This window comes from Manduca sexta, chromosome 23 (genome assembly GCF_014839805.1).
Source record: "Manduca sexta isolate Smith_Timp_Sample1 chromosome 23, JHU_Msex_v1.0, whole genome shotgun sequence".
Classification (NCBI taxonomy): Eukaryota; Metazoa; Arthropoda; class Insecta; order Lepidoptera; family Sphingidae; genus Manduca; species Manduca sexta.
In genome coordinates this window covers 8,020,513-8,123,243 of record NC_051137.1, presented here as the reverse complement: position 1 = coordinate 8,123,243, position 102,731 = coordinate 8,020,513, and the positions used below count along the sequence as shown (strand labels likewise).

At 35.0% G+C, this 102,731-nt stretch overlaps 9 protein-coding genes and 1 non-coding gene across 13 annotated transcripts; 5 read left to right on the top strand and 5 right to left on the bottom strand.

Annotated features, from left to right (window-relative positions):
• Window positions 1-40,449: 40,449 nt before the first annotated feature.
• On the bottom strand, window positions 40,450-41,854 carry LOC115447125 (neural retina-specific leucine zipper protein). Its single transcript, XM_030174060.2, has one exon. The coding sequence runs from the start codon at window positions 41,781-41,783 to the stop codon at window positions 40,881-40,883; it is 903 nt and encodes a 300-aa protein (XP_030029920.2). The 5' UTR covers window positions 41,784-41,854; the 3' UTR covers window positions 40,450-40,880.
• Window positions 41,855-50,033: 8,179 nt separating this feature from the next.
• On the bottom strand, window positions 50,034-58,269 carry LOC115447123 (diacylglycerol O-acyltransferase 1). 2 transcript variants are annotated; one of them, XM_030174056.2, is made up of 12 exons: window positions 58,048-58,269; window positions 57,652-57,839; window positions 56,382-56,510; window positions 55,442-55,539; window positions 55,171-55,223; window positions 54,522-54,630; window positions 54,288-54,437; window positions 53,561-53,587; window positions 51,827-51,968; window positions 51,560-51,725; window positions 50,643-50,915; window positions 50,034-50,322 (listed from the first exon to the last, which is right to left on the bottom strand). In XM_030174056.2, exons 2-12 carry the CDS (start codon window positions 57,765-57,767, stop codon window positions 50,107-50,109), a joined length of 1,479 nt encoding a protein of 492 aa, XP_030029916.1. In that variant the 5' UTR covers window positions 57,768-57,839; window positions 58,048-58,269; the 3' UTR covers window positions 50,034-50,106. The 2 variants fall into 2 exon arrangements, with proteins under 2 accessions (XP_030029916.1, XP_030029918.1); XM_030174058.2 differs by lacking the exon at window positions 53,561-53,587 and having other exon boundaries at window positions 57,652-58,266.
• A 1,193-nt stretch (window positions 58,270-59,462) lies between these two features.
• Window positions 59,463-62,879, top strand: LOC115447116 (protein slowmo). The gene is made up of 4 exons (XM_030174050.2): window positions 59,463-59,698; window positions 59,786-59,951; window positions 60,156-60,350; window positions 61,604-62,879. The coding sequence occupies exons 1-4, from the start codon at window positions 59,667-59,669 to the stop codon at window positions 61,895-61,897; spliced, it is 687 nt and encodes a 228-aa protein (XP_030029910.1). The 5' UTR covers window positions 59,463-59,666; the 3' UTR covers window positions 61,898-62,879.
• LOC115447117 (mediator of RNA polymerase II transcription subunit 11) lies at window positions 62,750-64,377 on the bottom strand. The gene is made up of 2 exons (XM_030174051.2): window positions 64,063-64,377; window positions 62,750-63,270 (listed from the first exon to the last, which is right to left on the bottom strand). The coding sequence occupies exons 1-2, from the start codon at window positions 64,136-64,138 to the stop codon at window positions 62,939-62,941; spliced, it is 408 nt and encodes a 135-aa protein (XP_030029911.1). The 5' UTR covers window positions 64,139-64,377; the 3' UTR covers window positions 62,750-62,938.
• Window positions 64,378-67,361: 2,984 nt separating this feature from the next.
• Window positions 67,362-70,631, top strand: LOC115447124 (60S ribosomal protein L3). Of its 2 annotated transcripts, none has more exons than XM_030174059.2 (7): window positions 67,362-67,491; window positions 67,811-68,003; window positions 68,131-68,299; window positions 68,625-68,947; window positions 69,354-69,533; window positions 69,905-70,083; window positions 70,396-70,631. In XM_030174059.2, exons 1-7 carry the CDS (start codon window positions 67,489-67,491, stop codon window positions 70,591-70,593), a joined length of 1,245 nt encoding a protein of 414 aa, XP_030029919.1. In that variant the 5' UTR covers window positions 67,362-67,488; the 3' UTR covers window positions 70,594-70,631. The 2 variants fall into 2 exon arrangements, with proteins under 2 accessions (XP_030029919.1, XP_037297832.1); XM_037441935.1 differs by lacking the exon at window positions 67,362-67,491 and adding an exon at window positions 67,566-67,584.
• On the top strand, window positions 67,671-67,747 carry LOC115447140. Its single transcript, XR_003938983.1, has one exon. It is a non-coding gene; the product is annotated as a small nucleolar RNA U43 (small nucleolar RNA).
• A 1,887-nt stretch (window positions 70,632-72,518) lies between the features above and the next one.
• Window positions 72,519-75,550, bottom strand: LOC115447128 (nuclear fragile X mental retardation-interacting protein 1). The gene is made up of 3 exons (XM_030174065.2): window positions 75,133-75,550; window positions 73,929-74,193; window positions 72,519-73,346 (listed from the first exon to the last, which is right to left on the bottom strand). The coding sequence occupies exons 1-3, from the start codon at window positions 75,364-75,366 to the stop codon at window positions 72,556-72,558; spliced, it is 1,290 nt and encodes a 429-aa protein (XP_030029925.1). The 5' UTR covers window positions 75,367-75,550; the 3' UTR covers window positions 72,519-72,555.
• Window positions 75,551-75,878: 328 nt separating this feature from the next.
• On the top strand, window positions 75,879-78,504 carry LOC115447127. 2 transcript variants are annotated; one of them, XM_030174064.1, is made up of 4 exons: window positions 75,879-76,091; window positions 76,235-76,326; window positions 77,321-77,390; window positions 78,282-78,504. In XM_030174064.1, exons 1-4 carry the CDS (start codon window positions 76,071-76,073, stop codon window positions 78,387-78,389), a joined length of 291 nt encoding a protein of 96 aa, XP_030029924.1. In that variant the 5' UTR covers window positions 75,879-76,070; the 3' UTR covers window positions 78,390-78,504. The 2 variants fall into 2 exon arrangements, with proteins under 2 accessions (XP_030029924.1, XP_030029922.1); XM_030174062.1 differs by having other exon boundaries at window positions 77,321-77,432.
• On the bottom strand, window positions 78,150-79,466 carry LOC115447126 (probable RNA methyltransferase CG11342). The gene has a single exon (XM_030174061.2). The coding sequence runs from the start codon at window positions 79,262-79,264 to the stop codon at window positions 78,533-78,535; it is 732 nt and encodes a 243-aa protein (XP_030029921.1). The 5' UTR covers window positions 79,265-79,466; the 3' UTR covers window positions 78,150-78,532.
• A 7,333-nt stretch (window positions 79,467-86,799) lies between these two features.
• Window positions 86,800-87,969, top strand: LOC115447133. The gene is made up of 4 exons (XM_037441894.1): window positions 86,800-87,072; window positions 87,160-87,352; window positions 87,430-87,646; window positions 87,738-87,969. Exons 1-4 carry the CDS (start codon window positions 86,800-86,802, stop codon window positions 87,772-87,774), a joined length of 720 nt encoding a protein of 239 aa, XP_037297791.1. The 3' UTR covers window positions 87,775-87,969.
• The last annotated feature ends 14,762 nt before the right edge of the window (window positions 87,970-102,731 follow it).

Below are 102,731 nucleotides of genomic sequence, written 5' to 3'. Positions count from 1 at the left end.
TATTTCATGGACATTAGCGACGGTGGTTGTGGTGCATGTTACTTTCATGTGAGGACATTTAGAGAGCTGCCCCAGGGGACGTGGACACTTGCCGCGAGCCGACATCATCATACAAATAGCACATTAGCGCCCCGCGTCCCAACTGCCGTTCGCCGGACGCACCTTATCTGCCTCTCAACTATATTTGTTCTGCTCCGGATTACCAGAGATTTACCACGGTCACCGGCCGTTAACCGCCGATTATACGTCCTCTGTAAAGAGAAGTTAAAATTAATGCCGCTGTGTAACCCGCAACAATTTTAAAATTTGAATTTGTAAAGGGTTTGTTCAAAATGTATGCTATTTATTAGCTATTATTCCCAGGGGACTGAATTGGAATTAAAATAAACAATTTTTATTGGTATGACCCCTGACCCTATAGCATTTAAAATGAAAATATTTAAACAAGGGCCACAATTGCGAAATATATTGGCGATGGTCTCAGAGTGGGGCACGATAACGGTGCTAGTCTATAAATCAGCGCTGTCGATACGGGGCCGCCCCATTGCAGCTCGCGACTTGATTTGTCGCGTCCATCGTGTATTGAAAGTTTGTCCATCTAGAGCAGTGACACCAATATCGATAAAATACAATAAAATTAAACAAGAAAACAAAAGCCTCGTGTTACACTTGTGTGCATTACATTAACGAGGTACTCTTAAATATGCGAATAGTAAAAGTGAACATTTTCAAAAAGGGAACTACTTTTGTTGGTAAACGTAAGACATTAATCAAACTTTACAATAAAACTTTTGCCACTGCCAAAACATGACTTAGAAATTTAATATAGGCATAGGTGCCGTAAAAAGTAATTTATTATTTTCATGTTTAACTTACTTTTCTTTTCTTACTATGAACTTTAAATGTGGCAATTTTTTATAAAACTTTAAATATTTTATAAATCTAGTTTCGTGTAATAACATCAACATCCTTGGTAATTAAAAAAATCTGTCGCAAAGTTGATACTATTAATGTTATTTATATACCTATCACATAATTTCTTGGTGAATTTGGTAATGTAGAAACTAGAAACTGCTTGTTGCGATATTCAATATTATCCTTTAAAATATGCAGAATATGTGTAGGTGCTTTCTAACTTAAAATGAATTTATCAATTCAACTAAGTATCCCAAAGGAAAATACTACCAAAATTATGCCAATAAAACTTATATACAGACACTAGTTGCGCTTCTCATACGCCTAAGGGATACTCGCGCCATATGCGATTAAGTTGTTTTATGCATGTTAAAATTAAAATGACTTCGATGTCAGTAGTTTGGACCAGTGACCCTTAACGTTACGGTGTTAACTGCGACCTAATTTCAGATTAATACGCTTAGTCGGAAACCTCACTAAGCAGGTTTAAATGGCATGCGGAAGTCCTCCCCTACCGCGGTGTACGTGTGAGTGGCGCCGCCGGCGACAGCTAATAAAATACATCACAATGTTTATTTTAGTTTCTTAATTCTTCTATTACGCAAGTTCCGCGACTAAGTAGATTTATAACTTCCGCCCCGTTCATTACCCGTATTGAACTAGAAGCGCGATGCTGGGAGCGTATTTATATATCAACACACAACTCACCAAATCTCCCGCCCCGAAAACTTTTCTTTACTTTGACATAAGTTGCACAAGTTACAAAGTGAGTTTTCTTATCGGCATTTGATACACAAATCGGTAGTTAACGTTTGGCACTTAAGTGAATTGATTGGTGTCATTGTGATAAGTGGAATGTAGGAACGCAATAAGTAGGAATAAGTAATTGCGAATTCTTTGTGTTATCATTTATCATGTTTAATGCTTACCCAGGAACCCTTATTTTATTTACCCCAAGAATTCAGTTATTTGACCATGCGTTGGACTCACCCCTGGCAAAAAGAAATATAGCGGAAGCCATAACCCGTCCACCGTCCAATTCTTTCGGTACAGCTTCCTAAATATTCAGATTTCTCTTTATTTTTTATGGAGTTAAGAAAAACAAGAGCGCCATAACTCTCGTGCCGGTTGATCAGATAACACCGTAATGGCAGTAATGGATCCTGGTCAGCGGCCCGCATGCAAATAAATCTGCGGCCCAATGCAATGATGTGTGGAAAATGGGTCTCACCCCTTGCGCGGCCGGTGCTCACTGTCGTGCCATGCCCGCTCATACTTTCACCCTAAACCATAAATGCTACAAGACAAAAAATAAAATAAACTACTCCGTTTATTACCAATGTTTTTTGTAATCGTTATTAATATCGATTGTACATGTGGCTCTATAAATAATTAAACAATAAAGGCATTTTACAGCTGGGTTGTTTGTATGAGGTTTGTGTTTTTATTTAGAGGACTTTTAATATTTTCTGTAGTTCTAATATTATTACTATGACGTGACATTATATAAAGAAGTTTTCACATATTTTTTTTTCATTTGAAGTTTCTGAGTCCAGAAACAAGCCTTTGTGCCTAAAATAAAATAGTACAATAGATAGTTGAATTTGATGAAAATACTACGAAGGCTGAAAAATACATTCGTGATATTTGTGTTTGTATTGGTGAGTGATAAGCAGATACTGCACGAGCCTCGCGGAACTGACACAATCTTTACCTGCCGCTGTTTTATCCAGAAAGTGGATAGCGATAAAAGTCAGAGCAAATGGCAGTCAATAAAATAAATAGCGATGGCAGGGTGTTCTGTAAATAAGTCGTTGGCCGGGCTCGGGGCGACGATCGCCTTTTTTATTGGCGCCTCGATTGCTCTCGAAACTAGGAGAGCGAAGCGCGCGCGACGGTGGCGGCGTCGAAGGCTCGGCACATATTGTTGCTGCATGACGCCGACTCGGCAGATTGAACGCGAAGATTACAAATGCTACTTCCCTTCTTGTCGCGGCTTGTTTTATAAAACTAATGTCGAAAAATATACCATTGAGTATCGTAATATTACTTTGGAAAAATGTCTATTTTGATAGTATGATTTCAAAAAATATCTTTGGAATGAACTTTAACAACGAATAAACTACATACATCTTGCGAGAAACGTGAAATATTTTTTGATTGATCAAATTACAACCCTCTCGAAAGCACTCAATATCAATAGGACGTCGCGGAGGAATTGCGTTAAGACAGAATAATAAAGTATTCCACACGTATCGCATTCTGGTCGCGAGTCGGCTTCCAGATAGATGTATTAATTTGTAAGAATTTGTCGTCGGACCCTCGTCGCGTCTCCCCACACCAGGCGCATTCCAATCACGCACAACAAGCTCAGTAATTGCACCTAATAATTCCTTTAAATAGCTCCGCGTGTACTTAGATTACACCGAGGATGATAATTAAATGGAGTAAAAATATTTTACTCAACGATTTCCAAAGCAATAAAAAATAGATAGCAAAGTTTTACGACCGTAGCGCCAATGATAATTCTTTTGTGTTTTATATGTATCGAGCAAGGCCGAGCACGGGGCACCGATGTTATTAGCGCGGTGCTCGTGTCAATGCATGGCCGTGGGCTGAACGAGGATCCCGAGGGACTCGTCAGCACAGGACAAACCTAATCCAATCACAGCCAATCGAGACTGCACACGCCTACGTTGCTCTACGTGTATGCTACGACGTAGACGCGACTTTTTAAGTAAAATGTGATATTTGTTTCTTCTTTAGAAAACTACTTCCAAATGTTAACAATCATATTATTATTGTTAACTTTTCTATTAAGAATATAAATAAGACAATTATGAATTTACAGAGCTTAATACGTATATGAAGTTATTAGTAAGAAATATTTTATTAATTGATTCGTCATTTCTATTGCTGGCTCTTCTTTTTCTTATAATGTATTTAAATTAAAACTTGATTGTTAAAATTCTTTCTAAATATGTATGTTATATAAATCTAAAGAATGTATATATTGTTTGAAGGCCAAAATCTTTGAAACTTTTGTTCCGATTCCGATAATTCACTATAAGTATACTATATGATCTCTGAGTGACTAGCGGGGTCATGGATAAACCGAGTGTTATTTAACTGTACATTTAAATATTAAATGATAATTATAATTGAAGCAAATTGTCAAACATCTATAAAAAATATTATATTTTAAATTATCTATGACAAAAATGGTATTAAAGCAATGATAATATTCATAAATATATCCTTATAAAACAAATGAAATTAATATCGTGAAATAAGGTTTTATGTGTGACAATAAAGCTGATAACGTAGCGACAGCGACGCGGTGCTACGAGCGACCGTAGCGCCGTAGCAGGAGCGCTGGTTAATTTGCTTAAGCATCTTACCGCTATCAGTTTTGCGCCCGCGCTCTGTATTATGCTAATGATGACTTGTAATTCTCTTATCACGTTTTGTCTAGCTGTACACTAGTAACAAAAATAATTTTTGCTCGTCAAAAAACTACAATAATCTATTCTATAATTAGTATCATCAAAATATTGTCTGTTAATTAGCAATGTATGACAGCCTTGATTAAAAAAGATATAATTTTTTTTTATTCTCACGAATAATGCTTTGCGTGAATTTTTAGGTTTGAGAAACTTGCTGAACTATATAATACTTAATTATTGATTAACAGTGGCGACGGGTGAAATTTTTTAAAAGGTAAACCGAGAAAAAAATTGCTTACATATCGCGGCCAAATTAACAGAAAACAAAAACTAAGACAAACTTAAATAAACCTAGAAAGGAAGGAAGTAGGAAACGGGTTGTATGGACGCTTCGCCACTATTGTTTAATGAGTACTCGTGTTCTGTCACATACTCTACATAGCAAAAATATTATGAATAAACAACAATACATTTTACAATGACATACCAAACACCGCTATAACAAACATAGGAACTGGTAAGACAGACTAACAACTTTAAAAATAAAATCAACGCCTACGCCCAATTAGTCACGAGACGGATAGCGGATAGTAGGGAATGATGAGGTGTATTAGTGGTCCAGTTATTAGAGTCCCGCAGGTCGGCGGTAATGGCCGCGTGAGGGGACCGCCAATAAGTCACCCAGACCATTCGATATCAGTAATCAATGACCGTCCCGCCATGATACATGGCCCTGACCGCCGTTTATAGTTTTAGCTGCAGCGTACGAATTAATGTAATCTTAGTCATAAATTTTTATGAGCCGAATATGCGTATATAGTCAAATAGATATGATGGCGCGGTGCGGTATGTAATTGTATTACTTTTTGTTACATACGTTATTATGTCTAAAGAAAAATAATATAAAACCTAATACCTATTAGCGTTTATATGTCATATATTTTTCTATATCAATGTTTCTGATAGTAGGTTACCGATTCCTTCACAATAAAATTTTAGAAACTACGCATAGGCAAGAACTTCTCATATTTTAAGAATATTATCTCGAAAAGGTCCTAACTAAATCACTCACACAATTAACGTTATGATAAAAATACAATAAAACTTAAATGGACATGTGTCAGGAGCATTGTCGTCAAATTGTGGCACGGTTTAGGGGTCTATGCTAAGGGCGCCGGCGGGCGGCGGGCGGCGAGTCGCTGTCACCGAGGCTCCGAGGGTCGCTTGTTAGCGCGAACGTGATGCGGCAACGCCGGTAAACACGTGGGTAGATAACAATCTATTTGGATTGCCTCTATATTTCATTTTTCCTCGTGTGCCCGCGCTAACTAGATACAGGCGCTGCGGAACGTTAAACGTATAAGGAAATACGGGCTTTCTTTTGAACAGTTGCTATCGTACTTTGTTGTCAAAAAAGTGTGTTCTAATAAAACGGATTTTTACAAGACAATTGATAAGGTGTTTTTAAGAATTGGACAGCAATGCTGTTTAGTCTTGTATACTGTATACTATAATTGTCTTTACACTTACACTCTACAATTCTATTTTTTTAATAAATTTTGTTATAATGTACTACCAATATGTAAGAGTTTTTATTTTATACTATAATTTTGATCATTAAATTATTCCCATCATGCTTTTGATATTGAGCCTCTTAGTCTGATTAGTTGTTAAGTTGAAAGGAATAAAATAATAATAACATTTAATCATCCACTCCTAGCTTTCCACTACATAGCAAGAATCTCTTTATTTAACATTGGTTCCAAAAATATACTGGTCTTTTTCCAAATTTTATTGAGGGTGGGAGTTAGTGCATTCCACACAATAAGATTACGGGGTGTGGATACGCGAGTGACGGTTAGTTAACCAAAGTTTACACTGCGGACACCGCACTGGCCACTCGATAACATTTGTAAACAAGTTGAAATTTTGTTAGACGTGATGTGATTTGTTCGGGAATGAACGTGATTTACACATAATATATAAGATATTTTATTTATCAAGTCGGAGTTAAATTTTCATTCTATATACATGCATAAACACTTATCTGCAAATTGCAAAAAGCTTTATACCAGACTAGATTGTTTGTACATACCAGAGTAGAGGCTGAGGTGCAATTAGTAGGAAAATATCTTCACGATACGCTTGATCCTCAACATAATAGTATGATATTAGAATAATAAGGTCTTGCAGCTTACTATAGCGGTTCAAAGTGACGTAACGGGCCAAAGGACGATATAGGTAGTAGGTACGTACTTCATCTCAATTCTCATCTCTACAACACCCCAAGGTTAACTAGAAGATATCGCCTAAGACAGTAAATCCGCCTATATACGAGTACATATTTGTAATAATAAAGATAAATAAATAAAGCCATACAGGTTATCGAACCACAACTCAGGAAAATGCTTTGAATTAAAAAAAAACACACTGTTATGTTTACCGTTACTAAAATCAAACCCAGTATTTTACAAATCACGCCGTCTAAATCAAGAATACAGTTACCGGATACGAAGGTCATTCAAACTAAAGTACTGTTTTTAAACCTCTTTGGATCGTTTTGAATGCACTCTCACCACCGATACTTGCTGAAGGGGTTTTTATTATTTTTAGAGTGCGCGCTCGTTTGCACGCGAATGTGCCACTTAACCACGGAGACAGTTCACTCTGTTCCGGGAAGATTTCCTCCACTAACGTTAACCATGTTTATGTGACGGGTAATAGTTCAGCCACGCTTTTTACATGTATCGTAAGCCTGCATCAAAACACTAAAACTATAATCGTTTTCGTCACCAAAACTGTATTGTGAAGTTAACGATTTAATAAAATCGACACAGTGGTTTTACGAGTGCGAATTATTGGCGGATGGGCAATCAGCTCGTTATCGATGCTCCCCGGGTATGGTGTAGTAAATGTTGGACAGAGGATCGGACGTAATGTGGATCGAGAACGTGACCGGGTGACGAGATGGACTCGCGAGATCTGTGCGCGGGTTCATTGTACTTCTAAACAGCGATGCATATAAAAAATAACAGTTTTTTGTTTCATTGGAATGGAATAAAAATATAAATATTAAACCATTTAATGTAAGGCAAGATGAAATTAAAGCGTTTTAGGTTAGGTAAGACGGTAATGTTAAAAGAGAGGTTTTTACTTTTATGTCTTCTAAAAGATCTGAATCACAATTAATAAGCTTTACAAACGTGTATTCAAATTTAAATTTTCTTGACCATTACCACAATATTTATTCCTTCTATGATTTATTTTGTCGTATATGACTTAAAACAAATTCAGTTTTTCACTTGATTTTTGTTTCATTGCTACTAAGAAATAGAACTAATACGTGAAGCTTTATAAAATATAAGAGTAATTGACTTGTATCCCACGGAAGACAACGTGAATGCGCGCTTACGACACAAGAGAGTAATACTCTTCTTTTTGAATATTTGCGCCCTTGTCAAATTTAATACGCGTACACTCCGTATTATACCCATAGTATCAGTGCCAAGACCCTTGTCTTATGCCATTCTCTATTTTTATCGTTCAATACATTCCAATTTGTTTTTACACATAAGAACTATCCAACTATCAACTCTAATAATACCAGTTATAAAAGCATAAACCATAACAGTGATTATAAATTGCTATTGTTGTTTAATTTGTATTTATTAATCCCTAAAATGCGTATCAGTAGAGAGGAATTACTAATTTTCTACCCCACGCTCTGGTATGTCCGCGGCGTGCAAGGGACGTGCGCATATTTTGATTTTTATTCATGGTGCGGGGTCGACTCGGTCTAACGATTTGATAATGTATTCACTTGATAAAGCGGAAGGTGATACTTCGCGAGTACCGCATTAAAAAACCAATTACAGCGTGGCTAAATGGCGCCGTCGAGCGGCTCCCGCCTATTTGTCAGACTCCGGGGGGATAAAGAGTATATTCTAAATTTAATTTCACGCAATTTAAAAAAATGGGGGACAGTTTGAATTATTTTTATTGAGAGCCAGTTATGAAATTGTGTGACAGTATTTTAAGGTTTTGATTTTGTTGAATTAAAAGAAAGATTAAATCAAAAAGTTATTTTTATAGTTATTTTGTGTATTATAAAATAAACTGATTCATTTATGTAGCGCAAATTACTGTAAGTTAATGTTTGAGTTTTCAAACAGTGATTTGCAGCCCCTAAGCAGCATCACCCCTCCTCTGTCACTCTCGTCATTATTGTTAATCGTGTCCCATGATTTCCTCACTAACCTTAATGATGGTTAGCAGTGAATGGTGTAACTTTTAAATATAATGCTATTTATAAATTCCTTTTTCACTTTGAGGATTACGGGAATGTTTTATTGTAAAATTTATGTCGTCTTCGAGACCTCATAGCCTGAGCGAGATATGGATAAGATGTTAATCAAGTATAAAAGTTAAATTGCAATAGTAAAATCAATTAAATATGAACATATTTCTGTATAAATATTAACATTAAAGGAATTATTGAAATAAAAGTATATTCCAGATTTTATCATGGTTATTTATATTATTTTTTTCCGATGTTACGAAGACTTTGCAGCCTACATGGTCGCGGGGAAAGGGGGGCTATATTTCAATTTCTAACTAAATTCGCGTAAACGTAAGAAATAATTTTTAAATGAATTAGCTCATAATCCCCTGGATGCATTATTTCTGTGCTACAATAACTATTAATAGCATTTGTTCGTCAAATGCACCTTATAACTTTGGGCCTGTAGGTAACTTTAACAACTCGGCAAAATATTTAGAGGTAAGCAAACTCAAGTTTACGCGGCAATACAATTTCAATATTTAGTATCAAAATATGTTAGTAACCATTAATAAAAGATTTTAGTGTTTTGTTCTCAATTATTGTTGTTTATGTATCCATTTTTCCTATGTCTCATCTTTACCTATAAGATATTGCTTTTAGCAGGCAGGCAGCGGTAATAATACTTTATTTTATGTTTTAGTTTTATTTTTGCATAATGATTTCTTATAATATAAAAAACCATTCAACACCTTGAATTATAAAGTATTGTTTGGTATTCCACTGCGCTTGCCATCCTGAGGCATGAGATGTTAAGTCTTATTACGTCCATTAGTTACACTGGCTACAGTGCCCTTCAAACCGGAACACTACAATAACTAGACACTGCTGCTTGGCGGCAGAAATAGACATTGCGGTTGTACCTACCCAGGCGCACTCGCATATATGAGAGACCTACCAGTATACAATACGGTTCTATAGATAAAGTTAAGTAAACTTTGTAAAGTCTGCAAAGCTAAGCGCGTTGTAACAAACAGTCTCCCTAATACAATAACGGCCGGAACAAACTGCGCTATAAAATATCACCAGTGAATATATCAGTTTTCCTGTGATGCGCCTGGGGACCCTCCACGTACTGACTATCAAAGATTTATGTTGATATGATACTACATCATAGATGGAATGATCTTAAAAATATACAGTCATTGCTATAAAATTGTATTTATATGATACATTTTATTTCTATAATTTTCATGTTTAATAAAAATATTACAATGTGATAATTTTTATTTATGTTGTTAGCATTTAATTGAACTAGAGAGTTGGGTAAATATAAAACTTATTCTAAAAACATAGAGTCAAAAGAGTAGATGTTTTCTTAAAAAATCTTTGCTTAATATCTCCCAAGTTTTTACGGCCAAACAAGCCTGTTTAAGTAAATGTTACCAAACGCTAACAAACTTTTATTCCACAATAGAACAAAGGAAAACCACTAAAAATATAACAAAACTCCTTCGATGAAATATTAGTAAATTGCAATGTAAGGCACTGATATTCGGGGCAGAGAGCGTGAAAAACGTAGAAGGGCGCGTGGCGGGAACGCGCCACGAACGCGCTACGGCTCACGCCCCAGCACTGATTGAGCCGCGACAAGTTAAACGATTTGAAACAATTTAATAGAGATCAAAAATTCCAGACCCCGCAACGCCCGCACTAACTTTTGAAGTTTTTCCCTCGCTAAAGGAATTATCGGTGAGCGGAAGCTTAGGGGATATTTTATAGGTTTCGCGGATTTTTGTTCATTTTTCCACCGTTAAAGTTTAATTGTTACACATAGAAGGGAGCCCGATTTGTAATTGATATTTTAAAGACCTGACAAAGTAATTTAAATGCATGCATTGAAATTATAATAACTTATAATATGAATAAGTATCACAGTAGAGATACCTAACAATTAGATTAAATAAAACAAAATATCCACAGTTATAAAATTATAATAAGTTATAATATGAATAAGTATCACAGTAGAGATACCTAACAATTAGATTAAATAAAACAAAATATCCACAGTTATAAAATTATAATAAGTTATAATATGAATAAGTATCACAGTAGAGATACCTAACAATTAGATTAAATAAAACAAAATATCCACAGTTATAAAATTATAATAAGTTATAATATGAATAAGTATCACAGTAGAGATACCTAACAATTAGGTTAAATAAAACAAAATATCCACAGTTAGAAAATTATAATAAGTTATAATATGAATAAGTATCACAGTAGAGATACCTAACAATTAGATTAAATAAAACAAAATATCCACAGTTATAAAATTCAGTGAATATCAAAGGTAGTTAACAAAGCAAAAAAAGTATATAAATAATATCCTTATATAATCAAACGGAATATTATATTTATTTATATTTACTTATTTGCATCTAAATATTATTAGAATTATAGGGTACTATTATTACTATTATAGTCAAGTAGGTAATATTTGATTTAGCACTTTTAGGGCTTTCAGAATCTATTGTTACACAGCGCCATTTTGACATGTTACAAATTCTCTTAAAAATAACTTTTTACCAAAGTTACTCGAAACCAATCGAACCGTAAATGTTAAATAAAAAAGTATAAATTTGGAACAAAATAAATATTAATAAAGTTATTTTAATTTTATACACCCTAATACCACTACAACTTCTTAGCGAATTCGTCGCAGCGGCAACATTGCACTTTCAGTCAGAAATAGATTAACACACATTATATTCACATTAAACTACATAATTTAAAAAAAATCCGGTAAGTAAAACTGAGGATTTTGGTAAAATTTAAAAAATTTCATGAATATTTTTTATTACAATGTTAGCACAGGTAAATGCCAATACGTGATTTAATTTATAAATGTAATGTTAAAATTACCCTGTACCCTATATTTTAATACAATAATTTAGCTACATTAATATCCTTACCCATAAAAAATATTAATTAGTGTTTTATATAAAGCTGAAGGGTTTGTTTATTTGAACACGCTAATCTAAGGAACTACTGGTTTGTATTGGATTTTTTAAACTGTTAGATAGTCTACTTAGGCTATATAAAATCACGCTATGACCAATAGGAGTGGAGCATTGATGAAAAATGTGCAAAAAAGGGGAAAATTGATTCCTTTTGATACCTTCCGTTGTGTACGCTGCGTAAACCGTTGAAATTACCCAACAAACAGGTATAACGATATTGTTCCTGTTAAAAGTTCAACAAAATTATATGATAAGACAATTCCCCGTCGCATTTATCTGCCTGTCTGAACGTTTAACTCAAAAACTACCCAACAGATTTCGATGAAATTTGGTATTAAATAGTTTGAGGCCCTAGAAAGGACATAGGGAACTTTCTATCCTGGGTAAACATTTAGCGGGGCTTTATCGCGGAAAACTCTTTCATACGGATGAAGGTGCGAGCAAAAGCTAGTTCTTAATACATATATTTATTGTAAAAAACCCTTCATACACAACGGAATAAAATATCATATCAATCTGCTTATAATAACACGACTTATCCGTCTCTATAATTCAATTTTATAACTTGGAAAGAATGTTTTCAATCTGTGGGTACGTACATTACATTTATCGCAGAAATAACGTGAGCTTTAGGTTATTATAGTCCCTGATCGAGTTCACGTATCTACTCGACTTCTTTGCTGGAACGCTATCAACGTAAATATCTACAGATTTCTTCTACATCAATGCGATAAGGTTCCATTCCGCTTTGGCATTGGATTTTTGCACTTATCCACAATGCGTAAGGTTGGGAATAAGTCTTTTGGATGAGGAAGGACTTTGTCAGAGTGCAGGGAGAGGCGATATGCGATTGCGTTATGATAGGATCAGGGTTCAGTGGAGCGTGGCCCGTAAGAGCAGGCACCGCTTCAAGGAATTGCTCCAAGAGCACATCTTACTATGATGGTAATGTCATTTTAAAAGCGGCGAACTCTTTGTACTCAAAAAAATTATTATAGTAATTGACAATATTGAGAAACAAAATGCTATTTCCGATTTCTTTAGATAAAAATATAATAAGTAAGAAATTGTAAACTGTGGTAATTTAACTGCGTAGATTATATTTACCAGTCACGCGAAGGTAGCCTGTTTGGATGACCACTAGCCTTTCCTTGTATTTTATTAATACAAGGCGATGAACTAGCAAGCTATTCGTCTAACGGTTAGTCCCACTTCCCACAACCACTAGCAAAAACACCATGATTTTCATTCGTAAAGTTCTACATAGCATTGTACTACGCTTGGCATTTTAAATCGTAAGCTATCTCAATATCCCTATCAATGACATTGGGTATAAAGTCTTTTAAATAAAAAAATATAGGAGTTTTGCTAATGCTTAACGACAGATGAGAATTGGTGCTACTCTCATTTATAAGCGACGTACCAACTAAATAGTAACTTTAAAAGGCGTCTTTCTGCAATTTACAATAAGGAAAACTACAATGCTTGTATTTATAAACTTTTTTGAAATATATTGAAAGTACGTATTGTTGGGTAAATGAGTTAGGCCGTATCGAGTAGTGTTCTGCTTTGTAGTTGGAACCGATCGACGTCGTACGGAGGATTATTGTGGAGTATAATGGAGCAGAACGGCATCTTCCCCAATCGGTTCATCCGATAAACACAACCGACCGGAACGTGGTCCCCCATCCGCATCAATCGCACTATTGATTGCAACTGAAAAGTTCGAACTTGTATTTCAATTAGCGTTTTTATTGGCATTAGTAATTTTAAAATATTATCTTTCAGTGACCGTTTACAGTATATAAGTTGATATAAATTTTAGAACATAATTCAACCTAATTCTCAGATTTATGTAAATCAGCTTACCTATATAAAAGTGATGTTTTGAAAATAAGTATTAATAATAGTTCATTGGAACATTTTTGTAAAGTGTAAAATATTTTACTATAAAGCATACGTATAATCCAAAATAAAGTAAAAGTATTCCTATTATTGCACCTTATGGATGCAACCATTTATATAAATAAATATACTTAACCGAGTACTTATCATGAGGTACAACAATGTTGCATACAAAACAATACTGTGAATCGTATTGTTTGTTAATCGTCAAAGGCAAGACTATGGTATAGTATTACGCAAGGTAGAGATCCGCTTAAGTTTCCTGTTGCACACATCTTTGTAACTATACCCGTCACATTATCGGCCACTGTGCCGCAAAATATTTTTAATTAATTCAACCTCTATAACGCTATTGAAGAAGCTAGTGGGAAAACGAAAAAAAAAACAACTTCTGCAACAATTATGGCCACAGTAAAACAATTTCTTTGCTGAGTCATATTAATTAAAACAAACTAAATAGAAATTCAGCAAGTAATTAAGGTTTTTATGTGTCGCGTATTAGATGAACATTTGCAATGATCAGTACTTCGTATTAAGCGACTATTAATAAATTTAATTTAGTCAAGTATAATAATCCGCATTCTGAGAACCTCGTCTGATTGAAACGTAGAAAATCCCTCAAAGTACATGGACATTCGTATCCTTTGACAGATTGCAATCCTTTACAATTTGACCGTCTTGTAAGATACTGTACCAATTTCCGCTTATTAAACCAGGAAGGGGATTATATTTTTGTGGTAGAACACAAACACAATCTTGACTAATCGGATCTCGGTAAACGGCCGGTCATTTGGGCGAACGATCGAAGACCGTAGATGTCCCGGTGACTATCTAAAGTATTGAGATAATAGGCGCGGGGCCAGTGCAGCCACCCCTGGCCGGGGGCAGCGGCGAATAATGTTAGTGTCCGAAGCGACATTTGCACTGAACTGTCGGCGACCTCCGCCTCTTACTTATGCGGTTTTTAATATTTTTATTGTAATGGCTGCACTGTATACCAGGGGTGCAGCTGTTTCGCATCTACACAGTTTAAGATCATTGCAAAAGATTACATATTGAATGTATAGACATAATTTTATAGACTTTAAAATAAAAACCTTAATATGGTTTATTGATTTGGGAAACATTTGCTGTCTTGTAAAATGGCAGAGCACATGTGTGGTGCGTGTGTTGACGAAAGATAATTGGGAAGCAAGTGTTTGCAAGTTTAATTCCTGGAAAAAAATATTATCCCTGTGTGACTTGAGATTAGGTTAGTTAAGTATTGCTGGATCAAATTTCCTCCTTTGATAACATGCTTAGGTAAGTGCTATATACGTGTATTTCATTTATATAGTACCATTTGACCATTTGATATAACATCTGTAAACTTAAATAAATTCTGGAATATTTCCATAATTTCCATCATTCATGGCGGACGTTAGAAAAACGTGTAAAAAACAGCTGCGACGTGTTCCCCATGACACCCTCGTGGTCACCGTTATTGTTCGCGCGACCGCCGTAAAACTGCCCATAAACCACCCGCCATGCCACTAGCGCCGATACATACCCACACATTTATTGAAACTTTTCATTTCTGTCTCCATAGTTTATAAATACTTTCTAGACTTATTATTCATTAGGTACCTTATAGGTAAAGTTGCTGTCTATACAGAATGTCAGAGTTAAAAGATCTACTTACGTGCTTTTATTAAAAGCAATACACAAATTATAACATTCTGTATAATCTTCAATTTGTTCCATCTGAAAGAATGAAGTTATTTTCTTGTCGAGTTCATTTAAAAAAAGTAGTGCCGACTCCACAAATAAAGCCCAAACGCGGGTTCAATTAATGTAATTTAAACAAACCCTAAAAATCTTACCTAAACCAATATTAATAAAAAGTCCACGTGCACGACTGGACATAATATATGGGCTGAAATAAAATCTGTCAGTGGCCATTTATGGCCGAGAGGAGTTCTGTTATTAAAATGTAGCGAAGCGGGCGCAGGGCGGGCGGCGCGGCCCGGCGAGGCGTCTTCGCGCCGGCTGCCACCGCGACACCATCTGATTTATGTCCGGGCCAGCAGTATTTTATTCGGCGGGCGCCTCAACAAAACTATAAGTTTCCGTTCGGCAGGACCAGGGGAGTAGCCCAGTAAATATTGTCTCCTCTTGCTACATCAATACGACCAGATATCTGTATTTATTACGCCTCTTTGGAAGATAATTTAGTAATGGATCCGAATTTCTTTTTGTGGACAATTTGTCCAAACTTATAAAACCAATGGTACATGTATGGTAAGTGTTAAAGCTCACGTTGCATTCAAAGGCAGGTGGCGTCGAAAGGGGAAAACGAAGCCAATTTGTCCCGTAGCGTATTGTGCTGGAGGCATTGTTTAAAAGACTATAATATATCGGGATACGTGTCTTGAGTGAATTTAAAGATATGTTTGGAAATTGTATCATTTATTTTCAGCTGGTTTTTAAACATCGCGTCAAATATATGATGTTAAAAAGATGTTAAGAAATTTTACGAACACAAGGAAGCCACAAAGAAAATAAAGGTATACAATTGTTTTTTAAGTTCTAAAATATGTATTTTTCTTATCGCTTTATTTTTACTCAAAGGTTATTAACCTTAAAGTATAATTTTGTTAAATATTAAATGCCATTTGCTTAAAATAACAACTGAATTAATTAATTGTTTTTCAATGCTTTTATGTGTCCCATATACTTATGTACTAAGAATATCCCTGCTCTATTTATCTCTATTTAGAAGTTAGTTAATAACGCACCCGACATAGTACCGACATGACTGAAAATGAACTACCTATACATTGTAATTTCTAAAACAATAAATCAGAATACCCATAAAATAACATACATTATCTCAAAGTTACTAAATACTTAAGTAGAAAACTACTTAGATGCGTTAGTGTTTTGGGAATGTTATCGAGACGATCTCCGACCTGCACCCCGGGCTGCTGTATCACTCACTAATGAGTTGTCAACGTCATCGGAACTGGTTCCGCCCAGATCCCGGAACAACGACCCCTAACACCATCTCACACAAAAACTCTTGATTGACAGAATCATCTGCGTTCTCTTAATTTATCTAATTTAATGACTATATTTTTAATCAAATATACTCCGTTTGTAATTCGAGTTGCAATATGATTAAGTAATTTTTAGGCAGTTTGAAAGATAGATTGTCATACCGCCATTTTCAATAAACTACCCCAATCACTTTTTTCGATCTATCTTAAAAATGGATCAAGCAAAACAATGTTTTTTATAAGCTTACAAATGACTTATTTACTTATTTCAAATGAGTTATTCTCGGAATGTGATTGAAGATTAATATTGAGATCGTTTATTGAAAACGGCTGTAAATTATCCCTTAATTAGATTAATTTTCTTAAAGGCTACAAATAAATTAAAAAAATTGTAATATACAAAACACGAAATAGCACAAATAATAATCAACAGACACCTAATCAATTCATATTTATTCAGTTTATATTGCAGCCCCTTAGTAAATAGATTGTTTCCTCTACATCGATCTACGGTCGTTACCCTGTCAATGAATAAAGGTAAGTCCAATTACGTGATTGGATTAGATACAACGGTCGCGCCGGCTCAACGCCTGCTTGTAACTGCTGCTTTATACTATGCGGGTATTAGGTAACGATCAATTACCTATCTAACTGCTTAATGTTTATGTCACTTTAATTGCATTTTACAGTTCCATAGACATTAGACCTGTACGTTTTCTTTTTTAATTTTTTCGTGTAAGTCCTTAGTTTGTGGAGACTCGTGTTATCGTTAAAATTAAGTTAGCAGATTAGTTATCAGGTGTTTGAGTTATAGTCTTATTCAATGTCTACGCATGTATCGAGATGAAACTCTTACAACACATTTTTACAACAACTATAATATACTTACTACGGCAAAGTTGTGAATTAAGTTTGGATACGTGATTTACATACACTGTCCTGTCAATATCTATAATGTAAGATTTATGAAATAAAAATATTTACAATTTCCAAAGTTTTCTTCGAACTGGCGTACTCCTTGGTAACTACGGTCAACGCCCGCTGAGGCATAGTTACCTACAAAACACTAACATTTTGCAATTCCGAATAAAAATTGCAGCAATACTTTAATGCTTACGTTAGCACATGCCGTATTTTATGTTGTTAGGTAGATGATCCACTTACAGTAAATCAAAATATTAAACTCAATTTCAATTATTACTTAAAATATCAGCCCTGTATTATATACTGTCCCACTGTTGGGCACAGGCTTCCCCTACTACTGAGAGGGATTAGGCCTTAATCCACCACGCTGGCTATAGTGCGGATTGGTAGAATTCACACACCGTCGAACTTCCTAGAGAAATTCTCAGGTAGGCAGGTTTTATGACGATGTTATCCTTCACCGTTAAAGCAAGCGATATTTCACAAAGAGTACACTTATAATTTTTTTGAAAAGTCAGATATGTGTGCCTTTGGGGTTTGAACCTGCGGACATTCCTCTTGGCAGTCCGTTCCACAACCAACTAGGCTATCGCCGCCTTAATGCTTATTTTAAGAAAAACAAACAAAACTTTATACTGGTTTAAAAGGAATTTCAATGTAATTGTGTATCTGTAGAATAGAACTTAAGGGATTCCGATGACACATAATTACTGCCACCCCTATTTATGATAGAAAAAATTATAAAAACATACACAAACTTTAAGAATCTAAGGAAAGAAATGATGGTGGAATTGAGAGTTACAGATCATTTTATCTAGTCAGTAGTTTATTGTCAAAAAAAATCTAATTTATAGGCAATTATTGTAATCTCGTACACAAAGTTACAACTTAAGATTCTAATATAGAAAGTACACCGTAATAATTCTTCGTACAAAAGTTGGGCGTCATCATTTACATAGGCCAAGGTCGCACGCAATCCTTTCAAAGTTTCTTTTGTTCCGTATCTTTGCAAAATATCCGCCAACATATCTTATGAGGGTATGTAATTCAATTGGACAACCTTTTCCCTTACATGTCTGATCCCGAATGAAATAGTAACAGGCATATGCTGTCCGTCCATCCGTTTTGACCTGAGTGTTTCATTATATTGGTATTCTTATTTCTGTACAATAAGTATATTATATTTTTTTACGATTTTTTACTTGGATTTTGATGTTATTAATGTTATAAAAAATATTTTCGTTATAAAATTGCTTAGTATGAGAATGCTTTTTTTTGTAAAAAAAATCTTTATCTACTTATTTTCTCGAGAGAGTTTTCTTCTTTCTTAAATATTAATTAGTCCTCAATTTAAGAACTCTAGTCAAGAAAAAGTTGTCTGCGAACCAAATAATATCCAATCTCACTATAAAAATAATTACATAACTAATAATGTGATCTAGTATCTACGTACTAAAATGTTGTCTTTGTTTTATAACGATTTATGAAAAGAATTACTAGATCTGGCATGCTATTATATTTTCATTACAATAGCAACATTGTAATTAAAATTTAAAGGTTTCTTGTTCATTTTTTACCTAAAGTTAAACAAAGTATATACAATGTCGAAGGGTTAGATAGGGTAAGGGTAAGAAAACATAAATAATTATTTAATAGTAATAATAAGTGACAATCTACCTATCCACACGCTTATGAATACCACAAATAAGAACAATAAATCTTCTTTAAAAAACAATTGACTACTAAATGATCTCTACCATCTCTACATATCTCCACTATAGTCACACATACATTCTCGTTAACATTGTACAATTAACCAATTTCCATTGACGGTGATTCCCTCATATTCACAGTAGAACATTGGGTGGCGGGGTCATTAGAAGGTGATTGTGATGGGTATTGTGCAGCGGTATTTAACCAATGAACAGTACCCGTCGTGGTGGTTGTGTACCTCCCTCGCACTCCGCCCGGCTGACCGCAGTCTGATTGAACACTTGTTCCCTTGTTTCGAACTCATTTATTACTCTGCCACCTTGATTTGCTTTATCGGTGTTTTTACTGGCATTTTTTAAAAGTATTATAGTGCTCTCTTAGAAGAAAACACGGTTTTTGGTTACTGTATTTTCTTCTATTACTTTGTTTAGTTCCTGAGACTGACTAAATAGAAAATCGAATTTATTCTTGTCGTTATAATTTTCAAAAAACGGTGGTTATTAAAGGCTCTATAAACTATTGTGTAGGTAAAGGCCGAGATAAAGTGGTGGTCTTAACAAATCAAAAGTAATTTAAACGAAATATAATTCGTAACATTTGAAAAAAAAGTTGTTGTAATCTATGCTATTGTTAAGGTTTGATGGTGTTACTTAGTTGATGCAACTTTAATAATAAATAAATAAAAATTACTATGGTAATATCATTAATTTCAAATTTGTAATTTTGGTTAGAGCATAATATAGTTTTTTTACAGTACGTCTGTCGCTGCTCTTATTTTCCAATATAAACACAGTAAATTATAAAATGCTCTAGTTTCTCTGTATACTTGCGTGTGCAATTTCCCAGATAAATGTAACCTAGATATAATATTATGTTCATTTTATTCAAATCCATGAAAAAAAAAACACATTTTCTTTCGTTCATTAATCTGATCAAATTATTTATCTTATTATATTCTTTGTATTCTTCCATATTAGTTCTTATAAATTGGACAGTCTAAACATTTAAACGTTGTGATTCTTTTACGAATCATAACAAACATTTCTCCATAATATAATTTAACTCTCGTATGTCAAACATTCTTATCGGAATCGTTGGATCGGTTTGTTATTATAAACCATTATGTGTATAATACTTGAAGGATTCCATTGGCGTCAATGTTGTGAAATGTTCACCTTGAGTTTGTGCAATGCGATCCACCGACATTGTTTTTGCGAACACGACACTAACGAAGCTTGTGCGCCGCTGGTTGCGTACCAAACTCTATATGATACCTCGTAATAAATATTTAGTCATAAATATATATTCATCATTTCAGCCCTTGAGTCGTCCACTGCTGGACATAGGCCTCCCCCATTGAGCGCCACAGGGACCGGTTCTGGGCCGCCCTCATCCATCGGACTCCGGCGACCCTGACCAGATCGTCGGTCCATCTCGTGGGGGGCCTGCCTACGCTGCGTCTCCCGGTTCGTGGTCGCCACTCCAGAACTTTTCTGCCCCAACGGCCATCAGTTCTACGAGCTATGTGCCCTGCCCACTGCCACTTGAGTTTCGCAACTCTAAGGGCTATTTCGGTTACTTTGGTTTTCCTGCGGATCACCTCGTTTGTGATTCGATCCCGCAAGGAAACTCCGAGCATAGCCCTCTCCATTGCCCTCTGAGTGACTTTCAACCTTCTGACAAGGCCCATAGTGAGCGACCACGTCTCACTTCCATATGTCATCACTGGCAACACACACTGGTCAAAGACTTTCGTCTTGAGACACTGCGGTATTCGGGACGAGAAGATGTGTCGGAGCCTCCCGAACGCTGCCCAGCCGAGTTGGATTCGACGAGTGACCTCTTTCTCGAAGTTGGACCTACCTAATTGGACTGTTTGTCCCAGGTAGACGTACTCGTCGACAACTTCAAGTGTAGCGTCTCCTATCTTGACAGGGGTGGGTCTGACATGGTGGATAGACATGACTTTTGTCTTATCCATGTTCATTCTGAGACCCACTTGTTGGGAAACGCTATTGAGGTCATCGAGCATTGCGCTAAGGTCTTCTAGGGTCTCAGCCATGACTACGATATCGTCGGCAAATCGAAGGTGAGTCAAATACTCGCCGTTGATGTTGATGCCGAGTCCTCTCCAGTCCAGAAGCTTGAAGACGTCTTCCAGTGCAGCGGTGAACAGTTTCGGAGATATTATATCTCCCTGTCTCACGCCACGCTGTAGCTGGATAGGTTTCGAGTACTGATCCTGGAGGCGGACTGACATGGTGGCGTTTTCGTATAGGCACTTCAACACTTCAATATACCGATAGTCAATTTGGCACCTCTGGAGAGACTGAAGCACTGCCCAGGTCTCGATCGAATCGAAGGCTTTCTCATAGTCCACAAACGCTAGACAGAGGGGCCGGTTATACTCCTCGGACTTCTGTATAACCTGCCGCAGCGTGTGTATATGGTCTATGGTACTATAGCCTTTTCGGAATCCGGCTTGTTCGTGAGGCTGGAAGTCATCGAGACTGTTAGCAAGACGATTCGTGATGACTCTCGAGAACAGCTTGTAGACGTGACTCAGGAGCGAGATGGGTCTGTAATTCTTTAAAAGGGTTTTATCGCCCTTTTAAAGAAGAGCACCACCACGCTCCTGTGCCATGCCTGGGGCGTGGTACCCTCGTGAATGACGGAATTGAATAGTTTTTGGAGAGCCTCTAATATTGGCTGTCCGCCCGCTTTTAGAAGCTCTGCTGTTATTCCGTCATCACCCGGAGCCTTGTTGTTTTTCAGCTGCCCGAGAGCCATACTAATCTCGCACAGGTCGATGTCCGGGATGTCTTCGGTATAGTGTCGGATTAGTGGGGCTCTTGGATCTGTGGCCGCACTGCAAACAGGTCGTCGTGTTGACGTGTATAACTGTCCGTAGAACTTCTCTACCTCACCCATGAGCTCCGGTCGGGAAGATATAATCCTGCCGTCCTCGGTCTTCAGTTTGGTCAGCAGGCTTTGCCCAATGGACAGATCCCTGGCGAACACCTTAGAGCCCCTGTTCCGCTCAATAGCCTCTTCAACACATTTAGTGTTGAATTGGCGTATATCACGTTTCAGGGACTTACAGATCTGTCGATTGAGCCTCCGGCAGACTGTCACGTCACCAGAAGACTGCAGGACCATCTTGCGTCTTTCTACCATGAGCTGTAGGGTGGGATCTGAGATCTTTTGAGTTCTTTTTGGACGCTGGGTCTTAAAGAACTTAGACCCAGTCGTCTGGACAGTTTTCACGAGCCTGTTGCTATACTCATCCACATCTACGCACTCACCTAAGCACTCGAAGCGGTTCCGGAGTTCGAGCTGAAAGCTCTCGGGGTTTTTGATATGGGCAGATGCTGGTCGGAGCATGGACTTCATCAGTCGAGACCTCTCAAGCGATACGTTAAGATTCAATGTGCCTCTTACCATTCGGTGATCACTCCCGGTTTTCACCGCATTGATCACAGAGACATCATTGAATATACGCCGTTTGGTCGACATGATGAAGTCAATCTCATTTCTGGTAGCACCCTTGGGACTCAGCCAGGTCCACTTGCGCTGACTACGCTTTTTGAAGAAGGAGTTCATCATAAAGAGTCCCTCCCTCTCCATGTAGTCGGCCAGCAGCTGACCCCGCGCGTTCCGTTGCCCATACCCAAATTTCCCCATTTTCAGCTCGTTGCCGCTACGTGTGCCCAGTTTCGCGTTGAAGTCCCCCATAACAACGGTGAAGTAGGTCTGGGAGCTATGTATAGCCCGAGATATATCCTCGTACATAGCCTCCACCTCATCATCGGAGTGTGCCGAGGTCGGGGCGTAGACCTGAATAACCTTCAGCGAATACCGTTTGGTGATTCTGAGTATCAGGTACGCCACCCTTGCCGACACACTCTCGATCTTCACGACGTTGTTTACGAGGGACTTGTGGATGATAAACCCGACACCACCTTGGGACTGCTGGTCGCCCTCCCGGAAATAGAACAGGTTACCTGACTTGAGGATTATCGAGTCCTCCCCCTGCCTTCGGACTTCAGATAATCCTATAACGTCCCACCGTAACCTGCTCACTTCTTCCTCCAGTTCGACTAACTTCTCGTCGGTCCGCAGTGTGCGCGTGTTATATGTTGCCAGGGCCAGTTTTCGTCGGTTGTGGTAGCCTGGTCTCTGCCGGGGATTCTTAGCACCCCTTGCCCCGCCGTTACCATGACCGCTACCGTAGCCAGGAATAGCGGGGCCGCCGGGGACTAGGGGCCGGTTTTTATGTGGCCTTACCATAGGGGGGTTTTGCCGTAATCGCCACGCTTGGCAGGCGGGTTGGCGATCGCAGTGGCGGAAGTCTCATCACAAGACGCTGCTGCCCGTCTTGTGTCTTGTCACTTCCTTCCGCCGTGTTGGAATGGTTTTACCGCCATTAGTCGGTGGACTACTTGCACTAGTGGTAGTGAGCACCACTAGTGGGCGGTGGGGGTCGTCACGCCCCTACGCCAAAATATAAATATAAATATATATTTATATTTATATATTTACATGTGTGCCTTCTCATTAATATTTTTAAACAATCAGAATTTGTTTTTCTGAATGTTAAGAGGAGAGTAGCTAAAACAATTAGTGGAAAGGTTATAAACTGATTAAAATTGTATATTGATAAGGAGATATAGATTTAGAAATTATTGTCTTCTATATTACAGAGTTATTTCACTATCACTGTCATTCAAGTAATGATTAATGATTTATAACTTGTGTAATGACCTGATAATAATACTTACTAGTAGTTTGGATATGACCTACAATAAATTGTGATGGATTTATAAAAACAAACTGATATATTAAAAATTTAACTAATTTAAAACAATAGGATAGAATTAAGCATTCATCAATCTGGACACACGAATAATTTTCCAGTTAAAAGCGATAAACATTAGATTGCAGTCTTAAATATTATTATTCTCAATTATTTATTCTACGAATTTAATTAATGCGCTCTATGTTTTCTGTCATCTTTAAATGAACATTACAAACTTATTTGATAATTTTATAATATTTACAGTCTGATATTTGTTGACCAGGTATTGTAGGACCTAAGTATTAACGGCACCCTTGGCGCAGTGGATGTCGAGCTTACTTTGGAATGAGTGACTACGGGTCCGACCTTATAACGAGTCAAGTAGTGCTAATTATTAATAATTTAGAAAGTATTAGCTAACGCCTTTAAGTCTGAGTTCTTCAGGCCTTAAATCTTCTTTTATTATTATTTTACCACGGTAGGGTGTCTTCATGCCCTTGATGTTATGCAAAGGACTTTGTCGACAAGCAAAAGACTATGTATCTCTTGACGATCAGCACTTATAGTTCTACGCCTCGGCTTGAAAATGTTACCCCAATCAGTACTAGACATGTAGGTAAGTCATATGTACATCGTACGATATATCACATCGTTTTACCCACAATAAACAGCAAATAAAATTTCGTAATTTATAAAAGTAGTGCAGGTGATGTCGCATAAACGAGTGTATTGAAAACAGTATATGTATCAAGAGAACTTCAGTCACATTCGACATCATTTCGGATATGTAAACAAATGAAACAAAGCTATTGTTGTTATTTACGCAATCGGCTCGGCAGAGGCCACGCACAGGCGGAAGACGTGATACACAAACAGTCACGTTAATTTGACTCATATTACACTAGCTTTGATTGTCGGCTTTCTACATATATTTTGAAAATAATTTACTTAGGACAAAATAAATACTTCACCCATTTATCTAGATATTCTCCTTTCCATAAAAATATTTTGTTATATATTTGTATTCTATAGAAAATAGGTAAGTAGAGCTGTGTGTCGTCCTAAATAATTGATCGAATTTTCAAATCTAATCTATTTCTTTTTCTATAAATATATTAGATTCTTTCGCATGAGTCTTACGCATATTATCATAGTTATTACTTATACTGAAATTACATGTAGGACTAATTCTGCATATTAAACTTATTAGTGTGTAAAATAAATATAAATAAATTTCTTATAACTGTGTATAACGCCATGTCAGTGATGCTTAAGAAAAAAAATCCTGTGTTTATAAATAAGATTGCTTTTATTATAATAATTGTTTTTAGATGTGTTTATTTATTAAATCACTAATCACGAGAATTGTCCGTGCATTTTAGGCCTTGGCATAAAATATATGAGAAAAACAATGAAAGATGTAATAGAATTCTAGTACACTTAAATCACGTTTTCATCGCATGGTTTTAAAATTATTAATTTGTTATCCGTAGTATTAATATCAAGGGCATGTAGATAAATTGCAATAAGCTTGATGTTGTCATTATAGCAGTCTCTTATATTTTTGTTATTTTGTTGACGGCAGAATGAAGGTTCTGTGCATTTAAGTTTTATAATATCGTGATATAAAGAATAAGATATATGAAAAATGGTAGCTTGACCTTTTAATTTTGTTTTGATTTTATTTTTATAGTTTAAACAAGCTCTAATCCTAAGATCCGTATGAGGGACCGTATTCATGATATGGTGGATTCGAAAACATGTCTTAGAACAACATTAATCAGTTTGACTTCAAGAGACTCATTCTGCGTAGATCGTACCAACAGTTAGAAAATAAGTTGTATAATTGTGACATATAGATAGATATTGTAACTTTAACTTTGCGGATGACCAACACCTCAGCCCCCCTTCGTGACCACAAAGGTTGCCAGGTCTGCGAAACGTCGGGAGAAACATGAAATATAAAAAATCACGATAAAATCCTATAAATTATTAGTATAGTAGTTAATAAGTTAAATAATTTAATTTTGATACATTAATAAACTGTGATTAAAGCGATAATTGGTGAAAACTAAATTCCAATGCCCCAATTCAACAGATAGATTATTATTTAATATTCAAATTAAAGAAAGCTATCTGTGAACTAACTTAAATTGTCATAAATAGGTACGTGATCAGTTATTATACATAAATATAACTCCTATATATCAATAAAATATAATCATTACAATGCTGTAAAGTCGTAGCACAAAATACAATAGTACAAGAAGTTTATCGTGGCGATGCCAGAGTTCCAGGTAGCGCCAAACATCAACAGGATGTCGCCAGTAATTCAATATCTTCGTAATATGAATGCCATGCAACAATGTATCATGCAGGGTACTAACTATACAGGTATTAATTTATATTAGTTTAATATATTCTAAATAGCATGAATGTCTCATGACATGCAAGGGTAAGCTCTACAGGCACCTACAGGTATGTTTGGCTCTTAGTTAGAAAAAAGCAAAGCTTATACTTTTCAGGTCATAATAAAAACTATACGTATTTCATTATCAAGTAATATAAGATAAAAAGTAGTTTCTAGTATCAGTATTTACACATATATGTTTCTTACTTGTTACAGGAAAAATGGGCCAAGGCCAAGCACATTATTCTTGTTGTAGATCCTATGCATCTTCCTAGATTAAAAAAAAAATATGTGTTAAGCGACAACAACTAAATATAAACGTTTTTGTAATAGCAAATATGTTGACGAACTGATGTGCAGATTATTAAGACTAGTAAAATGACTTCAGGATAACACCTGTTCTATTAAAATGGTTTGTCTAAATATTAGTGTTTTGGTCCACTTTATTTGCTTATAATTTGAATGTAGTATAATGCGTGTGATTTCAATAAGGGTGTTCTTGATTTTCCGAATACATTTTAAATAATTCTTGGACTACAAGCAAATATCTATAGAATGTAGTAGGTAAGTATTTGCTCTGTATGAAATAGAATAGGCATGTATTGAAGGCAGGTGCGTGATAACAGCATGACTGTGATGGTTCGTTTGTCGACAATTGCGTTTGTGGCGGTCCCTGCGGCGCGCCAGACCGCGCGTTCATACACGCTCTATTTCTATGGAGTTGGAATCATCCACAGAGAACAAGAATATAGTTCATAATATTATGATTTCTTATGTTAAAGCGGATTTTAGTGAAATATATAAAATTATATGTCCCAATTATTTTAAAACAAAAATATTATAAAACATCAATATCCTATGTTGAATCATTTTATATACAAGCTAAGACGTTGTTTAAAGTGATATCTAACACTCGATTCAGTGCTTTAAACTAATCATTATTGAATGAAATCCATTGAGTTCAATATCTATGGTTGCAATTTAAAATATACTAAAGAATTTAAACAGCTCTACGGGTGACCCAACACCAGAATTAAATAATTGGCTTACTAGAACCATTATTTTATATTTATCGCTACTATAATTAATTATCCCAAACATCTACTTTTTAAACTTTCTAATATCGATTTGATATACTTAAATAAAAAAAAATATTCAGCTAAAAAGGGCTTCCACATTATTTAGCATGACAAAAAAGTAGTGTCTTTGATGCGGCTCCCGCGACGCGTTAAACAAGAGTCGAAGAGCGCAGGGTGCCGCCGCCGCCGCCTCCGCGCCCCGAGGGCTGCATAATTCACTTAAATCACGCTTAAATCACGCGTGTATTCAAAAGAGCTTCGACTTTACCATAGCACCTCGCATACCTAATACCTTCTTAAGCCGACACTTAACAACGCTTATAAAAATTTAAGCTCGGCCGAGCACCTTTTGAAACACTACTGGTAATAACAGGCATGGAAAATATAAAAAACGATAGCTTCTAAACAAAATATATCAATCTATAATCAAAATCATATATCACGAACGCCACAAATCTTATAAGAACATAGGGACCGAGCATGATCCAAAAATCCGGCAAATAAAATTTCAATTACTCGGGAAAGAAATGACATATACGGTTTGCACAAATCCTTAAAACGTCATCCAGATATCCATTACATGTCTATTAAATCTTACGACATATATTTGTGGGGCACAGTCAGCAGTGTTCCCCTCGCAAACACGGCGCCGATTACGAGCCCGGCCGACCGGAGTAAACGAATATAAAACACATGCGGGAAGGAATTCAAAATGTACTCGTCAAGATTTTGCATAGGTAAACAGTACAATCACCCCAGCCGCAAAATTGACGAACGCAACCCGTTTGCTCCTCTTGACAGTCGATCTTTTGCGCGCTTTGTTATATCGATTATGGAACCGAATCATATATTTAATAATCCGCTACATTAAAACAAATAGCATATTAATTATTTTCTATCGTAATTTGTTTTTATATCTAACAATTATAATTTGTTTAATAAGTTCGTGCAGGTAAATCACGTAGTAATGGAGTTATTTGGCTATAGACTTATAAACCGTACTCACAGGCATTACAATTGATCATTTTTAATTTGATATCAACTATGCGACAAAAGTATTGTTGTGTTGCACAAGCCCGAGATCCAGTTCTACATTTAATTACATCGGAACCCAAACAGTCCGGCTGCCAGACTTCAAGATACTATGAGCTCATTCTGCATAAATCTGACCGTCAAAAGCAAAAAATGTAATTGTATATTTATAAAATGTAGATAGATATGGTAACTTTGACTTTTCGGATAACCAACACTTTAGTCCGCCCCGTGCCCATGAAGTCTACAAAGTCTTACAAAACGACGAAATAATATAAAAACCGCGATAAAATTCACAAAATAGTTTTATCTAACATTCACCTAAACATAACACATCAAAAGTATTATTGCCTAAGAACTAAAATTCATCAAAACCTTTATTTAAAGTTATTTCATGAATCCCTCTACAAAATGTAACACTATGCTTAGTTAAATCAAAATGACATAACAGTATCTACATCGAGTTATAGGATTAACAAACCCGACCTTGACTACAGAGCTTAAGGGACGATTAACCTATTTACACCCACGAATTACGTTCACCTACTAATACAAAACTAACATGGTGCCCTAGTCCCGTCAGTATTGCAGATTTAAGATTAGTTATATTTAGGGGTATTTAAAAATGGTACATTAGAAAAAGTTATTAAAACCTTACGACTAATGAACCTATGACTGGTATGATTCCCCAAGAATTTTGAAGAAACAATGAAGCATCTTGATATTAACAATTGCCCTTGATAGGCATGAATCCTTTTTCTTTATACGGGTAGCCAATGTGACTTCATTACACCTAAGGGTAAGCGACAGGGGTCCAAAATATAGGTTATAGATTGACGTGAGATGGTTACCTCTCAGCCTGTGTGAATTAATATACACAGGCTGATCCCGGAACGCGACATGCCTACTTCCGCGGACCACTATGACGGGTTTTAATACCTTATGTACGATATCCTGGCAAAAAATATCCTCCCACCAGCAAAATCTAAAATGAAAAATAATCTATAATCGTGGATAACAACAAAATTTCCACATTATCCACGTGGAAAGAGATACTTTATCAGGCAGAGGTACATAAACTCTTATCTGTTATGCAGTTGTTATGGCCTTCACTGACTGACATGAACTTAGATATACACAATCGATCAGTCGAGTCCCAAGTGAAAGTTTGCAGTTGGCACCATATTTACATCTAACGGGTCAATTCCATGAACTTAATGATAAGGATAAAGTGCACGAGCAGTGGTTTATGATGTACATGTACATAGTATGCTAAATATAAAGACACATAATACGTATATACATAGTGAATAATGTACCTAGTTGTAATAGACATATTTAAAAACAGTAATGAATGTTACCAGTTTCACGCTGTTGCTTTTTCCAGGCAGATACTAATGAAAATTTGAATCTTTGCCGTTGCATTACCTTGGGAATTAATTAAGTAACGCATTTTATTCCTTCAAACGACCATTATATTCTCTAGAATGTTGGCAACACCTTCAACTAAAATTGTAAAAAATACAATGTTTTTACCTAACCTCTAAGTCAAGCTACTTCCATGATATTCTGGAGGAGTTACGGCAGGATATGACGGATTTTCATAATATTTTTTGTCTTTTGAATAAACAATAAGATTTTATCTTGCCTTTTCCTGCTATTTCTAACTAAAATATCAGATCCTACAACTAGTAAGTAGTCCTAAGAAAATATTGAGACTCTAAATACCAATTAGACACCTATCGTAATATAGTATCACTCTATAGAATTCATATTAATTATGCCAATAACATATGTATCTTTGCATACATATGTATGTAAGCCATAGGCTTTTCATATCAGACGATTGATAATGATATTTAAATAGTTTCATTCTCGGTATTAGAAAAGACAAACATCCAACTACAATAACAGCAATAAAACGGTGACAACTGCATTGTCCACGTAAGGCATAATAATGATGAACGTATAAAAGCGTACATCCATAAATGTCCTGCAAGCTGTATATTTGAAAACGTAAGCGTGATAATGTCAACAATACCACGTGGAATCGAACCGACGAAAACCTGACCTACAAAGCTAATTTGAAGGACATCGAGAAAAGGAGAGTGACCTGACGTAGCAGCATCTAAAGTGATGAGTCGCGCGTGTCCGGCGCGGTCGGTGCCGGCGGCTGCTGGCACCCGCCAGCCAGCTCAAGTAACGACCTATCGATTGGCAATAGTGCCTAGTTAGCGATCCGTGCGCGCCGCCCGCACCTCTCGCCGCGCACCGCCGCGCCCCACGGCGCCCCTTCACATCTCCGCGCCAACCTAAAACAATGACATCCTTTCAGATTTTTCTTTTCTAAAAGGGTAAATTTTAATTAAGCTTTAATTTTATTAATTTACTGTCCTGAGCTCTATGTACTATGTTGTTATAATATTATCTTGATTCACTACGATTTTCTGAGCTGTGATTTTCCAAGATCATCAAATAAATTTATAAATAAATTTTAACATACCAATCTATTGAAATAAATAGTTTCAACTGTTTGCAATTTATACATATACTTAAATGATTTGTGACTCTTACGCATGTTATCGTACCTTCCTTTTTGATGATAATGATGTAAATCAACAAGCATTACTGATTTGTATCACAATACTTAGATATTCATGAAAATGATACAATTTTCAACTTTAGGTACTTAATGGATAGGTTTCCCACAGGTAAAGTACCTTATTATATCTGAGTAAATAGGTTAAGTATGAAATTGATCGTCCTGAGAATTTTACTATAATTTTCGTAGTATGAAGTTTGGCTACGAGCACTTTGACCCTGCATCGTCGGCGTGGCTGTATGCGTCGTCAGCCCTCGTCAGCCCTCGTCAGCGCCGCGTCTACCCGCTCAGCTGTTATTTACTACAACCGTCACTCGTGTGCCGCTGTTTTTCCAACTAAACATTACAGACCATATGATTAGTATCTAATAGATTTTCTTCAATTTTTACAATTAATTACAAAATAATACAGAATTATGGTACCTATTGAAAATTTTCACAAGCAATTTTCCATTTATTGATTTAAGTATTACATCAAAATTTTATAAATAATATCTAAACAACAACATACATTATGAAAAGGAAAACAGAATTAAAGTGGAAGTTTAATAAGCCGGCGAATATGACTGAATATGTACTCAGATTTATGTGAGGTAGAGACAGTGCGTGGTGCAAATATCTCCATACATAAATTAGCAAATATTATTATTTTTCTACCTACCAATCGAGAAAACCTCTTCTGCCAAATATAACAAGTTCATATAACGAAATTTATTAATTCAATTAATTATCGAGTCTTAACTATTTTTACAAATAATAATAAAGGTAAAAACTAAAATTTTCATGGTATGTATTTGTAATAACAAAGCAACCGTTGATATTTAAATTTAAAAAGTACAATACACCTAACATCCTTTGCATTAATATATTTCTAATAATATCAAAGTGATTAATTAAGATTTACAGTTGAGTGATAATATTTAGCCGACCCAGTGTGCGGGAGTATCGACCGCGGCGCGACGCAAACCCAGCGACCCTGCCGAGGCACGCTGCTGCCTCAGCGTCGATTCAGCACTCCGGACCGGTTCTACATCATCAGCCTTTCTGACTACGTTTCCCTACAAACACGATGCACGATAGTGTAACATACATTCATTTCACTGTATATCAATGTGGAAAAGCTACTATAAAGTGACTGTTTAAGATACATTTTTTGCTGTTAATATGGATTAATTTTCTTTTATAATGTTTCGTTCAAATAGACCGATACGAAATCAATTAATATTTTTGACCTTTAGGTACAAATATCTATAATCTGCAAAGTAATCAAAGCGAGAAGATAAAATTGCAATAATCAGATGACCAGAAAATTTGTGATTGTTATGTGTTGCGTAGATTCCATATTGAAATGGGGTAAGGGAAGATGTATCAGATAATCTGGTAATCAACACATTTAAAAAAATACTCCTAACTCTTCAATTTCCTGTAATTAGTAGTCATTACCAGCAAGTGGTATTATCATGAAGTTAGGAGTTTCATCACTGTCATGTCTAAACAAACTAAAATGAAATATTTGCTAAAGTAGATGTAATAGTTTGTGGAATATGGTCAAACCAGTGTCAGATACTAAACAGTCTGTGGCTTTTGCGACAGAATTTGTAGCCGATTAATGATATCTTAGCTGTTAAAATGGAAAGTACAGAATGGATGACGTCACTGCAAGCAGCCCGACCTTGCTACTAGAAAAATGTGCCGCGTCGTCCAGAGAGGCGCCTGCTGGCTCATCACAACGGTGCGCCGTCGCCGCCTCCCGCCCGGCCATCGCACCCCACGGCCCACGTCCCATCAATACGATGCTCAATGTTCCCATCACCATTTCCACTCAGAAACTTCATGTGCATTGTTTACAAATACTCTACTAGGCGGATCGCAGCACTTTAGTTCATACTTAACCGATTACAAATCAAGTACGGTTATTAATCAAGTCGACTCTAAACATTTTGCTGTGTAGTATTTTAATATGTTGAATCCATCGATATATATGAGAATATACGTCAATGGTTGAATCATCATTCCAGGAACCTTGATTTCAAAAATATCCCGTTACAATTCCGTAATTATATTTTTAGTATAATTGACAAGAAACTTGTTATCAAATCAGGTTTTTATTTATTTTTGTAATTAGTTCTGCACTGACATCTAAAAGACAAGGTTTTATTTCTTGTAGTATCAGAATTGAAAAAATACGGCGAAATACATTGTTACACAATCAGTGGAGGCTCGAGGTGATAAATATATAGAGATTGTCACAGTCTACTCTAGTATGTATGGACACAAGTTTATTGGTGTCAACATTCAAATATCTTGGCTCTTATTCTCCAATATGTAACTACATATCGCGAAATATATTCCGTGATTAAAAAAAAACTTCTTTGTTGAGGGAAAATCCGTATTTTTGGGTTATAGGCAAAAAATCTCCACTCCGTGTAATTTATGTTACAGATATATTTCTCAGTATATGCTTGGAATAAAGAAAATGTGAATACAATAATCGAAGAAAAGCTTTATTGACAATGGACATGATATTTGCATGTCTGGACGTAAACGCCCGGTCAGAAATGCAGTCCAATAGCGTTCTAGAAATAATTGTCCCATATATTATTATGATGTACGCTTACAAAATGGGCCATTATGCTGCCGGGGCCGCAGTAACAATGGCCATAATTCTCCTCGACTTCATTAACAGGCCTCCATTTGCATGACAACCTCGATCTATGTACATCTATACAATAATAAGCGTCCGAGGGTATGGAGGTGGTTGTACTCGGATTGTACCACTACAAACGCATAGGCAATGTACAATGCAGTTCCCAAAATAATTTTCGTGAAAATCTAGTCCTTATTCATGGGAAATTAGAAGCTTGTGAGAGTTTGCGGACAGCAAGTAGTTTGATGCAGGCTGTGGTAGGCGGTGCGCCGTGCCGCCGGGCCGGGGCGTGGCGGCGGAGGGCACGCCTCTCGCGTCCCTCCGGTTTTCCAGTCTCTGCTCTGTAACAGTCTACGGCTAATATCTACGGTATACGTAGACGTAGTTCTATGTTTAAAATAATATCAAGTTGATTAGTTCAGTTCTTTTTTAAGTTAAACGGAATATGTGTGGAGATCACAATATATCTTCATTATGTAGGTACTAGTCGACAGTTTTGTTACTAGTACATTATTGTGGTACCTAATTATAATACATAGTTTTATACGGTATTCAGAAGGCATCTAAGGAGCTTAACCCAAAATATTTTTACTATGTATAAATTCATGCGTATATGTAGATATACGACTCTATTGTTGTATTTTACTGTATTGTCAGCCGACGGGTGTTGCACTAATATTTAATAAAATTTTAATATTTATCTTTAAATTATGTTTTTTAGTTATCTATAGTCTGGTATCTTCTCTTTGGTCATAAGAGCGTAGCGTAGAGGCAGCGTGGCACGTGTACCAGGAGGCCCTAGATTCGATTCATAGGTAGTTCAATCCGTAAAACTTTATGTAGTTTTGTTTACCCCATTTTCTTGAGATTATATCATCCAAAACATCACCTCCTTCATAGTAAGTAAGAGAGAAATAGATCAAGTTAAGTTTATATGACCAATTGCTTGTCTCAAATAAATATTTCTACAATAGGAAAAAGTATGTAGCGCCAACCCCACATCAATGCGATATAAGAGCTGGTTACAGAAGATTGTCTATAAATATGTATTTAAACGAGTATGTGTAATATTTTCCCTAGTTTTATATTAATAAAATAATTCGTTATAAAAATATACTTACTTTTCCCAAAATACTACGGTAATAATAATAACTATTATTGTGGAAGTAAAAGTTATGTTTAATGTTGTTAAGTATGCAATACGGGACACGAGTGAAACAAACGCTGGCTCGTAACGCACTAATTTATTAGCCCATCGCCAAGGGCGTGTACGCAGCACGCTATACTTATAACTACATATATAACACCTTCTCCCCTTCAAAAAGACACAATACAAAGAAATACTAATACTATACTTTTAAAAATAACAATTTTACACCTTATAATTAACTCTAGGAATCGGTCGCAATAGTCTAACAGTACTCCTTGAGGGAGGCACCTCTGTTAAAGGTGACGACAACAATGACCGCGTGTCCACGTCCTCCGGCCTCGGTTCCTCTTCCCTCACAGTCGAGGGCGAGTTAGGCGCGACGGTGGCGCACTGCTCACTTTCATCGTAGTTATCGCCATCCATATAGTCATAACTTTCGGCAACCTGATCGCCTCGGATTCACTCGTGTCCCGTATTGCATACTTAACAAATGTATCGAGAACAAACATCCAGTTGCGAAGGGTCCATATAACCCTATTCCTACCGGCTTTCCCTTTCGTAATTTATGTAAAATCTAATTATCAGTAGGACAATTTGCAGACTCCATTTATGCATATTAGTTAGTACCTATAAGTTGTGTCGGGCTACCTTTTAGAAAATTTCGCCACTACAAACATCATTACTGTGGTAGCACTCGTCACACATAAGGCCATTTTGACATTGCGTTCCTAAATGAACCTAAATACTGTCTTCCCCTTTGTTGACATTCTGCCAAAAATTATAAATTAATAACAAATATTTTCACCAAAAATTCTGGTTTTAATTTTCTGATTTAATACGAATACGGCGTGTGCGTGAGTGTATTTCTGACTAAAAGTGTGATGTTGCCGCTGCGACAAATTTTCTTAGAGTAGTAGTAGTGGCATTAGGGCACGTAGAGTTAAAATTATGTTTATTAATATTTATTTTGTTCGAAACTTACACTTTTTTATTGTATATATATATCTACAGCTCAAGTAACTTATTGTAAAGTGTTATTCCAAGTAGATAAGTAAATTGTTTAATTTAGTAATGTAATGTCATAATAATGAGCTTATATTATATCGGATCATGTAGCATCGAACACAATCTAAACATAGTTGACGCTTATCTCTATTGTCTTTAGCCGAACTCTAGTTTGACACGCGCGTAAACCTTTTTCGAGACTAAAGGGTACTAGGATCAGTTGTGCCAAGAAAGATATACTTGAGTATAAAAGTAACGCTACCGTGGGAACACTTACTCGTTACTTTCATCGAGCGTTGTTCGACGTATAAACTGTCATTTTAACTCTAGTTTTCGATAAGAGGAGAGGTGCATGAAACCTTATAAAAGTGTTCGTTTTTACAAGTTTTTATCTTGCAATAACGAGAGTTACGAGAGATGGTTGATTACGGGTGTGTTCTTAAGGTTTATTATAACAATAAAGTAATATCTAATTAGTTAATTAAATTTTGAGACTCTTCGGCACTGGATACTTCATAAACAGGCACCCCTTTTAGACCTAATATCAGTTAAGAAAAATCTTCCTTCGCGCACTTACAAAATACCTCTAGAGATGTGCAGTATATTGTAGTCATACTATTGTAACATAAGTGGCCTCACTTGACATATTCTTCTCTTAATTTTTTATTCTGGTACGGCAAAGTAATTTTTTTTTTTTTTAAGGAAAACACGATAAGGTAACATCACTGCATCTGGAGTAAAGTGAAGACAAAGCAAATTAGCCAGAGATGAAAGCTTCCCTTGACGGCTGCCACAATTATACCGGCCTGCTCAATTGCTTCTTCACGCATGATAACGCTCGACCTAATAATACACACACACTGAGGCTAAACGTGTAGGCAGAGACGCAAATAGTGCACATACATTTCGCCATGTCTATTCTATCCCACGATCTGATAGCAGGCAAGCTTATCGCCATATCGGCCACAAATTTACGGATTCGGTTTGATACTAAGCAGAATAAACTGCCCGATTTGCGATTCGAATCCGAGACCTCAGTCAGGTAGATGCACCCGACACGAATACAACTACGCAACAAAGGCAGTTAAGTACAATGGATTCTAAATATTATGTCTATTAACCAACTAACGTTATGGCTTTTGATAGTCTGGGAAGTACATGGACAGGGTTACCACTGTATCACAAAGAACCGACGTAAAGTTATATCTTATTGTATTTGTATAGTTCAGACTATACAAATATAATACAGACTTTCACTGTAAAATCTACCGCTGGAAAGAAAGAGTTTCCTTCTTTAATGCCTACATCCCTACCCTTGCCTTACAAGGCCGTCAGTGCATGTATAATGTTTCTGTTATCGGGAGTATTTGTGGACGGTAGAGATTCTTTAATACGAGGTGAGGTAAGAAATACAAAATTGTACTCTACTTAAATGACTCTCCGTCCATTTGCCTTTATTGATTTGGGATCGGTCATCGGAACACGGTTTTTCAATTACATTGCAGAAACTTGCATAACCACTTAACATAACCCAACCTGAGACTTGAACCCAAAATATCCAGTCCACTGCCATAACATACGCTACCACTCGTAAAGAAAAATACGCTTTACCTATCCTATCCTATTGATTTTGCCACTAATATGAAATACCTCCACAACATCTGGGTGTTTGTGTTCTCTGAAATGGTATTTTTATGGCAGTCATTGGTTTAATACATATATTAAATTGGCCTATTAAAAATAAATCTACCAATGCTGTAAAAGTCGGTCGAAACACGATATGAAAAATTTGGAGTTTTTAAATTCGATTCAATCATTTTTTGTTTCAATTTAGCAGATAGTGATTTTTTTATATAAAAAAACGTGTGTGTATGTGTGTACTTATGTACACATAAAAAATATCACTCATAAAAATATGTTTTTTATCACTGTTGCACAACTCTTGGCTTTTTACTTGATTGATACGCTAACTTTTATTATTTTTACGTAAGTTAATTTCAACTTATTTTATAAGTTCTTCTGATGCCGTGGGAACTTATTTTTATAAAAAAGACTGTGACATTCAAACTATTAACACGATCTAACATAATTAGTTTATTAATTTAATTTCGTATAATACTACGTTGTCATACACGTCAGTGTTAATAAAATGCCAACTTTCTTTTAATTAATCGTATCACAAATAGTTATAAATGATAATATCAACAACATATTCAATATTCTAACGGAATGCTGTCAGGTTATATTCTTTTTGGATTCCAATTACATTGATACCTAAACCTGCCTAAAACATTATGTAAACTTAAACTTGAGTTCCTATATTAATAACAATACCACTACCGAACCTGCATTCGGTAGCTACAATAACAATAAAAAACCCGTGAAAACTGTACTTTTATTTGTATAGAGACCTTCTCTACAATTAAGACGCGTAGGCTGTTTAGTCAGGCAATGGCCTAATAAAGATTGTAAAAGCTCAAACATAGCTCAAGCATATAATTGTGTACATATTCTAAACAATTTTCAGAGAGTTCATTTCCTCGCGATGTTTTCTGTTAAAAATAGCAATAATAATTTTTATTGTTTTAGGCCATTGGTTTTTAAAAATATATCATATTATGTTTATAAGATAGTTTTAAAGTAAGGTATGATTGCCAAATGCTTGAATTTTGCGAGATGGAAACATAAACTTAAAACAGGCTAAAATAAAAAGTTATGCGATAAATAAAATATAATTATATTAAAACGTAAGTATAGTTTATATTTGCTCAAAAAAACTATTTTCTACGGATAGCTGGGAATAATAGGTGCCTAGTATTCATGCCCAAACTGTAAATTTCTGTCTATATTGTGAAATGAAACCGATCTTTCGACAAATTCCAGTCCTAGCTGAAGAGTGTGTTTTCTTTTAATCCAATTATGTTGAAACTCTCAGTCATTTACCTGAATTGGGATTAAATCTTAATATATAGATTCTATTTCCAAATGTTAATGTTCTTTTTTCTTCGCAAGTTAGCGAATAGGTCAATGAAAGGCGACTAATATAATAATTACACGTGTAATACCAACATTAAAATAATGGCAATAAACTACAACATTGTTTGCTTCCTGTTTATGTCAATCGCTCGTATCAAATGAACGGATTATAATAAATAAAGTCTACGTTTATAATATTATGTATGTAACTCCGAGTTCACATCACTTCAGAGTCAGATTCTAGACGATATCCTACTTTGTATTTAAAGGAAAGAAATATTTTTTTTAAACTCGTAACAGATTTTCTCCACGATTGGTAAAATGTTGTAATTGTTCGATGTCTATTTTTTTTTATATACGCCAAATTTAAATTAAAAAAAACAATAGCTCTATTTAATATAAAATCTAATATGGGCTTCACTTCAATGGACAAAAAACAAAGGTTAATGTAAATCGCCATAGCGCTTGATAATATTGAACTCATTTATCCGAATTAAATTTAATCAAAATGCTTTACATTCTACCAAGCCATAAGAATTGTCAAATTTATAATAAACACATATTTTATTTTACATATTGGTGTGAATAAAAGAAAAAATAAATATCTGGCGAAAATTGGACCTATGCAAGATCGTCCTTGGATAATTTACATTGAAATATAAAAAGATAAAAATTCAAAAAAAAATCCCAGATAAATATTGACCTGTCCACCAAGCAGTCAATTAATTACTTTTAAGGGCTGCCAATAAATCTTTGTAACCGAAAAAAATACCCATAGTTAACCGATAGTTTAAATAAAATTTATGGTTATTGCATACAATCTCTTAAATACTAATATAGAGTAAAAAATATTTATATTAGATAATTTAGCAAAGCACGCAGTAAGTTGGTATCTTTTTTATAATTTTACCTACTTAAGAAGTGCTTTGCAGCCGACCTCAATAATTGCAACTATTGAGCAATCATCGATGCATTTTGTTGTTCAATAATGTATGTTTATATTATTGCAAAATCATCATAAGTCATTGGACTCCTTTAATTCGTGTTAAATACGTAGATTGTTTTTCAAACCTCAGAGTTCGGAACATTTAAAACAATGTTGGTGTTATGAATATAATAAGCAATCCCTAAATCACAAACAATGTTCTTATTTGCGCGCAGGTCGATGGATAGGAAATTATGAATAATTAGTTACTATTGGACCACTTACTATGAAGCAATTTGTGGTAAATATGAAATTGTATGATTACCTAGTGTATTTAACATGTTAATCATTTTAAAGTATAGTGTTACCTACTTGTTATATTATATGCCTAGTAATTAGATATACTTTTGGGTGCAATAAAATATGTCAACAGATTCTCATGAAACAAAACATTATTTTGACGGTGACTATTATTATTGTTTGAATTCGAAGAACAGAAAATCCCACTACGGTCATAACCGTCTATAGGTGCTTACGTATATCCACAAATTGAGGAATAATAAAAAATTAAGACAAAAGTATTTTCTCAAATGTTTTATTAGGAAAACACCAATCCTCCTATGAATAATATTCGTAGTTTATGGTTCTATTTACAATTTTAGGTTAATTAATGTTGTTCATTTTAACTTATTCATAAATTTTACTTTAATAATACATATTATATGTAATTTAACGAAGCTATGCATATCTTACGACACAACCATACATTTAACACGGTGTTCGAGCCGTTCCTGTCGGAAACCATGGCTATATTGTTCCACCATAATATAAAACTATAAAACTGGAACTGATGATAATTAAATTTCAAACTTAACAAAAGCACGAAGGTAACGGCGTTGCAGGACGCGCCGCGCACGACGTGCTGGCGCACCTGATGCTCAGTAGCGCTGCCAGGCGCAAGCGGAGGCGGCGGCGGCGGAGGCGGCGGCTCGCGGCGCCGCGGCCTGCCGTCACAGCTCCGAGAAAAACTCCGGCGAGGAGTGCGGCGTGGGCGGCGCGTGCTGGGGCACCGCATGCTCGCGACCCACCAGCGCCAGCCGCTGCTTGAGCACGTCGCGCTCGTGCGTCACGCGTGCTACCTGCAGCTGCAGTACGTGCAACTCATCCTGCAGTGACCGGTTAGTCATCTCCAACTCCTGCCGCTGCTGTAGCCTTTTACTGCGACAGTTTTGAGCATATCCTCGGTTCTTCAACGTTCGTCTTTTCTGTTTCAATCGGGTCACATCTTCGCGAGGAAACCCATGTAGACGCTTATTCAGTTCACGTACGCTCAATGTCATGAGTAAATCATCGCTTATTAAATCGTCTCCGCACGAAGATGGTTGATAAGACTGATGCTGCGCTGTACGTGGGGACATTGCTGAACACGAGCTTGCTGGGCGCAAAGCAATCTGCTGCACATGATGATCTTGCTCTCTCCAGTCACGACGGTCCCATTCCTCGAAACTACCGCACGGAACCGTACGCATATCTAATGGTTCTCTCATATGAGGCAGCCACAAAACATCATCCACTAAAGCTGCGCGACACGGACTACGTCCAACTGGAGCTGGTGGAGTCTCAGGGGGCGTACTGGGATCAACGGCGGTGGCGACGTGAGGTTGAGGGTAAGGGCCCGCATCAGGCCACGGGCGGCAGGCACGAGCGCACGCTGGTGGAGTCTCCACAAGCTCGTGCCACCCTGGACGCAGCGGTTCACGTTTAACGACATTGTGGTCTTCAAGATGGTCGAGTTCAAAGTTCTGGACATATTCATCGGCGAGCTGATCCTCATCAGCTTCGCGGTGCGGTTGGGGTGGTAAGGTTTGCATGGCGCTCGCCTGGGAGCAGTCCACGAGCGCGTGCTCCACCATCGGGCCGTGCGGGGCGCACGCAGGCCAAACTCGGACTGCCGCCGCGACGCAGGGCGGCGCGAAACTCCGCCCTCTAACCCAATGACGTCGCATGTTGCGCGCATGCACTCGCAGCCTTTAATATTCGCGAACATAAGTTCACTAACGCCTAGATTATATAAACGGGTAACATAATCATAACGCAATATAATAAAATACATGATATTATAGAGTTCTTACATATTACCTAAGTATCTGTACCTATATAATATATATTATAGATAGTATTAGTTTAATGTGATCCCTATTGATACGTATTTTTATTTATATTTGACATAATACATCTTCCTAAATAAGTCGTGTAATAAATATGAACTACTAAAGTGTCTACACTGGGAGGTGTGTCAAGGAACTTAAAGATAAGTCAGTCTCGTTGAATTTAAACTTTTATAAAAGGACATAAAAGCTTTATTAGCAAATATTACAATTTTAAATTGAATAGTCTAGCACAGTTAATATTTACAAATGCAATTTTTTATATTTCGCCTCTGTGAACATTTTGAGAATAAAGACGTAATTATTTTCATATTGAATTTTAAAGCAAAGTTTACCTTTAGGTAGAGACGCTTTACGCTACACTCATACTTTATCAACTTATATCCTCCACATATTTCCAATTCCAATCTCAAGCAACGCAGTTGACTTTTCGAATAGAAAAACTTGCATAAATTTCTCTTGCCCTACTTAGGAATCGAACCTAGAACTCCAACTCACAGCCCAAATACCTGCCATTGAAGCATTATAACCAAAACAAATAACAGCTATTATTGGATATAAGAACTTATAAGTTATCAATGATCATTTATTAAAAACTGAAATTCGGCACTAAAAGCATGTACTTAGTAAATACATGATTTAATATATTAAATTAAGATTTAAATGCGTATAATAAAGTTACATATATCTTATTATAATTTAACAGTAAATCATGGCAGCAAAGAGGCTAACTGTAGAACAAAGTGATTTCACGCGTCGCCAACCACAAGGGGTTGAACGATTCAGCATAATCCCGATCACATTTAATCACCGAGTTGCGCGCGATCTCACCAAACATCTAACCCTTATTATAATTAGATTGTCTAAACAATACTCCCACGAACATGTGTAAAATAATTTTATGACTCGTCTACCTACTTTCGGACCTTGTGAATTGTATTTAGCAATATTTGGTACTTAAGATATATAATTTGTTTCAGTGCCAATTCCGATATTTATTCCCGTTTATTATATTTGTATTATATTTTAAGAAAAATGAAACTATCCATTTTAGGCAGAAAAAAATTTACACCTATTAAAAATAGTCGTAAACCGCAAACTGAATGATATTGGAAAAATAATTTAAATTTTTTATAGAGCATGTACCCTCCTTATCTTTCAAAGATTTAAAATTTTTTACTGCATTTTTTAATGTATTTAGACTACAAGGTAAGTAGGTACCAAATTATTTTCGACAATGTTTATGCCGAATAATAACTCACCTCACCATGAGGAGTGTAGGAATTATATTAATGTAATACAAATATTTTATGACTACTTGTGTATGGGCACCATTTCTATCATTTATATAAACCGTATTAAGGCCCTCATTCCAGCAAAACGGTGCGCTAACGTATTTTTAAAAGCTATATATTCCAAATTTATAATACTTGTAGAAATAGCCAAACATCCTATTTCTGCATTATGTCTTCATGCTTAATTTTTTTAATACTTAATGTAGATATTCTTATGAAAATTTCATAATAAAATAAAATTGTTGATTTCGTGTATCTCCTCCTGAAGTACATATAATTTTGATTTGCAGCAAACACTATTAAACTACCTAATAAAGCACATTTTAATTGTTTTAAATTCTCAAAAAGACCAAAAGTAGTTTTTTAAAGAAATTAATAGTAAGTCTTTGCATATATCTGTACCTCGATACGTATAGAAAGAATCACTCAAGGCCGTTTGCTCAGGGAGACGCCTTAAAAAAAACGACAAATTCCGTAATAAACCTACATTTGCAAAATGCTACGCTCGCTCTTTTTTTGAGCCAATCACAGTATTATTTTTTGTTGAATATGTATCGTATTAGATATATAAGTATAAATAAGTTTATCGTAATGCTCGAATACAAATATAATTTGAAGTTACTAGATGTACCATTTACAATAAGAATAATTAAGTGTTGAAAAATCTACTCCTTTACATTGACAATTCCGAGACTCGGGGATCGAACCCGCAGTCTTGACTTAGCACGCAGCCAGCTTATTACCCGCTGCGCTACGGGAACTCTCGGTGCCTTGTCTCTACAATACTCAAAATAACTAACGGTAAATGGTATTTGTTTTTAATTCCATGACACACATTAAAATTTATATTTTTATAATAAAAATTCTATTAAATGCACCATACCCTCATTGACAGTAGAAGCATCTATAAATTAGTGGAATAACAGTCTAAAATAAAAATAAAATATTCCTTTGCCTTCCATAGCTATAATAAAGTTAATTTAAAAAATAAGTTATGAGTTTTGAATGTGTGCGTGTTGAGAAAGGGTTGTGGCGAGACTGCGGGAGTACGGAGCGGGTGCGGTGGCCCGTGGGCTGACGCAGCCACTGCTGTTTGTTCACTACGGTCAACATTGTTAGCGCCGGAGTCGGCGCCGGGTACCAACTAGCGGCTGAACCTCTCCCATCTCACCGCAAATGTTATTACATGATTAACCCGCTGCTAACACGTATCTCACTTTTGTTTACATAAGCCTCGTTAATTGCCCACTTTGTTACTCTATAGATTTTAATTCATCAAATCAGTTCATGCGTTAAGCGATAATTGTTTTGTTTCTCGGTGTTGGTTTAACTTTATACCTTATTTACTATTGTAATACCGAGTAAGTATAAAGCCTATTTAATTTATGTTACGTAGGTGTAGATAAAATTTATATTTCATTTTGCGAAACCTGTCAGTTAAAAAAAGTGAAAATAATACAATTAATAGTTACAAGTGATAGGCTGATAGCTAAATGATTGGTTCGATGGGCAACGTGCCATATTATAATGTAGATATCCGGGTTCGATGCCGCCAATGAAATATATAAATATTTCTAGATGACTTAATGTGTATTCTTCAATGTCCCAGTTATGAGTATACGCGCAAGATTATAACTTCATATATTATGCGTGCTTACCGAGACCTGCACATTTGTTAACAATTGTGAGGTTTAAAGGGAACATTTTTATGCATTAAGTCGGGTGTAAACTTATGCATACATCTATTAATCATATTGGCTTGTAAATAAAAGTAAGTGTTTACACTACATTAGCCATTTCAAAGTTGATGTATTGTTAAAACTTTACAAATAAAATATAACATTAAACTTACTTAACCAGCTTATGAAAATTGACTAAAATATGAAACGATTTCTCCTAGCCTCATATAAGGAGTTTATAAAACCGTACAGATACTGGCACGATTTGAAACGAAATAGATACGTGGTGAGCATGCGATAAATAACTTGCATAAAACAAATGAGTAGCAATTTTACCCAATTGATTAAACCCCAAAGCGCATATTTGAACTTCTAGGTATTCCTACTTATAACAGAAACTAAGGGTCGTATTAATAAATAAATTTCAACTTTGAGTAGGATCTCAAGCTATTTAATAAACAAAACTCAAGTTGTTAAGAGCTTGTTTTCAGCTAAGAACTGAAAATAACTCAGCTGTCAAAATCCGTTTAATGGCATGACTTTGTAATGTTTTTAATAACTGTTTATTAAAAAAAGCGACGGCCTTAAGATGCTGACTTTAATTTGACAAAGTCTCAGCTAATATTGCCCTTCAGAACAAAATTGAGTTAACCCCTAAATTCTGAACTAACATTTAGGCTAGGTACTTTTTATCCCAGAAAAAGACTTTTACTACGAAGTGTGACTACCTGCATTTTTGTATTCTTTTTAAACTACCAAAACTGACTTGCACCCTGTTCTTATTGTTCAGTAAACAATAAAAGGGGACACGATATCATTTAGTGATGTGAACGGGTGAGAGGCTGTCGCCCAGAGGCAGGGCACGTAGACGACCAGTATCGCGGCTTGTTCATCAATTGATTCCGCGCCCTTGCCACTTACCCACCGCGACACTTGCGGGGGCGCCGAACCGACATTTAGGAAATTGTAGTTTAAAATTTGAATATAAAAATCGTAGACGTAAAAATTACCGAGTTATTACTTACTGCGTAAAACGTTATGCACCTACGCAGTATACCTATTACTATTTTATTAATCATTTTTTACGCTTTTGACCGTTATAACACGATTGCAGTTGCCTTACATTGTTGATAATAGAGATATGTTTGAAATATTTTAAAGTTGAATATTGTTGTGAAAATCATTCGTTATTAGGTAAGTGTATTAAGGCGATACCTCAAGGTCCATTTTCATACATTTTGTTTCGGCTTAAAATTTCGTCATATTAAATTTTAAAGGCCGAAATATCCATGATTATTAATTATTTTTACGTTTTTCTTTCAACTGCGAGAACTAATCACTAACTAGACGTGAATTTAAATTCTTTACTTGCCAATACTTGTTTAGTTACCCAGATTAAAGCCGAAACAAAATGTATGAAAATGGACCTTGAGGTATCGCCTTAAGTATGTACACAAAAACCAATTCGAACTAAGTTAAGTTTAATTCAACAATGAGTTAGTTCAATTATAAAATGTGGATAGCAAAAGTTTAAGGCGATACCTCAAGGTCCATTTTCATACATTTTGTTTCACCTTTAATTTCGTCATATTAAATTTTAAAGGCCGAAATATCCATGATTATTAATTATTTTTACGTTTTTCTTTCAACTGCGAGAACTAATCACTAACTAGACGTGAATTTAAATTCTTTACTTGCCAATACTTGTTTAGTTACCCAGATTAAAGTTGAAACAAAATGTATGAAAATGGACCTTGAGGTATCGCCTTAACACGATATCAAAAGTGGTTTATGAACTGAAGTAAAACATAATGCCTATGTTGGTACTGAATTCATGCCCTGGCATGTGAATACTGGTGAATATCAATGGCTCCCCGGGACCCCGTCATGGTTGGTTTGCATGTAGAGAATATAAACCAATATAATGTCTTGCTGCATTGGAAGTTGGGCTTAAAGACACCAATCAATTTTCCGTAAAATGAAGCATACAATATACAATGACTAGGGCTCGTAGTACATAGATTGGATTGCTTACCTGCACTCGAGTTGACCTTCACTCCAATCGGATAATCGTTCAATTGCCACTGTCCGCACATGTCAAAGGTGACTACTAACACGCTTTTAATGTTTTATTTACCTATCTTTTGTTGCTACATGATCTTGGTAACTCCATCATTAGTTCTAATTATTATTATTCTACTAATGTCATAATATATTCTTATTTTATTTTTTTGTAGAATAGGCGATTGTTGTGGACCTATTTTACTATTCTGCTTTTTTTTCTACTTAAAAGCCATCTTTTTCGTTTTTAGCCTATAGAAGCCTATTGCTAAACATAGGACTCCAATAAAGAGTTCCAGACCAATTTTAAGAAGTTATCCCTAAATGTAAAAGGTAGCTAAGGTACTTTTTATTCCAGCAATGGAACAAACTACGGGTGGTGCCAGGCAGTCCCGGATCTTGAATTTTTTCGACGCGGGGCAAAATTTTGAAAATGCCGCCCCCACCCACCTATATTTTTACCTTTGTCATCATCATCATTATTTTGTGCCCACCGAGAAATAATTTTAGTATTGAATGTACTGGATGTCTCAGTAGTCAAAGTTAATAATGAGATGTATTCGTCTGCCAAGTTTGAATTTGCCGCCTTCTGAAATCGCCGCCCGGGGCATGGCCCCCCCCTTAGATCCGGGGCTTGTGCCAGGAGTCAGGCAAGCTCCTAGCAAAAATAATCGTTTAGTGTAAACTACGGTGTAAGTCAGAACCGACCAACATGCTAAATATTACTGTCCCTTTTTCGACCTGCCCTTAAGAGTTAGATGGTATTTCCACTTCTGTGAGGTCGACAAAATATTTTTTCAAGCATGTTACAAAAATTATTGGACTTAGCTTTTAAGACGATCCTCCTCGTAAAGCGATTGATTTTCAAACAAATAGTATGAGACAATCCTAACGCCTCACATGGAAATCGAATCGAGGACCTTCCAGTGCATGGCCAACCAAATAAAAAGGAGCATAAACAGGGGGACAAAATTTAACTCTATTAAGGACTAGTTGTTAGTCGCTATACCGCATTGTAGACGTGTTTCCAATATGAACGGTGATTTAACCAAGATGACATCACTATCGCAGCAAAGCATATTATGGAAAAAATACCAAGGATCGAATTATAATAAACAAGTATTCAAATCCAAAGTAAATTGTTTGCGCGGTTAGTACCTACATTACCATACTTTTATAAACGAAAATGGACCATTTAGAATAAAGTTCGTCGGATATGTTTACAAATGCAATATTTATAGTTCATTCTTACAATTACCATGTACTTATAGGTGTCACCCACGAAGATGCACCCCACTTCTTTTTTTTAGCGGGGGTATTGCGAGGTGTATCCCTCTCAGTAATGAAGCAGGCCCGTGCCCAGCAGTTCAGTGCCGGATTTATATTTTTAAGAGTATATGGCACTTTATTTCCGCTGCCCCGTGTATGTAAGTTTATGTATGTAGGTTTCTAAAATCTTAATAATTTTTCATTTGTTTGTGATATGGAAGGCAGTAAAGTTAAATAAAAGAATGATTAATTGAATCGAGTGAGCGTCCTCTGAAATCTGCCGCCCATAGGCCGCGGCCTTTACGCCCTTTTTACAAATCCAGGACTGCAGCAGTGGGACAGTATATAATACAGGGCTGATATTATTATTATTGTGAGGTGTTGCGGGGTAAAGGGAATGATTCAAGCCTCAGCCTCGACGCTATCCATCATAGTGTGCGTGTGCTCTCATGCAATTTACGCAAACTGAAAGCGATTAGGGAAAGTAGTACGGCGCGTCTTCGTGGATGAAATTATATATAGGAGTTAGGTTAGTTAACTGGAATCGGCCGATAAATATGTTGCAGGATTAATTTGACTGAATTTTTTTAACGTTCAGCTTAGCATTGAACTCAATCGCTTTAAAAAAAGTTCATACATAGATAGCACGAAATTCTCCTCGACGTCCTGAACTTTAAAATAAAACAACGAATGTAACACAAATCTGTATTAAAATATTCACATTAAAAAATCTCATACAAATTCGCAATATATAACAACTACTAACGATTACCATGAAATATAAATATATAAAAATATTGCAAATATTATTTTGTTAATTCTTTAATTCTAAACTACTCTTATGACAATAACAATATAGAATGTAATAGCCTTAGATTGTTGCGTTTGTACAAAAATGTAAACATCAAAATAATTGCGTTTTGTGTGACAATATTATTTTATCACACGTTTTTTTGTGTCGACGTTTTTTTGGGTCTTCAGTCTTATTTAATTCATCACTATGACGTATTCCAAAATCGATAAAAAATATATAAAATTTATAAATTCTAACAGTCTTACTTATAAACTTGTTTTGGCGTTAAAAGGTGATTAAAATTTGTTAAAAAGCTGTCAAAAATATCATCTGTTTCTTAGTTTAAACCTTATTAAGAGAAAAGATGGCGGTTTAACTTACAGCTGATCGAGTAAATTTGTATTTTAACTAAGCATGATGCGATTTTTTTATAAGTAAGACTGTATATGCCACCATGATACTTATAATAAACCGCAAAACGCATTGAAATATTCAACACATTGCATCATTGTATAAAAATATTTGTACTATATTAATTTTTTTTTTTTGTATATTATTGTTCAAATATACTTTCCTGCATTTAATGTTAACAATTATACTTTATAGACAAATAATAATTAAATTACACTTATGATAGTAGCATTAATTAGATAAAAAAAAAATCATATCTTGAAAATTTTTCACCAGCCCTAATTACTACCAATACCATTTTATCGAACCCACATAAATTGTTAAAATTATTTACGATTAATGAGTACTTAGTAGTTAATAGTTAATTATTACGAGACAAGACTGCACCATTAGATATACATTAGTATATAAGAAGAGCAAAATTATAAAATTCATAGTACATAAATTATTACAAATAAAACTATAAAAAAATAGCCTGCGTTTCTGGAATCGTTGAATAATGAGAGGAAAGAAAAACACCATTATTGAATATAAAAATATCAACAGTTAATATATAAATATTATAACTTTGCAGGAGTGAAGTGCAAGAGAGCGTAGTCGTGATAGTACATCATGATAGCGAGAGGCTGGCCCAAGATCAGTGAACTCCACACTATCAGGTTGCCCCAACGTGGGCCCAGCTTTATCTCGGCCATGCGAGAAATAACCGATAGGGGAGGCTGGGCCATCATGCCCAAGAATGCCCAGATCCTAAACATCTGCAATGGTACGCTCACCTGGAAATTAAAAATATATAATAAATATTATGTACCTACTCTACATTTCTCCTTTATGGACACATGTACGGATATTCTTTGATTCAAGAAATACTGTACGAACGTATGCCGCAATTTAACTTAATAAATGATACATTAATTCAACAGGTAGTCAGAAAATATCAATGTTTTATAGAACTGAATGTTGAACTTAACAAATTTAATGAATAAATTATAAAGAAAACTACATACATCATAATTTCGGAACAAAAGTAACTTATACCTCGTGACCACCTATTACAATACATCGAATAGAAAATATAAAAAAAAATAACACTCACCAAATACTCGTGGAAGAACGCCGATATGAAGAAAACGACAATACTAGCAACCACTTTGCTGTGACCTCGCTTAGTGATCGGTATGTAGACGTGTCTCACCGCCCACATGTGCACGGGCATGTTCCAAGTACTCCAAAACACTGATATATTGTTCGCGTTCCACCAATCGTTATAGAAATTACGATCGGCAAATTGGAGCAACTCACCCATGAGGTTTAAAAACGAGTGGAAGCTTAGGTAGAAGAAGCATAGCCATATAAGATGGTTCGGTACCTGGAATTAATTGATCTTTATTATTTTGTGAACAATATTAAGTTGTAGTTTCGTAATGAGTTGTACAGCGTGTTTTAAAATATTGTATTGGTGGGTTTTATTGTGGTTCAATGTTAGTATGGAGACTTACTTATAGAGAATCCAAAGCATGTAGTGTTGATGGAGTAAAATATTGAAAAAATATAAACCTAGTGTGTAGGTAGGTAGGTGTGTCATTACAAATTAAGCTAAGGAAAATTCATCGTAGTCTGTATAATAACATGTCATTGGGATACCTACAGTGACACCTAACTTCTACCTACGAATACGAAATTCAGAGACCAAAAGGATACGTAAAACAATATTTAATTTTCAATTACCTTTATTTAATTCTGTATAACTAATTGGCAAGTCCCCTAAACGGTGGATTTTTTCTTTTCCTTCTCTGATAAGGCAACATGTGCAAGGCGAGACCATGAAGTAATTTATATTATAATTAAAATTGTTTTTACTGGAGTGACGCTTACCAACAAGCAAGCGACTTACGCTCCCAACATTCTGCTACCTCCCAAAGCCTTATACATACCTATTGGTATACTATTACCACACACTTTACCATTAAAATCTTATGAAAGTGCTTAATCAAGTAACAACCAGTCACTTACGGCCAATTTCAAAAGTCGCTCCGTTATTCTGATAGGATCCATTGTAGAGAACGTGTCGATCGAATTGGTCACTGAGGGTATCATCCATTGCTGGAACAATGCTAAGACCAGGTTTAATCCAAACACCACTTCAAGTAATCTTTTGACGAGGAACCTCTTCCTAATACTGAAATTAAAAAAAAAACATTTATGTGTATTTTTATCACAATACAAGGAGTTCCGTTATTAAGGTATGTAACAGATTAAAAAAAACATGAACAAACTAACCGTGCCGTGCGTGGGAAGTTCAATTCGTAACATAGAGTAGGGGCCAACAAGAAATAGAACAGATCCTTCAAATTCAAGTTATCTGGATATTTGACAAGTCCAACCGCGACAGCTGCTTCATTCTTCTCGTCTTCAAAACTTTCTGAAGATTGCATATCATGTCATTAATTATATTTATTAAATCCATATTTAATATCCGAAGATAAAGCAAGTAACATTATATAGGTGCATAATAAGAAAAGGTGCATTCAGCGAAGAATAAGATAAGGAAGAAATGAAACTAAAATATAACATTTTTATTTAAGACGGTGCCTCCAATAATTCTGCTAGCTAACCGATGGATCTTTAAAATTATACATATGAAATAAGTATAATTAAATATCATATTTCTACAATATACTATCTTTACTTTGGTTGTTTAAATTCTATTATAAAGTGGATATTGTTTTGTCCAAAAAATTGATTCCGTACATCTCCTCCTAAAGTAAAGATCAGTTTAAGTTGCAACCAACACTATTAGATAGACTATTTTATAAGATACATATTGGTAGTTTATAATTTTAAAAGAGACCTAAACTTTATTTTTTAAAGATATTATTAATCTTAAGATATTCCCGTTTAACTCGCGCGCCGGAAATGTATGCAACGAATGCTCAGGAGAGTGATTGTGTAAGGGAGGGAATGAGGCTTAAATATTATCCAACTTCAAAATTTGTGCGCTATTATCTACAATACCAAGGTGGATACATTTTCCACCCCCGACGAGGGAAGGTTGTGTAGGAACAACCGGCCTCCCGATCTGCCTATCACGTGCCAACCCTTAATATTTTCACACATTGTCTCCGACATATCGGTCGTATTAATAATTTAACCAACCAAAGCACAAATAATATGATTTCTTCAATTAAATCATTAATATCGTCAGACCAGCACACGCTAGATACGACTTTAATTTTTTTGTCCTTGTCAAAGCGTATGAAGTATACTATATTATAGTGTTTTTAAACAGCGAAGATTTTCATCTCGTTTTTAGAATAGGTCGGACAACGAAAATTACCGTCACCTGATGTTAAATGACCTTCAACGAACACCTTATTCCCGGCCTTATAGAAAGAGATTGGGAGTAGTGGACACTAAATTGTGAGAAAAGTGAGGTGTTTAGACCCCGGCAACCTCACTTGACATACGAAGCGCAACACTAGGCAACAGGGATAGGACCACCGTCTCATTGAAAACAGTAATCTAGGAGCCAGTGGTCTCTATCCCTCTGAAATTAACCTATTCGCGCTACAGATAGATATGCAAATATATATGTGTATTTCTTTAAATCTCAAATACAATCCATGCTGTGTGTCGCTTATTAAACTTAGCAGTTTAAAAAAATATACGTTCTTGTTGAGGATTTTTAATGTAGATACAACAATTTACATAGTTAGGTAGTTACGCACCGGAACTGTATCTACTACAAACCGCTATTATCAATGTTTACAAAGGTGCAAAAGCATTTTATTATAAAGAAAATAAATCAGACCAAGTGTTAGGTGTAGATAAAGCGAAGAACAGTGCATCTATCTACCACAAAAAGAACAAATATTGCATGAAGTATCCATCACACATAAATCAAACACCAGAAAAATGCCTCATAGATTCAAAGCGAAAGCCGAAAGAGAGAAACAGTCAATATTAGATACAATATTAAAACTATGAAGTGGTCACAGTTAACATTACACTTACGATCTTGTTCCGCATTCACAAGTTGACCTGTAAACATCACATTCATAAAATTTGAACTTACTTCGGGCTGTTATATTCCTATCACGTGTCGCATCCGCGTAGCCAGTCCACTATCATTCATAAACTATAACGCTTCGGTTGCATTATCGGACAAATTTTCGGTGTAATAACTGATAAGATATAAACTTTCGACTTGGATATTAGGCAATGCACTTGTTTACTTATAATTTCTTATGACTTATAATTATTAGGTATCTGATTTATCATAACACCGCCGTAGATACTTTAGTAGATTAAGCCGGAGCCGATTAAGATTTAGTAAACCACCTTTTGCCATAACATAATTATTATATTTAGTCCTATATCTAGTTTAGTTTTATTCAGTATGTTAAATAATATAAATCGCACGCTTAGAACTAAGTAACCTAACAGAAAATTTATATATTTTCTGATTTTATTAATAAACGATCTTTCAAAGTATGCCTATTTTATAATAGGCGTTATCCTTATGACGAGAAAAAGACAAAATTATAGACTAGAAACAAAGAGTCTCACTTCCGACGATCACCTGATAACATAACTTTCTATATTGCTTTGAAATATTTTTTATTCATTATCCACAAATCGTCTTCTTTGAATAATCTTAGTTCTAAGGGTGCGAAATATTCTTAGCTTAAAAGTGTTTTATAAAACCGATATATAACATAAATCATATTCAAGTACTTACTCCATGTAGGTGCTGACAGGCTTTGTCTCCTCAATGTGTTCTTAGACAACTTGCGCTTCGTACCACATCTGCACCAATAGTTGGTTTGCGTGTAACTCCATAATTTGAGGAAAATTACTAAATATAACATACATACTGTAGTTATACCGACTGAAAAAATCAATCTGACATTAGTGTCTTAATAATTATACATATATAAATATAAACAAATAAAACAAACGAAAAAAAAAATACCAAAACTAAAATCGTCTCCTTTAAAATGAAGCACAATAGCAGGCAGGGAAACAACAAACAATATGTTCGCGATTTGTATGGACATGCCAATCTTCTGTGGAATCAAATCCTGAAAATGTTACATACTTCAGGGAACTGAATGACACAGCACAAAATAAAATTTAAGTAATACATCAATATTGTTTGCATAACGGGACTTCACGTGAAATTAAACATGCATAATTTTTCCATTTAAACAAAATGATTCATGCGGGTACAAAAGGCAAAATAATAAATATGTTGATGAAAAATAAAAATTTCATTGGAATATAAATTTTATATTTCCCCAAGGGATATATAATGAAAATAGGTTATAGAGGATATAGTACAAGATGATATAAAATCAGGCGGCTTTATTCCGTCTATAGGGGCGAATCCGTCTTTGCAATTACGTGCGTCTTATTCGAAGTACAGCTTCGATAGCCATATAGATGAGAGTCAAAAATCTCCTATACCTGGCCATCGAAGCTATTCTTCGATTGGAACGCCCGTGATTGCAAAAACACGGATATACCCCGTTGATAGAATAGGAGCCTTGACCTCACTAAAATTCAGTTTAACAATAAAATTGTAAAACATAAAAGTATGTAAAAAAAAGCTCAAAAATTACCACTGCAATTGCTTTTTCTATAAGTAGTGCTATAACTGGCGGTACAACAGCAACTGGAAAAAAATCATACATAAAAAAACAATTTATAGCTAAGTCCTATAACACTTGTTTTCTCGAACACACGGGCTAATAAAAAACAGTATTGTAAAAGCAATCCCATAAATACGGATGCGTAAAGCAGATTAACACAACTATAAAAAAAAAACTACGAAATATGAAATTAAAGGATTGTGAATTAACAATTCATCATTTAAATTACGTAAAAACTTACACATTATCAGCGCAAGCGACGGATACTGATATTTATCTCCTTCATGGTATCCAGTTAAAACTATGATCCACTCGATGGGATTCACACGAAAACCGTATCTGAAGCAAATGATAATTAATAATTTCACGTGTCCAAAGTCCCTTTTTCTTTCTGTCTGTATGTTATCGATTTTCTCAGAATCTACTAAACGGATTTTTATGAAATTTGGTATGAAGATTGTTTAGGACCCTGGGAAGGTTATAGGCTTTCTATCTTTCTACTTTCTATCTAGGGAAAACATATAGCGGGACTTTTATTTAGGAAAACTCCTCCACGCAGGCGAAGCCGCGAGCAAAAGCTAGTCAAAATATAAAATCTATTGATGCACCCGTAACTTTTTGTGTAATATTAAGAATAACTTGTTAGTCTATTCGTCATATTTTGTACTGAAGCATTGTAAAGGAATGAGTAATAACTATGGCCTTAGACATTAAAAATCTGTGCCTACAATGATTTATGAACTTCACAAGTTTTGGTAAGAATACTGAGAACAATCATCATTATTAAGATATGGACAAGTCATACAAGGGAATAACCATTACACATAATAATATTGACCTGTAATGTTCTAAGTTCAAGGTTCAACGCCCACTAGACACAAAAAAAATATATTGTGAAATAAATTAAATATTAGATTAATTACTAAGTTAGGGTAGAAATTATGGAGAGGTATTTGTGCATACTGTTCATATTAAACAATTTAAACATGACACAGTATTATATTATTTTAAATAACTAATAAATTATTCGATTTTTAATATAGAGCTACCTACACCGAAAAATGTATTGTTTTTATTATGTTTTATTCATTAAATTGCATATTATGTTGTTGATATATTGTGTTAAATAAAAAAAATGTTTTATAATAATTAAAACAATAGTCTAAAAATTTTATGCTTACTTTAAAAAGTTTTCAAGTCCTAGCCTCACACCGCCAATAGTAAGCATCAAGAAACCCCAATTAACCAAACCAGTAAAGTTTGTAAACTCTGAACTCCATGAGAAAAGTGAATCCCGTGGTTTGTGAATTCTGAAAGAAGAAATAAACATTTTGTTACATTTTCATACATTTTTTTAATAAAATATATTTTTACAAAACAAACTGTTATTAACTAACTTCAAAAAATGTTATCAATTCGACGTCATTTTTTTTTTTACTTAGTACATTTATGGATAACTTAATAACTGTAGAAAAAAAAAGACTATCTGTTATTGAAAATGAAACAATAAAAAACCATTCTTAAACTACTCAAATCTATAAGATTATTTTTTTTATTATTATATATTTTATGTTAATCAAATTAAATTAAAACAAAATTATTAACAAAACCATCAGTATAAAAAAATATATTGGAATCCACTTTAGTTATATACATTTTGTATGTTAAGTGGTTTTACATACCCCACTGAAAAGCTATACATGTATGTAAAATTAACGAAGTATAAAATTATACCCCTTAGATATCACTAAACAATTTTACTGTTGATAAACATTTCACACATAATAATCACCATAGTCCTAATAAAAAAAAATATTTTTAAATATTGCATTTTCAAGATATTGAAAATGATTACCCTCAATTCTTACATATGGCTCTTGTTATATTAAAATATCAAATACAAATAACACATACTTGTAAAAAATATAAATAAGAACACCAGTATAGTATCAAGTCAAGCATAATACAGCTTGTTACATTACTGTATGAACTGGATAACGTAGATGAACACAAAAACTTCATCTATTTTGGGCTACATCTTTTGGTTAATAAGTTGTTATTTTGTTTTGATATGGATATTAAAAAAAAATTAAATATCAGCTCGAATTGGTTGTCTTATGGTCAGATAATATGCAGGGTGATGGTGCCGTATCCACAAACACAGAGATGCAAGTGAATCAACTAAGATGAGATTCTTAAACTCATTTTTGGATAGGAAATAATTCATTTAGATTTAGGAGAGACCTTTAAGGCTATACCTTGCTAGTAAAAATACTTACAGTTATGGCTACCAGTTAAAATTGTACTATCTTGATATTTTAAAAGTATTTTTTTTAATAAAGTTGAATAATTATAAAATACAAGCAGTTTAGAATTTTTATTGGTAAGACGACTGATGAAAAAAATAAAAAAAATGTGCGGTTTATGATAATTTAAAATATAAGCACTTACGGTTTATCAAGCTGTGACCTTCGTACTTTTTTTTCTTGTTCAGATATTTCTTCAGCCCGAGTAACACTTTGGGCTCTTCTGTATCGTAGCGCTTTGTCTTCATCTTCCGTAGTCATTTTCTTGAAATAATACTTTCCGCTTACTTCATAAAATTTTGCGGCCAGCCGGTGTTAAGTTTATTATTTTATCTATCAAATATTATACTTTTAAAATCGCATGTATTATTTTCCAATAGGTACCGATATTATTTATTTCTTTCTATAACAAAACTCATGCCATACGGCATACCTGTCCTGTGTTAGCCACAAGGTTAAAAGAGATACGAGAAGGTATAGCAGTCCGGAGTGTCTGTTTGTACTGTACCTCACTGATTAAATTATTACGATTACAACATACCCACTTATGTCGTTGAAAACATGAACGAAGCACAGAAAAAATATTTTCAATGTATTTTTTTATTTATAACTATAGTATTATAAATTTGTTAATTTTAGACTAATTCCTGATTTTTCAGACTAATGACAAATCCGCTCTACCATGGCAGGTAGCCGTAGTCAGAGCCGTAGTACATAAAATTAAAGCTAATTGGCTAACATCCTTATGATACAGTGACCTAACTAAAAATATATTATTTCGGTAAATTATTATATATTATATATTAAAGAAAATTCTTTTAAGGTCGGTTTTAATAACAAAATCAAAGGCATGTATATTTTAAGATAGGTTATTTAAAATAATTTTTGGTAAATAAACAACAAAAAATCTGAAAATGCTTTTGACACTCTGTTGATATCCAACCAAAAGTACAGAAAATTTGAGATACGTTGCTTTTTTTAGGTCCTTTGTTTGCTTGTCAAACTCATATGTCAATTGTCAATGCCAAATTCATTTCATTCAATAACTCTCATTCAAAGCGATTGAACTATGGTATAGAACTAAAGAATTATTCAGTACCAATACATTTAGAACGTCAACAGATGCCTAAAAATCGGTTTCGAAAACAAATTACGGTAGCGTTGTCATGACCTAATAGGTGACATTAGTCCTGTTTGCAAGAGAAATAAAATCACCTTAGTTTCAATTTATTTGTGCCCGTTAATTGCTTATCTACCGGTAATAATGACCTTTATTACTGAAGGATAAGGTTTACACGTAAGATTCATGTTAACATCAGTAGTTCACTCTCCGTATACTTTCCATTTCCCTGGATTGAACACAGTAGTAGAACGAGTTCCTTCGTTTATTGTTTTTCTACAGCAATGGGTAAAATAAATAATTTATTATGAAGCATTGGATAAAATATTTGAAAGTTCATTTTGGAACTAGATGCAACATTGCGATATTAAAAATCACGTTTACGTTAATTTCTCTCTAACAATTATATCCAATAAAATACTGGGTCGTTTTATCATGAATTTAAAAAGTCTGTTTTACATTTACTATTTTACAGTTACATCTCCCAATTACTGTGCCATTTGTGTTCGCTATGCTATTTGGTCTAAGGAGGTATTTATATTTTCATATGAGTCATAAGAAATGCTACCAATATATTATCTATACCTACCTTATGGTAGCTATATAATAAACATTTTTTCGGATAACACAACCACACAAACTTTTACGTCACTAAACACTTTGTCTTATTACAAATGTAGAATTCGTATTTTTTTAGTGACTAATACTTGGTAATTCTTTTTCTCAATGATAATCGAAAACTATGTGTGTACATAGAGAGTAAAAAAATCATGTTCCAATCATTTAACTGAGTTGAATGCGTCTCGGGTTGGTTCTCGCTTCGATGATCCATTACATCAAATCTGTCGTGAGTCGTGTCATATGTGCAACTCTTTACTCGAGCACTTCACTATTCTCGCTCATTCAAGTCGAGGAAAGAGGAGAGGGCGAACGTGTGTAAATGTGACGTAATGTGACTGAAGATAAGGAAATAACCAGAAATCGAATGAGATAAGAATTTATCTCAGAATTCTTATAAGGATATAAATTTAAGCAACATCATGAAGATTTGGACGTCCGAACACACTTTTAAGTAAGTGAATTTAACGAAACTTTGTGACGCAATCCGTTTCACTGTTGTATAGTTAGAATACTTTGTATTTTGTAATTTTTGTTTTAGTCATCCTTGGGAGACGGTCGCTCAGGCTGCATGGCGAAAATATCCAAATCCTATGAATCCAGCTGTCATAGGTACGGATGTCGTCGAAAGGAAAGTCGTTGATGGAGTATTACACACACATAGACTTGTCAGTTCTAAGTGGTTTTTTCCACGATGGGCACAAGCGGTATGTAGCTAATTATCTAATAATGCATTCCTAACGACCTTCGGACTTTAAAACACACTAAACTATTGTTTATATAAAGATCATTATAATTCGTTTCTGTTAATTTAATATCACTTATAACGTTTTTCTATATTCATTTCAACTTCAGTTGTATCCGTTACTATAATATCAATTGTCTAAAAATATTTTTTTTTTATATTTCAGCTTATTGGAACAGCAAAAATATGTTATGCTAGTGAAAAGTCTGAAGTGAACCCCACGGATCGACAGATGACACTAAAGACGACAAACTTAACGTTTTGTCGTTACATAGCTGTTGATGAAACCGTGAAATACACTCCCCATCCCTCTGACTCCTCAAAAACTCTTCTAAAACAGGAGGCTGTAGTAACAGTACAAGTGAGTACTTTATTATTATGTCCTCATTTGTAATATCCATTAAAGATATAAAACACTTCATATTAATTAATCCTTCCTATCTATATTGATATATAAAGCTAAAAAGTTTGTTTATTTGAAAGCACAAATCTCAGAAAGTACTAAACTGATTTTGTTTTTTTTTTATTAATACGATGCTACATTACTCTTGAGTGCTATGAATTACTTTCATCCTGGGAAAATATATCCTGAAACAGTTTTTCTTGTGGTACTGCAGGCAAAAGCATATATATCTTGGCTAACAAATGATAAATCCTTAATGTAACAAGGCAAAATGTTGGAATGCAATGCCAAAAGGTTTGCTGCTTCCTATGTCCTTTCATATTACAATTGTAAAAGAAACATGTAGGTATAAATTATTCAGTAGACAACAGGAAAACATGCTACCTTGGCTTTTCAAATAATAATTTTGTTTGTAGACTATTATGTCTGGCCATGTATCTACATGTAGTACTAGTCAATGGCAGAATCTATTTATAGTCAGTTTTAACTAAAAATGGGTTAATTCTGCAAAAATAGATTTGTTGACTGAGAAAACATCTGCCAAAAACAGGTTTGATATTATATTGTATGATGAAATTGTTAGAGACCTAAGAAATCTCTCATCAATTCTATTAAATTTTCTTAAAGGTCATTGCATCAAAACCAATGCAGATGTATGCAAGCAGTAGTAATCACTTACTATTTTTGACCAAACATGATGTATATCATTTAGAAACTTTTTAATATGCATGACCTTGAACATGCCCATGAACTTTATACAATTTTGTTTTATCACTTGATAGTCAAGATAACTTTCAGGATATGATTCATCACCAGATAATGGAAGATTATATTGAATATTGTAGTACTTTAATATGTCTAATTTAATTTACCTAAAAGTTTCAAAACATGATTCATAAGGCTTAAGGATAAATTTCAAGTTATTTATTAGGAATAAGTATATTCTAAAATAAAAAAGATAAGCATTGTTATTAGCTTGTTTGTTCATTTCTTTAAATTTATTTTTATATTATTTAATAAAATTTATGATACTATTACAGAAAAGCAGAAAATAATATCAAAAATAATATTAAAAACTATAATGATATACACCTCATTTATTTACATAGGTGTAAAAATAATCCGTAGTTTGTAAACGTGATGTAGTCACATGCGTCAATTATAATCTGCTTCACATGTTTCTTATCACAAACATGTGTTATTGATTACAGGGTGTGCCTCTTAGCAACTATATGGAAGACTTATTAACAAACAAAATATCTCTGAATGCTGGCAAAGGTAGACAAGCTATAGAATGGGTTATAGGCAAATTGGACTCTGAAATCAAGGAGTTAGCAAGTTCTGCATGTAAAAGCACGGATGAATTATTAACACAAACAAAGAAGTCATTAGATGATATAACAATAACAGCAAGAAGGTCAATGGACGATATATCATCTAAGGCCAAGAGTACTCTTGATGATATAGAAAAATTCACCAAAGCTAATGCTAATCAAAGAAGCTGAAAAGAAGAATGATGCAGCTATGTCACACAATGCAACCTGAACCTAAGGACAAATGTATGATTATGGTATCAATAGTTAATGATAATTTAATATATTTATGTATTAGAACTAATTTATGAATTTTTCTAGCCCAATCTGCATATTCTGTATGGTTTATGGGTCGATTATGTTTCTAAGTGTGAATTTGTTAAGGCATGGCTCTCTCCAGCATTAGTTTCTGCACACCAACCTGAAATATAAACCTACACATGACAATGGATGCATTATATGTGGGTTTTACTGATGGCATGAAATAAAAGGATATAACTATTTTATATAATTTTATTTTTCGTAAAACACATTATGTACACAAACTAACTTTTGAATATTATTGTCTAAGTCTATGCTACATTTTCTTCAAAATTAATGTAATATATATTTTGAAATTTTCTGTAAATTACCTTATATAGCATTTAAGTATTAAATTGTATGTATTCACTATTCATATTGTGTACTGATTTGAAATTGTGAGCACTTAGTATAAATTGTTTCAATAATTATTGGCAAAAGTAGATTCTAATGGTTATCCCTTATCACAAGTAAAATGAGCTGTTTGCAGATACCATATCTTCAATCAAATTTATTTTTGGAATTATATACCAGAGAAGTTGGCACTTGGTTTGAGTTATGTGAATGTAAATGGCGAAAAATAATTGTCCCAATATTTTGAATATTGTACCTATTTTTTTGTTAATATTTCTGTAATACTTCAGCATTTAAGTGGTAAGGGCTATAGGTATTTTATGAACCTTATTTGATGTTATAGTGTGAATAGAAAATGAATGTGATAAAGGGTAATTTATAAAAAATATATTGGATTGTATTTTAATTTTAATCAAAGCAGACTTGTTAACTTATTGATAACAACTGGGCAGAAGTTTTAGTTTCTCATTCCACAAATTACATTTCATACAGTTTACAATAAATTTTTGTTGATGCAAAATGTTTTTTATTAATAAATATTAAAAATACATATTCCTACATATGGCCTTAAATTTAATATCAGGTACTAGTTCCAGATGAAGTCATGTTTCCATTGGGGACACTGTTTGGCGCAGTCCTGTTGGTGGCTGCTAAATGTGATGCCTTGAGACGGTCAAGTTCATTGACCCAAGACCGAACATGCTCTAAGCGATGCCATGCCATTTGCAGTACTTTCTGTGAAGCATATCCTGAACCTTCATGGGGTTGGCCAGTAGACACTTGTGTCAAATAGTTTATTTGGTCACTCAGTTTACTTTCAACTTGGCTTAATGTTCGTAGAAACTGTGATGTATTTGCTTCTGCTTGTTTTTGTCCAGACTTCTCTTTGCTTAGTTCAAGGAGAGCTTGTGCTAAATGAATGAAAATTATTATTAATTGGATTGAGAAGACACACTACCTTATTCAAACATCCTAGCCAATGTCTTACAATGGTGTATAACTCAAAGTTGTAATGCTTTACAAGTTAAACCTAAAAAAATGTGGATGGTTACCACAAAGTTATAATAAAGTAATCTCTATACTGATTGATATCAGAAAAATATTAATCTAGATTATAAGCTAGCAATACTGTAGTTGAGAGTGGAAAACTGCCGAGACAAATGTCCACAGGTTCAACTCCCACGGGCACACACCTCTGACTTTTATAAACTTATATGAGTATTCTTTGTAAATTATTTCTTGCTTTAATGGTTAAGCAATGTATCATGATGAAACATGCATACCTGACAAATTCTCATAGAGAATTTTAAGGGTATGTGATGTCTACCAAGCCAGTGTAGTGGACTAAGGCCTAATCTCTTTCAATAGTAGAAGCAGTGAGTCAGTACATAAAACAGGGCTGACATTATATATATTCATATAGATTATAATGATGTTCCAGGATTATAAACATTCTACCATAATATAAATATGTTTGGTAACCTATACCTTTGTCACGGAATTATATTTAATACACTAGAAATTAGAATTTACCTCATAAATAAGAAAATAGTTGTTAACATTATAGAAACATACTTGAGAAATGATCTCAAGTCCGAACGATTAATTAGTCCATTATAATTATGTACCTAGAGTTTGTGGCCTCCTTGATTTTCGAGGATTTAAAACAGACATAATAAAAATTAAATTAATTGTATAACTACCTGCACACTGTAAACATGTGATAATATCTTTTTCGATATCATCAAGCACCTGGATTCTTTCCATAGGAGCCGCCATTCTTACAGAACTAAGTTTAGTATAAATTAGGAGTGCCGAATGGGCGCTAGAAACTAGCTAAATAATTAATTATTTTGTTTTGTGTAGGTTTTGTAAGAAATTCTCAAAAAAAAATATATAAGTAGAAAGTGATTCCCAATCGATGTTCCTAATTTTACAACAGCAAGTACCAAAGAGAATATAATCACTACGTTTTAAGAGACAGGACTTAATACAAAGCAGAAACTAGAATACAAAGTAATAAAATCGAATTTACATGGCGTATCAATACCAATATCACGGAAGAATACGTCAGGAACGTCAAATAACAATACTACCAACTGAACAAAATACATAGTAGTGAGCACTTTTTATCGATATCGATAAATTCTACTGGTGGGAATCGACGCTAATGCTACTTTGATAAAATTCATACAATGTATTTTCGAGTCCACATTATCAATCCAACTCACAATATACAGTGAACATTTTAGCACTATAATTACAAGGCTGGACTAAAATGAGGACTAAAGTCAAAGAATGGTGACACTTCTTTGTCACACTTCTCTTGAAAGATATTATCATTTGTGCAATAATTGTTTATAAAAACATGGCACGGAAATTCAAACAACATTTCATCAGGAAGTGGATCAGCTTTCAAATTTTTCGATGATATGGCTGACTTTCTAAGGCGATTGTTTTTTATTAAAAATCTTTGTTATTTAAGTGAGAACCACACACATATTTAAAAGTATGCAGCTTTTCTATGGGAACATATATCAAATCTTCTTTTCCCACAATCTGAACTCACTTTCAGCATCTGGAAATATTTTTTAATTGTAAATAAATTGCTTATTAAATTATATTTAAGCCTAAAATCATAAACAGTGACCAGGCACATTGATTGCTCAACGCATTTTTAAGTACACACACACACACACACACACACACGCACACACACACACCGACACATACACGACTTTAGTATTTTTTGTCCTGATGATCAGTCATCATCTTACTAATATTATAAAGCGTGTGCATGCAATTGTATGTTTATTATTCGTACCCGCAAAAAATCTAAAATGATTGCGATTACACTTGGTATGTAGATAGTTAGAATTACTACTTTTTATCACTATGTTCCCACAGAATCTGGACCTAAATGGGTGAAACCACGGAGGGCAAATTGATTGATAAATTTAAACAGGTATCGATATCGATAATCATAACAACATCACTAGTAACATAATGGTAATTAGAAAATGAGAATTTTTATTATTTCTAAGCTACTTTATTTGCGCGATGACTAAAAACATCTAATTAATGCTTACCTGACGTCATCCAATGGAAATTTCGCCATAAACATTCTGCTTTTGTGATTTATTTGACTGGCTCGATCTCCACAAATTTCACACGTAATGAAAGGTTTTTTTGGTGGCTTGTCTTTAAGGTGGTAGCTCAAGGTCCATTTTCATACATTTTGTTTCGGCTTTAATCTGGGTAACTAAACAAGTATTGGCAAGTAAAGAATTTAAATTCACGTCTAGTTAGTAGTTAAAAATAATTAATAATCATGGATATTTCTGCCTTTAAAATTTCGTCATATTAAATTTTAAAGGCCGAAATATCCATGATTATTAATTATTTTTACATTTTTCTTTCAACTGCGAGAACTAATCACTAACTAGACGTGAATTTAAATTCTTTACTTGCCAATACTTGTTTAGTTACCCAGATTAAAGCCGAAACAAAATGTATGAAAATGGACCTTGAGCTACCACCTTAAAACGTATTCACTTACACCAACAAAAACACTTTTTGGTATATTTTTACTTGTTTGAATAACAAATAATACAAACATAAATCAATAAACACAAATGTATTCCAAAACGTCAGGAAGTAAACAAACAATAATATTGGCGGTGAGGAATAGAAAGAGAAACTGTACTGAGAGAGAGAGATAGCAGTATCCGCCATTAAATGCCATGTCAATTCCATACAAAAGATTTTTTGTTCCTTGTTGCGCTAGGCTGGCAAGTACCAAATACTTGACAGTTATTGTCTAATGTTGCCAACTGTTTTTGCCGGCAGCCAAACTCAACCACTGTACTATGTTGTCAACATACCTTTATTTATTTATTTTTACTTTTAACTCTTTTTCCTAAATTTTGATTTTCCAATGCGGTCTAGTTGTCTTTATAGCGTCGAGTTCTAAAGGGAAAATATTGCACAAACTGTAAAGCAAGCATCCGTTTTAGTTTGTTAGTTTTAGCATGCAATTCCGGATGTATAAGCCCAACCTTCTGGCTAAAAACTCACTGTTGCCAATTGGGAGTTTTACTCAAAAATTGAGGGATTTTAAGGCCATGGGAGAAAAGAAAGGACTCAATGGAAAGCACACAATATTTTGGAGTAAGAAATTAACCGATCTGAACGGAAACATACTACTGCCAATGCTATTTTGAATTAATTTCATTAGCATGCTAATTTTCATCTCTTAGCATACTAAATACCATGCTAATAATAATTGCTAATATGATGCTTGAATAAAAATTGTGTGAGTTTAATTTTGCAAATTAATAATCACAATGAAGAATTACCAATTCGCGCGCAGTAATGGACAAAGTTTAAGGCTCATTTCTTTTTATTTAACGCCAATATACCTTCTATACAATTTATTAAAATTATATAATATGATTTGCATATTATAGAATATAGAATGAATATTATAAGGACCTACTAGAATGTGCAAGTTTATCATAAAATTACTTTTAATTCTCTATTCATACGTAATATAAATGATTGTGTGCAATATTATCCAGACTAATATTTAGTAATTTCCAAAAATATAAACAATTCAATGAGCCACTCCATGCAATGCGCTCTCGCGCTTCTATTCTATTCTTCTATTTCTCGTTTACTCCTCCACTCAAAATAGGCACGTTTGCATTAATATTAGTATATAGCACGGAATTTATCATTATTTCTACGAGCGCTAAGGACAGCGCACACGCTTGCGCTGCTATTGCGCAGCGCGCTAACATATGCGAGCATTTCATGGAATTTTTGCATTAGCATTTCGCATTTCATGAAATTTAGTAGCTGTATTAAATTTTTGAAATGCTAAATGCGATTTATCATGCTAACAATTAATACTAATGCTAATTAATCCAACACTACTACTAAGCGAATGTAAAATACTCTTCTTACGTGAAAAATCGATAATATTTTTTGTCACGAACTGGTGGAATTTTTTTTTAAATGAATTTATTTTGGGGGTTTCTTAGTTCAGTTGGGAGGTATTACAAAGCATACATCTGGCAATAGCGAAAAGCACAACTCGGCCATTTTTGTTGCGACTGTCCTCGAACATGGTTAGTTGCGTGGTCATTTAATTCAATCTTTATGTATTATTAGAATCCTTTACTTGTTGTCGATTTTAGTGAAATTATTTCTTTAGTTTAATGGTTATTATTTATTTCTATATTTTATTTTAATGATTTCTCGTTTTATTTTAATATTTACTTATCATGTATGATATCTGATTTACCAAGTGATGATACCTATTTATAAATTTATACGGTTAGAACCTGAGTTCTTGTGAAGATTTTACTAGGGCGGACTGATGAATTCAAGTCATAACGTGTAATTGTGATGTCAATTGCAGTATTGTTAACATATGTATTATTTTAGTCGCACAGGAAGTTTTCGGCTCCCCGCCATGGGTCAATGGGATTCTATCCCAAGAAGAGGTCCCGTCGTCATCGTGGTAAGGTGAAGGCTTTCCCCAGGGATGACGCTAGCAAGCCCGTGCATCTCACCGCATTCATCGGCTACAAAGCCGGTATGACCCACGTGGTCCGTGAACCCGACCGTCCTGGTTCAAGTGAGTATGCTATACCTGAATTTACTGTTCAAAGTTCCTACTTATTTATACTTTCACTTCAAAAATACTGATCCCTTATTACATCCATGTACTATTGAATGTGACTAAAGTGCTATACCATTTCCAGAGATCAACAAGAAGGAGATTGTGGAGGCTGTCACGATTATCGAGACTCCTCCCATGGTGTGCGTCGGTGTTGTCGGCTACATCGAAACCCCGCATGGTCTCCGCGCCTTGCTTACTGTCTGGGCTGAACACATGTCCGAAGACTGCCGCCGTAGATTCTACAAAAACTGGTATGCATACTCTTAAATTTAGCAGATTTCTTCCTCTGAATCAGCAAATAACTGCTACAATGGTCAATTACAGTTTCAATTGTAATCTTTGTCATCTTGGTCAGAAAATGTTTATAACTTTCATATATATATTTTGTTTTATTATACTACAATTAAACATGCTAATTAATCTGTACTTATAGCTCTCCTCTCCCAGGATGAGAGTTTGATATATTTATGCCTAGAGCATATTGCTTGGTGCATATGATTGCCTAGCGGTCTCCGCTCAACGATGAGACTGTCTGGCTTTTCTTACAGCAGCCGGTTTGACTTATGCTTTAATCAGGTACAAGTGCAAGAAGAAGGCTTTCACTAAAGCCAGCAAGAAATGGCAGGATGAGCTTGGACGCAAGTCCATTGAGAAGGACTTCAAAAAAATGATCCGCTACTGTAGTGTGGTGAGGATCATTGCTCACACCCAAATGAAGCTGCTTAAGCAGCGTCAGAAGAAGGCTCACATTATGGAGATCCAGGTCAATGGTGGAACTATTGAGGATAAAGTAAAGTGGGCCAGGGAACACCTGGAGAAGCCTATCCCCATAGACTCTGTCTTTGCCCAGGATGAGATGATTGATTGTATTGGTGTCACCAAGGGTAAAGGATATAAAGGTAAATATTTCATTAATTACATTTTATAAGCCTTGTAACTGGAATTCATAAAATATTGTTTCTGGGATCAAAACTAGTCTTATAGTTAAGGTTATAGCTTAAGGTCCATTTTTCATACATTTTGTTTCACCTTTAATCTGGGTAACTAAACAAGTATTGACAAGTAAAGAATTTAAATTCACGTCTAGTTAGTGATTAGTTCTCGCAGTTGAAAGAAAAACGTAAAAATAATTAATATGCATGGATATTTCGGCCTTTAAAATTTAATATGACGAAATTTTAAAGGCCGAAATAATTTAATATGATGAAAGTGAATTGACAATATCATTAATTCTTGACATCATTTAAGTTTACTTAATGGCTTTAGTATATTAGCATATAATAAGACAAAATATTAAATTTTCAGGTGTAACATCTCGTTGGCACACAAAGAAATTGCCCCGCAAGACACACAAGGGTCTTCGCAAGGTTGCCTGTATTGGAGCATGGCATCCGTCTAGAGTATCATTTACAGTTGCCCGTGCTGGTCAGAAGGGCTACCATCACAGAACTGAGATGAACAAGAAGATTTACCGTATTGGACAAGGTATGTTAAAAAGAAGCATGTAATTTTACAGCAGTTGAAGGGTTTACATAGTTTTGTTTAGGATATCTTCATGTTATGCAGTTCCATTGAGATAATACTAATATTGGTGGTATTCGTCACTAAGGGCACAATCTATTAAGGAGTATTTCCTGTACCTTGAATTTAAAATACTAGCATGCTAGCACTACTACTACTTTAATGCAAGCATAACAATATCAGAAATTCATCATTTAAGATTCAAGATGTTAACATGGTTTTGTAAGACCAATTCCAGTAAACTATACCTACTATATTAAATCATTGTTACATACTGAATAAGTTTAATTTTAAACACATTTATCTATAATTTTAAATAATTATTTTTCTCACAGGAATCCACACCAAGGATGGCAAGGTGATCAAGAACAATGCTTCTACTGAATATGACTTGTCTGAGAAATCAATCACTCCCATGGGTGGTTTCCCCCACTATGGTGAGGTCAACAATGACTTTGTGATGATTAAGGGTTGCTGTATGGGACCCAAGAAGAGGGTTATCACTTTGAGAAAGGTAATAATCATGTGTATTTATTTATTATATGCCTTCACTTTTTTATACCAGCTATCGCACTATGCCAAGTTGATTTTTTTGTTAATTTCCATTTTAATTCTAAAAATATTTTTTGTAACATCCTTTTTCCTAAAAAAATATTTTGAATTGCCCAAGACTCATTTCGAAAGCTCTAGTTATGTAAAAGGCCCTTATTTTTTCTCTTTAAATGTTTGACTTTATTGAGTTGGCAGATTGCTAGTATAGTTTTGTGCCATTATCCTAGTCCTTATAGCATGTACATTTTATATTTCTAAAATTGTTTTTTTGCAGTCGCTGCGCGTGCACACGAAGAGAGCCGCCCTTGAGAAGATCAGCCTCAAGTTTATTGATACTGCTTCCAAGTTCGGTCACGGTCGCTTCCAGACGCCGGCTGACAAGGCTGCGTTTATGGGTACCCTCAAGAAGGATCGTATCCGTGAAGAGGCTGCAGCTACCGCGGCTCCTCCTGCCCCAGCCGCTCAGTCCTAAACAACTCGTGGACCATAATAAATGACAAAAAATAAAAATGTTTTATTTCTATCCATAGAAACTATGAAATTAATATCACAGAATAAACTACTAAATTCCCTTGTTTTTGAGGAATGCTTTCGCTATTTGTCGAAAGTATGTTGCAGACTGGTAGCATTTATTTTATATTCATCTTGGGGTGCCTTAGGACGTGGCGGAACGGATTGCGAGACTATATCTGCCCTGTATTATACACTCATCATAGGGCACGGGGCTCTACTAGTGAAACTAGATCACCTAAGTTCTCTGTAGGAATTGCGTGGGGACTAAGGCCTAAACTCTCAGTAGGGAGACCCTTGCCTAGCTATGGGACAGTATATCTACTATTATATACAAGCTGAAGAGTTTGTTTGAACGCGCTAATCTTAGGAACTACCGGTTCAAACTGCAAAATTCTTTTTGTGTTGGATAGCCCTTTATTCGTACAGTGCCATAGGCTATATATAATCACGCTATACACAATAGGAGCGGAGCAGTAATGAAACATGTTGCAAAAACGGGGAAAATTTATTAGTTTTGAGAGATTCCGTTGCGTGCGCTGCATAAACGGTTAAAGTTATGCAAGAATGATGTATGACGGGATTGTTCCTCTTAAAAAGTTCTACAAAAATATATTATAAAACCAGTCCCCCGCTGCATGTCTGCCTGAACGTGTTAAACTCAAAAAACTACCCAACGTATTTGGATAAAATTTGGTATGAAGACAGTTTGAGACCCTGGGAAGAACAGGCTCCTGGGAAAATATATAGTGTGACTTTTATAACAGTAAACTTAAGCCTGAAAAACTTCATAACGCGGGCCGAGCCGCGGGCAACAGCTAGTATAATACATGGCTATTATTATGGCGCCTTCAAATTAGTCGCGCGATCGCCGGGTGTTTGTTTGAAGACACTCTTATTCGGAACATACTATCCAACATATTAGGGATCGTAGCAAAGATTCCTTTCTACAATCATTAATGCTTATATATAGAAAGAATTACCTATGTTATATTATAGATTGTACAAAGGGATTTTGGCTATGGCTCCATATCTGTGAATTCCTCTAAAATAAAATATAATTCAGGGCTCGTGTATATCGCGTCGCATCGCTTTGCGTAATTATGTACTGACCGTAGAAACAAAGGCTATTTTTACAATATTTGCGGTGTGGTGACGGCGCCATGTATGTATGATTAACTAATCCCAGTATGAAGTCGTTTAAATCAACATGCAGTCGTGCCATTTTTTTGCCACATTCTAAACACACAGCTAAGTTCTTTAAACTAAAAAATACAAGACAGTGGCGACTATTATGTGTTTGACAATAGCAGATATCGAAATAGTGATTGGCCGGTGATCACTTGTTGGGGTCGTCAGATAGCGCCAGGTGATTACTTCGCTGGCCCGGTAGGTAGCGGCAGGTGATCACCATCACCGGTCAACAGGTTGCGGTAGCTCAGTATTTATTGTCATTAAATAATATCAGCCTTGCACTATATATTGTCCCACAGCTGTGCACGAGCGTCCTCTACTGAGGGAGTTGAAGCCATAGTTCACCAGACTGACCTTGGGTAACTTCACATAACTTCGAAATTCTTACGAAGAGCTTCTCAGGTATGAAGGTCTCCTAACGATGTTTTCATTTACCGTCAAAGCAAGCAATAGTTCACAAAGAAACACAACTTTACAAAATTGACCTCTCTTTGTCTTAGTGGTCCCTTCCATCACTAACTGGGCTGTTGCCACTTTGGGTGGTTGGTCCTAGCGCCCTAGTCAACGCGCAATGTTTATGAAAATAATAAATTATTTAACTTCCTGCTTAGTTACTTGCAACTCCTAAAACCGAGTTGGATAAAAAAATGAATTTTACAGGTTTGCAAATGCCGAAATAAGAACTAAGCCAAATGTGTCCAAACTCTCAAATTAAATGAGTATGATTTATTTATTTATCGAAGAAGTCATTCTTTACTATGTACCTTATACATTGAAGTACCATATTGCGCTCATATTGAATTTCTTTAAATAATAATTTTTGTAGAAGTGTAGAAGGTAATTTTGATTTTTGTCTCCTAGAATTAATAACATGTTTAATTTCTTTTTTATCTAGATGTCTTTTCTTCATCTGTTTTGTGATTTCTTTTGAAGAAGCTTCATCACCCTCAACTTCAATACTTTTCTCTACCTTAACTTCTTCAGGACCACTGTCATTATCATCATGTAGTGTACTACTGTGATCACTAGATAGTTTATGAACTTCAAAATTTTCTTTATTTTCTTTGCTCTGACTCTTACTGTCTGATTTATTTTTTATTATGTTGGTGTCTTTTAAGGTTGTTGGTGCCTGAGTATCTACTGTATTGTTATCTTCTTCATCTGATGACCCATATTGGCACATAAGTGAAACCAAAGCTCCACAAAGGACTGGTTCATTTGAATTAGCTATTTCTTTTGAATTATTTATAAATCTTTCATTATCATCATCTTCAATTATTAAATTACTATCTGTTTCTTCTGCATCATCTTTATCTTCAGTACCAGTTATAAGCCCCTGTATACCACCAAATTGAGGGATCCTTCTCTCTTCCACAGGTGGTAAATACTTGTCAGCATTTTTTTTATTTGTTGGCTTATTTTTCACTTCATCTTCATTATTTGCATTACATATTTTCTTCTTTTTAAAGTCTTTTCTGTCATTATGATGTTTAAAACCTGGCACCAATTTTCTTTTGTTACCTGAAATTTTAAAAAGGGTACTGATTTATTTCATTGTAATGATCAACAATTTAACAGTATTACAAAAAATAGATAAACAGTAAGAATAACAACCAATAATCTATATAAGTATGAATATGTGAAGAAAAAAATGTCTACACCTTTTCAAACACACTGCTAACACTAAGGAATATGAGAGTTAGCATAATTAAACCTAATAAAGAAGGAGCACAGAGAAGTAAAATTTATGTATAAGTTGAATTTCAACCACTGGATGACCACTAGTTGTAATAACCATTTACAATTTATATGATTATCTTTTCTTATAGTTTATACAATTATAATATATTTATAGAACCAAGCAGCAGTGTATTAGCATTTTTGTTCTACACTTTGAAGGACATTGAGCCAGTGCAATTATTGAATATTAAGTGACTGGATATGAAATGTTTCAGATAACAGTTAAGGATCAGATTACAGAACCAAGAACTTTGTGATTAGTTTAGATTCTGTACTGAGACAGTTGTAGCATAGTTTGCTCGTCTGATCATAATCAGACAAGCAAACTATATATTATGACATTTAGTACAACAAAAGTATTACCTTGTTTTGCATCTCTAGGCCTTTGTGTATGTTTCAACCCCATTTTTTCACCCCTATCTATTTTTTCCTTCAATTCTGCTGCCTTCTTTTCAATATTGGATCTAGTAGGGAAATTTCTTTTCCTTTCTTCTCTCCATTTTTTTATTTCCTCAGGATTATTGAGATTTGATATTTTTTTGAATAAACCTGATGAATGTTGCATTTGAATATGTTTTGTTATCACCTTTGGGTGGGCAACAAACTGACAACCATCTATGTTGCATTTCTGGAATAAGAAACAAGGTGTCAAAAGTTTATATTACTTTGAAAATAATATGCTTTATTAGGAGCCAGATTTTTATAGACTGGTAAAATAAAAACTGGAAGAGATGTCATAATCCAAAGAACATAATTTAGCCAAAATTAATAGTAACTTTCACTGTTACTGACAATAAAGTAATTGGCCATAAATCTACATTAACATTCTACTATTAGTAAATAATATACTAGTCATTTTACTATTACTATATTGGGTGCAAAGTAAAAAAGTTTATCTGCAAAAAACCTAGTTTACAAGAGAGCTTCTAAAAAGAAAAAAAAATGCATTTTTTTTAATTTATCAGTAAAATTATACATTTATACTCCTAGCCATTTATATTGTAAGTTGGTAAATATACTTTGATCTTATTTAAGTTTATTTTGCAGTTACAGTTACAGTTGCAGTACATCATGTTTTAAATTATGCCATATGAGTTAATTACTTGGTGGGATCTGACTGAGTTTTTAATTATCTCAAATAAACATATAAAATATGATAATCTGAGTTATATTAAGTGAAATATATAGTTATAGAATAAAAGACTGTAAAACAAGTAAATAATAATAGTTAAAAGGCTATTAACCCAATATATAAAATATTTTGTACAAATTTATGCAGTGAAGTTGTAGTTAGTTTTATTTACATTCTAAGATTAATAAGAATCATTAAAAGGACTCAAATTTTAGAGTTTTGTGTAATTAACATAATAATGCAGTAAAAAAAAATGTGAATGTGTAGATGGCTTCATTTACTTTGCACTTGTCGATATTATTTTATCATTTATAATATTTGACTAATAGCACTTTTAATACAATTTACGAACTTGAAACATTTTTTCGAGAATTTTTCCTAATACTCTTTCTCTATCATGGTTTTAAAGGGGATAAAAAAAATATACCAAATTACCTGATGTTGTGATTTGTGTTCTATTAAAAGATTTTCAGTGGGAAAACCTCTATCGCACGTTTCGCACCAATGTTCTAGATTGGCGTTTTGTAACATTTGTGCCGGTCTAGGGCGGAAATCGTTATTACTTCCATAAAATGCACGTGGTGCTGGAGGTCTTCGCCATTGAAAATTCTGTTGTACATTAAAACGAGGACGATGGTTCATTACTCTTGGATGTGCCGGTCTAAACATTTTATTTCTTTCAACCTTTTTTAATTTTTCCCAAATATGTAGATTCACAATATATTTATCATACAATCCACGGATCAAAACACACTTACTCTGATAACATCGTTCTTATTTATCATAATACTTCGTAAAATTTGACAACCGCTGTTAGGCTGTGATAGCTGTCAAAGTAACACAAGTAATATGTCTAGGTTTGAGTAAGATTATGAGTACATATCGATAATGGATTGCTACATTTTTTTAACAACTAAATAGCTTTCTGAAAACTGAAAGTGTGTGAATTAACCCGGTAAGACAGAGTTGTATTGGATTTTTATATTGTATAGTGTTTGAATTCAGAATGCACTTGGATTAGTATGCCCAGCCCTGTCCAGCCTTTATCAGCTGTCATTCTTACGAAAGACAATATATTAAGAATTTAAATTTGAAGAAAAGAAATACGTAAGACTAGGCAGTATGGTCGTAAGACTATAGCCTGTCCTATAAGGACGAATTATAAAAAAAAAAAAAAAAATTTATCAGCTGTCAAGTGTCATTTGAGGTGTTTATGTCATTGGTTTATTACCACAGTTTTTATGTTTACAATTTTTTCATCTAAATTTTTCTCTTTTTGAATAATTTGTTTTCTGAAAATATTATTGGTGACAACTAAAAGGATTAGGCCGAAGAGTGTAGTTCCAGCTAATAGCCATTATTTATAAAGGGTCATGAATAATTCAGCGGCAAAAGTATGTATTTAAATGTCTATCATGTAGTGATTTAGGACTTTTTCTTCCTCTTTATCTATTTTAGACATTCATTTATTATTATGGTAGCTATTTATAACAAACACTATCCTTAGTCTCTTTAACTACCCAATTATAAATTACAGGTTGGCGAAATTTTTACTGAAGCAGGTGCAGCATTTAATAAGCTAGCAGAAATGACCATGTTACTACACCCACTTGCAGAATCGACACCTAGGTAATTGTCCTTAATGTATCCAAAGAGGATAAATGTGCGTTATTCCAAAGAAATATGTATAATTTGCAATAATCCTGGCTATTGGTAGTTCTTAAAATAATATATTTTGAAAGTATATTCGAGCCCTTCCTGAGAGCGAGAACAAAATTAATCCTATTGGCATCAAAAAATTTGGTAATAGTATCAAAGTTTTAAGCGCAAAATAAAAACTTAAATAAAATGAATAAATAAATTAGTAGATAATTTACTAAATTTGGAGGTATGAGCATATTCAGCATTTGTATTTTATACAAAGATTTGTAAATTTAACTTGACATCCAATCATGTTGCTGTGGCTAGTTACTGACTGTGTGCTTATGATTTACATAAGATTTCTGTAATATAGAGATTATTCATATGCTTAAACTAGCTACCACAACTTTGCATAGGTAGCAGAGCATATACACCTTTTATTTTTTCATGTATTTTATTGGATTATGTGTATTGTGTCAGTGGCAGACCTTTTGAATGCATTAATATTGTGTATCTGCTTAAATAACTTTCCAATTACAAGTGTGTGAACATTTTTAAAATATAAAATTGTTATAGTAAGCTATCCTTAAAAGTTATATGCCATTGTCGACTTTTTTGTAGATTTATAAAAGAGAAACAATTCTAGACTGTATGTTTAATGAAACCTCAATGTCAGTTTAGTTTTTTCATATTTTTTCTTACATCTACAACCATAGTCATATTTCAGACAATGTACACATAAATTAATGATTATACATATAAGCCTTTGTTTTGAATCACTCTGTCCATTGGTGAAAACAATATAAAAATCCGTTGGATAGTTTTTGAGTTTATTATGTTCAGACACACAGACAAATATGGCAGTGGCTTTGTTTAATATTATGTAGTGATGTTTATTTTTATTCTTAATTTATTTAAACTTGATTGACTGCTTATATTAAATGTAATTATAATGTCTTATGGTCTAATTGTGATGTTTCAGTGTGCAGCAAAAGACTCCAGTGAAGAGGAAATTGGCTGACGATCGAGCAGCAGCTGGTTCTGCATCAATGGTACAAGCCCAACATAACATACATAACCCTGTATCACAACAGGTGATCACTAATGTCTTTAGTATAGAAGTTCAATCTAGTTGTGTCCAAATAAACCAAACTAGTATGAAACTTTCAGAATGATTATAACAAATTAACACACACCACACCTTTATGCCTGAAGTGGTAGACAGATGTGCCATCAGGACACTCACTATTCGCCATATGTGTTCCATTCCATGATGTGATAGGGGGCCTATCTCCATATCATAATTGAATAAATAATCAAACATTTTTATAAGTGGTTGTGTATTCTGCCATGCTAAGCTCAAAAGCAGTATCTCAAAAAAAATCAAAATCTTGATTTTTATGGTGTTAGGTAGCTTAAAGAAATGCCCATTATAAAAACTTGCCTAAATAATGGTATCTTGTTTAGAATTTGTTTAAAAACGTTAAGAGTTTTCTCTATCTCAGTTTTACTTAAAAAACTTCACTCAAAATAAGGTTTCCCTAACATACCGCTTTTGCGCTTAGCACGGCACTATTCCAGTCATCAAAAAAAATTATCATCCAATAATTTTTAGAATTATAACCTTTGGGCTTTTAAGAAATAAACTAAATTTAATGTGTTTATGTTAAATAGATTTTGACTTATTAAGGGGTCAAATTGTTTGAGTAAATATAGACACAGCTTATGTATTGCGATTTTTTTTCTTTGATTGTATTTTGCTTTTGGCATGCTGAAGAATGAAAGAATGTCTAGAATAATTATGACAAATGTATACAAAAGTTCATTTTATTAGTAAGGCCAATGTTCAATATAATATTTTTGTCATCATATCATTATTACAGAATGAATGCTAAACCAAACAAAAATTGGTCTATAAATTTTAATACATAATATATTTCCAGGTTACACTGAATATGCTGAATGCTCAGGAAACAGAAATGGATGTGGACACCTTAGGCGGAGATGTCAAATTAGAATTTGAATCTAGCACTGAAGAAGTTGCAACTTAAATGTATGTTCAATGATCATTTCTCATATTATATTCAGAATATATCTCAAACATTATTGTATTTTATCTTAAGTAAATGTGTATTTAATTAGTGAATAGAATTTTAGTTATTGCAATGGTTTTTCTTTTTTATTATTGCTCCCACTATAAAGCCATCATAAAACTTTTAATTTTTCTGTTCCATGAGGAATAGAGGGATTCATAAACTTTTGTGTGTGGCTTTTCACCCAATATATTTTCAATAGTTTTGTCAACATCACCTCTTATGGTGAGGTTTTCATAATGTTCGAAATAACTTCCTGATTTCTTCACTCTTCGCTGGGCATTTCTGTAACAGTTCCAAGGTTGGGGTTCAATAATAATAACTTTGGTCAATGATTTGATATATCTCAAAAATTCGAGCAAACCATCATCTCCATTATTTAAATGTATCCACATGGTTACAGAAAAGCAAAATATAATATCGAATTTTTGTTTTCCATGTGTTTCTAAATATTTATGAATATCTAAACGATCTGTTTCATTCATTATGTTTGATGTCATGTAAGATATGCCAGGAACGTTATTAGTTTCATTAGCTCTCTGTATTAGTGTCGGATCTATGTCTATTCCTAGTATGTTAATATTAGTGTTTGGATAATTTGTTTTTAAATAGACCACTAGACTTTTAGTTAGTTCTCCAGTATTACAACCGATGTCCAAACAGTATATCTCATTGGAATTTATTTTTGGCAGCATTTCTGGGTGTAAATTGTTAATTCGCTGGTCCACGTTGTGAAATTTGTAATAATTGATGAAGTTTCCATGTTTTACAGCGCCAGGGTCGCTGCCCATGTAACTGAGATCATTTGCATTGTTGGCACTTTCACTCTTCATTGTAAATTAGTTACTAGGTACTTATTGATATCATACTTATTTATTATTTTCAATTTACACGTAACTTCGATCAACAATTTATTATTCGTTACCAATCAAAGGAATAATATAGGTAGGTATGATAATGAGTGCCTTGATACCAATTTTTATTTACTGTTGCTTCTTGCTGCCAAATGTCAATGCCATTAATGTCATTTTGACAGCAACTGTATACGAAATGATACCGTGTAATCCTCTTCGACATTCCGAATTACTACGGGAAATCATTAACAGTTGAAATACTAGATATAACGCAACGTTTTAAAAATATCATTTTTAAGTATCATTTCTTTTCAAATCAAATAGACAGGAAAACGGTTGGAAGTATTGTAATTTAGTTTCTTTATAACTAATAACTATTGCAAACAAATTAGGACAAGCACATATCCAGTGGGATATCAACAGGGTGACATCATGGGTAAAATGCTCCTCGGCTTATGAGGGCGTCTGATTAAAGTGGAAGAGAACCGATTAACAACATCGCAGTTTTAAGAAAAAAAAAATAGGCTTTTGTTAGAACTCATATTATTTTCAACATTACATTTTTGTATCTTGGGGACCAAAAAGATCACCGGAAAAATCAATATATATTTTTATTGGCAGCACTGGTGAGTTCAGAGCACCCCATTCAATGAAATAAATACTCTATGGGCCTTACGGTATAGTTACGTCATTGCAGATAATATCATGTCTTTGAGGGATAGGCAGAGGTGCAATCAGGGAACAAAATAATTATAAAATACATCTAATTATATCTAACTACTTATTTACTATTTCTGTTTTTATACTGACTCCATGGTAATGTTGGATAGTAGGTATAATCGATAAGATTGTTGTCTCGTCGGTTTATTTGTTCATTATTATGTACCAGTAGGAGTGTGGAAATGTGCTCGGTAGATATCTACATAAATGGCGATAGGCTTGAGATTACAAAAATAGTACCTACTTATTTACCATCTTATGTAGCAAGTTGTATGTTCATCCCGCATTTATATTTTCCAAGTTAATCTTATCCCGGCGTCTTTTTGTACATACAATACCCGCCAAAATTCAGATCCGATGCAACTTCAAAAGATTTTCCTAGGTATCGAGGAGCCACATGCTTGCATTCATGGTAAAACACTATTAAGCGATTGACTGTGGTACGACGTAACGTAAGTATAATATAGATATACTACCTATTCTACTGAAATCTTACTTTTACTCATATTAACATGAATGTGTGAGTTTGCGAAAATATTATGATGTTTACATACATATTATTTGGATGTTTGTTAGAAATAAACGCAGATACCTTATTTTTTTATCGATTTTCTCACACAGACCGTGTTTTTAATCTTGAAATAACATAATATTATTATAGGATTGTTCTATAGGGTACCTACTTATTAGTTAAAAAAAATTACAGTGGAACTTTTATTGCTGGAAATGTTTACACCTGTGTGAAGCCCCAAGCAAATCCTAGTTGATATTAAAGGAAAAGTTGTTTAATACAACTGAATGATGAACGTTCCAACTGCTTTTAAAAGGTATATTAAAATCACCGCCGCGAATAAAATTTAATAATATTGTTGTAAAAAGGAAAGAATCGGTTTGTTATTTAAGTTTGATTTTAGAACGAAATTTTTCCTTTCTGGAGCATATAAAAAACCTCGGGGAAAAATCAAAACGTAACTTTAACGCCTTGACAAGGATATCGACCTCTACGTGGGGACTGTCTTTCACTACGCTCAAAATCATTTATGGAGCGACTTACTTAGCCTGCATTACATACGGATCACCTGTATGGGCCGATAGGGCAACTATCGGTGCTGTGCGCAGGAAACTGCTCCAAAGTCAACGATTGGCGTTGATATTTTTGTGCAAGGCGTATAGAACTGTTAGTACAGAAGCTTTGCCTGTCCTCGCGAGTGTACTCCCTGTCTATTTGGAGGCATAGCGTCGCGCCGCTATGTATTACTCAACCAGAGAGGATATGAATAAAAAGTTTCTTACGTCTCGCGAGCTCTTAAGAATCGATAGAATATTTAAACCGTACACTGATGTACACAATGAGTTATTAAATGAATGGCAATGTAGGTGGGACTCGTCTTCGAAAGGACGTCATTTATATAAATACTTTCCGTACGTTCGCGATCGCCTAATTAAAACTTGGCTAGAAATAGATTACTGTGTATCGCAATTCCTTACCGGCCATGGTAATTTTAAGGGTAAACTGTTCTCATTTAGGCTGGTTGATTCTCCTGCGTGCCCATGCTCTACACCTGGTTACGAAGTTGAACAATCTGCTCATCACGTACTTTGGGAGTGTGGTCTCTGGCATGAAGAGCGCAACATCATGTTAAACAGTATGCAAATAACATCTGGGGTTGTATACTTACTACATGGACCTTGTTGAGACTAGACGGAATTTCCGTGCTTTCCGGCGTTTTTGCCATGCCTATTGTAATCAAATCTAACAGCTCATGTGATAGGACCCTTTCATTTAATTTTATCCGTGGTGCTTTATAACTAGCTTATCTAGTTGTAAACGTCCCTATCCTTGAGGTTAAATCGCTTCCTTACATCATGATTTTGTCACCCGCATTGCTCTGGAGGGAAGTGGACAATTAATATTTCCAACTCCTCCCTATCTTTCTATTTGATTAATTTCGTTGCGGGATAATGACATATTAGTTTTCCCTGAGATTCGCCGAGCTTCACTGCTCGGTGTCATAAAATGCGTGCCACTGCTGATCCTGGCTTACAGGAGTTGTAGTGGTGGGTGTGAGGGCGGGAAAGTCTCGTAACTGAATGATGAAATTAGCGAGGAGCTTGTTTATGCCGAATTTAGATCTTCCACTATCCACCGTGTGTATTCCATACCGTTTCGGGTAAAATTCTAGATTAATACTGATGTACAGCAGAAATCCAAAATAGAATTTTAACTGACTAGGGGATCGAACCTGAGAACTCAGCACTGCATTCGTACTTTACATCTGCGCGAAGAAGTTCTGAAATATTTTTATAAAAATTGGGAACATATTAATGAAATATTATTGAAATACTAACAAAAGGTGTCAAAATAAAAATACTACCAGTCAATATGCACGCGGCTGTGCCTGCTTGAAAGTTTTATACTAGTTGCTGGTATAAGGCTGGACTTCGTACAAAGTAAATTCCAATTATAAAAAATCGTAGCAATTGATATGCGATGACAAAATCCTTTTGCTGACACAAACACCCATCGAAAACAGACATATACGCGGTAAACTCGGACGCGCCGTTATTATTTGAATTCGGTCTCTCGTGTTGTTGATTTCACCTTTCGACGTTAAAATTATAATAGGTACACAGGTAAACGTAACCTGTATATTGAGATACACCAATATTAGTCAATCACAACGGCCGTATGGCTCCGCACTGCGAAGGCTGCCATGCCATCAGTACTGAGAAACAGACTTGTTTTCACAGCTTTACTCCGTCCTTAGATAAAAAGCGTCTATGAATAAGGGGGTAAGTGTTTAAGTAAATAAACTATTATTTTGTTTATTATATTATTTTTTTCAATTAATTAAATCATTTGTACACCCAGGGAGGTTATGGTTATGAGAAGTATTTATTTATGTTTTAGCTGCCACATGATATGGAATAGAATATTTATTTATATAGAATTCTGGTTGTTACACAGTAACCTGAGATTGCCTGAGATTAACACGGTCTATGCAGTGTTGCCAGATCATAATTTCTCTTTACCCCAGGATTATTTGGAATTTAAAATTTTACCCTTAAACCAATCATAAATAATTCGGTACTTTTTTTCTATATCCTTATCTATGCAGACGCCACTTCTTTCTTCACTTCCACTTCAATAATTATTAATTTAATTATCTCATTTTATTAGGAACAACTAGCTGTACACGAAAATTGTATTGAATAAAAAATTATAATTGTTTCATGGCCTACAATTTTTGTAGGAAACATCTTTCTCTAAGCTCAATATTTATTGCAATACCGTGAAACAATAGCTTTAATACCTTAACTCGTAGAATTACCCCAAAAATTACCATAAAAAAATACCCTGCTGATTCAGTTTTACCCTAAATCTAGGGTAAATAACCCTAATGTGGCATTATTGAATCACTGTTCAAATGACAAGATTTGTCAAGTTGCTTTATCCACGTATGACGTCACACGAGACGAAATGACATAATGTAGCGTTTGCGCGGGAATTATAGCTATTTAACATTTAGGCATGGTTTTATGTACTTTTTAAGCTTTATTTGTGCAAAATACTATTTCTCTTGGCTATTTATATCCACAATGATCAATTTAAAACACCTTCTGAAAATTTGTCCGGTCCCCTATTTTATAATATACTAGTTTTTGCCCGCGGCTCCGCCCGCGTTATAAAGTTTTTCAGGCTAAAGTTTTCCGTTATAAAAGTAGTAGTTTCCCGGGAGCCTATGTTCTTCCCAGGGTCTAACACTGTCTCCATACCAAATTTCATCTTAATACGTTGGGTAGTTTTTGAGTTTAACACGTTTAGGCAGACAGATACAGCGGGGGGCTCTGTTTTATAATATATTTTTTAGAACTTTTTAAGAGGAACAATCCCGTCATACATCATTGTTGCATAACTTTAACCGTTTACGCAGCGCACGCAACGGAAGCTCTCAAAACTAATAAATTGTTCCCGTTTTTCAACATGTTTCATTACTGCTCCGTTCCTATTGGTCATAGCGTGATGATATATAACTTAGAGCACTCCACAAACAAAGGGCTATACAACACAAAAAGATTTTTTCAGTTCGAATCGGTAGTTCCTGAGATTAGCCATTACTGCTCCGCTCCCATTGAGTATAGCGTGATGATATATAGCCAATAGCACTCCACGAACAAAGGGCTATCCAACGCAAAAAGAATTGTTCAATTTGGACCGGTAGTTCCTGAGATTAGCCATTACTGCTCCGCTCCTATTGGTTATAGCGTGGTGATATATAGCCTATAGTACTCCACGAACAAAGGGCTATCCAACGCAAAAAGATTTTTTCAGTTTGCCCGGTAGTTCCTGAGATTAGCCATTACTGCTCCGCTCCTATTGGGTATAGCGTGATGATATATAGCCTATAGCACTCCACAAACAAAGGGCTATCCAACGCAAAAAGAATTTTTCAGTTTGGACCGGTAGTTCCTGAGATTAGCGCGTTCAAACAAACAAACAAACAAACAAACTTCAGCTTTATATAATAGTATAGAAGTATATATGAGTACAAGATCGTAATATAATCATGTTTACAATAATTTAATTTAAAATTTAAGTATATAAAGGTGTTTTAACTGGTTATTTGTTAAGGTGGCCTTCCATGGTCCACCCACTTTATAAGGTTTCAGTATAAGTCATATTCCATTCTTGTTTCAATAAGACATGATGAGGTCTGAATTCTCATAATACCCAGTTACCTGGACAAATGGGTACATAATACTTTTTGCTAAGAAGAATTAAGATGGCATGGATGGATAGTAGACAAAGAGAATATAACCACTGCGTTAAATGGTAAAGAACTAAACAGCTACTCCTATACTAGAGACATATCAGTGGTAGATAAAGTATACTTACACACACACATACACACTCTAGTATACCAAATTTTCGCCATATTATAATATTAGTAGGACTTGGTGATTAGTGATGTAAGGCTTTTGATTTAAAAATTAATAATATTTTTTACATGTTACCATTATCTTTTTGGGAGAATAAGACATTGAAATCAATGGATCTACGATGAAATAGGCTTTAATTATGTACTTTCCACTTTTGTCTTATCTGTCATAGCGGCGGGAATTCATACTATAGCTGTAAACGGCACGAGTTTGTAAAGATAAGCTTACCCAAAAAAAAAAAAATCATGACAGCAGATACTCGTTTACATAGCTAAAGGTGTAAAGATTTTCAATGACGCCATTTAGAATTTTGGGCGATTTTTCGATCTTATTTAAGAGGAATTTGCAAAGTGGATGCCCAGAATGTTGACAGATTGTCAGAAACAAAGAAATGAATCGTATAAAAACCCGATACTATTATATTGTCCACATAGGTCTATTGTATATTATATTACCACTCATATACAGTAGCAATCTAACCGGACTTCGAATTAAAAATATAATATTTTTCATAACGCTATATTAACAAAATGACATCCATCCGTAACGGAAACAATTACATATGTAGGTATGTCGTAATTTATTAAAAAATAAATACATTGTCTCACTTTCAAAACTAACATTGACCAACCATTCTTGTTAAAACCTAGCATGAAACAAACTGTTATGGTAAAAGTCTGTATAAATATCCCTTGTTTATAAAATCCTTACATTTCCAAGCCTTGTTAGTTAGTATATTTTAAGATTTACTAGCTACGACCTAGACCTCGACCTACCGATATTCGAGTTTATATGATAATATATAGTATATATCCAAAATCATCTATATATATAAAAATGATTCCCTATTTCCCTTGGTCACGCCATCACGCGTGAACAGCTGGACCGATTTCACTATTTATTTAGTTGTGTTTGTTATTATCAGGAGAAGGTTCTTATGAAAGAAAAAAATCAAAAAATCGCGCGGAAAATTAGATAATTTAAGAAAACTTAACGAAAATATTAATTTTATATAACCGTCAATTGTTTGAAATAACTGTCAGCGATTGGCAGAATGGGCGCTGCAAATTCATAGTTAAGACGGGACAAAGTCTGTCGGGTCAACTAGTTATTTATAAAATGCTACAATTATATTCGCAAGACGATTATTATTATTAATTCTTGGTAATTGGAAGTAATATTTTAATTGTCTTACGAAGAAACTATATATCGATTACCGAGTCTACAGTTCCGTAGCGCTTTTACTTTTCTTCAATAAATTGTGTATAATTCCTTATGCAGTATGCACGGTATGTGTGACTACGGCGTCATCGGATATATATTTCTAGATACATTAGTTACGAATTTGCGTTTGTCCGAGTCCAGGAATAGCATGTGGAAAAAACTAATACCTTGTACAGGTAATGATAAGATCCGTGTATTTTTATTTGTAACCCGACGTCCGCTGCACCAAATCGGTCGTCCGCTAGTGAAATGTGGGACTAGCTGGTCCACAGTGCGCTGTGCACGCAACTCAGCAGTAATTAACTGCGTGTGTTTGTACACACGTAAATGTGAAGTAGATACACACAATACACGGTGCAATTGGTAACAGATATGTGTCTCGCTTTTTGCCGTACATTTTATCGGAGAAATTCACTTGGAAAATAGCTCTCGATCATTTTCAAGTTCAGTTACATAAGTGCGCGTGCGAAGAATTAGTGCGGAATAGCGGATGTTTGGTGGTGCTCGACGGTGAAGTGGCGCACGGTTATAAGCTCTCACCCGCACCACCGCCCGTCAGTCGCCGCTGGACCACCCTCATACACGTCGTTATTTAGTTTTTAGTGTAGTGTGTGAAATTATTAACAAACATGTGCTCCGCATTCCGGATATACGTCGCGGCAGTCTTATGTGTGGCCCTCGTGTCGGGTCATGTCCACGGGCCGCGGAGGTCACGTGTCATGGATTCAGAGGATTATGCACAAAACGAAGTAGACAGCGGGCGAGCAGAAGAGAGTTCGTGGTGGTCTTCTGGTGATTTCTTTATTTTAAGGAAACTTTATGACGACTGCAGTGTGCAGAAACATATGACATTATGTTTGAAGGGCAAGGCCTTATCCGCTCTAACTAGGGCTGTTGAGCAGGTAAATGTGTGAACAAAAGTAGAATTAAATATCAAACTTGTTAGTGGTGATTATAGAGTTAGAATAATTTTGCTTTGGGATCTACAGGAAAGCATTCAGCTGGCCGATGGGTTAACTTTGGTAAAACAAGCTGATGCACCTGAGGCAGTGGCGGAGCCTCGATTCTTCCCCGGTATGTCGCTAGAAGACAAAGTCGATACCATGTTACGCAAAAAGTTCGAGCAGTTGATGTCGACGCACACGGTTAGCATGGACCTGGCATCGGAAGGTAGAGGTAGAGGTTAGTATAACAGTCGACCACAATCTAACGAAAACGTTTCTTTTAAGAAAAATATTAAACAATTTGTTACATTACAGGTAAAAAGGTGTTACCGTACTTATTGCTCGGTATTTTCACCACTATGAGCATCGTCGGTGGTATGGCATTAAAGACACTTGCTGCCATCGCCGGCAAAGCCCTCATCGCCAGTAAGGTGGCGTTGACGATTGCCGGAATCATTGCCCTCAAAAAACTGTTCAGCCACGAAACGCCCGCTGAGACTACATTCCAAGTGCACGCAGATGGACACCATAGGTAAAGTTTTGCTGTTGTATCTGACATATGTTTTGTCATCTGTGTCGTGTGATTAATTTTTGTTATTTCAATTCTAGTATTTAATTCAAAGGCGGGATCTGTACGTGGTGAGGCCAGTGAGTGGGTGAGCAGTAGATTTTGAAGGTTACGGTGCGCTTGCGGCGAGGAAAAATGCAATTGCGCAGCGCCAGGAGCTAACTGCTCCCTCCACACTGCATGCCTCATCCGCCTGTCTTCATAAAACTCCACAAACAACCTCATACCAAAGTACTGTCCGTGTCGTGGACAATAATTCTCCTAAGACGAATCGGTCGTCCGCTCCTGCTCTCGGAACTATGTCAATAAATTATTTAATGTAATTTATTTATTTGTGACTACGGATGTATATTGTTAAAATAAATTAATTTATTGAATTAATATAAGAGTAATAATAAAAAATATCACACTCAATATCGTTTTATTTTTACAATGGTATAAAATTAAATATATAATATTATTTATTACAAACTTGAGACTGATTTCATTACTAATAATTTTGCACTAAGCTAAAATACAGTCAAATTTATAGTAAGTTAATGAAAGTGTGTATTCTTTGTGAATTATCGCTTGCTTTAACGGTGAAGGAAAACATCGTGAGGAAACCTGCATACCTGAGAAGTTTTCTATAGGAATTTCGAGGGTGTGTGAAGTCTACCAATCCGCACTAGGCCAGCGTGGTGGACTAAGGCCTAATCCCTCTCAGTAGTAGAGGAGGCCCGTGCTCAGCAGTGGGCAAGTATATAATACAGGGCTGATATTATTATATTATTATTATTAATGAAAGAGTTTTAAAATTCAGTATTGAGATCGCACTATAGCCGCAATATCTACTTCCTGAAAACTTTATACTATCTTCTTTTTATTAGTTTGCTTAATTGCAAATATAAAGTTGTTTTTACTAGGAAGCAGAAGAAGTAAGCAATACGTCTTACGATGTTAAAATAATATTCAATGCAGCTAATTATGTCCGTTTGGTGTATTTTAAAATGTACGAGCCGAAAAAATGATCCATGAATTATGCGTCGACAAACAATATTAGCAACAAATATATATATTTTTTAATTCATGATGTGTTAATGATTGTAACAAGGCGCTTTCTTTATCCACTCTAGTGGATACGAGTCCGACAAATGTGTCGAGATTTTCCGTTAATGTGCAACGGCTACGTACGTGGAAAGTAGAAAGTTTTAATCGATTCACTGCACATGCACGAATACTATTTCTGTTCATAGTTTCTGTACGTATTGTCTTTAGTGCTGATGCTAACAAACGTATTGCATGAGTGCTGTTGATTCCACCAAATGCGTGCAGTCGTGACTGCATCTTTGCGGTCTTGTGGTGGCGTCGATATAAAATTTGGCAAAAACTGTGTGCACTCTAACCGCGCTAATTATTTACTTTGTGCAGTCGTGTTACCTTACTGCAGATAATTACGATCAATTTTGTATTTCTTTATAGCATAGGCCGACGAGCGAGCAACTAAGTCACCTCATGTGAAATTGTTTCCGACACCGATAAGCATCTACAATGCCAGCAAAACCATGAATGCATTGTCGAACTGAAAATATTGAAATAGCGACTAGGCATAGGGGTCTTTGGAAATCTTATGAAACGTTATAGTAAGCTGTTAATTTACTTTTGGTGTTTGTGAGATGGGTACCTACTACACAATATTATTTAATATTCTGTGCTATTGGGTAACTACTCTAGCCGAGCTGGCTCATTTTAGATGTGGATAAATTTTATTCTAGAGTGTGGGTCTACCACTATTAGAACTCTATAGTCTATATTATCACTGGGAATATTACGCAGTTTCTTTGAAAGCATTTTATAAATTAAACATAAAAATTAACAATCACAAATTTTTGCAATAATAATAGAAAAAAATACCGCAGACATGTAATCTTGTTTCATTGTAATTAGCACTTTGAACACAGAGTAGCGATCTATTCAGGCAAAATGTGATTAGAAATAGTTTGTAATAAACATCTAACCCGCTAGTTAGAGTGGAACCATTTTACACTGAGAGGAACAGTGGAGTGCGGTGTGGCGTTTGTTCGGCAGCGGAAGGTCAGCACGTTGATTAGCCGTGCGCCGGTAAAGGCTGACCACAGTGCGCGTTTGTGAGCCCGGACGCTGTTTATAATGCAGATATGTGTTTGCCCAATCGCTGCACGCTACGCTGGCTATATGGCATCGTTAATGCGGCTGGCGTCTCTTTGCATACGCAAATATAGGGCGGGTGGTTCAGCGCTGATTAAGTGGTGCGCCCGTGGTGATGTTAGCTTCGTTTCCACTCTAAGAGATGAAATGTTTATGTACTAGTGTTTTGGCCGATGACGAAAGCGTAGTTTGAGCTCTAAAATAAAACCCCAATACTCTCACGAATATTCAGTTGTCAACTTTTGTGTAAAACCTAAACTTGGCAAATAAATAAGTTAGTTGATGGCCGGTCAATACGTTCGATCTTTATGAAAGTTATAATAAGTAATGTTTGCTTTAGGAGCTCGACGAGTTCAAAGGAACGAAATACACGTTCGGGATTGAATATCTTGCGATATAATAGATAATGTAATAATAAGACATAAAGATAATGATAACATAAATAATGGCTTATAGCCATGCACTTAAGTCACGTTATAATGGTGCTATTATAGTGTTTAAGATCAGTCGGCGGTTTTTCAGATAAGTACTTAATTTAAAGGTTCGCGATCCGCATGCTCATCAACTATCCATTGTGGAGCGTTAATACACGTTTTATATTGTATTATTTTCTGCAAATGTCAATCTTCCAAGTTTGTGTGATGTGTCGTATATAGTGCTGGATTCAACTTAACAATTCTGGATATCCCCCAGAGACCATGAGGTGGGTGGCAATACTAACACAGCGGCTAATATTATTACTGTCAGCAGCTACACGAGACACCGGCCACCCGCCTTTCAATAGTTGATGCATGTCTACGGCCCAAATTAGGCCAACCATTGCGATGTCTCACAGAAATTAGTAATTTAGCAGTGGTAATTCTGTTGCCTGTATCTATACTCTGTCTACATTGCCATTATAGCGCGCATACTTAATCAGGACAAACAATGTTTTGTCAGTTTCAGACATAGGACGTTGAATGTATGTAATTAAATTTATTATTTAAATATATTATAAGAGGTTCGTACAGGGCTCGGACCGTGGGCGTCACTCGCAGAGCGAAGTTACTTTACGGGCGAATGGTCAAAGTATTCGACATAAACCCATTTTGTTCTCTTCTTATATTGGATATACGCTCCCTTCTTCGTCCATCGGTGCCGCCGTGGGTGCCGCGTTGCCTTCCGCTGTCCAATAATGTAGGGTTATCAGAGGAAATGAATAATCCAAGGAAATACTTTTTTTGTAATTGTACAAATATATAACGAGACATGTTTTTATTTTGAGTTAGAGATATTTCATATTACGGATTATTTACATTAAAAATATTTAGAATTTTTTTAGGAGCGTATCCATTTATACGTATCAACGATATTCGTTAGTAATATTTCTTTGTTCTGTTTATAATTTATGCTAAGATCACACAAATAAATAGCTAAAAATCATATTATCAATTCATCATAATCTTATATTCGCAATATATCACTCGTCTAATCACCACTTCAAGCATGGATAATTGACTAGCAGATGGTTTTAATTATTGTTTAAAGATGTTTTTACCTTTGTACATATTTGATACTACTTACTTCAGTTAACTCATAAATTAGTCAGTTTTACTTATCATATTAAATAATTAATCAATCAGTTTGTTTAATTCCATCAATCTACTAATTAATGTCATAAATTTGGAAAAGATTGTGAAGATATTTAAAAGTTTCTCGTAAAAAACGACTAACCGTATTTGGATGAAATTTGTGAAATACTATGCCGTGAATTAACATTTAAGTAAGTTGCTCACGACGACTTTTTGCACCGATGCTGTCTCGCGTTTCATAAACGCAGGTCTGTATCACTACTATCGCGCGTCAGTCGCGTTTGTAACAAGTGTAGGAAGTGATACAAACGTGCGACTTGCAGCTGTGGCGTTCACACTAATTCTTGTATCGTAGTTGCGTTGCGACTTCGATACAGGAATAAGTGTGACTGAAGCACAACAGCAGCGTGATTGTATCGATACAGAATCGTGAACGTGGGCAAAGGTGGACTGCCAGAGAGCATCGCGACTATATCGCTGCTAAAAGTCTGGGTAATCTCTCTTAGGCTACTTTTATTCCGTAGTGGTACATGGAGAGAACTTTATTTCGAGACAGGTCGTTTTAGTAGGTGCCGCGAGCAAAAGCTGGTTTAAAATAATAATGATACTGAGACTATCAAATCGTACATGTGATACTTTCTTCAACAGATCTTCAGTTAAAGCCACCCGACACAATATTTACTTAGATATCGTGTTTCACAGCGTCTGTTTTACTTTCATTAGTTTTCTTTACTTAACTATTTATTTTCCACAACCCGTTAGAAAGGAGATTTGGTTTATTCTATATTACATTATATTTGTATTGCTTTCGTTATGATTTTAATATTCTAACATTATCTGCAAGAAATAAGTCTATAATGTCTATTACTAAAACAAATCAGCATTCACGTGATTATTTGTTTATTGTGCAGTAATTAGTCGAATTATGATCGTTCCGAAGTTTGCCATGAGACATAAAAAAAATCCTTGCTTTTGATATTCGATGATATCCTAAAATTAAGAGAAATACCTTCTATATTGTCCGTTTAAACTCATAAAATACATGTTTCAGTCCAGTTGGAAGTTTGTGTTGACGTTCGTGACAGCCCTGTCGTTGAGCAGGGTTGTATCAGGAAGTTTTGTTGGGAATTATGTTGGTACGTGCCAAAGCCATTATTGCTGCGAGAAAAGTTCATCAATTTCATTGCTGGCTTCGTAAGTACATATACGTCGGCCCTATATGTACGTATGTTTAGGGTTTTATTAACGGACATTTTAATGGGCAAGATGTTCTGGTCGTTTGTTATTTGACATAAGAAAGGTTACAAATAAAACAGTGTTTTATGGCCTATAAGTTCGAATGTATATTTGTATTGAGTAAGATTTGGAAATAAATATTCGAAAAGTCTGTTTCTGTTTGTAAAAAGGAAAAAAAAAGATAATATTATGTACCTATGAATGAATCCCTTATAGCCGAATTTCGACTACGGCGGCCAATCTTAATAGAGATTAGCCAGATACACAGGAGATCTTATAATGCACAAGTTTGTGCGCAATACACAGGTGCACTCTCAGTTCCTTCAATCTCATAGTCTGGTGAGACGGCAATCCGACATGACCGGAGAGAGATCAGATGCAGGACCAAGAGCATTACGTGCTTGATATATGCATATCAATTAGTGTACCGTTTATAACGTTTAACTTTTTGTGGAAGTAAAATTTCGCAGGCCAGGTTTTATAGCTAAATATTCGAACACGCTTGTTCCTGGTTAGTTAATTAACGCAGTTATCCATAAAGTAATGTATATTTAGTGTACCGGAATGAGTATTTAACATATTATTTTATGAACACGCACCTAATATTTTCTTGCTGGAAAAGCCGGTCTTAGTGAAAGTGAGTGCATGCGCACACGCCGCACACCCGCTTAATGAAGTTATTGAAATCCAAGTGCATAATAAATCCAATACCGCGTGGAAAGTGATTTGCTTTCTAATTTTAACTTTTCCAGATGATTGTATACCCTTTCTAAGATAAAAAAAAAATATTGGTAATAGAAGAAGAAAAAAGGATGAAGATTAAAATACGGTCGTTTTCACCAACAATATCATCACATCATCATCATCACTAAACACGCTACTATTAATGATGAGTTATTTTAGTTTGGTTTTACTTCATATTGCATAAAACCCATTCCTCGGGTTTATTTGAGTTAGTGCATAATACTTTTATGTCAACAAAATTAATAATATAAGTATACCGCATGCAAACCATGCTGTACGTGATTTACGTAGAGAAACTAGCATTAACCACTGGATGAAAACATAAGTATTGCGGGCAGATAGCAATACTGTACTATTAAGTGCAATTTTCTGCGTAGGTGAACTTGGACGAGTCTAACTAGTACAGTGGGCCAGCAGGTTCGCACGATGCGGTATATTAATTCAGTCATACGTCGTGTGAGTTGTTCGATATTGTAATTTGTATTAGGATTCCTATATTAATTATATCTCAAAATATATAACTAACAAGATGGCACGTAGCCAAGGAATCCAGAACTTTGTGTAATGGAAGGATGGATATATGTTGAGAGGTGTTGATGGTTACAGGTTCTTTATTGGACTGCACTTATTATACTATACATTACATGCCTCATATGCTAAGTACATACACTACATTTGAATCGCTGCAAAACACTCAACGCATGAATGGCCCTGAGGAACCAAATGTTAAATGAAATGTCATATCCTGAGATCCCAAATTTAATTAGCTTTAATGTCCTTCCAACTGGAATACAATGCTTTTACACGCCTGATTGAATATACAAAGTTCATTTATTTTCGTATGTAATTATCTATTTTTTTATAATTTTTATTTCCTCACGATGTTTGCTATGGCTGTGGATTAATATCTGAGGTCTAACCATTTTTTTTTAACTGTGTTGCTGTCAATGTTATTTTTCCTACAATGTACAAAGTCTATCGTTTCGTGTTCGAGTCGTGTATTAGGGTCAGTGATTGCAGACCATATAACATTCTACCATTGCTATCTTTCTGTGTTAATTCGTAGCGTAGTCAGAATTCAGAATGAAAATAAAATCATTAAGGCAGAAACTTTTCTTAAAAGTCACTTGGCAATTAGTCAGTGATCAACTGGCTTAATCTAATATTCTATTTTTAAAATTGGTATAGCTTTAAGGGGCTCGCAGCTAAAGGGAGGGTGTGGGACTACTGCACTGAGGGAGCGGTCCGTTTAGTGGCTTAAATTTTGCGTCCCTCTGCGACTCAAATTGTTGCCGATTGTAAAATTTAAAGACTTAAAGCGAGTCGAAACTAGTACCTGATTATAATATGAATTCGATCTATCCATAAAACTATTTTTAGTTAGTGTTGATTAGAAGTAATGTTATAGCTGGCATAGATTCGCCATAGTAAGTCATGATCTACCGCATAATCACCTGTGATACCAGAAGGATCATAGATAAAAAGTAAATAAATAAATATGCTGTTGGCTCGGTGGCAGTGATTATTTAATATCAATTCGTCTATTTCCTCGATTACTGGCCTACACATCAAAATGTACACAAAAGAGAAATCATGGTGCTGTATAGTACCTTTATAATACGATTTAAATAAGTACTGTAATACTTAGAGCAATTTAGATATGCAATTTTCCCTACTTATAGCCTTAATCTGAATGGCAAGTAATTATCACCATTCATCGAAGTTGGACTAACGAACTTCAACTAGTTAGATTTACATAACTTGAAATGATAAGTATATGATGAAATATAGTTTGTACGAAAATATTTTCTTTACATATTTTTTTTGGATCGCCAGCAAAGTTATTGATATTGTGTGTTTGTAATTAGTATACTTTTTAGTTTGTTATGAATACCACAAAACTACTTGAAATATAAATATATAACACATACGGTGCCGGGACATAATACAAGGATTAAATAATTCAAATTTTTCATAATGTAAATGTTAAACTAATTATACCCTAACATTGTATTGTCCTTAACATCTGTTCATATTTAAAAAAAATGTTTCTATTAAATAATATTCAAATAAAACAAATTTTTTTTAGAAATGCAAGCCTAAAATAAATACTACGATATATTTTTTTTATATCACCAAATAGACCAACACACATTCTAAACTATGATCGAATTAAATGTGGTTCCTCACATTAATTATAGATACTTAATTATTACGTAGAGTTTGTAAACACGCGTGGTCAGCTAGAAGAATTACATTTCTTTAACAGTACCGTGGTAGTAAATTGGCCGAGTACACCCCGCAGTCGCTGGCCGTCATTATGTGCCATTAGTTTTGCGACACTGACCAAATGACTGGCCTGATATCGAATGACTCATTCCACCGTGATTAGTCTGTTATTTTAATGCCTTTGTGTGTTATTTTCAGATCTAATTACCTTATCTGCAAGGTGAAATTTATTTCTTTTTTGTAGTTTAGACATCGGGTTTTAAAGTTTTATAGATTGTTGAGTTAGTGTGAGTTAAGAAATGTTTTGGTCTATTTTTATGGAAACAAACGTTTGTAGTGTTTTACTTAAGTAACTTTAGCGTAGGTACCTATATTTATATTATTTACCGCTGCTTATATTATTTATTTATAAATTTTATGAATGTTTACAGCATTATGCCAAAACATTAAAATATAATCTAAGGTATCAATATTAAGACAACAATAACAATAAAATAAATATGAATGCAGTGAATATTCACGTGAGTTTTATTACTGACAGATTTAGATATTAGCAATAAATGATTATTTAAAATTGAAGAAAGAGAGAAGTCAATGATCCGAAAATAATGAATTTAAAGCTAGGCTATGATTTCAATAATGTTTATAGCTATTATAGCTATCATATTTTGGCATTTGGGCGTTTTAATTTATTTTAAATCTTTGTTATAACGGTGCTGTTAAGGCTGTATTTGAAGATTTGCCATTATCCGCGTTTTACCATCTCAATGACCGGTTATTATATGAAGGTACCCTAACTCTAACCTGCCACTAATGTAGATAGCTGATGACGATATTTTCCCGATATCATAAACAAAAATTTGAATTTGAATTTGACTATTTCCTTCCTGTCAAACATGGCTCAATACATTACTATTTATTGTTCGTGTCACTATTCTGAAGGTAACGTTAGTTCTTCGTTGTGTTTCCATACGAGATTGTTGCTCGGTGATCGAAATGAATGATAGGATATTATCTACCCACATGAACGCTCGTGTATGAGAAACCTAGTCGGTAGGTCCTTTGAAGTGAGGTGAAAATCACCGGTGAAAATTATCAAGCTCAGAATTCACTCGCAGCGTAGAGGTTTTTTAGAAGGAGTTTTCCCTAACATTTTTAAATAAAATTACTAACTGATATATTATACGATATTTATAAAATATGAATTCGGTAAAGTTAAATGCCTTTGTAAGGAATTTAGCTTTGCGGATACCCATAAAGTGAAAATCAATTCGTATAAAATACATGTAATAGTAGAAATCAATAGAATATCCGTATCAATATTGAAAAAAAAGGATACATGTCACAAATGAAAGTAAAAAACATCATCATTTCAATTGAACCCAAAAACAGAGAGCAATTACCTGTACGTATTGGGCTTCGAGAACGGGCGCCGCGCTGTGTAATCGTGAATATGCGGCGAGTGCCAGATTGGCGCGCGTTTCAAAGTGTACATCTGAAGGAAAACGTTTCATTCCCGCCGGAATATAATCGTCCGGTCGTAATTTATATTGTCTGCTGCAGAAGCGAGTCCCGCTGCACATTCATTTATTTTATGTGCCATTTACAATTGTCGGTCGATGGTCAAGGGAGCGGGCGAGGGAAGGGTCGATGGGGGTCTCGGGGAGAGGGGCCGAGGCTGCCGGACGACGTTGCCTTCGCATTATAAAACCGTGCGGTCATCTGCGAACTCCGTAATGGTATTTGTAATAGAACGCGGACCACGTGAGTTGTGATGACCGCCGCTCGGCCGCTCCGCACCGCGCCGCGCCGCACCGCCGAACACATGGGGCTGATGCTTTATTTATAACATTAATTTACTAAGTTGCCTATATTGTGTTCCATTTGTAGGGACTAGTAACATTGTATATTTTACTGTTGTTATTTTGTTAAATTTAAATATGGTTCTTTGTATAAAATTAGTCTGTATTTATGTGTAAGATTTAAGCTTAATAATTACTATTTTCTAATATCATATTCCTTAAAATTGTTAAATCTGATTTTTCTTTTAAAATATTAAATTACCTTAAAATTTAAAATATTATAGAATGCTAGAAAAGCTCTGATTATAGGTATTATTGTATTGACCAGTCGCTGCTCTACATTGAAAAGGTTGAGATTCCCTAAAAAGAAGTTTTTAAATTAACGATGTAAAATTTGTAGCGCAAGTTCCCTTTTCTCCTTGTGATTTAATTGTCAGTCGTTGCATTTTTTCGCATGAAAGCCGAACGAACAACGTCGGCGGGAAGGAAGCTGAGTGGCTCTGTATTCTTTTGTTTTTTAATTATAACGCCGCCGTGCCGTCCGTGGGGTGATGCCCCCCTTGACAAGTTCTGGTGGAGGTGCTTTCTTGTTAAGCGCGACGGGCGCGACGGGCGTTCGCCTCCTACGTGCCTCGGCCATTCATTTCGTAGAAACTTATAACCTGACCCGCGTACTTATGAGCGTCGCCAATAAATATAGCGATGACCGGCGGCCGACGGGCGGCGGGGCGACGGGAGGCATGGTCCTTGTCGAGCGCGCCGCCGCGCCACTCGGAGGAACAGGACGGAGGACTGTGGTAGCTTGCCGTCGCTCGCGGCGAGCCATTGTTAGCTAAATATCTAGGTGGTCAGTTGGGCGGGCGGGGGCGCGGGCGGCTAGAAGACGGGCGGCGGGGGCCCGGGGGGCGGGCGGCGGACGTGCCGGGCCCGGCGCCGGCCGATGTATTGAGCGCGTATTGCAGACGCGGTCACGCGCTGCAATATTGCGTTCGCTCTGCGATATTGCCCCTCGGTAACTCAATTTGATAAATTGTGCAAAGTTCGCCTGCCCCGCATTGCTATCAGCTAGATCGGCATACCGCACTCTACCTACTCTGTGATGTACTAAATGAATATAGGATCGACCATAACATACACAAAATCACATAACAATAAAAATCGACATGACTAATAATAATTAATGTATCTTACGATTAATATTTAATAGGAATAATATAATTAATTTGATCTCATTAATTGATTGTGCTTATTGTATACTTGGCTTTGGTTTTGTGAATATCGCTCCTAATCAAACGTGTACAAAAGAGATTATTAAATGTATACTTGATATTTCCTAAAACCACGTTACTTAATTTGAAAGTAAATTATTTGAGGGTTTCTTAGACTGAGTAGTGTTTGCAAAAACGTGTACTTGGGTTTACACAACAATATATAATTATTGTTATATTACAGTGGCCTATATCAACCGTCAAATGCTATTGACCTTTGTAATTACGCATATTTCTAATAAACAGATGGTGATTACAATTATTTAAATCTTGATTTTTCATGACTTATGCGGCTACTTTATTTAAGTTAAACATAATTAAATAAAAAGCTGTCTTAAACTAGCATATGATTCATGATCATTATAGCTAATTTCAATAGAAGTCTACCTATTAGTTTACTATAATACTATTTACAGATTTCATTGCTTTTCGCTGAAAGTACATGATTATGAAATGATTGTAATCATTGCCAAGTGTACTTGGCACGTGGAAGTATCGCTTGACCGGAGCGCGACCCGCGGCAGTGGCGGCAGGCCGGGCGGTCCTTCGAGCAGGATGCGATGCGGGTTGCGTGTGCCCGCGCCTTAGCCTCGGGAAAATGATTTATATTGTTTGTGTAGCGACGGGCGGCGGAGGGGGGTGAGGGCCGCTTTCTCAAGCAGATCCAGTCCACTGCAGATATGGGCGAGTATTATTATTGATCCGGCTCGGGCGGCGGTCGGCGGTCGGCATTTCCTACCGCTCATACTCGGGGGCGCCGACCTACGCCCAACATATTTATTGAAGTACAACACGCGTACTAGTTATAACGATTTTGGCCTCCTACAATGCGATGCTCTAATGAAGGGCGAGGGACGAGGCCGCCTTAACCCCTCGTCCAATCCTGGCGTGTTATGATATTATATCAGGCCATATCCGCCAATGGGGGCGCGTTATGATATTGTAGGCGGGCGGCGGCGGTATGCAAGCCACTTCAGTTTTCCTCATTGGGCGGGCGGTGTTATGATTATTATATAATACGATGTTTTTATAGCCTTCCGTCATGTTGGGGTTATCTTATCGACCAACATAACTATGTCCAAGAACATGGAACTCGTATACAATGTAATCGGTCTGACAATTGTTTGTCTTGTAAGAATCTTTATTGATGATATTTCAGTTATGATTTATGAGTTTATTAATACTTTTATGTAACTGTATGTTTATAGAGATTATTGTTTAGCTTCGTATTGGTTCATGTAATATGATTGTTGATTATTCTATTAATTCTGATACTATGACCCGTGAGATCGATTCCCAGGGTGGACCAGAAAATATTGTGCGTTTTAGTAAGAAACCGAGGTTAAATTTTTTGCGTGACATGACAAATTATGGAATGGAAATATGCTTGAGTTCTGGGATCACTTGTTGCTCCTGCCTTTTTTATATTTAATACTGCCAAGTGATTTCATCGCACCTTATGTTAACTAAAGTGAAGCCGGAAAAAATATTCAACGGCAATAGTATCCCTTGATCGTCGGCAAAACGCACACATCCTTATTCTATATACATATTTAGGACCAAGATTAAAAAAAATCTAAAAATATAATCCAATTTTCGTATTATTTATAGTTTCAAGTTAATGAAACTGTTTTTAATTTCGGTAACTTCTTTGTTCATTCTTATAATTTCGTTTTATTTTGGACAATGAAACCAGTAATTTGGGTTTGATTGCCAAGTCAAGTAATCGGAATTTGTGTGAGGTATTCAATTTGAGACATACGTGACGATACTACGTGATCGATATATTGGGGTCAGTAGATGGTTCTCTGCCTATTTCCACGGAGATGCGCCGTGAAGTAATGACGTAAGCAAAAGATGTCGGATAAGTGAGCTTCTTAAAGTCTTTCACATAGCCAAAACGTAGAATACAATGTTTATGAAGTGTTTGATAAAGTATTATACTATCTGCCTCGGTGACGTAGTTGTATTACGGCACGACTGCAGTGCTGAGGTCTGAGGTTCGATTCCCCGGTTCGGCAGTTATATTGGGTTTTTCTATTCAGTCAGCCCGGTGTCTGGAAATTGATCCCGATATGGCGATAGGCTCACCCCCTATATCCGTCCCATGATATCATCGGGCGGAATACACACGGTGGAATATTGGTGCACCAGCTACATCTCTGCCTTTGGGGATAGCAAAAGGTAAACACATATTCACATGTGGGTATTGAATATTGAATATCTATGGTCATTTCACTATTCATATCTACGTGTTATTTATATAAAAGTACGTATATAAATCTACACAAATCCAGCAGAACAATACTCGTTGTCAGCAAGTCGATTCTTATGATGACATTTCAGCGCTTTTCTATCCAATATCACATTTTCCATTTCGATTGTAAGCGGCGGAACGTTTGATTTTATTTTCGTCGATTTTGCAGAATCGTGACCTGAAACGTAGATAAGGATTTGTTGCGCAACTTTCATCACTAACTTTGTTGAACCTGCCGGTAAGTCATTTTGATTTACTATTCGAATTATTCTTTCACATAAACTGGTCAATGGAACGTCATGTTTATCAATATTCTCTTTATATTTATTAAACCAAGGAAAAGTTTTAAAAATAAAAAAAAATATAGTTCAAATTATACAATTTTTCAATATTGTCTCATTGGTCTAAAGACAATAAATTTTTTAAGATTTGATCATAAAAAAATGTGTACAGTTTATTTTAAAGGACACATTATTGTTTTAATTGCCTTTGTGTCTGATATGATAAGAGGATAGGTCTAGACGTCGTGTAGTGGATATAACATCGAGTCGTGACGTCGTTTTGGACCTCTATCAAACGCTTCGAGGTCACGGGCGTGAGTCTATGCTATCTTACTGACTAATTTAGGGTTCCGTGCCGAGTGTTAATAAACAACAGAAAATATAGGTTGAAAAATTTGTAAGGTTTAAAAACTCACCTGAGAACGAACGGTTATAACTACTTTTATATATACAATTAAGGATAATATTAAGGGTAGGAGTGCGTAAAGCTGTCAGGAGGTTCACTTAAAAAAACAACCGCATGCGAGCAAGCGCGTATCGTATATCCCTTTCTTAAATAGACTATGAATCCAGACAAGAATATTTTCTTGTTTCTTGTTTTACAAGAATATTATAATAATATATACCTACATAACAAGCATTGACATTATACGTAATTGAAAAAATCGTGTTTGGTAACGCCGTACTTCTACTTCCAATAGGTCTGTCTGGTAATCTTTGGGGGAGGTCCATGGTCAGCAGTGAACATCATGCGGCGAATAATGATAAATGCCGTATTAAAAGCGAAGTCGAATTTCAGAATACGTAAATTATCTTTTCTACATAGAAAGTTTAAAAATACAAAATTAATTTATTGCAAAAATAGGTTCTTAATATGTGGTTTTAGATATATCACTATATGCATTAGGTTAACACAGTGACTTAGTGAGTAATTTATTTACATACCAAATGCTCAGTATTTAACGTAATAAAAACGGTATTGAATTAAATGACGTCCTTGTTCAGCAAATGAGTTGATAATAAAACGATAATAAACAAGCGCGTTTGTAACAAACTATAACAGATCAGTAATTGCTTCCACGATACCTCCTCGCGTTATTACGCCTTTTACGACGCCGTATGGGGTGAATAAAACATTTTTACGAGCGGCCATGGTTGCTATTATATACACTTATATACGAAGCCTATACGTCAGGTAATAAACTGTGTATCGGCTTTACATGTGTTGTGTTCGTTTGATCTAATAACGCGTGGCGACTCACATTAATTACTTAATGTTTTAATTAATTTAATTACGCACCATCGATGGTGCTAATAAAGAACGTCTTTTATTCAGACTTGTACATATTAGTATTTCTAGTTTTTAGTACTATTTAGTTTTATGAATGAAATAGTATATTTTATCAGTTTCATCATTAGTGTTTAACAAATGTATTTTCTAATGAATATTGAATTGTCCCTCAGGTAGTATAGAAAACTCTTTAGTATATTATAA

What these genes read in the sequence shown, in the direction of transcription:
- LOC115447125 (XM_030174060.2), bottom strand. Translation starts at nt 41,783, where the DNA reads ATGGTGGAGCACGCGCTCGTGGACTGCTCCCAGGCGAGCGCCATGCAA.
- LOC115447123 (XM_030174056.2), bottom strand. Translation starts at nt 57,767, where the DNA reads ATGACTACGGAAGATGAAGACAAAGCGCTACGATACAGAAGAGCCCAA. An exon ending in AGGTCACAGCTTGATAAACC is followed by an intron (nt 56,511 to 57,651) that starts GTAAGTGCTTAT and finishes TTCTTCTTTCAG; the next exon opens with AATTCACAAACCACGGGATT. An exon ending in AACTTCCCACGCACGGCACG is followed by an intron (nt 51,726 to 51,826) that starts GTTAGTTTGTTC and finishes TTTTAATTTCAG; the next exon opens with TATTAGGAAGAGGTTCCTCG.
- LOC115447116 (XM_030174050.2), top strand. Translation starts at nt 59,667, where the DNA reads ATGAAGATTTGGACGTCCGAACACACTTTTAA. An exon ending in ACGTCCGAACACACTTTTAA is followed by an intron (nt 59,699 to 59,785) that starts GTAAGTGAATTT and finishes TTTTTGTTTTAG; the next exon opens with TCATCCTTGGGAGACGGTCG. An exon ending in TTCCACGATGGGCACAAGCG is followed by an intron (nt 59,952 to 60,155) that starts GTATGTAGCTAA and finishes TTTATATTTCAG; the next exon opens with CTTATTGGAACAGCAAAAAT.
- LOC115447117 (XM_030174051.2), bottom strand. Translation starts at nt 64,138, where the DNA reads ATGGCGGCTCCTATGGAAAGAATCCAGGTGCTTGATGATATCGAAAAA. An exon ending in CACATGTTTACAGTGTGCAG is followed by an intron (nt 63,271 to 64,062) that starts GTAGTTATACAA and finishes TCATTCATTTAG; the next exon opens with CACAAGCTCTCCTTGAACTA.
- LOC115447124 (XM_030174059.2), top strand. An exon ending in CGTAGATTCTACAAAAACTG is followed by an intron (nt 68,300 to 68,624) that starts GTATGCATACTC and finishes TGCTTTAATCAG; the next exon opens with GTACAAGTGCAAGAAGAAGG. An exon ending in CAAGGGTAAAGGATATAAAG is followed by an intron (nt 68,948 to 69,353) that starts GTAAATATTTCA and finishes TTAAATTTTCAG; the next exon opens with GTGTAACATCTCGTTGGCAC.
- LOC115447128 (XM_030174065.2), bottom strand. Translation starts at nt 75,366, where the DNA reads ATGTTTAGACCGGCACATCCAAGAGTAATGAACCATCGTCCTCGTTTT. An exon ending in AACACAAATCACAACATCAG is followed by an intron (nt 74,194 to 75,132) that starts GTAATTTGGTAT and finishes TTCTTATTCCAG; the next exon opens with AAATGCAACATAGATGGTTG. An exon ending in GCCTAGAGATGCAAAACAAG is followed by an intron (nt 73,347 to 73,928) that starts GTAATACTTTTG and finishes TTAAAATTTCAG; the next exon opens with GTAACAAAAGAAAATTGGTG.
- LOC115447127 (XM_030174062.1), top strand. Translation starts at nt 76,071, where the DNA reads ATGAATAATTCAGCGGCAAAA. An exon ending in CTTGCAGAATCGACACCTAG is followed by an intron (nt 76,327 to 77,320) that starts GTAATTGTCCTT and finishes GTGATGTTTCAG; the next exon opens with TGTGCAGCAAAAGACTCCAG. An exon ending in ATAACCCTGTATCACAACAG is followed by an intron (nt 77,433 to 78,281) that starts GTGATCACTAAT and finishes ATATATTTCCAG; the next exon opens with GTTACACTGAATATGCTGAA.
- LOC115447126 (XM_030174061.2), bottom strand. Translation starts at nt 79,264, where the DNA reads ATGAAGAGTGAAAGTGCCAACAATGCAAATGATCTCAGTTACATGGGC.
- LOC115447133 (XM_037441894.1), top strand. Translation starts at nt 86,800, where the DNA reads ATGTGCTCCGCATTCCGGATATACGTCGCGGCAGTCTTATGTGTGGCC. An exon ending in TAACTAGGGCTGTTGAGCAG is followed by an intron (nt 87,073 to 87,159) that starts GTAAATGTGTGA and finishes TGGGATCTACAG; the next exon opens with GAAAGCATTCAGCTGGCCGA. An exon ending in CACGCAGATGGACACCATAG is followed by an intron (nt 87,647 to 87,737) that starts GTAAAGTTTTGC and finishes TTTAATTCAAAG; the next exon opens with GCGGGATCTGTACGTGGTGA.